Consider the following 144,179-nt stretch of genomic DNA (forward strand, 5'->3'; position numbering starts at 1 on the left):
TTGGCCTGCTTGATCGCAGCGCAGGTCTCACAGTCTTGGATAACCTGGGAGATACTGTTCATGGTTAGATCCACCCCTCGGTCCCGTGCCCATTTATAAGCGGCCTCTCTGCCTTGATGGCCTGAGGCATCATGGGCCCATCGAGCTAAGAACAACTCTCCTTTATGTTGCCAATCCAAGTCTATCTGGGACACCTCTATTTTTGCAGCCTGATCTACCTGTTCATTGTTACGATGTTCTTCATTAGCCCGACTCCTGGGGACATGAGCATCTACATGACGGACCCTCACAGGTAGCTTCTTTACCCGAGTGGCAATATCTTTCCACTCATCAGCAGCCCAAATTGGTTTTCCCCTACGCTGCCAGTTGGCCTTTTTCCACCTTTCCAGCCAGCCCCACAGAGCATTGGCTACCATCCACGAATCAGTATAAAGGTAGAGCTTTGGCCACTTCTCTCTTTCAGCAATGTCCAGGGCTAGTTGAACGGCTTTGAGTTCAGCAAGTTGACTTGATCCACCTTCTCCTTCAGTAGCTTGTGCGACCTGTCGTGTGGGGCTCCATACGGCTGCTTTCCACTTCCGGTTCATCCCTACGATGCGACAGGAACCGTCAGTGAAAAGAGCATATCGTGTTTCCTCTGCTGGTAGTTGGTTGTACGGTGGAGCTTCTTCAGCCCGCGTCACTTGTTCCTGCTCCTCTTCGTCAGTGAGGCCAAAGTCTTCACCTTCCGGCCAGTTCGTAACGATCTCCAAAATCCCAGGGCGATTTGGGTTTCCAATACGGGCGCGTTGTGTGATGAGGGCAATCCATTTGCTCCATGTGGCGTCAGTGGCGTGGTGGGTGGAGGGAACCTTTCCTTTAAACATCCACCCCAGCACCGGTAGTCGGGGTGCCAGGAGGAGTTGTGCTTCGGTGCCAATCACTTCCGAGGCAGCTTGGACTCCTTCATAGGCTGCTAGGATTTCCTTCTCTGTGGGAGTGTAGTTGGCCTCAGACCCTCTATAACTTCGACTCCAGAATCCCAGTGGTCGGCCACGAGTCTCTCCAGGCACCTTCTGCCAAAGGCTCCAGGACAAACCATTGTTCCCGGCCGCAGAGTAGAGCACGTTCCTCACCTCTGGTCCCGTCCTGACTGGGCCAAGGGCTAGCGCATGAGCGATCTCCCGCTTGATTTGGGCAAAAGCTTGTTGCTGTTCAGGGCCCCAGTGGAAATCGTTCTTCTTGCGGGTAACCAGGTACAGAGGGCTCACAATCTGGCTGTACTCAGGAATGTGCATTCTCCAAAAACCTATGGCGCCTAGGAAAGCCTGTGTTTCCTTCTTGCTGGTTGGTGGAGACATCGCAGCGATCTTATTGATGACCTCGGTGGGGATCTGACGCCGTCCGTCTTGCCACTTTACCCCCAGGAACTGGATCTCTCGGGCAGGTCCCTTGACTTTGCTCTTCTTGATGGCAAAACCAGCTTCCAGGAGAATCTGGATGATCTTCTCTCCTTTCCCAAATACTTCCTTTGCTGTGTTCCCCCCCCACAATGATGTCATCGATGTACTGCAGATGTTCCGGAGCTTCACCCTTTTCCAGTGCAGCCTGGATCAGTCCATGGCAGATGGTGGGACTGTGCTTCCACCCCTGGGGCAGTCGGTTCCAGGTGTACTGTACGCCCCTCCAGGTGAAGGCAAACTGAGGCCTACATTCTGCTGCCAGAGGAATGGAGAGAAAAGCATTGGCAATGTCAATAGTGGCATACCACTTTGCTGCCTTGGACTCCAGCTCGTACTGGAGTTCCAGCATGTCCGGCACGGCAGCGCTCAACGGTGGAGTCACTTCATTCAAGCCACGATAGTCCACAGTCAATCTCCATTCTCCGTCAGACTTGCGCACAGGCCAAATGGGGCTGTTGAAGGGTGAGTGGGTCTTGCTGACCACCCCTTGACTCTCCAGCTCGCGGATCATTTTGTGGATGGGGATCACGGCATCTCGATTCGTCCGATACTGCCGGCGGTGCACTGTCGAGGTGGCAATTGGCACTTGTTGCTCTTCCACCTTCAAGAGTCCTACTGCAGATGGGTTTTCTGATAGTCCGGGCAAGGTGTTCAATTGCCTAATGCTCTCTGCCTCCACAGCAGCTATCCCAAATGCCCACCTGAGACCTTTTGGGCCCTTGTAATAGCCGTTCCGGAGGAAGTCTATGCCCAGAATGCACGGGGCCTCTGGGCCAGTCACAATCGGATGTTTCTGCCACTCCTTCCCAGTAAGGCTCACCTCGGCTTCCAACAGAGTCAATTGCTGCGATCCCCCCGTTACCCCGGCAATGGAAACAGGTTCTGCCCCCACATGTCCCGATGGCATTAGGGTACACTGCGCACCAGTATCAACTAACGCTTTGTATTTTTGTGGCTCTGACGTGCCAGGCCATCGGATCCACACCGTCCAAAATATCCGGTTTTCCCGTGCCTCTCCCTGGCTAGAGGCAGGGCCCCTCTAGCACTGGTTACCATTCCCTTCCTGGACATACATACTAGAGGTTCCTTCAAGGGGATCTGTCAGATCATCCTCCCTTCTGTAATATCTGGCAGCTCGGTCCTGGGAGGTTGAGGCTACCTTCACTTTAGTGTTACTCCCCCGGTTAGTGTTTCCCTCCTTGAGTTGACGCACCCGTGCTGCCAGGACAGAAGTGGGTTTCCCATCCCACCTTCCCATGTCTTCCCCATGGTCGCGCAGGAAGTACCATAGCTCAGCTCGCGGGGTGTACCCTCTCCCTCTAGCTGGGGGACGTTGGGCTCCGACTTTGGGGCCTGTGACTTGTACCGGTGCCAAATGGGAACTGCTCCTCCTCACCTCCTCCTTTATTTCCCTCATCTCCTCTTGTAGGCTCTTAATCACAGCAGAAACGTTAGCCTGCATTGGGCCATTGATCATGCTTTCAAAATTTCTAAGCTTGCTCGTGACAGAACCCACTGTCTCTCGGTCGTTATCTGCATTAATCATTGCAATGAAGGTGGAGTATTCGGATGGCCCTAGATTTGCCAGATTCCACAACATTTGCCCTGTGCACCTGACTTTGTCAGGGTCGTTACCATGCTGTCCATCCCTCCCAAAGACTACCTCCAATACTGCCACTTCTCTCAGCTGCTGGATCCCTTCCTCAAGGGTCTTCCAGCGCATTCTATGATGGTGCTCCTGCATTCTCTCTCTGTGGACAAACCTCTCTCTCACACTCATTAAAAGCCGCTCCCAGAGGGAAAGGGTCCCCGGCTCCCTTACAAATACCAGATTGACACCTGAGTCCTGAGTCAAGGGTCCCAAATTCCTTGCCTCACTGCCATCCAGTTGCACACCCGTACCCATAAGATCCCAGACCCGAAGTAACCAGGTTGTAAAAGCCTCACGCCCCCGCCGTACGATGTCTTTGTGCAGATTACGGAGACTGTCATACGTCAGGGACTCGGTGAGTATCTCAACCACTGGCTCGCCTGCAGGTTCTGAGGGCCCTCCTTTCTTAACTGAGTGGTCTGATTTCATCTTAGATGTCCTCGTTTCCACAGGGGCGACTGCTGCTGGCTCTGACTGCCCTTGCGTTTCAGCTGGAACCTGGACGGTTGTAACGTCTGTGGGTTCTACTGCTGCACCATTAGACTCTCCCTCTTCAAGGCAGGAGGAGGGATTCCCAGCAGCTGAGAGAATGCACTCCTTCAGCATCTGGCCCATCTCACGTATCTCCTTCACCCAATCCGAGTGGTTCATTTCTGATGTGAGCTGTGAGGCAGGGTCAGATTCTGGAGCAGCATTCCTAGTCAGGGTAGTTACCCAAGCCAATCTCCCCTGATCTCTGAATACTGAATAAAACAGGATTATCAGCAACACTAGCCACTGTATGATATCATTAGCACTTAGGAAAGCTCTGAATCCTTCGAAAACTGGTGGAGTAGACCCAAAGAGCTGGGTTAGGGCTTGGGAGAAAGTTTCTCCCGGTGTCATTTCCTCACAGTAGGTACCATTATTAAAGTAACCCCAAAAGCATACATTTAGTGTTTGATAGCTCCGAATCCATGTGCCCGCCTTCCAGAGGAAGTTAATAAGCCATGAATTCCTCACCTTATTAATCCATAAAACAAACTGGATAACAGTCACGGTAGCCTTAGTTATAGGACCCATGTTTAGATAAGGGCCTGCAAATGGGAGAAATACAGCCACCACCACATGCCACAAGAACCGGGATAAGCTAGCCCACATGATGCCACTTAACAAGGAATCTATATCCAATGCACAAAAACCGTTATTCCTTTATCTCTCGATGCCCTCGAGCCCCACGTTGGGCGCCAAAATCTGTCTTGGTTTGAAAAAGACAGGTGTCTGTGGAGGAAGGCAGGAGCCTCCCTTGAAATGGAGAGTGCAACCCCCTTCCCTCCAAACTATTATAATTTTGAAATTAACGGGCCTTCAGGCAAAGATATGGGGAATAGGAATAACAGTTCTTTACTAATATATATATATATATAACACAAGGCAGGGAAAAAAACAAACAACCCACTGGTTTATACTGACAGAGTCAGGAATACAACCTGACACCCTGTTAGGGTGGCAGTAGCAGTCCGATAAGATGCTGGCTGCAGTCCTCCTGAAGCGATGGGTGTAGTTCTGTGGAAGCAGCAATCAGGTAAAAGAGTCTGGTCTTCCTCCGAAGGTCCAGTGGTCGGCAGGTAGCTCTCGTCCTCTGGAACTCCAGTGGGGGGAAAAGCTCCTCTGGGAATCCAGTGGAAGAAAGGCTGCTAGGGTGTTCAAAATCTCCGTTTTTATTTGGCATGGACTGCTTGGCTCCTTCCCCCCCCCTCCCCGGGTGGAGCATCTCACAGTGGGATGGGGAGTCGTGAGGCAGTTCCTTGATGGGCCATGAACAGGAGATAGCCCAGGAGCGAGTTACCGATGGGTCAGGCGATAAGGCATTGTTGTGCCCAGTAACAGGAGATAGTCCAGAGGGGGGGAGGCAGGGAGCACCGCCCCACCTGGTCTCAACAGCTCCTGAAGATGGTAATAGAATATATTTTTTTTCTTTTGGCACATTTTACACTGTAACCCAGGACATAATCCACTCCTTATTCTATTACCATCTACACCGTACCCAACCCAATGCCCCCTTACAGATATATATATACACAATGAAACCTTACACAGAGTTCTCACTTAAAATTAGGTCTCCTTGTGGTACACAACGGGTTTCCCCATTTTTCTGCATTACCCACCAAGTGTAACCAGGTCCTTGAGCAAAAACAACCCCACGGAGGGGTGTGCCTTTGCCTGATGTGGGATTAATCCAAACAGTCTTTCCTAACATACCTCTCGTGTGTACCACAGGGACTTTATCTCCGTCCACTGTGTGCAAGGGTCCAGACTGGGCAGGACCAGCTCGATTGATGGACCCTCGGGTATTGACCATCCAGGTGGCCTTTGCTAAGTTCAGTTCCCAATTTTTGAAAGTCCCTCCTCCAAGTGCTTTTAGGGTAGTCTTAAGTAGCCCATTGCACCGTTCAACTTTCCCGGCAGCTGGTGCATGATAAGGGATATGATATATCCATTCGATTCCATGTTCTCTGGCCCAAGTGCTTATGAGGCTATTCTTGAAATGTGTCCCGTTGTCTGACTCGATTCTCTCAGGGGTGCCATGTCTCCAAAGAACTTGCTTTTCCAGGCCCAAGATGGTGTTCCGGGCGGTAGCATGAGGCACAGGGTAGGTCTCCAGCCACCCAGTGGTTGCTTCCACCATGGTCAGCACGTAGCGCTTGCCTTGACGGGTTTGGGGAAGAGTGATGTAGTCAATTTGCCAGGCTTCCCCATACCTGTACTTCGACCATCGTCCGCCGTACCACAGAGGCTTCACCCGCTTGGCCTGCTTGATCGCAGCGCAGGTCTCACAGTCTTGGATAACCTGGGAGATACTGTTCATGGTTAGATCCACCCCTCGGTCCCGTGCCCATTTATAAGCGGCCTCTCTGCCTTGATGGCCTGAGGCATCATGGGCCCATCGAGCTAAGAACAACTCTCCTTTATGTTGCCAATCCAAGTCTATCTGGGACACCTCTATTTTTGCAGCCTGATCTACCTGTTCATTGTTACGATGTTCTTCATTAGCCCGACTCCTGGGGACATGAGCATCTACATGACGGACCCTCACAGGTAGCTTCTTTACCCGAGTGGCAATATCTTTCCACTCATCAGCAGCCCAAATTGGTTTTCCCCTACGCTGCCAGTTGGCCTTTTTCCACCTTTCCAGCCAGCCCCACAGAGCATTGGCTACCATCCACGAATCAGTATAAAGGTAGAGCTTTGGCCACTTCTCTCTTTCAGCAATGTCCAGGGCTAGTTGAACGGCTTTGAGTTCAGCAAGTTGACTTGATCCACCTTCTCCTTCAGTAGCTTGTGCGACCTGTCGTGTGGGGCTCCATACGGCTTGTTTCCACTTCCGGTTCATCCCTACAATGCGACAGGAACCGTCAGTGAAAAGAGCATATCGTGTTTCCTCTGCTGGTAGTTGGTTGTACGGTGGAGCTTCTTCAGCCCGCGTCACTTGTTCCTGCTCCTCTTCGTCAGTGAGGCCAAAGTCTTCACCTTCCGGCCAGTTCGTAATGATCTCCAAAATCCCAGGGCGATTTGGGTTTCCAATACGGGCGCGTTGTGTGATGAGGGCAATCCATTTGCTCCATGTGGCGTCAGTGGCGTGGTGGGTGGAGGGAACCTTTCCTTTAAACATCCACCCCAGCACCGGTAGTCGGGGTGCCAGGAGGAGTTGTGCTTCGGTGCCAATCACTTCCGAGGCAGCTTGGACTCCTTCATAGGCTGCTAGGATTTCCTTCTCTGTGGGAGTGTAGTTGGCCTCAGACCCTCTATAACTTCGACTCCAGAATCCCAGTGGTCGGCCACAAGTCTCTCCAGGCACCTTCTGCCAAAGGCTCCAGGACAAACCATTGTTCCCGGCCGCAGAGTAGAGCACGTTCCTCACCTCTGGTCCCGTCCTGACTGGGCCAAGGGCTAGCGCATGAGCGATCTCCCGCTTGATTTGGGCAAAAGCTTGTTGCTGTTCAGGGCCCCAGTGGAAATCGTTCTTCTTGCGGGTAACCAGGTACAGAGGGCTCACAATCTGGCTGTACTCAGGAATGTGCATTCTCCAAAAACCTATGGCGCCTAGGAAAGCCTGTGTTTCCTTCTTGCTGGTTGGTGGAGACATCGCAGCGATCTTATTGATGACCTCGGTGGGGATCTGACGCCGTCCGTCTTGCCACTTTACCCCCAGGAACTGGATCTCTCGGGCAGGTCCCTTGACTTTGCTCTTCTTGATGGCAAAACCAGCTTCCAGGAGAATCTGGATGATCTTCTCTCCTTTCCCAAATACTTCCTTTGCTGTGTTCCCCCCCCACAATGATGTCATCGATGTACTGCAGATGTTCCGGAGCTTCACCCTTTTCCAGTGCAGCCTGGATCAGTCCATGGCAGATGGTGGGACTGTGCTTCCACCCCTGGGGCAGTCGGTTCCAGGTGTACTGTACGCCCCTCCAGGTGAAGGCAAACTGAGGCCTACATTCTGCTGCCAGAGGAATGGAGAGAAAAGCATTGGCAATGTCAATAGTGGCATACCACTTTGCTGCCTTGGACTCCAGCTCGTACTGGAGTTCCAGCATGTCCGGCACGGCAGCGCTCAACGGTGGAGTCACTTCATTCAAGCCACGATAGTCCACAGTCAATCTCCATTCTCCGTCAGACTTGCGCACAGGCCAAATGGGGCTGTTGAAGGGTGAGTGGGTCTTGCTGACCACCCCTTGACTCTCCAGCTCGCGGATCATTTTGTGGATGGGGATCACGGCATCTCGATTCGTCCGATACTGCCGGCGGTGCACTGTCGAGGTGGCAATTGGCACTTGTTGCTCTTCCACCTTCAAGAGTCCTACTGCAGATGGGTTTTCTGATAGTCCGGGCAAGGTGTTCAATTGCCTAATGCTCTCTGCCTCCACAGCAGCTATCCCAAATGCCCACCTGAGACCTTTTGGGTCCTTGTAATAGCCGTTCCGGAGGAAGTCTATGCCCAGAATGCACGGGGCCTCTGGGCCAGTCACAATCGGATGTTTCTGCCACTCCTTCCCAGTAAGGCTCACCTCGGCTTCCAACAGAGTCAATTGCTGCGATCCCCCCGTTACCCCGGCAATGGAAACAGGTTCTGCCCCCACATGTCCCGATGGCATTAGGGTACACTGCGCACCAGTATCAACTAACGCTTTGTATTTTTGTGGCTCTGACGTGCCAGGCCATCGGATCCACACCGTCCAAAATATCCGGTTTTCCCGTGCCTCTCCCTGGCTAGAGGCAGGGCCCCTCTAGCACTGGTTACCATTCCCTTCCTGGACATACATACTAGAGGTTCCTTCAAGGGGATCTGTCAGATCATCCTCCCTTCTGTAATATCTGGCAGCTCGGTCCTGGGAGGTTGAGGCTACCTTCACTTTAGTGTTACTCCCCCGGTTAGTGTTTCCCTCCTTGAGTTGACGCACCCGTGCTGCCAGGACAGAAGTGGGTTTCCCATCCCACCTTCCCATGTCTTCCCCATGGTCGCGCAGGAAGTACCATAGCTCAGCTCGCGGGGTGTACCCTCTCCCTCTAGCTGGGGGACGTTGGGCTCCGACTTTGGGGCCTGTGACTTGTACCGGTGCCAAATGGGAACTGCTCCTCCTCACCTCCTCCTTTATTTCCCTCATCTCCTCTTGTAGGCTCTTAATCACAGCAGAAACGTTAGCCTGCATTGGGCCATTGATCATGCTTTCAAAATTTCTAAGCTTGCTCGTGACAGAACCCACTGTCTCTCGGTCGTTATCTGCATTAATCATTGCAATGAAGGTGGAGTATTCGGATGGCCCTAGATTTGCCAGATTCCACAACATTTGCCCTGTGCACCTGACTTTGTCAGGGTCGTTACCATGCTGTCCATCCCTCCCAAAGACTACCTCCAATACTGCCACTTCTCTCAGCTGCTGGATCCCTTCCTCAAGGGTCTTCCAGCGCATTCTATGATGGTGCTCCTGCATTCTCTCTCTGTGGACAAACCTCTCTCTCACACTCATTAAAAGCCGCTCCCAGAGGGAAAGGGTCCCCGGCTCCCTTACAAATACCAGATTGACACCTGAGTCCTGAGTCAAGGGTCCCAAATTCCTTGCCTCACTGCCATCCAGTTGCACACCCGTACCCATAAGATCCCAGACCCGAAGTAACCAGGTTGTAAAAGCCTCACGCCCCCGCCGTACGATGTCTTTGTGCAGATTACGGAGACTGTCATACGTCAGGGACTCGGTGAGTATCTCAACCACTGGCTCGCCTGCAGGTTCTGAGGGCCCTCCTTTCTTAACTGAGTGGTCTGATTTCATCTTAGATGTCCTCGTTTCCACAAGGGCGACTGCTGCTGGCTCTGACTGCCCTTGCGTTTCAGCTGGAACCTGGACGGTTGTAACGTCTGTGGGTTCTACTGCTGCACCATTAGACTCTCCCTCTTCAAGGCAGGAGGAGGGATTCCCAGCAGCTGAGAGAATGCACTCCTTCAGCATCTGGCCCATCTCACGTATCTCCTTCACCCAATCCGAGTGGTTCATTTCTGATGTGAGCTGTGAGGCAGGGTCAGATTCTGGAGCAGCATTCCTAGTCAGGGTAGTTACCCAAGCCAATCTCCCCTGATCTCTGAATACTGAATAAAACAGGATTATCAGCAACACTAGCCACTGTATGAAATCATTAGCACTTAGGAAAGCTCTGAATCCTTCGAAAACTGGTGGAGTAGACCCAAAGAGCTGGGTTAGGGCTTGGGAGAAAGTTTCTCCCGGTGTCATTTCCTCACAGTAGGTACCATTATTAAAGTAACCCCAAAAGCATACATTTAGTGTTTGATAGCTCCGAATCCATGTGCCCGCCTTCCAGAGGAAGTTAATAAGCCATGAATTCCTCACCTTATTAATCCATAAAACAAACTGGATAACAGTCACGGTAGCCTTAGTTATAGGACCCATGTTTAGATAAGGGCCTGCAAATGGGAGAAATACAGCCACCACCACATGCCACACGAACCGGGATAAGCTAGCCCACATGATGCCACTTAACAAGGAATCTATATCCAATGCACAAAAACCGTTATTCCTTTATCTCTCGATGCCCTCGAGCCCCACGTTGGGCGCCAAAATCTGTCTTGGTTTGAAAAAGACAGGTGTCTGTGGAGGAAGGCAGGAGCCTCCCTTGAAATGGAGAGTGCAACCCCCTTCCCTCCAAACTATTATAATTTTGAAATTAACGGGCCTTCAGGCAAAGATATGGGGAATAGGAATAACAGTTCTTTACTTATATATATATATATATAAAACACAAGGCAGGGAAAAAACAAACAACCCACTGGTTTATACTGACAGAGTCAGGAATACAACCTGACACCCTGTTAGGGTGGCAGTAGCAGTCCGATAAGATGCTGGCTGCAGTCCTCCTGAAGCGATGGGTGTAGTTCTGTGGAAGCAGCAATCAGGTAAAAGAGTCTGGTCTTCCTCCGAAGGTCCAGTGGTCGGCAGGTAGCTCTCGTCCTCTGGAACTCCAGTGGGGGGAAAAGCTCCTCTGGGAATCCAGTGGAAGAAAGGCTGCTAGGGTGTTCAAAATCTCCGTTTTTATTTGGCATGGACTGCTTGGCTCCTTCCCCCCCCCCTCCCCGGGCGGAGCATCTCACAGTGGGATGGGGAGTCGTGAGGCAGTTCCTTGATGGGCCATGAACAGGAGATAGCCCAGGAGCGAGTTACCGATGGGTCAGGCGATAAGGCATTGTTGTGCCCAGTAACAGGAGATAGTCCAGAGGGGGGGAGGCAGGGAGCACCGCCCCACCTGGTCTCAACAGCTCCTGAAGATGGTAATAGAATATATTTTTTTTCTTTTGGCACATTTTACACTGTAACCCAGGACATAATCCACCCCTTATTCTATTACCATCTACACCGTACCCAACCCAATGCCCCCTTACAGATACATATATACATATATACACAATGAAACCTTACACAGAGTTCTCACTTAAAATTAGGTCTCCTTGTGGTACACAACGGGTTTCCCCATTTTTCTGCATTACCCACCAAGTGTAACCAGGTCCTTGAGCAAAAACAACCCCACGGAGGGGTGTGCCTTTGCCTGATGTGGGATTAATCCAAACAGTCTTTCCTAACATACCTCTCGTGTGTACCACAGGGACTTTATCTCCGTCCACTGTGTGCAAGGGTCCAGACTGGGCAGGACCAGCTCGATTGATGGACCCTCGGGTATTGACCATCCAGGTGGCCTTTGCTAAGTTCAGTTCCCAATTTTTGAAAGTCCCTCCTCCAAGTGCTTTTAGGGTAGTCTTAAGTAGCCCATTGCACCGTTCAACTTTCCCGGCAGCTGGTGCATGATAAGGGATATGATATATCCATTCGATTCCATGTTCTCTGGCCCAAGTGCTTATGAGGCTATTCTTGAAATGTGTCCCGTTGTCTGACTCGATTCTCTCAGGGGTGCCATGTCTCCAAAGAACTTGCTTTTCCAGGCCCAAGATGGTGTTCCGGGCGGTAGCATGAGGCACAGGGTAGGTCTCCAGCCACCCAGTGGTTGCTTCCACCATGGTCAGCACGTAGCGCTTGCCTTGACGGGTTTGGGGAAGAGTGATGTAGTCAATTTGCCAGGCTTCCCCATACCTGTACTTCGACCATCGTCCGCCGTACCACAGAGGCTTCACCCGCTTGGCCTGCTTGATCGCAGCGCAGGTCTCACAGTCTTGGATAACCTGGGAGATACTGTTCATGGTTAGATCCACCCCTCGGTCCCGTGCCCATTTATAAGCGGCCTCTCTGCCTTGATGGCCTGAGGCATCATGGGCCCATCGAGCTAAGAACAACTCTCCTTTATGTTGCCAATCCAAGTCTATCTGGGACACCTCTATTTTTGCAGCCTGATCTACCTGTTCATTGTTACGATGTTCTTCATTAGCCCGACTCCTGGGGACATGAGCATCTACATGACGGACCCTCACAGGTAGCTTCTTTACCCGAGTGGCAATATCTTTCCACTCATCAGCAGCCCAAATTGGTTTTCCCCTACGCTGCCAGTTGGCCTTTTTCCACCTTTCCAGCCAGCCCCACAGAGCATTGGCTACCATCCACGAATCAGTATAAAGGTAGAGCTTTGGCCACTTCTCTCTTTCAGCAATGTCCAGGGCTAGTTGAACGGCTTTGAGTTCAGCAAGTTGACTTGATCCACCTTCTCCTTCAGTAGCTTGTGCGACCTGTCGTGTGGGGCTCCATACGGCTGCTTTCCACTTCCGGTTCATCCCTACAATGCGACAGGAACCGTCAGTGAAAAGAGCATATCGTGTTTCCTCTGCTGGTAGTTGGTTGTACGGTGGAGCTTCTTCAGCCCGCGTCACTTGTTCCTGCTCCTCTTCGTCAGTGAGGCCAAAGTCTTCACCTTCCGGCCAGTTCGTAATGATCTCCAAAATCCCAGGGCGATTTGGGTTTCCAATACGGGCGCGTTGTGTGATGAGGGCAATCCATTTGCTCCATGTGGCGTCAGTGGCGTGGTGGGTGGAGGGAACCTTTCCTTTAAACATCCACCCCAGCACCGGTAGTCGGGGTGCCAGGAGGAGTTGTGCTTCGGTGCCAATCACTTCCGAGGCAGCTTGGACTCCTTCATAGGCTGCTAGGATTTCCTTCTCTGTGGGAGTGTAGTTGGCCTCAGACCCTCTATAACTTCGACTCCAGAATCCCAGTGGTCGGCCACGAGTCTCTCCAGGCACCTTCTGCCAAAGGCTCCAGGACAAACCATTGTTCCCGGCCGCAGAGTAGAGCACGTTCCTCACCTCTGGTCCCGTCCTGACTGGGCCAAGGGCTAGCGCATGAGCGATCTCCCGCTTGATTTGGGCAAAAGCTTGTTGCTGTTCAGGGCCCCAGTGGAAATCGTTCTTCTTGCGGGTAACCAGGTACAGAGGGCTCACAATCTGGCTGTACTCAGGAATGTGCATTCTCCAAAAACCTATGGCGCCTAGGAAAGCCTGTGTTTCCTTCTTGCTGGTTGGTGGAGACATCGCAGCGATCTTATTGATGACCTCGGTGGGGATCTGACGCCGTCCGTCTTGCCACTTTACCCCCAGGAACTGGATCTCTCGGGCAGGTCCCTTGACTTTGCTCTTCTTGATGGCAAAACCAGCTTCCAGGAGAATCTGGATGGTCTTCTCTCCTTTCCCAAATACTTCCTTTGCTGTGTTCCCCCCCCACAATGATGTCATCGATGTACTGCAGATGTTCCGGAGCTTCACCCTTTTCCAGTGCAGCCTGGATCAGTCCATGGCAGATGGTGGGACTGTGCTTCCACCCCTGGGGCAGTCGGTTCCAGGTGTACTGTACGCCCCTCCAGGTGAAGGCAAACTGAGGCCTACATTCTGCTGCCAGAGGAATGGAGAGAAAAGCATTGGCAATGTCAATAGTGGCATACCACTTTGCTGCCTTGGACTCCAGCTCGTACTGGAGTTCCAGCATGTCCGGCACGGCAGCGCTCAACGGTGGAGTCACTTCATTCAAGCCACGATAGTCCACAGTCAATCTCCATTCTCCGTCAGACTTGCGCACAGGCCAAATGGGGCTGTTGAAGGGTGAGTGGGTCTTGCTGACCACCCCTTGACTCTCCAGCTCGCGGATCATTTTGTGGATGGGGATCACGGCATCTCGATTCGTCCGATACTGCCGGCGGTGCACTGTCGAGGTGGCAATTGGCACTTGTTGCTCTTCCACCTTCAAGAGTCCTACTGCAGATGGGTTTTCTGATAGTCCGGGCAAGGTGTTCAATTGCCTAATGCTCTCTGCCTCCACAGCAGCTATCCCAAATGCCCACCTGAGACCTTTTGGGTCCTTGTAATAGCCGTTCCGGAGGAAGTCTATGCCCAGAATGCACGGGGCCTCTGGGCCAGTCACAATCGGATGTTTCTGCCACTCCTTCCCAGTAAGGCTCACCTCGGCTTCCAACAGAGTCAATTGCTGCGATCCCCCCGTTACCCCGGCAATGGAAACAGGTTCTGCCCCCACATGTCCCGATGGCATTAGGGTACACTGCGCACCAGTATCAACTAACGCTTTGTATTTTTGTGGCTCTGACGTGCCAGGCCATCGGATCCACACCGTCCAAAATATCCGGTTTTCTCGTGCCTCTCCCTGGCTAGAGGCAGGGCCCCTCTAGCACTGGTTACCATTCCCTTCCTGGACATACATACTAGAGGTTCCTTCAAGGGGATCTGTCAGATCATCCTCCCTTCTGTAATATCTGGCAGCTCGGTCCTGGGAGGTTGAGGCTACCTTCACTTTAGTGTTACTCCCCCGGTTAGTGTTTCCCTCCTTGAGTTGACGCACCCGTGCTGCCAGGACAGAAGTGGGTTTCCCATCCCACCTTCCCATGTCTTCCCCATGGTCGCGCAGGAAGTACCATAGCTCAGCTCGTGGGGTGTACCCTCTCCCTCTAGCTGGGGGACGTTGGGCTCCGACTTTGGGGCCTGTGACTTGTACCGGTGCCAAATGGGAACTGCTCCTCCTCACCTCCTCCTTTATTTCCCTCATCTCCTCTTGTAGGCTCTTAATCACAGCAGAAACGTTAGCCTGCATTGGGCCATTGATCATGCTTTCAAAATTTCTAAGCTTGCTCGTGACAGAACCCACTGTCTCTCGGTCGTTATCTGCATTAATCATTGCAATGAAGGTGGAGTATTCGGATGGCCCTAGATTTGCCAGATTCCACAACATTTGCCCTGTGCACCTGACTTTGTCAGGGTCGTTACCATGCTGTCCATCCCTCCCAAAGACTACCTCCAATACTGCCACTTCTCTCAGCTGCTGGATCCCTTCCTCAAGGGTCTTCCAGCGCATTCTATGATGGTGCTCCTGCATTCTCTCTCTGTGGACAAACCTCTCTCTCACACTCATTAAAAGCCGCTCCCAGAGGGAAAGGGTCCCCGGCTCCCTTACAAATACCAGATTGACACCTGAGTCCTGAGTCAAGGGTCCCAAATTCCTTGCCTCACTGCCATCCAGTTGCACACCCGTACCCATAAGATCCCAGACCCGAAGTAACCAGGTTGTAAAAGCCTCACGCCCCCGCCGTACGATGTCTTTGTGCAGATTACGGAGACTGTCATACGTCAGGGACTCGGTGAGTATCTCAACCACTGGCTCGCCTGCAGGTTCTGAGGGCCCTCCTTTCTTAACTGAGTGGTCTGATTTCATCTTAGATGTCCTCGTTTCCACAGGGGCGACTGCTGCTGGCTCTGACTGCCCTTGCGTTTCAGCTGGAACCTGGACGGTTGTAACGTCTGTGGGTTCTACTGCTGCACCATTAGACTCTCCCTCTTCAAGGCAGGAGGAGGGATTCCCAGCAGCTGAGAGAATGCACTCCTTCAGCATCTGGCCCATCTCACGTATCTCCTTCACCCAATCCGAGTGGTTCATTTCTGATGTGAGCTGTGAGGCAGGGTCAGATTCTGGAGCAGCATTCCTAGTCAGGGTAGTTACCCAAGCCAATCTCCCCTGATCTCTGAATACTGAATAAAACAGGATTATCAGCAACACTAGCCACTGTATGATATCATTAGCACTTAGGAAAGCTCTGAATCCTTCGAAAACTGGTGGAGTAGACCCAAAGAGCTGGGTTAGGGCTTGGGAGAAAGTTTCTCCCGGTGTCATTTCCTCACAGTAGGTACCATTATTAAAGTAACCCCAAAAGCATACATTTAGTGTTTGATAGCTCCGAATCCATGTGCCCGCCTTCCAGAGGAAGTTAATAAGCCATGAATTCCTCACCTTATTAATCCATAAAACAAACTGGATAACAGTCACGGTAGCCTTAGTTATAGGACCCATGTTTAGATAAGGGCCTGCAAATGGGAGAAATACAGCCACCACCACATGCCACAAGAACCGGGATAAGCTAGCCCACATGATGCCACTTAACAAGGAATCTATATCCAATGCACAAAAACCGTTATTCCTTTATCTCTCGATGCCCTCGAGCCCCACGTTGGGCGCCAAAATCTGTCTTGGTTTGAAAAAGACAGGTGTCTGTGGAGGAAGGCAGGAGCCTCCCTTGAAATGGAGAGTGCAACCCCCTTCCCTCCAAACTATTATAATTTTGAAATTAACGGGCCTTCAGGCAAAGATATGGGGAATAGGAATAACAGTTCTTTACTAATATATATATATATATAAAACACAAGGCAGGGAAAAAACAAACAACCCACTGGTTTATACTGACAGAGTCAGGAATACAACCTGACACCCTGTTAGGGTGGCAGTAGCAGTCCGATAAGATGCTGGCTGCAGTCCTCCTGAAGCGATGGGTGTAGTTCTGTGGAAGCAGCAATCAGGTAAAAGAGTCTGGTCTTCCTCCGAAGGTCCAGTGGTCGGCAGGTAGCTCTCGTCCTCTGGAACTCCAGTGGGGGGAAAAGCTCCTCTGGGAATCCAGTGGAAGAAAGGCTGCTAGGGTGTTCAAAATCTCCGTTTTTATTTGGCATGGACTGCTTGGCTCCTTCCCCCCCCCCTCCCCGGGCGGAGCATCTCACAGTGGGATGGGGAGTCGTGAGGCAGTTCCTTGATGGGCCATGAACAGGAGATAGCCCAGGAGCGAGTTACCGATGGGTCAGGCGATAAGGCATTGTTGTGCCCAGTAACAGGAGATAGTCCAGAGGGGGGGAGGCAGGGAGCACCGCCCCACCTGGTCTCTACAGCTCCTGAAGATGGTAATAGAATATATTTTTTTTCTTTTGGCACATTTTACACTGTAACCCAGGACATAATCCACCCCTTATTCTATTACCATCTACACCGTACCCAACCCAATGCCCCCTTACAGATACATATATACATATATACACAATGAAACCTTACACAGAGTTCTCACTTAAAATTAGGTCTCCTTGTGGTACACAACGGGTTTCCCCATTTTTCTGCATTACCCACCAAGTGTAACCAGGTCCTTGAGCAAAAACAACCCCACGGAGGGGTGTGCCTTTGCCTGATGTGGGATTAATCCAAACAGTCTTTCCTAACATACCTCTCGTGTGTACCACAGGGACTTTATCTCCGTCCACTGTGTGCAAGGGTCCAGACTGGGCAGGACCAGCTCGATTGATGGACCCTCGGGTATTGACCATCCAGGTGGCCTTTGCTAAGTTCAGTTCCCAATTTTTGAAAGTCCCTCCTCCAAGTGCTTTTAGGGTAGTCTTAAGTAGCCCATTGCACCGTTCAACTTTCCCGGCAGCTGGTGCATGATAAGGGATATGATATATCCATTCGATTCCATGTTCTCTGGCCCAAGTGCTTATGAGGCTATTCTTGAAATGTGTCCCGTTGTCTGACTCGATTCTCTCAGGGGTGCCATGTCTCCAAAGAACTTGCTTTTCCAGGCCCAAGATGGTGTTCCGGGCGGTAGCATGAGGCACAGGGTAGGTCTCCAGCCACCCAGTGGTTGCTTCCACCATGGTCAGCACGTAGCGCTTGCCTTGACGGGTTTGGGGAAGAGTGATGTAGTCAATTTGCCAGGCTTCCCCATACCTGTACTTCGACCATCGTCCGCCGTACCACAGAGGCTTCACCCGCTTGGCCTGCTTGATCGCAGCGCAGGTCTCACAGTCTTGGATAACCTGGGAGATACTGTTCATGGTTAGATCCACCCCTCGGTCCCGTGCCCATTTATAAGCGGCCTCTCTGCCTTGATGGCCTGAGGCATCATGGGCCCATCGAGCTAAGAACAACTCTCCTTTATGTTGCCAATCCAAGTCTATCTGGGACACCTCTATTTTTGCAGCCTGATCTACCTGTTCATTGTTACGATGTTCTTCATTAGCCCGACTCCTGGGGACATGAGCATCTACATGACGGACCCTCACAGGTAGCTTCTTTACCCGAGTGGCAATATCTTTCCACTCATCAGCAGCCCAAATTGGTTTTCCCCTACGCTGCCAGTTGGCCTTTTTCCACCTTTCCAGCCAGCCCCACAGAGCATTGGCTACCATCCACGAATCAGTATAAAGGTAGAGCTTTGGCCACTTCTCTCTTTCAGCAATGTCCAGGGCTAGTTGAACGGCTTTGAGTTCAGCAAGTTGACTTGATCCACCTTCTCCTTCAGTAGCTTGTGCGACCTGTCGTGTGGGGCTCCATACGGCTGCTTTCCACTTCCGGTTCATCCCTACAATGCGACAGGAACCGTCAGTGAAAAGAGCATATCGTGTTTCCTCTGCTGGTAGTTGGTTGTACGGTGGAGCTTCTTCAGCCCGCGTCACTTGTTCCTGCTCCTCTTCGTCAGTGAGGCCAAAGTCTTCACCTTCCGGCCAGTTCGTAATGATCTCCAAAATCCCAGGGCGATTTGGGTTTCCAATACGGGCGCGTTGTGTGATGAGGGCAATCCATTTGCTCCATGTGGCGTCAGTGGCGTGGTGGGTGGAGGGAACCTTTCCTTTAAACATCCACCCCAGCACCGGTAGTCGGGGTGCCAGGAGGAGTTGTGCTTCGGTGCCAATCACTTCCGAGGCAGCTTGGACTCCTTCATAGGCTGCTAGGATTTCCTTCTCTGTGGGAGTGTAGTTGGCCTCAGACCCTCTATAACTTCGACTCCAGAATCCCAGTGGTCGGCCACGAGTCTCTCCAGGCACCTTCTGCCAAAGGCTCCAGGACAAACCATTGTTCCCGGCCGCAGAGTAGAGCACGTTCCTCACCTCTGGTCCCGTCCTGACTGGGCCAAGGGCTAGCGCATGAGCGATCTCCCGCTTGATTTGGGCAAAAGCTTGTTGCTGTTCAGGGCCCCAGTGGAAATCGTTCTTCTTGCGGGTAACCAGGTACAGAGGGCTCACAATCTGGCTGTACTCAGGAATGTGCATTCTCCAAAAACCTATGGCGCCTAGGAAAGCCTGTGTTTCCTTCTTGCTGGTTGGTGGAGACATCGCAGCGATCTTATTGATGACCTCGGTGGGGATCTGACGCCGTCCGTCTTGCCACTTTACCCCCAGGAACTGGATCTCTCGGGCAGGTCCCTTGACTTTGCTCTTCTTGATGGCAAAACCAGCTTCCAGGAGAATCTGGATGATCTTCTCTCCTTTCCCAAATACTTCCTTTGCTGTGTTCCCCCCCCACAATGATGTCATCGATGTACTGCAGATGTTCCGGAGCTTCACCCTTTTCCAGTGCAGCCTGGATCAGTCCATGGCAGATGGTGGGACTGTGCTTCCACCCCTGGGGCAGTCGGTTCCAGGTGTACTGTACGCCCCTCCAGGTGAAGGCAAACTGAGGCCTACATTCTGCTGCCAGAGGAATGGAGAGAAAAGCATTGGCAATGTCAATAGTGGCATACCACTTTGCTGCCTTGGACTCCAGCTCGTACTGGAGTTCCAGCATGTCCGGCACGGCAGCGCTCAACGGTGGAGTCACTTCATTCAAGCCACGATAGTCCACAGTCAATCTCCATTCTCCGTCAGACTTGCGCACAGGCCAAATGGGGCTGTTGAAGGGTGAGTGGGTCTTGCTGACCACCCCTTGACTCTCCAGCTCGCGGATCATTTTGTGGATGGGGATCACGGCATCTCGATTCGTCCGATACTGCCGGCGGTGCACTGTCGAGGTGGCAATTGGCACTTGTTGCTCTTCCACCTTCAAGAGTCCTACTGCAGATGGGTTTTCTGATAGTCCGGGCAAGGTGTTCAATTGCCTAATGCTCTCTGCCTCCACAGCAGCTATCCCAAATGCCCACCTGAGACCTTTTGGGCCCTTGTAATAGCCGTTCCGGAGGAAGTCTATGCCCAGAATGCACGGGGCCTCTGGGCCAGTCACAATCGGATGTTTCTGCCACTCCTTCCCAGTAAGGCTCACCTCGGCTTCCAACAGAGTCAATTGCTGCGATCCCCCCGTTACCCCGGCAATGGAAACAGGTTCTGCCCCCACATGTCCCGATGGCATTAGGGTACACTGCGCACCAGTATCAACTAACGCTTTGTATTTTTGTGGCTCTGACGTGCCAGGCCATCGGATCCACACCGTCCAAAATATCCGGTTTTCCCGTGCCTCTCCCTGGCTAGAGGCAGGGCCCCTCTAGCACTGGTTACCATTCCCTTCCTGGACATACATACTAGAGGTTCCTTCAAGGGGATCTGTCAGATCATCCTCCCTTCTGTAATATCTGGCAGCTCGGTCCTGGGAGGTTGAGGCTACCTTCACTTTAGTGTTACTCCCCCGGTTAGTGTTTCCCTCCTTGAGTTGACGCACCCGTGCTGCCAGGACAGAAGTGGGTTTCCCATCCCACCTTCCCATGTCTTCCCCATGGTCGCGCAGGAAGTACCATAGCTCAGCTCGTGGGGTGTACCCTCTCCCTCTAGCTGGGGGACGTTGGGCTCCGACTTTGGGGCCTGTGACTTGTACCGGTGCCAAATGGGAACTGCTCCTCCTCACCTCCTCCTTTATTTCCCTCATCTCCTCTTGTAGGCTCTTAATCACAGCAGAAACGTTAGCCTGCATTGGGCCATTGATCATGCTTTCAAAATTTCTAAGTTTGCTCGTGACAGAACCCACTGTCTCTCGGTCGTTATCTGCATTAATCATTGCAATGAAGGTGGAGTATTCGGATGGCCCTAGATTTGCCAGATTCCACAACATTTGCCCTGTGCACCTGACTTTGTCAGGGTCGTTACCATGCTGTCCATCCCTCCCAAAGACTACCTCCAATACTGCCACTTCTCTCAGCTGCTGGATCCCTTCCTCAAGGGTCTTCCAGCGCATTCTATGATGGTGCTCCTGCATTCTCTCTCTGTGGACAAACCTCTCTCTCACACTCATTAAAAGCCGCTCCCAGAGGGAAAGGGTCCCCGGCTCCCTTACAAATACCAGATTGACACCTGAGTCCTGAGTCAAGGGTCCCAAATTCCTTGCCTCACTGCCATCCAGTTGCACACCCGTACCCATAAGATCCCAGACCCGAAGTAACCAGGTTGTAAAAGCCTCACGCCCCCGCCGTACGATGTCTTTGTGCAGATTACGGAGACTGTCATACGTCAGGGACTCGGTGAGTATCTCAACCACTGGCTCGCCTGCAGGTTCTGAGGGCCCTCCTTTCTTAACTGAGTGGTCTGATTTCATCTTAGATGTCCTCGTTTCCACAGGGGCGACTGCTGCTGGCTCTGACTGCCCTTGCGTTTCAGCTGGAACCTGGACGGTTGTAACGTCTGTGGGTTCTACTGCTGCACCATTAGACTCTCCCTCTTCAAGGCAGGAGGAGGGATTCCCAGCAGCTGAGAGAATGCACTCCTTCAGCATCTGGCCCATCTCACGTATCTCCTTCACCCAATCCGAGTGGTTCATTTCTGATGTGAGCTGTGAGGCAGGGTCAGATTCTGGAGCAGCATTCCTAGTCAGGGTAGTTACCCAAGCCAATCTCCCCTGATCTCTGAATACTGAATAAAACAGGATTATCAGCAACACTAGCCACTGTATGATATCATTAGCACTTAGGAAAGCTCTGAATCCTTCGAAAACTGGTGGAGTAGACCCAAAGAGCTGGGTTAGGGCTTGGGAGAAAGTTTCTCCCGGTGTCATTTCCTCACAGTAGGTACCATTATTAAAGTAACCCCAAAAGCATACATTTAGTGTTTGATAGCTCCGAATCCATGTGCCCGCCTTCCAGAGGAAGTTAATAAGCCATGAATTCCTCACCTTATTAATCCATAAAACAAACTGGATAACAGTCACGGTAGCCTTAGTTATAGGACCCATGTTTAGATAAGGGCCTGCAAATGGGAGAAATACAGCCACCACCACATGCCACACGAACCGGGATAAGCTAGCCCACATGATGCCACTTAACAAGGAATCTATATCCAATGCACAAAAACCGTTATTCCTTTATCTCTCGATGCCCTCGAGCCCCACGTTGGGCGCCAAAATCTGTCTTGGTTTGAAAAAGACAGGTGTCTGTGGAGGAAGGCAGGAGCCTCCCTTGAAATGGAGAGTGCAACCCCCTTCCCTCCAAACTATTATAATTTTGAAATTAACGGGCCTTCAGGCAAAGATATGGGGAATAGGAATAACAGTTCTTTACTAATATATATATATATAAAACACAAGGCAGGGAAAAAACAAACAACCCACTGGTTTATACTGACAGAGTCAGGAATACAACCTGACACCCTGTTAGGGTGGCAGTAGCAGTCCGATAAGATGCTGGCTGCAGTCCTCCTGAAGCGATGGGTGTAGTTCTGTGGAAGCAGCAATCAGGTAAAAGAGTCTGGTCTTCCTCCGAAGGTCCAGTGGTCGGCAGGTAGCTCTCGTCCTCTGGAACTCCAGTGGGGGGAAAAGCTCCTCTGGGAATCCAGTGGAAGAAAGGCTGCTAGGGTGTTCAAAATCTCCGTTTTTATTTGGCATGGACTGCTTGGCTCCTTCCCCCCCCCCTCCCCGGGCGGAGCATCTCACAGTGGGATGGGGAGTCGTGAGGCAGTTCCTTGATGGGCCATGAACAGGAGATAGCCCAGGAGCGAGTTACCGATGGGTCAGGCGATAAGGCATTGTTGTGCCCAGTAACAGGAGATAGTCCAGAGGGGGGGAGGCAGGGAGCACCGCCCCACCTGGTCTCTACAGCTCCTGAAGATGGTAATAGAATATATTTTTTTTCTTTTGGCACATTTTACACTGTAACCCAGGACATAATCCACCCCTTATTCTATTACCATCTACACCGTACCCAACCCAATGCCCCCTTACAGATACATATATACATATATACACAATGAAACCTTACACAGAGTTCTCACTTAAAATTAGGTCTCCTTGTGGTACACAACGGGTTTCCCCATTTTTCTGCATTACCCACCAAGTGTAACCAGGTCCTTGAGCAAAAACAACCCCACGGAGGGGTGTGCCTTTGCCTGATGTGGGATTAATCCAAACAGTCTTTCCTAACATACCTCTCGTGTGTACCACAGGGACTTTATCTCCGTCCACTGTGTGCAAGGGTCCAGACTGGGCAGGACCAGCTCGATTGATGGACCCTCGGGTATTGACCATCCAGGTGGCCTTTGCTAAGTTCAGTTCCCAATTTTTGAAAGTCCCTCCTCCAAGTGCTTTTAGGGTAGTCTTAAGTAGCCCATTGCACCGTTCAACTTTCCCGGCAGCTGGTGCATGATAAGGGATATGATATATCCATTCGATTCCATGTTCTCTGGCCCAAGTGCTTATGAGGCTATTCTTGAAATGTGTCCCGTTGTCTGACTCGATTCTCTCAGGGGTGCCATGTCTCCAAAGAACTTGCTTTTCCAGGCCCAAGATGGTGTTCCGGGCGGTAGCATGAGGCACAGGGTAGGTCTCCAGCCACCCAGTGGTTGCTTCCACCATGGTCAGCACGTAGCGCTTGCCTTGACGGGTTTGGGGAAGAGCGATGTAGTCAATTTGCCAGGCTTCCCCATACCTGTACTTCGACCATCGTCCGCCGTACCACAGAGGCTTCACCCGCTTGGCCTGCTTGATCGCAGCGCAGGTCTCACAGTCTTGGATAACCTGGGAGATACTGTTCATGGTTAGATCCACCCCTCGGTCCCGTGCCCATTTATAAGCGGCCTCTCTGCCTTGATGGCCTGAGGCATCATGGGCCCATCGAGCTAAGAACAACTCTCCTTTATGTTGCCAATCCAAGTCTATCTGGGACACCTCTATTTTTGCAGCCTGATCTACCTGTTCATTGTTACGATGTTCTTCATTAGCCCGACTCCTGGGGACATGAGCATCTACATGACGGACCCTCACAGGTAGCTTCTTTACCCGAGTGGCAATATCTTTCCACTCATCAGCAGCCCAAATTGGTTTTCCCCTACGCTGCCAGTTGGCCTTTTTCCACCTTTCCAGCCAGCCCCACAGAGCATTGGCTACCATCCACGAATCAGTATAAAGGTAGAGCTTTGGCCACTTCTCTCTTTCAGCAATGTCCAGGGCTAGTTGAACGGCTTTGAGTTCAGCAAGTTGACTTGATCCACCTTCTCCTTCAGTAGCTTGTGCGACCTGTCGTGTGGGGCTCCATACGGCTTGTTTCCACTTCCGGTTCATCCCTACAATGCGACAGGAACCGTCAGTGAAAAGAGCATATCGTGTTTCCTCTGCTGGTAGTTGGTTGTACGGTGGAGCTTCTTCAGCCCGCGTCACTTGTTCCTGCTCCTCTTCGTCAGTGAGGCCAAAGTCTTCACCTTCCGGCCAGTTCGTAACGATCTCCAAAATCCCAGGGCGATTTGGGTTTCCAATACGGGCGCGTTGTGTGATGAGGGCAATCCATTTGCTCCATGTGGCGTCAGTGGCGTGGTGGGTGGAGGGAACCTTTCCTTTAAACATCCACCCCAGCACCGGTAGTCGGGGTGCCAGGAGGAGTTGTGCTTCGGTGCCAATCACTTCCGAGGCAGCTTGGACTCCTTCATAGGCTGCTAGGATTTCCTTCTCTGTGGGAGTGTAGTTGGCCTCAGACCCTCTATAACTTCGACTCCAGAATCCCAGTGGTCGGCCACGAGTCTCTCCAGGCACCTTCTGCCAAAGGCTCCAGGACAAACCATTGTTCCCGGCCGCAGAGTAGAGCACGTTCCTCACCTCTGGTCCCGTCCTGACTGGGCCAAGGGCTAGCGCATGAGCGATCTCCCGCTTGATTTGGGCAAAAGCTTGTTGCTGTTCAGGGCCCCAGTGGAAATCGTTCTTCTTGCGGGTAACCAGGTACAGAGGGCTCACAATCTGGCTGTACTCAGGAATGTGCATTCTCCAAAAACCTATGGCGCCTAGGAAAGCCTGTGTTTCCTTCTTGCTGGTTGGTGGAGACATCGCAGCGATCTTATTGATGACCTCGGTGGGGATCTGACGCCGTCCGTCTTGCCACTTTACCCCCAGGAACTGGATCTCTCGGGCAGGTCCCTTGACTTTGCTCTTCTTGATGGCAAAACCAGCTTCCAGGAGAATCTGGATGATCTTCTCTCCTTTCCCAAATACTTCCTTTGCTGTGTTCCCCCCCCACAATGATGTCATCGATGTACTGCAGATGTTCCGGAGCTTCACCCTTTTCCAGTGCAGCCTGGATCAGTCCATGGCAGATGGTGGGACTGTGCTTCCACCCCTGGGGCAGTCGGTTCCAGGTGTACTGTACGCCCCTCCAGGTGAAGGCAAACTGAGGCCTACATTCTGCTGCCAGAGGAATGGAGAGAAAAGCATTGGCAATGTCAATAGTGGCATACCACTTTGCTGCCTTGGACTCCAGCTCGTACTGGAGTTCCAGCATGTCCGGCACGGCAGCGCTCAACGGTGGAGTCACTTCATTCAAGCCACGATAGTCCACAGTCAATCTCCATTCTCCGTCAGACTTGCGCACAGGCCAAATGGGGCTGTTGAAGGGTGAGTGGGTCTTGCTGACCACCCCTTGACTCTCCAGCTCGCGGATCATTTTGTGGATGGGGATCACGGCATCTCGATTCGTCCGATACTGCCGGCGGTGCACTGTCGAGGTGGCAATTGGCACTTGTTGCTCTTCCACCTTCAAGAGTCCTACTGCAGATGGGTTTTCTGATAGTCCGGGCAAGGTGTTCAATTGCCTAATGCTCTCTGCCTCCACAGCAGCTATCCCAAATGCCCACCTGAGACCTTTTGGGCCCTTGTAATAGCCGTTCCGGAGGAAGTCTATGCCCAGAATGCACGGGGCCTCTGGGCCAGTCACAATCGGATGTTTCTGCCACTCCTTCCCAGTAAGGCTCACCTCGGCTTCCAACAGAGTCAATTGCTGCGATCCCCCCGTTACCCCGGCAATGGAAACAGGTTCTGCCCCCACATGTCCCGATGGCATTAGGGTACACTGCGCACCAGTATCAACTAACGCTTTGTATTTTTGTGGCTCTGACGTGCCAGGCCATCGGATCCACACCGTCCAAAATATCCGGTTTTCCCGTGCCTCTCCCTGGCTAGAGGCAGGGCCCCTCTAGCACTGGTTACCATTCCCTTCCTGGACATACATACTAGAGGTTCCTTCAAGGGGATCTGTCAGATCATCCTCCCTTCTGTAATATCTGGCAGCTCGGTCCTGGGAGGTTGAGGCTACCTTCACTTTAGTGTTACTCCCCCGGTTAGTGTTTCCCTCCTTGAGTTGACGCACCCGTGCTGCCAGGACAGAAGTGGGTTTCCCATCCCACCTTCCCATGTCTTCCCCATGGTCGCGCAGGAAGTACCATAGCTCAGCTCGTGGGGTGTACCCTCTCCCTCTAGCTGGGGGACGTTGGGCTCCGACTTTGGGGCCTGTGACTTGTACCGGTGCCAAATGGGAACTGCTCCTCCTCACCTCCTCCTTTATTTCCCTCATCTCCTCTTGTAGGCTCTTAATCACAGCAGAAACGTTAGCCTGCATTGGGCCATTGATCATGCTTTCAAAATTTCTAAGTTTGCTCGTGACAGAACCCACTGTCTCTCGGTCGTTATCTGCATTAATCATTGCAATGAAGGTGGAGTATTCGGATGGCCCTAGATTTGCCAGATTCCACAACATTTGCCCTGTGCACCTGACTTTGTCAGGGTCGTTACCATGCTGTCCATCCCTCCCAAAGACTACCTCCAATACTGCCACTTCTCTCAGCTGCTGGATCCCTTCCTCAAGGGTCTTCCAGCGCATTCTATGATGGTGCTCCTGCATTCTCTCTCTGTGGACAAACCTCTCTCTCACACTCATTAAAAGCCGCTCCCAGAGGGAAAGGGTCCCTGGCTCCCTTACAAATACCAGATTGACACCTGAGTCCTGAGTCAAGGGTCCCAAATTCCTTGCCTCACTGCCATCCAGTTGCACACCCGTACCCATAAGATCCCAGACCCGAAGTAACCAGGTTGTAAAAGCCTCACGCCCCCGCCGTACGATGTCTTTGTGCAGATTACGGAGACTGTCATACGTCAGGGACTCGGTGAGTATCTCAACCACTGGCTCGCCTGCAGGTTCTGAGGGCCCTCCTTTCTTAACTGAGTGGTCTGATTTCATCTTAGATGTCCTCGTTTCCACAGGGGCGACTGCTGCTGGCTCTGACTGCCCTTGCGTTTCAGCTGGAACCTGGACGGTTGTAACGTCTGTGGGTTCTACTGCTGCACCATTAGACTCTCCCTCTTCAAGGCAGGAGGAGGGATTCCCAGCAGCTGAGAGAATGCACTCCTTCAGCATCTGGCCCATCTCACGTATCTCCTTCACCCAATCCGAGTGGTTCATTTCTGATGTGAGCTGTGAGGCAGGGTCAGATTCTGGAGCAGCATTCCTAGTCAGGGTAGTTACCCAAGCCAATCTCCCCTGATCTCTGAATACTGAATAAAACAGGATTATCAGCAACACTAGCCACTGTATGATATCATTAGCACTTAGGAAAGCTCTGAATCCTTCGAAAACTGGTGGAGTAGACCCAAAGAGCTGGGTTAGGGCTTGGGAGAAAGTTTCTCCCGGTGTCATTTCCTCACAGTAGGTACCATTATTAAAGTAACCCCAAAAGCATACATTTAGTGTTTGATAGCTCCGAATCCATGTGCCCGCCTTCCAGAGGAAGTTAATAAGCCATGAATTCCTCACCTTATTAATCCATAAAACAAACTGGATAACAGTCACGGTAGCCTTAGTTATAGGACCCATGTTTAGATAAGGGCCTGCAAATGGGAGAAATACAGCCACCACCACATGCCACAAGAACCGGGATAAGCTAGCCCACATGATGCCACTTAACAAGGAATCTATATCCAATGCACAAAAACCGTTATTCCTTTATCTCTCGATGCCCTCGAGCCCCACGTTGGGCGCCAAAATCTGTCTTGGTTTGAAAAAGACAGGTGTCTGTGGAGGAAGGCAGGAGCCTCCCTTGAAATGGAGAGTGCAACCCCCTTCCCTCCAAACTATTATAATTTTGAAATTAACGGGCCTTCAGGCAAAGATATGGGGAATAGGAATAACAGTTCTTTACTAATATATATATATATAACACAAGGCAGGGAAAAAAACAAACAACCCACTGGTTTATACTGACAGAGTCAGGAATACAACCTGACACCCTGTTAGGGTGGCAGTAGCAGTCCGATAAGATGCTGGCTGCAGTCCTCCTGAAGCGATGGGTGTAGTTCTGTGGAAGCAGCAATCAGGTAAAAGAGTCTGGTCTTCCTCCGAAGGTCCAGTGGTCGGCAGGTAGCTCTCGTCCTCTGGAACTCCAGTGGGGGGAAAAGCTCCTCTGGGAATCCAGTGGAAGAAAGGCTGCTAGGGTGTTCAAAATCTCCGTTTTTATTTGGCATGGACTGCTTGGCTCCTTCCCCCCCCCTCCCCGGGTGGAGCATCTCACAATGGGATGGGGAGTCGTGAGGCAGTTCCTTGATGGGCCATGAACAGGAGATAGCCCAGGAGCGAGTTACCGATGGGTCAGGCGATAAGGCATTGTTGTGCCCAGTAACAGGAGATAGTCCAGAGGGGGGGAGGCAGGGAGCACCGCCCCACCTGGTCTCAACAGCTCCTGAAGATGGTAATAGAATATATTTTTTTTCTTTTGGCACATTTTACACTGTAACCCAGGACATAATCCACTCCTTATTCTATTACCATCTACACCGTACCCAACCCAATGCCCCCTTACAGATACATATATACACAATGAAACCTTACACAGAGTTCTCACTTAAAATTAGGTCTCCTTGTGGTACACAACGGGTTTCCCCATTTTTCTGCATTACCCACCAAGTGTAACCAGGTCCTTGAGCAAAAACAATCCCACGGAGGGGTGTGCCTTTGCCTGATGTGGGATTAATCCAAACAGTCTTTCCTAACATACCTCTCGTGTGTACCACAGGGACTTTATCTCCGTCCACTGTGTGCAAGGGTCCAGACTGGGCAGGACCAGCTCGATTGATGGACCCTCGGGTATTGACCATCCAGGTGGCCTTTGCTAAGTTCAGTTCCCAATTTTTGAAAGTCCCTCCTCCAAGTGCTTTTAGGGTAGTCTTAAGTAGCCCATTGCACCGTTCAACTTTCCCGGCAGCTGGTGCATGATAAGGGATATGATATATCCATTCGATTCCATGTTCTCTGGCCCAAGTGCTTATGAGGCTATTCTTGAAATGTGTCCCGTTGTCTGACTCGATTCTCTCAGGGGTGCCATGTCTCCAAAGAACTTGCTTTTCCAGGCCCAAGATGGTGTTCCGGGCGGTAGCATGAGGCACAGGGTAGGTCTCCAGCCACCCAGTGGTTGCTTCCACCATGGTCAGCACGTAGCGCTTGCCTTGACGGGTTTGGGGAAGAGTGATGTAGTCAATTTGCCAGGCTTCCCCATACCTGTACTTCGACCATCGTCCGCCGTACCACAGAGGCTTCACCCGCTTGGCCTGCTTGATCGCAGCGCAGGTCTCACAGTCTTGGATAACCTGGGAGATACTGTTCATGGTTAGATCCACCCCTCGGTCCCGTGCCCATTTATAAGCGGCCTCTCTGCCTTGATGGCCTGAGGCATCATGGGCCCATCGAGCTAAGAACAACTCTCCTTTATGTTGCCAATCCAAGTCTATCTGGGACACCTCTATTTTTGCAGCCTGATCTACCTGTTCATTGTTACGATGTTCTTCATTAGCCCGACTCCTGGGGACATGAGCATCTACATGACGGACCCTCACAGGTAGCTTCTTTACCCGAGTGGCAATATCTTTCCACTCATCAGCAGCCCAAATTGGTTTTCCCCTACGCTGCCAGTTGGCCTTTTTCCACCTTTCCAGCCAGCCCCACAGAGCATTGGCTACCATCCACGAATCAGTATAAAGGTAGAGCTTTGGCCACTTCTCTCTTTCAGCAATGTCCAGGGCTAGTTGAACGGCTTTGAGTTCAGCAAGTTGACTTGATCCACCTTCTCCTTCAGTAGCTTGTGCGACCTGTCGTGTGGGGCTCCATACGGCTGCTTTCCACTTCCGGTTCATCCCTACAATGCGACAGGAACCGTCAGTGAAAAGAGCATATCGTGTTTCCTCTGCTGGTAGTTGGTTGTACGGTGGAGCTTCTTCAGCCCGCGTCACTTGTTCCTGCTCCTCTTCGTCAGTGAGGCCAAAGTCTTCACCTTCCGGCCAGTTCGTAACGATCTCCAAAATCCCAGGGCGATTTGGGTTTCCAATACGGGCGCGTTGTGTGATGAGGGCAATCCATTTGCTCCATGTGGCGTCAGTGGCGTGGTGGGTGGAGGGAACCTTTCCTTTAAACATCCACCCCAGCACCGGTAGTCGGGGTGCCAGGAGGAGTTGTGCTTCGGTGCCAATCACTTCCGAGGCAGCTTGGACTCCTTCATAGGCTGCTAGGATTTCCTTCTCTGTGGGAGTGTAGTTGGCCTCAGACCCTCTATAACTTCGACTCCAGAATCCCAGTGGTCGGCCACGAGTCTCTCCAGGCACCTTCTGCCAAAGGCTCCAGGACAAACCATTGTTCCCGGCCGCAGAGTAGAGCACGTTCCTCACCTCTGGTCCCGTCCTGACTGGGCCAAGGGCTAGCGCATGAGCGATCTCCCGCTTGATTTGGGCAAAAGCTTGTTGCTGTTCAGGGCCCCAGTGGAAATCGTTCTTCTTGCGGGTAACCAGGTACAGAGGGCTCACAATCTGGCTGTACTCAGGAATGTGCATTCTCCAAAAACCTATGGCGCCTAGGAAAGCCTGTGTTTCCTTCTTGCTGGTTGGTGGAGACATCGCAGCGATCTTATTGATGACCTCGGTGGGGATCTGACGCCGTCCGTCTTGCCACTTTACCCCCAGGAACTGGATCTCTCGGGCAGGTCCCTTGACTTTGCTCTTCTTGATGGCAAAACCAGCTTCCAGGAGAATCTGGATGGTCTTCTCTCCTTTCCCAAATACTTCCTTTGCTGTGTTCCCCCCCCACAATGATGTCATCGATGTACTGCAGATGTTCCGGAGCTTCACCCTTTTCCAGTGCAGCCTGGATCAGTCCATGGCAGATGGTGGGACTGTGCTTCCACCCCTGGGGCAGTCGGTTCCAGGTGTACTGTACGCCCCTCCAGGTGAAGGCAAACTGAGGCCTACATTCTGCTGCCAGAGGAATGGAGAGAAAAGCATTGGCAATGTCAATAGTGGCATACCACTTTGCTGCCTTGGACTCCAGCTCGTACTGGAGTTCCAGCATGTCCGGCACGGCAGCGCTCAACGGTGGAGTCACTTCATTCAAGCCACGATAGTCCACAGTCAATCTCCATTCTCCGTCAGACTTGCGCACAGGCCAAATGGGGCTGTTGAAGGGTGAGTGGGTCTTGCTGACCACCCCTTGACTCTCCAGCTCGCGGATCATTTTGTGGATGGGGATCACGGCATCTCGATTCGTCCGATACTGCCGGCGGTGCACTGTCGAGGTGGCAATTGGCACTTGTTGCTCTTCCACCTTCAAGAGTCCTACTGCAGATGGGTTTTCTGATAGTCCGGGCAAGGTGTTCAATTGCCTAATGCTCTCTGCCTCCACAGCAGCTATCCCAAATGCCCACCTGAGACCTTTTGGGCCCTTGTAATAGCCGTTCCGGAGGAAGTCTATGCCCAGAATGCACGGGGCCTCTGGGCCAGTCACAATCGGATGTTTCTGCCACTCCTTCCCAGTAAGGCTCACCTCGGCTTCCAACAGAGTCAATTGCTGCGATCCCCCCGTTACCCCGGCAATGGAAACAGGTTCTGCCCCCACATGTCCCGATGGCATTAGGGTACACTGCGCACCAGTATCAACTAACGCTTTGTATTTTTGTGGCTCTGACGTGCCAGGCCATCGGATCCACACCGTCCAAAATATCCGGTTTTCCCGTGCCTCTCCCTGGCTAGAGGCAGGGCCCCTCTAGCACTGGTTACCATTCCCTTCCTGGACATACATACTAGAGGTTCCTTCAAGGGGATCTGTCAGATCATCCTCCCTTCTGTAATATCTGGCAGCTCGGTCCTGGGAGGTTGAGGCTACCTTCACTTTAGTGTTACTCCCCCGGTTAGTGTTTCCCTCCTTGAGTTGACGCACCCGTGCTGCCAGGACAGAAGTGGGTTTCCCATCCCACCTTCCCATGTCTTCCCCATGGTCGCGCAGGAAGTACCATAGCTCAGCTCGTGGGGTGTACCCTCTCCCTCTAGCTGGGGGACGTTGGGCTCCGACTTTGGGGCCTGTGACTTGTACCGGTGCCAAATGGGAACTGCTCCTCCTCACCTCCTCCTTTATTTCCCTCATCTCCTCTTGTAGGCTCTTAATCACAGCAGAAACGTTAGCCTGCATTGGGCCATTGATCATGCTTTCAAAATTTCTAAGTTTGCTCGTGACAGAACCCACTGTCTCTCGGTCGTTATCTGCATTAATCATTGCAATGAAGGTGGAGTATTCGGATGGCCCTAGATTTGCCAGATTCCACAACATTTGCCCTGTGCACCTGACTTTGTCAGGGTCGTTACCATGCTGTCCATCCCTCCCAAAGACTACCTCCAATACTGCCACTTCTCTCAGCTGCTGGATCCCTTCCTCAAGGGTCTTCCAGCGCATTCTATGATGGTGCTCCTGCATTCTCTCTCTGTGGACAAACCTCTCTCTCACACTCATTAAAAGCCGCTCCCAGAGGGAAAGGGTCCCCGGCTCCCTTACAAATACCAGATTGACACCTGAGTCCTGAGTCAAGGGTCCCAAATTCCTTGCCTCACTGCCATCCAGTTGCACACCCGTACCCATAAGATCCCAGACCCGAAGTAACCAGGTTGTAAAAGCCTCACGCCCCCGCCGTACGATGTCTTTGTGCAGATTACGGAGACTGTCATACGTCAGGGACTCGGTGAGTATCTCAACCACTGGCTCGCCTGCAGGTTCTGAGGGCCCTCCTTTCTTAACTGAGTGGTCTGATTTCATCTTAGATGTCCTCGTTTCCACAGGGGCGACTGCTGCTGGCTCTGACTGCCCTTGCGTTTCAGCTGGAACCTGGACGGTTGTAACGTCTGTGGGTTCTACTGCTGCACCATTAGACTCTCCCTCTTCAAGGCAGGAGGAGGGATTCCCAGCAGCTGAGAGAATGCACTCCTTCAGCATCTGGCCCATCTCACGTATCTCCTTCACCCAATCCGAGTGGTTCATTTCTGATGTGAGCTGTGAGGCAGGGTCAGATTCTGGAGCAGCATTCCTAGTCAGGGTAGTTACCCAAGCCAATCTCCCCTGATCTCTGAATACTGAATAAAACAGGATTATCAGCAACACTAGCCACTGTATGATATCATTAGCACTTAGGAAAGCTCTGAATCCTTCGAAAACTGGTGGAGTAGACCCAAAGAGCTGGGTTAGGGCTTGGGAGAAAGTTTCTCCCGGTGTCATTTCCTCACAGTAGGTACCATTATTAAAGTAACCCCAAAAGCATACATTTAGTGTTTGATAGCTCCGAATCCATGTGCCCGCCTTCCAGAGGAAGTTAATAAGCCATGAATTCCTCACCTTATTAATCCATAAAACAAACTGGATAACAGTCACGGTAGCCTTAGTTATAGGACCCATGTTTAGATAAGGGCCTGCAAATGGGAGAAATACAACCACCACCACATGCCACAAGAACCGGGATAAGCTAGCCCACATGATGCCACTTAACAAGGAATCTATATCCAATGCACAAAAACCGTTATTCCTTTATCTCTCGATGCCCTCGAGCCCCACGTTGGGCGCCAAAATCTGTCTTGGTTTGAAAAAGACAGGTGTCTGTGGAGGAAGGCAGGAGCCTCCCTTGAAATGGAGAGTGCAACCCCCTTCCCTCCAAACTATTATAATTTTGAAATTAACGGGCCTTCAGGCAAAGATATGGGGAATAGGAATAACAGTTCTTTACTAATATATATATATATAACACAAGGCAGGGAAAAAAACAAACAACCCACTGGTTTATACTGACAGAGTCAGGAATACAACCTGACACCCTGTTAGGGTGGCAGTAGCAGTCCGATAAGATGCTGGCTGCAGTCCTCCTGAAGCGATGGGTGTAGTTCTGTGGAAGCAGCAATCAGGTAAAAGAGTCTGGTCTTCCTCCGAAGGTCCAGTGGTCGGCAGGTAGCTCTCGTCCTCTGGAACTCCAGTGGGGGGAAAAGCTCCTCTGGGAATCCAGTGGAAGAAAGGCTGCTAGGGTGTTCAAAATCTCCGTTTTTATTTGGCATGGACTGCTTGGCTCCTTCCCCCCCCCTCCCCGGGTGGAGCATCTCACAGTGGGATGGGGAGTCGTGAGGCAGTTCCTTGATGGGCCATGAACAGGAGATAGCCCAGGAGCGAGTTACCGATGGGTCAGGCGATAAGGCATTGTTGTGCCCAGTAACAGGAGATAGTCCAGAGGGGGGGAGGCAGGGAGCACCGCCCCACCTGGTCTCAACAGCTCCTGAAGATGGTAATAGAATATATTTTTTTTCTTTTGGCACATTTTACACTGTAACCCAGGACATAATCCACTCCTTATTCTATTACCATCTACACCGTACCCAACCCAATGCCCCCTTACAGATATATATATACACAATGAAACCTTACACAGAGTTCTCACTTAAAATTAGGTCTCCTTGTGGTACACAACGGGTTTCCCCATTTTTCTGCATTACCCACCAAGTGTAACCAGGTCCTTGAGCAAAAACAACCCCACGGAGGGGTGTGCCTTTGCCTGATGTGGGATTAATCCAAACAGTCTTTCCTAACATACCTCTCGTGTGTACCACAGGGACTTTATCTCCGTCCACTGTGTGCAAGGGTCCAGACTGGGCAGGACCAGCTCGATTGATGGACCCTCGGGTATTGACCATCCAGGTGGCCTTTGCTAAGTTCAGTTCCCAATTTTTGAAAGTCCCTCCTCCAAGTGCTTTTAGGGTAGTCTTAAGTAGCCCATTGCACCGTTCAACTTTCCCGGCAGCTGGTGCATGATAAGGGATATGATATATCCATTCGATTCCATGTTCTCTGGCCCAAGTGCTTATGAGGCTATTCTTGAAATGTGTCCCGTTGTCTGACTCGATTCTCTCAGGGGTGCCATGTCTCCAAAGAACTTGCTTTTCCAGGCCCAAGATGGTGTTCCGGGCGGTAGCATGAGGCACAGGGTAGGTCTCCAGCCACCCAGTGGTTGCTTCCACCATGGTCAGCACGTAGCGCTTGCCTTGACGGGTTTGGGGAAGAGTGATGTAGTCAATTTGCCAGGCTTCCCCATACCTGTACTTCGACCATCGTCCGCCGTACCACAGAGGCTTCACCCGCTTGGCCTGCTTGATCGCAGCGCAGGTCTCACAGTCTTGGATAACCTGGGAGATACTGTTCATGGTTAGATCCACCCCTCGGTCCCGTGCCCATTTATAAGCGGCCTCTCTGCCTTGATGGCCTGAGGCATCATGGGCCCATCGAGCTAAGAACAACTCTCCTTTATGTTGCCAATCCAAGTCTATCTGGGACACCTCTATTTTTGCAGCCTGATCTACCTGTTCATTGTTACGATGTTCTTCATTAGCCCGACTCCTGGGGACATGAGCATCTACATGACGGACCCTCACAGGTAGCTTCTTTACCCGAGTGGCAATATCTTTCCACTCATCAGCAGCCCAAATTGGTTTTCCCCTACGCTGCCAGTTGGCCTTTTTCCACCTTTCCAGCCAGCCCCACAGAGCATTGGCTACCATCCACGAATCAGTATAAAGGTAGAGCTTTGGCCACTTCTCTCTTTCAGCAATGTCCAGGGCTAGTTGAACGGCTTTGAGTTCAGCAAGTTGACTTGATCCACCTTCTCCTTCAGTAGCTTGTGCGACCTGTCGTGTGGGGCTCCATACGGCTTGTTTCCACTTCCGGTTCATCCCTACAATGCGACAGGAACCGTCAGTGAAAAGAGCATATCGTGTTTCCTCTGCTGGTAGTTGGTTGTACGGTGGAGCTTCTTCAGCCCGCGTCACTTGTTCCTGCTCCTCTTCGTCAGTGAGGCCAAAGTCTTCACCTTCCGGCCAGTTCGTAATGATCTCCAAAATCCCAGGGCGATTTGGGTTTCCAATACGGGCGCGTTGTGTGATGAGGGCAATCCATTTGCTCCATGTGGCGTCAGTGGCGTGGTGGGTGGAGGGAACCTTTCCTTTAAACATCCACCCCAGCACCGGTAGTCGGGGTGCCAGGAGGAGTTGTGCTTCGGTGCCAATCACTTCCGAGGCAGCTTGGACTCCTTCATAGGCTGCTAGGATTTCCTTCTCTGTGGGAGTGTAGTTGGCCTCAGACCCTCTATAACTTCGACTCCAGAATCCCAGTGGTCGGCCACGAGTCTCTCCAGGCACCTTCTGCCAAAGGCTCCAGGACAAACCATTGTTCCCGGCCGCAGAGTAGAGCACGTTCCTCACCTCTGGTCCCGTCCTGACTGGGCCAAGGGCTAGCGCATGAGCGATCTCCCGCTTGATTTGGGCAAAAGCTTGTTGCTGTTCAGGGCCCCAGTGGAAATCGTTCTTCTTGCGGGTAACCAGGTACAGAGGGCTCACAATCTGGCTGTACTCAGGAATGTGCATTCTCCAAAAACCTATGGCGCCTAGGAAAGCCTGTGTTTCCTTCTTGCTGGTTGGTGGAGACATCGCAGCGATCTTATTGATGACCTCGGTGGGGATCTGACGCCGTCCGTCTTGCCACTTTACCCCCAGGAACTGGATCTCTCGGGCAGGTCCCTTGACTTTGCTCTTCTTGATGGCAAAACCAGCTTCCAGGAGAATCTGGATGATCTTCTCTCCTTTCCCAAATACTTCCTTTGCTGTGTTCCCCCCCCACAATGATGTCATCGATGTACTGCAGATGTTCCGGAGCTTCACCCTTTTCCAGTGCAGCCTGGATCAGTCCATGGCAGATGGTGGGACTGTGCTTCCACCCCTGGGGCAGTCGGTTCCAGGTGTACTGTACGCCCCTCCAGGTGAAGGCAAACTGAGGCCTACATTCTGCTGCCAGAGGAATGGAGAGAAAAGCATTGGCAATGTCAATAGTGGCATACCACTTTGCTGCCTTGGACTCCAGCTCGTACTGGAGTTCCAGCATGTCCGGCACGGCAGCGCTCAACGGTGGAGTCACTTCATTCAAGCCACGATAGTCCACAGTCAATCTCCATTCTCCGTCAGACTTGCGCACAGGCCAAATGGGGCTGTTGAAGGGTGAGTGGGTCTTGCTGACCACCCCTTGACTCTCCAGCTCGCGGATCATTTTGTGGATGGGGATCACGGCATCTCGATTCGTCCGATACTGCCGGCGGTGCACTGTCGAGGTGGCAATTGGCACTTGTTGCTCTTCCACCTTCAAGAGTCCTACTGCAGATGGGTTTTCTGATAGTCCGGGCAAGGTGTTCAATTGCCTAATGCTCTCTGCCTCCACAGCAGCTATCCCAAATGCCCACCTGAGACCTTTTGGGTCCTTGTAATAGCCGTTCCGGAGGAAGTCTATGCCCAGAATGCACGGGGCCTCTGGGCCAGTCACAATCGGATGTTTCTGCCACTCCTTCCCAGTAAGGCTCACCTCGGCTTCCAACAGAGTCAATTGCTGCGATCCCCCCGTTACCCCGGCAATGGAAACAGGTTCTGCCCCCACATGTCCCGATGGCATTAGGGTACACTGCGCACCAGTATCAACTAACGCTTTGTATTTTTGTGGCTCTGACGTGCCAGGCCATCGGATCCACACCGTCCAAAATATCCGGTTTTCCCGTGCCTCTCCCTGGCTAGAGGCAGGGCCCCTCTAGCACTGGTTACCATTCCCTTCCTGGACATACATACTAGAGGTTCCTTCAAGGGGATCTGTCAGATCATCCTCCCTTCTGTAATATCTGGCAGCTCGGTCCTGGGAGGTTGAGGCTACCTTCACTTTAGTGTTACTCCCCCGGTTAGTGTTTCCCTCCTTGAGTTGACGCACCCGTGCTGCCAGGACAGAAGTGGGTTTCCCATCCCACCTTCCCATGTCTTCCCCATGGTCGCGCAGGAAGTACCATAGCTCAGCTCGTGGGGTGTACCCTCTCCCTCTAGCTGGGGGACGTTGGGCTCCGACTTTGGGGCCTGTGACTTGTACCGGTGCCAAATGGGAACTGCTCCTCCTCACCTCCTCCTTTATTTCCCTCATCTCCTCTTGTAGGCTCTTAATCACAGCAGAAACGTTAGCCTGCATTGGGCCATTGATCATGCTTTCAAAATTTCTAAGCTTGCTCGTGACAGAACCCACTGTCTCTCGGTCGTTATCTGCATTAATCATTGCAATGAAGGTGGAGTATTCGGATGGCCCTAGATTTGCCAGATTCCACAACATTTGCCCTGTGCACCTGACTTTGTCAGGGTCGTTACCATGCTGTCCATCCCTCCCAAAGACTACCTCCAATACTGCCACTTCTCTCAGCTGCTGGATCCCTTCCTCAAGGGTCTTCCAGCGCATTCTATGATGGTGCTCCTGCATTCTCTCTCTGTGGACAAACCTCTCTCTCACACTCATTAAAAGCCGCTCCCAGAGGGAAAGGGTCCCCGGCTCCCTTACAAATACCAGATTGACACCTGAGTCCTGAGTCAAGGGTCCCAAATTCCTTGCCTCACTGCCATCCAGTTGCACACCCGTACCCATAAGATCCCAGACCCGAAGTAACCAGGTTGTAAAAGCCTCACGCCCCCGCCGTACGATGTCTTTGTGCAGATTACGGAGACTGTCATACGTCAGGGACTCGGTGAGTATCTCAACCACTGGCTCGCCTGCAGGTTCTGAGGGCCCTCCTTTCTTAACTGAGTGGTCTGATTTCATCTTAGATGTCCTCGTTTCCACAGGGGCGACTGCTGCTGGCTCTGACTGCCCTTGCGTTTCAGCTGGAACCTGGACGGTTGTAACGTCTGTGGGTTCTACTGCTGCACCATTAGACTCTCCCTCTTCAAGGCAGGAGGAGGGATTCCCAGCAGCTGAGAGAATGCACTCCTTCAGCATCTGGCCCATCTCACGTATCTCCTTCACCCAATCCGAGTGGTTCATTTCTGATGTGAGCTGTGAGGCAGGGTCAGATTCTGGAGCAGCATTCCTAGTCAGGGTAGTTACCCAAGCCAATCTCCCCTGATCTCTGAATACTGAATAAAACAGGATTATCAGCAACACTAGCCACTGTATGAAATCATTAGCACTTAGGAAAGCTCTGAATCCTTCGAAAACTGGTGGAGTAGACCCAAAGAGCTGGGTTAGGGCTTGGGAGAAAGTTTCTCCCGGTGTCATTTCCTCACAGTAGGTACCATTATTAAAGTAACCCCAAAAGCATACATTTAGTGTTTGATAGCTCCGAATCCATGTGCCCGCCTTCCAGAGGAAGTTAATAAGCCATGAATTCCTCACCTTATTAATCCATAAAACAAACTGGATAACAGTCACGGTAGCCTTAGTTATAGGACCCATGTTTAGATAAGGGCCTGCAAATGGGAGAAATACAGCCACCACCACATGCCACACGAACCGGGATAAGCTAGCCCACATGATGCCACTTAACAAGGAATCTATATCCAATGCACAAAAACCGTTATTCCTTTATCTCTCGATGCCCTCGAGCCCCACGTTGGGCGCCAAAATCTGTCTTGGTTTGAAAAAGACAGGTGTCTGTGGAGGAAGGCAGGAGCCTCCCTTGAAATGGAGAGTGCAACCCCCTTCCCTCCAAACTATTATAATTTTGAAATTAACGGGCCTTCAGGCAAAGATATGGGGAATAGGAATAACAGTTCTTTACTTATATATATATATATATAAAACACAAGGCAGGGAAAAAACAAACAACCCACTGGTTTATACTGACAGAGTCAGGAATACAACCTGACACCCTGTTAGGGTGGCAGTAGCAGTCCGATAAGATGCTGGCTGCAGTCCTCCTGAAGCGATGGGTGTAGTTCTGTGGAAGCAGCAATCAGGTAAAAGAGTCTGGTCTTCCTCCGAAGGTCCAGTGGTCGGCAGGTAGCTCTCGTCCTCTGGAACTCCAGTGGGGGGAAAAGCTCCTCTGGGAATCCAGTGGAAGAAAGGCTGCTAGGGTGTTCAAAATCTCCGTTTTTATTTGGCATGGACTGCTTGGCTCCTTCCCCCCCCCCTCCCCGGGCGGAGCATCTCACAGTGGGATGGGGAGTCGTGAGGCAGTTCCTTGATGGGCCATGAACAGGAGATAGCCCAGGAGCGAGTTACCGATGGGTCAGGCGATAAGGCATTGTTGTGCCCAGTAACAGGAGATAGTCCAGAGGGGGGGAGGCAGGGAGCACCGCCCCACCTGGTCTCAACAGCTCCTGAAGATGGTAATAGAATATATTTTTTTTCTTTTGGCACATTTTACACTGTAACCCAGGACATAATCCACCCCTTATTCTATTACCATCTACACCGTACCCAACCCAATGCCCCCTTACAGATACATATATACATATATACACAATGAAACCTTACACAGAGTTCTCACTTAAAATTAGGTCTCCTTGTGGTACACAACGGGTTTCCCCATTTTTCTGCATTACCCACCAAGTGTAACCAGGTCCTTGAGCAAAAACAACCCCACGGAGGGGTGTGCCTTTGCCTGATGTGGGATTAATCCAAACAGTCTTTCCTAACATACCTCTCGTGTGTACCACAGGGACTTTATCTCCGTCCACTGTGTGCAAGGGTCCAGACTGGGCAGGACCAGCTCGATTGATGGACCCTCGGGTATTGACCATCCAGGTGGCCTTTGCTAAGTTCAGTTCCCAATTTTTGAAAGTCCCTCCTCCAAGTGCTTTTAGGGTAGTCTTAAGTAGCCCATTGCACCGTTCAACTTTCCCGGCAGCTGGTGCATGATAAGGGATATGATATAGCCATTCGATTCCATGTTCTCTGGCCCAAGTGCTTATGAGGCTATTCTTGAAATGTGTCCCGTTGTCTGACTCGATTCTCTCAGGGGTGCCATGTCTCCAAAGAACTTGCTTTTCCAGGCCCAAGATGGTGTTCCGGGCGGTAGCATGAGGCACAGGGTAGGTCTCCAGCCACCCAGTGGTTGCTTCCACCATGGTCAGCACGTAGCGCTTGCCTTGACGGGTTTGGGGAAGAGTGATGTAGTCAATTTGCCAGGCTTCCCCATACCTGTACTTCGACCATCGTCCGCCGTACCACAGAGGCTTCACCCGCTTGGCCTGCTTGATCGCAGCGCAGGTCTCACAGTCTTGGATAACCTGGGAGATACTGTTCATGGTTAGATCCACCCCTCGGTCCCGTGCCCATTTATAAGCGGCCTCTCTGCCTTGATGGCCTGAGGCATCATGGGCCCATCGAGCTAAGAACAACTCTCCTTTATGTTGCCAATCCAAGTCTATCTGGGACACCTCTATTTTTGCAGCCTGATCTACCTGTTCATTGTTACGATGTTCTTCATTAGCCCGACTCCTGGGGACATGAGCATCTACATGACGGACCCTCACAGGTAGCTTCTTTACCCGAGTGGCAATATCTTTCCACTCATCAGCAGCCCAAATTGGTTTTCCCCTACGCTGCCAGTTGGCCTTTTTCCACCTTTCCAGCCAGCCCCACAGAGCATTGGCTACCATCCACGAATCAGTATAAAGGTAGAGCTTTGGCCACTTCTCTCTTTCAGCAATGTCCAGGGCTAGTTGAACGGCTTTGAGTTCAGCAAGTTGACTTGATCCACCTTCTCCTTCAGTAGCTTGTGCGACCTGTCGTGTGGGGCTCCATACGGCTGCTTTCCACTTCCGGTTCATCCCTACAATGCGACAGGAACCGTCAGTGAAAAGAGCATATCGTGTTTCCTCTGCTGGTAGTTGGTTGTACGGTGGAGCTTCTTCAGCCCGCGTCACTTGTTCCTGCTCCTCTTCGTCAGTGAGGCCAAAGTCTTCACCTTCCGGCCAGTTCGTAATGATCTCCAAAATCCCAGGGCGATTTGGGTTTCCAATACGGGCGCGTTGTGTGATGAGGGCAATCCATTTGCTCCATGTGGCGTCAGTGGCGTGGTGGGTGGAGGGAACCTTTCCTTTAAACATCCACCCCAGCACCGGTAGTCGGGGTGCCAGGAGGAGTTGTGCTTCGGTGCCAATCACTTCCGAGGCAGCTTGGACTCCTTCATAGGCTGCTAGGATTTCCTTCTCTGTGGGAGTGTAGTTGGCCTCAGACCCTCTATAACTTCGACTCCAGAATCCCAGTGGTCGGCCACGAGTCTCTCCAGGCACCTTCTGCCAAAGGCTCCAGGACAAACCATTGTTCCCGGCCGCAGAGTAGAGCACGTTCCTCACCTCTGGTCCCGTCCTGACTGGGCCAAGGGCTAGCGCATGAGCGATCTCCCGCTTGATTTGGGCAAAAGCTTGTTGCTGTTCAGGGCCCCAGTGGAAATCGTTCTTCTTGCGGGTAACCAGGTACAGAGGGCTCACAATCTGGCTGTACTCAGGAATGTGCATTCTCCAAAAACCTATGGCGCCTAGGAAAGCCTGTGTTTCCTTCTTGCTGGTTGGTGGAGACATCGCAGCGATCTTATTGATGACCTCGGTGGGGATCTGACGCCGTCCGTCTTGCCACTTTACCCCCAGGAACTGGATCTCTCGGGCAGGTCCCTTGACTTTGCTCTTCTTGATGGCAAAACCAGCTTCCAGGAGAATCTGGATGGTCTTCTCTCCTTTCCCAAATACTTCCTTTGCTGTGTTCCCCCCCCACAATGATGTCATCGATGTACTGCAGATGTTCCGGAGCTTCACCCTTTTCCAGTGCAGCCTGGATCAGTCCATGGCAGATGGTGGGACTGTGCTTCCACCCCTGGGGCAGTCGGTTCCAGGTGTACTGTACGCCCCTCCAGGTGAAGGCAAACTGAGGCCTACATTCTGCTGCCAGAGGAATGGAGAGAAAAGCATTGGCAATGTCAATAGTGGCATACCACTTTGCTGCCTTGGACTCCAGCTCGTACTGGAGTTCCAGCATGTCCGGCACGGCAGCGCTCAACGGTGGAGTCACTTCATTCAAGCCACGATAGTCCACAGTCAATCTCCATTCTCCGTCAGACTTGCGCACAGGCCAAATGGGGCTGTTGAAGGGTGAGTGGGTCTTGCTGACCACCCCTTGACTCTCCAGCTCGCGGATCATTTTGTGGATGGGGATCACGGCATCTCGATTCGTCCGATACTGCCGGCGGTGCACTGTCGAGGTGGCAATTGGCACTTGTTGCTCTTCCACCTTCAAGAGTCCTACTGCAGATGGGTTTTCTGATAGTCCGGGCAAGGTGTTCAATTGCCTAATGCTCTCTGCCTCCACAGCAGCTATCCCAAATGCCCACCTGAGACCTTTTGGGCCCTTGTAATAGCCGTTCCGGAGGAAGTCTATGCCCAGAATGCACGGGGCCTCTGGGCCAGTCACAATCGGATGTTTCTGCCACTCCTTCCCAGTAAGGCTCACCTCGGCTTCCAACAGAGTCAATTGCTGCGATCCCCCCGTTACCCCGGCAATGGAAACAGGTTCTGCCCCCACATGTCCCGATGGCATTAGGGTACACTGCGCACCAGTATCAACTAACGCTTTGTATTTTTGTGGCTCTGACGTGCCAGGCCATCGGATCCACACCGTCCAAAATATCCGGTTTTCCCGTGCCTCTCCCTGGCTAGAGGCAGGGCCCCTCTAGCACTGGTTACCATTCCCTTCCTGGACATACATACTAGAGGTTCCTTCAAGGGGATCTGTCAGATCATCCTCCCTTCTGTAATATCTGGCAGCTCGGTCCTGGGAGGTTGAGGCTACCTTCACTTTAGTGTTACTCCCCCGGTTAGTGTTTCCCTCCTTGAGTTGACGCACCCGTGCTGCCAGGACAGAAGTGGGTTTCCCATCCCACCTTCCCATGTCTTCCCCATGGTCGCGCAGGAAGTACCATAGCTCAGCTCGTGGGGTGTACCCTCTCCCTCTAGCTGGGGGACGTTGGGCTCCGACTTTGGGGCCTGTGACTTGTACCGGTGCCAAATGGGAACTGCTCCTCCTCACCTCCTCCTTTATTTCCCTCATCTCCTCTTGTAGGCTCTTAATCACAGCAGAAACGTTAGCCTGCATTGGGCCATTGATCATGCTTTCAAAATTTCTAAGCTTGCTCGTGACAGAACCCACTGTCTCTCGGTCGTTATCTGCATTAATCATTGCAATGAAGGTGGAGTATTCGGATGGCCCTAGATTTGCCAGATTCCACAACATTTGCCCTGTGCACCTGACTTTGTCAGGGTCGTTACCATGCTGTCCATCCCTCCCAAAGAGTACCTCCAATACTGCCACTTCTCTCAGCTGCTGGATCCCTTCCTCAAGGGTCTTCCAGCGCATTCTATGATGGTGCTCCTGCATTCTCTCTCTGTGGACAAACCTCTCTCTCACACTCATTAAAAGCCGCTCCCAGAGGGAAAGGGTCCCCGGCTCCCTTACAAATACCAGATTGACACCTGAGTCCTGAGTCAAGGGTCCCAAATTCCTTGCCTCACTGCCATCCAGTTGCACACCCGTACCCATAAGATCCCAGACCCGAAGTAACCAGGTTGTAAAAGCCTCACGCCCCCGCCGTACGATGTCTTTGTGCAGATTACGGAGACTGTCATACGTCAGGGACTCGGTGAGTATCTCAACCACTGGCTCGCCTGCAGGTTCTGAGGGCCCTCCTTTCTTAACTGAGTGGTCTGATTTCATCTTAGATGTCCTCGTTTCCACAGGGGCGACTGCTGCTGGCTCTGACTGCCCTTGCGTTTCAGCTGGAACCTGGACGGTTGTAACGTCTGTGGGTTCTACTGCTGCACCATTAGACTCTCCCTCTTCAAGGCAGGAGGAGGGATTCCCAGCAGCTGAGAGAATGCACTCCTTCAGCATCTGGCCCATCTCACGTATCTCCTTCACCCAATCCGAGTGGTTCATTTCTGATGTGAGCTGTGAGGCAGGGTCAGATTCTGGAGCAGCATTCCTAGTCAGGGTAGTTATCCAAGCCAATCTCCCCTGATCTCTGAATACTGAATAAAACAGGATTATCAGCAACACTAGCCACTGTATGATATCATTAGCACTTAGGAAAGCTCTGAATCCTTCGAAAACTGGTGGAGTAGACCCAAAGAGCTGGGTTAGGGCTTGGGAGAAAGTTTCTCCCGGTGTCATTTCCTCACAGTAGGTACCATTATTAAAGTAACCCCAAAAGCATACATTTAGTGTTTGATAGCTCCGAATCCATGTGCCCGCCTTCCAGAGGAAGTTAATAAGCCATGAATTCCTCACCTTATTAATCCATAAAACAAACTGGATAACAGTCACGGTAGCCTTAGTTATAGGACCCATGTTTAGATAAGGGCCTGCAAATGGGAGAAATACAGCCACCACCACATGCCACACGAACCGGGATAAGCTAGCCCACATGATGCCACTTAACAAGGAATCTATATCCAATGCACAAAAACCGTTATTCCTTTATCTCTCGATGCCCTCGAGCCCCACGTTGGGCGCCAAAATCTGTCTTGGTTTGAAAAAGACAGGTGTCTGTGGAGGAAGGCAGGAGCCTCCCTTGAAATGGAGAGTGCAACCCCCTTCCCTCCAAACTATTATAATTTTGAAATTAACGGGCCTTCAGGCAAAGATATGGGGAATAGGAATAACAGTTCTTTACTTATATATATATATATAAAACACAAGGCAGGGAAAAAACAAACAACCCACTGGTTTATACTGACAGAGTCAGGAATACAACCTGACACCCTGTTAGGGTGGCAGTAGCAGTCCGATAAGATGCTGGCTGCAGTCCTCCTGAAGCGATGGGTGTAGTTCTGTGGAAGCAGCAATCAGGTAAAAGAGTCTGGTCTTCCTCCGAAGGTCCAGTGGTCGGCAGGTAGCTCTCGTCCTCTGGAACTCCAGTGGGGGGAAAAGCTCCTCTGGGAATCCAGTGGAAGAAAGGCTGCTAGGGTGTTCAAAATCTCCGTTTTTATTTGGCATGGACTGCTTGGCTCCTTCCCCCCCCCCTCCCCGGGCGGAGCATCTCACAGTGGGATGGGGAGTCGTGAGGCAGTTCCTTGATGGGCCATGAACAGGAGATAGCCCAGGAGCGAGTTACCGATGGGTCAGGCGATAAGGCATTGTTGTGCCCAGTAACAGGAGATAGTCCAGAGGGGGGGAGGCAGGGAGCACCGCCCCACCTGGTCTCAACAGCTCCTGAAGATGGTAATAGAATATATTTTTTTTCTTTTGGCACATTTTACACTGTAACCCAGGACATAATCCACCCCTTATTCTATTACCATCTACACCGTACCCAACCCAATGCCCCCTTACAGATACATATATACATATATACACAATGAAACCTTACACAGAGTTCTCACTTAAAATTAGGTCTCCTTGTGGTACACAACGGGTTTCCCCATTTTTCTGCATTACCCACCAAGTGTAACCAGGTCCTTGAGCAAAAACAACCCCACGGAGGGGTGTGCCTTTGCCTGATGTGGGATTAATCCAAACAGTCTTTCCTAACATACCTCTCGTGTGTACCACAGGGACTTTATCTCCGTCCACTGTGTGCAAGGGTCCAGACTGGGCAGGACCAGCTCGATTGATGGACCCTCGGGTATTGACCATCCAGGTGGCCTTTGCTAAGTTCAGTTCCCAATTTTTGAAAGTCCCTCCTCCAAGTGCTTTTAGGGTAGTCTTAAGTAGCCCATTGCACCGTTCAACTTTCCCGGCAGCTGGTGCATGATAAGGGATATGATATATCCATTCGATTCCATGTTCTCTGGCCCAAGTGCTTATGAGGCTATTCTTGAAATGTGTCCCGTTGTCTGACTCGATTCTCTCAGGGGTGCCATGTCTCCAAAGAACTTGCTTTTCCAGGCCCAAGATGGTGTTCCGGGCGGTAGCATGAGGCACAGGGTAGGTCTCCAGCCACCCAGTGGTTGCTTCCACCATGGTCAGCACGTAGCGCTTGCCTTGACGGGTTTGGGGAAGAGTGATGTAGTCAATTTGCCAGGCTTCCCCATACCTGTACTTCGACCATCGTCCGCCGTACCACAGAGGCTTCACCCGCTTGGCCTGCTTGATCGCAGCGCAGGTCTCACAGTCTTGGATAACCTGGGAGATACTGTTCATGGTTAGATCCACCCCTCGGTCCCGTGCCCATTTATAAGCGGCCTCTCTGCCTTGATGGCCTGAGGCATCATGGGCCCATCGAGCTAAGAACAACTCTCCTTTATGTTGCCAATCCAAGTCTATCTGGGACACCTCTATTTTTGCAGCCTGATCTACCTGTTCATTGTTACGATGTTCTTCATTAGCCCGACTCCTGGGGACATGAGCATCTACATGACGGACCCTCACAGGTAGCTTCTTTACCCGAGTGGCAATATCTTTCCACTCATCAGCAGCCCAAATTGGTTTTCCCCTACGCTGCCAGTTGGCCTTTTTCCACCTTTCCAGCCAGCCCCACAGAGCATTGGCTACCATCCACGAATCAGTATAAAGGTAGAGCTTTGGCCACTTCTCTCTTTCAGCAATGTCCAGGGCTAGTTGAACGGCTTTGAGTTCAGCAAGTTGACTTGATCCACCTTCTCCTTCAGTAGCTTGTGCGACCTGTCGTGTGGGGCTCCATACGGCTGCTTTCCACTTCCGGTTCATCCCTACAATGCGACAGGAACCGTCAGTGAAAAGAGCATATCGTGTTTCCTCTGCTGGTAGTTGGTTGTACGGTGGAGCTTCTTCAGCCCGCGTCACTTGTTCCTGCTCCTCTTCGTCAGTGAGGCCAAAGTCTTCACCTTCCGGCCAGTTCGTAATGATCTCCAAAATCCCAGGGCGATTTGGGTTTCCAATACGGGCGCGTTGTGTGATGAGGGCAATCCATTTGCTCCATGTGGCGTCAGTGGCGTGGTGGGTGGAGGGAACCTTTCCTTTAAACATCCACCCCAGCACCGGTAGTCGGGGTGCCAGGAGGAGTTGTGCTTCGGTGCCAATCACTTCCGAGGCAGCTTGGACTCCTTCATAGGCTGCTAGGATTTCCTTCTCTGTGGGAGTGTAGTTGGCCTCAGACCCTCTATAACTTCGACTCCAGAATCCCAGTGGTCGGCCACGAGTCTCTCCAGGCACCTTCTGCCAAAGGCTCCAGGACAAACCATTGTTCCCGGCCGCAGAGTAGAGCACGTTCCTCACCTCTGGTCCCGTCCTGACTGGGCCAAGGGCTAGCGCATGAGCGATCTCCCGCTTGATTTGGGCAAAAGCTTGTTGCTGTTCAGGGCCCCAGTGGAAATCGTTCTTCTTGCGGGTAACCAGGTACAGAGGGCTCACAATCTGGCTGTACTCAGGAATGTGCATTCTCCAAAAACCTATGGCGCCTAGGAAAGCCTGTGTTTCCTTCTTGCTGGTTGGTGGAGACATCGCAGCGATCTTATTGATGACCTCGGTGGGGATCTGACGCCGTCCGTCTTGCCACTTTACCCCCAGGAACTGGATCTCTCGGGCAGGTCCCTTGACTTTGCTCTTCTTGATGGCAAAACCAGCTTCCAGGAGAATCTGGATGGTCTTCTCTCCTTTCCCAAATACTTCCTTTGCTGTGTTCCCCCCCCACAATGATGTCATCGATGTACTGCAGATGTTCCGGAGCTTCACCCTTTTCCAGTGCAGCCTGGATCAGTCCATGGCAGATGGTGGGACTGTGCTTCCACCCCTGGGGCAGTCGGTTCCAGGTGTACTGTACGCCCCTCCAGGTGAAGGCAAACTGAGGCCTACATTCTGCTGCCAGAGGAATGGAGAGAAAAGCATTGGCAATGTCAATAGTGGCATACCACTTTGCTGCCTTGGACTCCAGCTCGTACTGGAGTTCCAGCATGTCCGGCACGGCAGCGCTCAACGGTGGAGTCACTTCATTCAAGCCACGATAGTCCACAGTCAATCTCCATTCTCCGTCAGACTTGCGCACAGGCCAAATGGGGCTGTTGAAGGGTGAGTGGGTCTTGCTGACCACCCCTTGACTCTCCAGCTCGCGGATCATTTTGTGGATGGGGATCACGGCATCTCGATTCGTCCGATACTGCCGGCGGTGCACTGTCGAGGTGGCAATTGGCACTTGTTGCTCTTCCACCTTCAAGAGTCCTACTGCAGATGGGTTTTCTGATAGTCCGGGCAAGGTGTTCAATTGCCTAATGCTCTCTGCCTCCACAGCAGCTATCCCAAATGCCCACCTGAGACCTTTTGGGCCCTTGTAATAGCCGTTCCGGAGGAAGTCTATGCCCAGAATGCACGGGGCCTCTGGGCCAGTCACAATCGGATGTTTCTGCCACTCCTTCCCAGTAAGGCTCACCTCGGCTTCCAACAGAGTCAATTGCTGCGATCCCCCCGTTACCCCGGCAATGGAAACAGGTTCTGCCCCCACATGTCCCGATGGCATTAGGGTACACTGCGCACCAGTATCAATTAACGCTTTGTATTTTTGTGGCTCTGACGTGCCAGGCCATCGGATCCACACCGTCCAAAATATCCGGTTTTCCCGTGCCTCTCCCTGGCTAGAGGCAGGGCCCCTCTAGCACTGGTTACCATTCCCTTCCTGGACATACATACTAGAGGTTCCTTCAAGGGGATCTGTCAGATCATCCTCCCTTCTGTAATATCTGGCAGCTCGGTCCTGGGAGGTTGAGGCTACCTTCACTTTAGTGTTACTCCCCCGGTTAGTGTTTCCCTCCTTGAGTTGACGCACCCGTGCTGCCAGGACAGAAGTGGGTTTCCCATCCCACCTTCCCATGTCTTCCCCATGGTCGCGCAGGAAGTACCATAGCTCAGCTCGTGGGGTGTACCCTCTCCCTCTAGCTGGGGGACGTTGGGCTCCGACTTTGGGGCCTGTGACTTGTACCGGTGCCAAATGGGAACTGCTCCTCCTCACCTCCTCCTTTATTTCCCTCATCTCCTCTTGTAGGCTCTTAATCACAGCAGAAACGTTAGCCTGCATTGGGCCATTGATCATGCTTTCAAAATTTCTAAGCTTGCTCGTGACAGAACCCACTGTCTCTCGGTCGTTATCTGCATTAATCATTGCAATGAAGGTGGAGTATTCGGATGGCCCTAGATTTGCCAGATTCCACAACATTTGCCCTGTGCACCTGACTTTGTCAGGGTCGTTACCATGCTGTCCATCCCTCCCAAAGAGTACCTCCAATACTGCCACTTCTCTCAGCTGCTGGATCCCTTCCTCAAGGGTCTTCCAGCGCATTCTATGATGGTGCTCCTGCATTCTCTCTCTGTGGACAAACCTCTCTCTCACACTCATTAAAAGCCGCTCCCAGAGGGAAAGGGTCCCCGGCTCCCTTACAAATACCAGATTGACACCTGAGTCCTGAGTCAAGGGTCCCAAATTCCTTGCCTCACTGCCATCCAGTTGCACACCCGTACCCATAAGATCCCAGACCCGAAGTAACCAGGTTGTAAAAGCCTCACGCCCCCGCCGTACGATGTCTTTGTGCAGATTACGGAGACTGTCATACGTCAGGGACTCGGTGAGTATCTCAACCACTGGCTCGCCTGCAGGTTCTGAGGGCCCTCCTTTCTTAACTGAGTGGTCTGATTTCATCTTAGATGTCCTCGTTTCCACAGGGGCGACTGCTGCTGGCTCTGACTGCCCTTGCGTTTCAGCTGGAACCTGGACGGTTGTAACGTCTGTGGGTTCTACTGCTGCACCATTAGACTCTCCCTCTTCAAGGCAGGAGGAGGGATTCCCAGCAGCTGAGAGAATGCACTCCTTCAGCATCTGGCCCATCTCACGTATCTCCTTCACCCAATCCGAGTGGTTCATTTCTGATGTGAGCTGTGAGGCAGGGTCAGATTCTGGAGCAGCATTCCTAGTCAGGGTAGTTACCCAAGCCAATCTCCCCTGATCTCTGAATACTGAATAAAACAGGATTATCAGCAACACTAGCCACTGTATGATATCATTAGCACTTAGGAAAGCTCTGAATCCTTCGAAAACTGGTGGAGTAGACCCAAAGAGCTGGGTTAGGGCTTGGGAGAAAGTTTCTCCCGGTGTCATTTCCTCACAGTAGGTACCATTATTAAAGTAACCCCAAAAGCATACATTTAGTGTTTGATAGCTCCGAATCCATGTGCCCGCCTTCCAGAGGAAGTTAATAAGCCATGAATTCCTCACCTTATTAATCCATAAAACAAACTGGATAACAGTCACGGTAGCCTTAGTTATAGGACCCATGTTTAGATAAGGGCCTGCAAATGGGAGAAATACAGCCACCACCACATGCCACACGAACCGGGATAAGCTAGCCCACATGATGCCACTTAACAAGGAATCTATATCCAATGCACAAAAACCGTTATTCCTTTATCTCTCGATGCCCTCGAGCCCCACGTTGGGCGCCAAAATCTGTCTTGGTTTGAAAAAGACAGGTGTCTGTGGAGGAAGGCAGGAGCCTCCCTTGAAATGGAGAGTGCAACCCCCTTCCCTCCAAACTATTATAATTTTGAAATTAACGGGCCTTCAGGCAAAGATATGGGGAATAGGAATAACAGTTCTTTACTAATATATATATATATAAAACACAAGGCAGGGAAAAAACAAACAACCCACTGGTTTATGCTGACAGAGTCAGGAATACAACCTGACACCCTGTTAGGGTGGCAGTAGCAGTCCGATAAGATGCTGGCTGCAGTCCTCCTGAAGCGATGGGTGTAGTTCTGTGGAAGCAGCAATCAGGTAAAAGAGTCTGGTCTTCCTCCGAAGGTCCAGTGGTCGGCAGGTAGCTCTCGTCCTCTGGAACTCCAGTGGGGGGAAAAGCTCCTCTGGGAATCCAGTGGAAGAAAGGCTGCTAGGGTGTTCAAAATCTCCGTTTTTATTTGGCATGGACTGCTTGGCTCCTTCCCCCCCCCCTCCCCGGGCGGAGCATCTCACAGTGGGATGGGGAGTCGTGAGGCAGTTCCTTGATGGGCCATGAACAGGAGATAGCCCAGGAGCGAGTTACCGATGGGTCAGGCGATAAGGCATTGTTGTGCCCAGTAACAGGAGATAGTCCAGAGGGGGAGAGGCAGGGAGCACCGCCCCACCTGGTCTCAACAGCTCCTGAAGATGGTAATAGAATATATTTTTTTTCTTTTGGCACATTTTACACTGTAACCCAGGACATAATCCACCCCTTATTCTATTACCATCTACACCGTACCCAACCCAATGCCCCCTTACAGATACATATATACATATATACACAATGAAACCTTACACAGAGTTCTCACTTAAAATTAGGTCTCCTTGTGGTACACAACGGGTTTCCCCATTTTTCTGCATTACCCACCAAGTGTAACCAGGTCCTTGAGCAAAAACAACCCCACGGAGGGGTGTGCCTTTGCCTGATGTGGGATTAATCCAAACAGTCTTTCCTAACATACCTCTCGTGTGTACCACAGGGACTTTATCTCCGTCCACTGTGTGCAAGGGTCCAGACTGGGCAGGACCAGCTCGATTGATGGACCCTCGGGTATTGACCATCCAGGTGGCCTTTGCTAAGTTCAGTTCCCAATTTTTGAAAGTCCCTCCTCCAAGTGCTTTTAGGGTAGTCTTAAGTAGCCCATTGCACCGTTCAACTTTCCCGGCAGCTGGTGCATGATAAGGGATATGATATATCCATTCGATTCCATGTTCTCTGGCCCAAGTGCTTATGAGGCTATTCTTGAAATGTGTCCCGTTGTCTGACTCGATTCTCTCAGGGGTGCCATGTCTCCAAAGAACTTGCTTTTCCAGGCCCAAGATGGTGTTCCGGGCGGTAGCATGAGGCACAGGGTAGGTCTCCAGCCACCCAGTGGTTGCTTCCACCATGGTCAGCACGTAGCGCTTGCCTTGACGGGTTTGGGGAAGAGTGATGTAGTCAATTTGCCAGGCTTCCCCATACCTGTACTTCGACCATCGTCCGCCGTACCACAGAGGCTTCACCCGCTTGGCCTGCTTGATCGCAGCGCAGGTCTCACAGTCTTGGATAACCTGGGAGATACTGTTCATGGTTAGATCCACCCCTCGGTCCCGTGCCCATTTATAAGCGGCCTCTCTGCCTTGATGGCCTGAGGCATCATGGGCCCATCGAGCTAAGAACAACTCTCCTTTATGTTGCCAATCCAAGTCTATCTGGGACACCTCTATTTTTGCAGCCTGATCTACCTGTTCATTGTTACGATGTTCTTCATTAGCCCGACTCCTGGGGACATGAGCATCTACATGACGGACCCTCACAGGTAGCTTCTTTACCCGAGTGGCAATATCTTTCCACTCATCAGCAGCCCAAATTGGTTTTCCCCTACGCTGCCAGTTGGCCTTTTTCCACCTTTCCAGCCAGCCCCACAGAGCATTGGCTACCATCCACGAATCAGTATAAAGGTAGAGCTTTGGCCACTTCTCTCTTTCAGCAATGTCCAGGGCTAGTTGAACGGCTTTGAGTTCAGCAAGTTGACTTGATCCACCTTCTCCTTCAGTAGCTTGTGCGACCTGTCGTGTGGGGCTCCATACGGCTGCTTTCCACTTCCGGTTCATCCCTACAATGCGACAGGAACCGTCAGTGAAAAGAGCATATCGTGTTTCCTCTGCTGGTAGTTGGTTGTACGGTGGAGCTTCTTCAGCCCGCGTCACTTGTTCCTGCTCCTCTTCGTCAGTGAGGCCAAAGTCTTCACCTTCCGGCCAGTTCGTAATGATCTCCAAAATCCCAGGGCGATTTGGGTTTCCAATACGGGCGCGTTGTGTGATGAGGGCAATCCATTTGCTCCATGTGGCGTCAGTGGCGTGGTGGGTGGAGGGAACCTTTCCTTTAAACATCCACCCCAGCACCGGTAGTCGGGGTGCCAGGAGGAGTTGTGCTTCGGTGCCAATCACTTCCGAGGCAGCTTGGACTCCTTCATAGGCTGCTAGGATTTCCTTCTCTGTGGGAGTGTAGTTGGCCTCAGACCCTCTATAACTTCGACTCCAGAATCCCAGTGGTCGGCCACGAGTCTCTCCAGGCACCTTCTGCCAAAGGCTCCAGGACAAACCATTGTTCCCGGCCGCAGAGTAGAGCACGTTCCTCACCTCTGGTCCCGTCCTGACTGGGCCAAGGGCTAGCGCATGAGCGATCTCCCGCTTGATTTGGGCAAAAGCTTGTTGCTGTTCAGGGCCCCAGTGGAAATCGTTCTTCTTGCGGGTAACCAGGTACAGAGGGCTCACAATCTGGCTGTACTCAGGAATGTGCATTCTCCAAAAACCTATGGCGCCTAGGAAAGCCTGTGTTTCCTTCTTGCTGGTTGGTGGAGACATCGCAGCGATCTTATTGATGACCTCGGTGGGGATCTGACGCCGTCCGTCTTGCCACTTTACCCCCAGGAACTGGATCTCTCGGGCAGGTCCCTTGACTTTGCTCTTCTTGATGGCAAAACCAGCTTCCAGGAGAATCTGGATGGTCTTCTCTCCTTTCCCAAATACTTCCTTTGCTGTGTTCCCCCCCCACAATGATGTCATCGATGTACTGCAGATGTTCCGGAGCTTCACCCTTTTCCAGTGCAGCCTGGATCAGTCCATGGCAGATGGTGGGACTGTGCTTCCACCCCTGGGGCAGTCGGTTCCAGGTGTACTGTACGCCCCTCCAGGTGAAGGCAAACTGAGGCCTACATTCTGCTGCCAGAGGAATGGAGAGAAAAGCATTGGCAATGTCAATAGTGGCATACCACTTTGCTGCCTTGGACTCCAGCTCGTACTGGAGTTCCAGCATGTCCGGCACGGCAGCGCTCAACGGTGGAGTCACTTCATTCAAGCCACGATAGTCCACAGTCAATCTCCATTCTCCGTCAGACTTGCGCACAGGCCAAATGGGGCTGTTGAAGGGTGAGTGGGTCTTGCTGACCACCCCTTGACTCTCCAGCTCGCGGATCATTTTGTGGATGGGGATCACGGCATCTCGATTCGTCCGATACTGCCGGCGGTGCACTGTCGAGGTGGCAATTGGCACTTGTTGCTCTTCCACCTTCAAGAGTCCTACTGCAGATGGGTTTTCTGATAGTCCGGGCAAGGTGTTCAATTGCCTAATGCTCTCTGCCTCCACAGCAGCTATCCCAAATGCCCACCTGAGACCTTTTGGGCCCTTGTAATAGCCGTTCCGGAGGAAGTCTATGCCCAGAATGCACGGGGCCTCTGGGCCAGTCACAATCGGATGTTTCTGCCACTCCTTCCCAGTAAGGCTCACCTCGGCTTCCAACAGAGTCAATTGCTGCGATCCCCCCGTTACCCCGGCAATGGAAACAGGTTCTGCCCCCACATGTCCCGATGGCATTAGGGTACACTGCGCACCAGTATCAACTAACGCTTTGTATTTTTGTGGCTCTGACGTGCCAGGCCATCGGATCCACACCGTCCAAAATATCCGGTTTTCTCGTGCCTCTCCCTGGCTAGAGGCAGGGCCCCTCTAGCACTGGTTACCATTCCCTTCCTGGACATACATACTAGAGGTTCCTTCAAGGGGATCTGTCAGATCATCCTCCCTTCTGTAATATCTGGCAGCTCGGTCCTGGGAGGTTGAGGCTACCTTCACTTTAGTGTTACTCCCCCGGTTAGTGTTTCCCTCCTTGAGTTGACGCACCCGTGCTGCCAGGACAGAAGTGGGTTTCCCATCCCACCTTCCCATGTCTTCCCCATGGTCGCGCAGGAAGTACCATAGCTCAGCTCGTGGGGTGTACCCTCTCCCTCTAGCTGGGGGACGTTGGGCTCCGACTTTGGGGCCTGTGACTTGTACCGGTGCCAAATGGGAACTGCTCCTCCTCACCTCCTCCTTTATTTCCCTCATCTCCTCTTGTAGGCTCTTAATCACAGCAGAAACGTTAGCCTGCATTGGGCCATTGATCATGCTTTCAAAATTTCTAAGTTTGCTCGTGACAGAACCCACTGTCTCTCGGTCGTTATCTGCATTAATCATTGCAATGAAGGTGGAGTATTCGGATGGCCCTAGATTTGCCAGATTCCACAACATTTGCCCTGTGCACCTGACTTTGTCAGGGTCGTTACCATGCTGTCCATCCCTCCCAAAGACTACCTCCAATACTGCCACTTCTCTCAGCTGCTGGATCCCTTCCTCAAGGGTCTTCCAGCGCATTCTATGATGGTGCTCCTGCATTCTCTCTCTGTGGACAAACCTCTCTCTCACACTCATTAAAAGCCGCTCCCAGAGGGAAAGGGTCCCCGGCTCCCTTACAAATACCAGATTGACACCTGAGTCCTGAGTCAAGGGTCCCAAATTCCTTGCCTCACTGCCATCCAGTTGCACACCCGTACCCATAAGATCCCAGACCCGAAGTAACCAGGTTGTAAAAGCCTCACGCCCCCGCCGTACGATGTCTTTGTGCAGATTACGGAGACTGTCATACGTCAGGGACTCGGTGAGTATCTCAACCACTGGCTCGCCTGCAGGTTCTGAGGGCCCTCCTTTCTTAACTGAGTGGTCTGATTTCATCTTAGATGTCCTCGTTTCCACAGGGGCGACTGCTGCTGGCTCTGACTGCCCTTGCGTTTCAGCTGGAACCTGGACGGTTGTAACGTCTGTGGGTTCTACTGCTGCACCATTAGACTCTCCCTCTTCAAGGCAGGAGGAGGGATTCCCAGCAGCTGAGAGAATGCACTCCTTCAGCATCTGGCCCATCTCACGTATCTCCTTCACCCAATCCGAGTGGTTCATTTCTGATGTGAGCTGTGAGGCAGGGTCAGATTCTGGAGCAGCATTCCTAGTCAGGGTAGTTACCCAAGCCAATCTCCCCTGATCTCTGAATACTGAATAAAACAGGATTATCAGCAACACTAGCCACTGTATGATATCATTAGCACTTAGGAAAGCTCTGAATCCTTCGAAAACTGGTGGAGTAGACCCAAAGAGCTGGGTTAGGGCTTGGGAGAAAGTTTCTCCCGGTGTCATTTCCTCACAGTAGGTACCATTATTAAAGTAACCCCAAAAGCATACATTTAGTGTTTGATAGCTCCGAATCCATGTGCCCGCCTTCCAGAGGAAGTTAATAAGCCATGAATTCCTCACCTTATTAATCCATAAAACAAACTGGATAACAGTCACGGTAGCCTTAGTTATAGGACCCATGTTTAGATAAGGGCCTGCAAATGGGAGAAATACAGCCACCACCACATGCCACAAGAACCGGGATAAGCTAGCCCACATGATGCCACTTAACAAGGAATCTATATCCAATGCACAAAAACCGTTATTCCTTTATCTCTCGATGCCCTCGAGCCCCACGTTGGGCGCCAAAATCTGTCTTGGTTTGAAAAAGACAGGTGTCTGTGGAGGAAGGCAGGAGCCTCCCTTGAAATGGAGAGTGCAACCCCCTTCCCTCCAAACTATTATAATTTTGAAATTAACGGGCCTTCAGGCAAAGATATGGGGAATAGGAATAACAGTTCTTTACTAATATATATATATATATAAAACACAAGGCAGGGAAAAAACAAACAACCCACTGGTTTATACTGACAGAGTCAGGAATACAACCTGACACCCTGTTAGGGTGGCAGTAGCAGTCCGATAAGATGCTGGCTGCAGTCCTCCTGAAGCGATGGGTGTAGTTCTGTGGAAGCAGCAATCAGGTAAAAGAGTCTGGTCTTCCTCCGAAGGTCCAGTGGTCGGCAGGTAGCTCTCGTCCTCTGGAACTCCAGTGGGGGGAAAAGCTCCTCTGGGAATCCAGTGGAAGAAAGGCTGCTAGGGTGTTCAAAATCTCCGTTTTTATTTGGCATGGACTGCTTGGCTCCTTCCCCCCCCCCTCCCCGGGCGGAGCATCTCACAGTGGGATGGGGAGTCGTGAGGCAGTTCCTTGATGGGCCATGAACAGGAGATAGCCCAGGAGCGAGTTACCGATGGGTCAGGCGATAAGGCATTGTTGTGCCCAGTAACAGGAGATAGTCCAGAGGGGGGGAGGCAGGGAGCACCGCCCCACCTGGTCTCTACAGCTCCTGAAGATGGTAATAGAATATATTTTTTTTCTTTTGGCACATTTTACACTGTAACCCAGGACATAATCCACCCCTTATTCTATTACCATCTACACCGTACCCAACCCAATGCCCCCTTACAGATACATATATACATATATACACAATGAAACCTTACACAGAGTTCTCACTTAAAATTAGGTCTCCTTGTGGTACACAACGGGTTTCCCCATTTTTCTGCATTACCCACCAAGTGTAACCAGGTCCTTGAGCAAAAACAACCCCACGGAGGGGTGTGCCTTTGCCTGATGTGGGATTAATCCAAACAGTCTTTCCTAACATACCTCTCGTGTGTACCACAGGGACTTTATCTCCGTCCACTGTGTGCAAGGGTCCAGACTGGGCAGGACCAGCTCGATTGATGGACCCTCGGGTATTGACCATCCAGGTGGCCTTTGCTAAGTTCAGTTCCCAATTTTTGAAAGTCCCTCCTCCAAGTGCTTTTAGGGTAGTCTTAAGTAGCCCATTGCACCGTTCAACTTTCCCGGCAGCTGGTGCATGATAAGGGATATGATATATCCATTCGATTCCATGTTCTCTGGCCCAAGTGCTTATGAGGCTATTCTTGAAATGTGTCCCGTTGTCTGACTCGATTCTCTCAGGGGTGCCATGTCTCCAAAGAACTTGCTTTTCCAGGCCCAAGATGGTGTTCCGGGCGGTAGCATGAGGCACAGGGTAGGTCTCCAGCCACCCAGTGGTTGCTTCCACCATGGTCAGCACGTAGCGCTTGCCTTGACGGGTTTGGGGAAGAGTGATGTAGTCAATTTGCCAGGCTTCCCCATACCTGTACTTCGACCATCGTCCGCCGTACCACAGAGGCTTCACCCGCTTGGCCTGCTTGATCGCAGCGCAGGTCTCACAGTCTTGGATAACCTGGGAGATACTGTTCATGGTTAGATCCACCCCTCGGTCCCGTGCCCATTTATAAGCGGCCTCTCTGCCTTGATGGCCTGAGGCATCATGGGCCCATCGAGCTAAGAACAACTCTCCTTTATGTTGCCAATCCAAGTCTATCTGGGACACCTCTATTTTTGCAGCCTGATCTACCTGTTCATTGTTACGATGTTCTTCATTAGCCCGACTCCTGGGGACATGAGCATCTACATGACGGACCCTCACAGGTAGCTTCTTTACCCGAGTGGCAATATCTTTCCACTCATCAGCAGCCCAAATTGGTTTTCCCCTACGCTGCCAGTTGGCCTTTTTCCACCTTTCCAGCCAGCCCCACAGAGCATTGGCTACCATCCACGAATCAGTATAAAGGTAGAGCTTTGGCCACTTCTCTCTTTCAGCAATGTCCAGGGCTAGTTGAACGGCTTTGAGTTCAGCAAGTTGACTTGATCCACCTTCTCCTTCAGTAGCTTGTGCGACCTGTCGTGTGGGGCTCCATACGGCTGCTTTCCACTTCCGGTTCATCCCTACAATGCGACAGGAACCGTCAGTGAAAAGAGCATATCGTGTTTCCTCTGCTGGTAGTTGGTTGTACGGTGGAGCTTCTTCAGCCCGCGTCACTTGTTCCTGCTCCTCTTCGTCAGTGAGGCCAAAGTCTTCACCTTCCGGCCAGTTCGTAATGATCTCCAAAATCCCAGGGCGATTTGGGTTTCCAATACGGGCGCGTTGTGTGATGAGGGCAATCCATTTGCTCCATGTGGCGTCAGTGGCGTGGTGGGTGGAGGGAACCTTTCCTTTAAACATCCACCCCAGCACCGGTAGTCGGGGTGCCAGGAGGAGTTGTGCTTCGGTGCCAATCACTTCCGAGGCAGCTTGGACTCCTTCATAGGCTGCTAGGATTTCCTTCTCTGTGGGAGTGTAGTTGGCCTCAGACCCTCTATAACTTCGACTCCAGAATCCCAGTGGTCGGCCACGAGTCTCTCCAGGCACCTTCTGCCAAAGGCTCCAGGACAAACCATTGTTCCCGGCCGCAGAGTAGAGCACGTTCCTCACCTCTGGTCCCGTCCTGACTGGGCCAAGGGCTAGCGCATGAGCGATCTCCCGCTTGATTTGGGCAAAAGCTTGTTGCTGTTCAGGGCCCCAGTGGAAATCGTTCTTCTTGCGGGTAACCAGGTACAGAGGGCTCACAATCTGGCTGTACTCAGGAATGTGCATTCTCCAAAAACCTATGGCGCCTAGGAAAGCCTGTGTTTCCTTCTTGCTGGTTGGTGGAGACATCGCAGCGATCTTATTGATGACCTCGGTGGGGATCTGACGCCGTCCGTCTTGCCACTTTACCCCCAGGAACTGGATCTCTCGGGCAGGTCCCTTGACTTTGCTCTTCTTGATGGCAAAACCAGCTTCCAGGAGAATCTGGATGATCTTCTCTCCTTTCCCAAATACTTCCTTTGCTGTGTTCCCCCCCCACAATGATGTCATCGATGTACTGCAGATGTTCCGGAGCTTCACCCTTTTCCAGTGCAGCCTGGATCAGTCCATGGCAGATGGTGGGACTGTGCTTCCACCCCTGGGGCAGTCGGTTCCAGGTGTACTGTACGCCCCTCCAGGTGAAGGCAAACTGAGGCCTACATTCTGCTGCCAGAGGAATGGAGAGAAAAGCATTGGCAATGTCAATAGTGGCATACCACTTTGCTGCCTTGGACTCCAGCTCGTACTGGAGTTCCAGCATGTCCGGCACGGCAGCGCTCAACGGTGGAGTCACTTCATTCAAGCCACGATAGTCCACAGTCAATCTCCATTCTCCGTCAGACTTGCGCACAGGCCAAATGGGGCTGTTGAAGGGTGAGTGGGTCTTGCTGACCACCCCTTGACTCTCCAGCTCGCGGATCATTTTGTGGATGGGGATCACGGCATCTCGATTCGTCCGATACTGCCGGCGGTGCACTGTCGAGGTGGCAATTGGCACTTGTTGCTCTTCCACCTTCAAGAGTCCTACTGCAGATGGGTTTTCTGATAGTCCGGGCAAGGTGTTCAATTGCCTAATGCTCTCTGCCTCCACAGCAGCTATCCCAAATGCCCACCTGAGACCTTTTGGGCCCTTGTAATAGCCGTTCCGGAGGAAGTCTATGCCCAGAATGCACGGGGCCTCTGGGCCAGTCACAATCGGATGTTTCTGCCACTCCTTCCCAGTAAGGCTCACCTCGGCTTCCAACAGAGTCAATTGCTGCGATCCCCCCGTTACCCCGGCAATGGAAACAGGTTCTGCCCCCACATGTCCCGATGGCATTAGGGTACACTGCGCACCAGTATCAACTAACGCTTTGTATTTTTGTGGCTCTGACGTGCCAGGCCATCGGATCCACACCGTCCAAAATATCCGGTTTTCCCGTGCCTCTCCCTGGCTAGAGGCAGGGCCCCTCTAGCACTGGTTACCATTCCCTTCCTGGACATACATACTAGAGGTTCCTTCAAGGGGATCTGTCAGATCATCCTCCCTTCTGTAATATCTGGCAGCTCGGTCCTGGGAGGTTGAGGCTACCTTCACTTTAGTGTTACTCCCCCGGTTAGTGTTTCCCTCCTTGAGTTGACGCACCCGTGCTGCCAGGACAGAAGTGGGTTTCCCATCCCACCTTCCCATGTCTTCCCCATGGTCGCGCAGGAAGTACCATAGCTCAGCTCGTGGGGTGTACCCTCTCCCTCTAGCTGGGGGACGTTGGGCTCCGACTTTGGGGCCTGTGACTTGTACCGGTGCCAAATGGGAACTGCTCCTCCTCACCTCCTCCTTTATTTCCCTCATCTCCTCTTGTAGGCTCTTAATCACAGCAGAAACGTTAGCCTGCATTGGGCCATTGATCATGCTTTCAAAATTTCTAAGCTTGCTCGTGACAGAACCCACTGTCTCTCGGTCGTTATCTGCATTAATCATTGCAATGAAGGTGGAGTATTCGGATGGCCCTAGATTTGCCAGATTCCACAACATTTGCCCTGTGCACCTGACTTTGTCAGGGTCGTTACCATGCTGTCCATCCCTCCCAAAGAGTACCTCCAATACTGCCACTTCTCTCAGCTGCTGGATCCCTTCCTCAAGGGTCTTCCAGCGCATTCTATGATGGTGCTCCTGCATTCTCTCTCTGTGGACAAACCTCTCTCTCACACTCATTAAAAGCCGCTCCCAGAGGGAAAGGGTCCCCGGCTCCCTTACAAATACCAGATTGACACCTGAGTCCTGAGTCAAGGGTCCCAAATTCCTTGCCTCACTGCCATCCAGTTGCACACCCGTACCCATAAGATCCCAGACCCGAAGTAACCAGGTTGTAAAAGCCTCACGCCCCCGCCGTACGATGTCTTTGTGCAGATTACGGAGACTGTCATACGTCAGGGACTCGGTGAGTATCTCAACCACTGGCTCGCCTGCAGGTTCTGAGGGCCCTCCTTTCTTAACTGAGTGGTCTGATTTCATCTTAGATTTCCTCGTTTCCACAGGGGCGACTGCTGCTGGCTCTGACTGCCCTTGCGTTTCAGCTGGAACCTGGACGGTTGTAACGTCTGTGGGTTCTACTGCTGCACCATTAGACTCTCCCTCTTCAAGGCAGGAGGAGGGATTCCCAGCAGCTGAGAGAATGCACTCCTTCAGCATCTGGCCCATCTCACGTATCTCCTTCACCCAATCCGAGTGGTTCATTTCTGATGTGAGCTGTGAGGCAGGGTCAGATTCTGGAGCAGCATTCCTAGTCAGGGTAGTTATCCAAGCCAATCTCCCCTGATCTCTGAATACTGAATAAAACAGGATTATCAGCAACACTAGCCACTGTATGATATCATTAGCACTTAGGAAAGCTCTGAATCCTTCGAAAACTGGTGGAGTAGACCCAAAGAGCTGGGTTAGGGCTTGGGAGAAAGTTTCTCCCGGTGTCATTTCCTCACAGTAGGTACCATTATTAAAGTAACCCCAAAAGCATACATTTAGTGTTTGATAGCTCCGAATCCATGTGCCCGCCTTCCAGAGGAAGTTAATAAGCCATGAATTCCTCACCTTATTAATCCATAAAACAAACTGGATAACAGTCACGGTAGCCTTAGTTATAGGACCCATGTTTAGATAAGGGCCTGCAAATGGGAGAAATACAGCCACCACCACATGCCACACGAACCGGGATAAGCTAGCCCACATGATGCCACTTAACAAGGAATCTATATCCAATGTACAAAAACCGTTATTCCTTTATCTCTCGATGCCCTCGAGCCCCACGTTGGGCGCCAAAATCTGTCTTGGTTTGAAAAAGACAGGTGTCTGTGGAGGAAGGCAGGAGCCTCCCTTGAAATGGAGAGTGCAACCCCCTTCCCTCCAAACTATTATAATTTTGAAATTAACGGGCCTTCAGGCAAAGATATGGGGAATAGGAATAACAGTTCTTTACTAATATATATATATATAAAACACAAGGCAGGGAAAAAACAAACAACCCACTGGTTTATACTGACAGAGTCAGGAATACAACCTGACACCCTGTTAGGGTGGCAGTAGCAGTCCGATAAGATGCTGGCTGCAGTCCTCCTGAAGCGATGGGTGTAGTTCTGTGGAAGCAGCAATCAGGTAAAAGAGTCTGGTCTTCCTCCGAAGGTCCAGTGGTCGGCAGGTAGCTCTCGTCCTCTGGAACTCCAGTGGGGGGAAAAGCTCCTCTGGGAATCCAGTGGAAGAAAGGCTGCTAGGGTGTTCAAAATCTCCGTTTTTATTTGGCATGGACTGCTTGGCTCCTTCCCCCCCCCCTCCCCGGGCGGAGCATCTCACAGTGGGATGGGGAGTCGTGAGGCAGTTCCTTGATGGGCCATGAACAGGAGATAGCCCAGGAGCGAGTTACCGATGGGTCAGGCGATAAGGCATTGTTGTGCCCAGTAACAGGAGATAGTCCAGAGGGGGAGAGGCAGGGAACACCGCCCCACCTGGTCTCAACAGCTCCTGAAGATGGTAATAGAATATATTTTTTTTCTTTTGGCACATTTTACACTGTAACCCAGGACATAATCCACCCCTTATTCTATTACCATCTACACCGTACCCAACCCAATGCCCCCTTACAGATACATATATACATATATACACAATGAAACCTTACACAGAGTTCTCACTTAAAATTAGGTCTCCTTGTGGTACACAACGGGTTTCCCCATTTTTCTGCATTACCCACCAAGTGTAACCAGGTCCTTGAGCAAAAACAACCCCACGGAGGGGTGTGCCTTTGCCTGATGTGGGATTAATCCAAACAGTCTTTCCTAACATACCTCTCGTGTGTACCACAGGGACTTTATCTCCGTCCACTGTGTGCAAGGGTCCAGACTGGGCAGGACCAGCTCGATTGATGGACCCTCGGGTATTGACCATCCAGGTGGCCTTTGCTAAGTTCAGTTCCCAATTTTTGAAAGTCCCTCCTCCAAGTGCTTTTAGGGTAGTCTTAAGTAGCCCATTGCACCGTTCAACTTTCCCGGCAGCTGGTGCATGATAAGGGATATGATATATCCATTCGATTCCATGTTCTCTGGCCCAAGTGCTTATGAGGCTATTCTTGAAATGTGTCCCGTTGTCTGACTCGATTCTCTCAGGGGTGCCATGTCTCCAAAGAACTTGCTTTTCCAGGCCCAAGATGGTGTTCCGGGCGGTAGCATGAGGCACAGGGTAGGTCTCCAGCCACCCAGTGGTTGCTTCCACCATGGTCAGCACGTAGCGCTTGCCTTGACGGGTTTGGGGAAGAGTGATGTAGTCAATTTGCCAGGCTTCCCCATACCTGTACTTCGACCATCGTCCGCCGTACCACAGAGGCTTCACCCGCTTGGCCTGCTTGATCGCAGCGCAGGTCTCACAGTCTTGGATAACCTGGGAGATACTGTTCATGGTTAGATCCACCCCTCGGTCCCGTGCCCATTTATAAGCGGCCTCTCTGCCTTGATGGCCTGAGGCATCATGGGCCCATCGAGCTAAGAACAACTCTCCTTTATGTTGCCAATCCAAGTCTATCTGGGACACCTCTATTTTTGCAGCCTGATCTACCTGTTCATTGTTACGATGTTCTTCATTAGCCCGACTCCTGGGGACATGAGCATCTACATGACGGACCCTCACAGGTAGCTTCTTTACCCGAGTGGCAATATCTTTCCACTCATCAGCAGCCCAAATTGGTTTTCCCCTACGCTGCCAGTTGGCCTTTTTCCACCTTTCCAGCCAGCCCCACAGAGCATTGGCTACCATCCACGAATCAGTATAAAGGTAGAGCTTTGGCCACTTCTCTCTTTCAGCAATGTCCAGGGCTAGTTGAACGGCTTTGAGTTCAGCAAGTTGACTTGATCCACCTTCTCCTTCAGTAGCTTGTGCGACCTGTCGTGTGGGGCTCCATACGGCTGCTTTCCACTTCCGGTTCATCCCTACGATGCGACAGGAACCGTCAGTGAAAAGAGCATATCGTGTTTCCTCTGCTGGTAGTTGGTTGTACGGTGGAGCTTCTTCAGCCCGCGTCACTTGTTCCTGCTCCTCTTCGTCAGTGAGGCCAAAGTCTTCACCTTCCGGCCAGTTCGTAATGATCTCCAAAATCCCAGGGCGATTTGGGTTTCCAATACGGGCGCGTTGTGTGATGAGGGCAATCCATTTGCTCCATGTGGCGTCAGTGGCGTGGTGGGTGGAGGGAACCTTTCCTTTAAACATCCACCCCAGCACCGGTAGTCGGGGTGCCAGGAGGAGTTGTGCTTCGGTGCCAATCACTTCCGAGGCAGCTTGGACTCCTTCGTAGGCTGCTAGGATTTCCTTCTCTGTGGGAGTGTAGTTGGCCTCAGACCCTCTATAACTTCGACTCCAGAATCCCAGTGGTCGGCCACGAGTCTCTCCAGGCACCTTCTGCCAAAGGCTCCAGGACAAACCATTGTTCCCGGCCGCAGAGTAGAGCACGTTCCTCACCTCTGGTCCCGTCCTGACTGGGCCAAGGGCTAGCGCATGAGCGATCTCCCGCTTGATTTGGGCAAAAGCTTGTTGCTGTTCAGGGCCCCAGTGGAAATCGTTCTTCTTGCGGGTAACCAGGTACAGAGGGCTCACAATCTGGCTGTACTCAGGAATGTGCATTCTCCAAAAACCTATGGCGCCTAGGAAAGCCTGTGTTTCCTTCTTGCTGGTTGGTGGAGACATCGCAGCGATCTTATTGATGACCTCGGTGGGGATCTGACGCCGTCCGTCTTGCCACTTTACCCCCAGGAACTGGATCTCTCGGGCAGGTCCCTTGACTTTGCTCTTCTTGATGGCAAAACCAGCTTCCAGGAGAATCTGGATGATCTTCTCTCCTTTCCCAAATACTTCCTTTGCTGTGTTCCCCCCCCACAATGATGTCATCGATGTACTGCAGATGTTCCGGAGCTTCACCCTTTTCCAGTGCAGCCTGGATCAGTCCATGGCAGATGGTGGGACTGTGCTTCCACCCCTGGGGCAGTCGGTTCCAGGTGTACTGTACGCCCCTCCAGGTGAAGGCAAACTGAGGCCTACATTCTGCTGCCAGAGGAATGGAGAGAAAAGCATTGGCAATGTCAATAGTGGCATACCACTTTGCTGCCTTGGACTCCAGCTCGTACTGGAGTTCCAGCATGTCCGGCACGGCAGCGCTCAACGGTGGAGTCACTTCATTCAAGCCACGATAGTCCACAGTCAATCTCCATTCTCCGTCAGACTTGCGCACAGGCCAAATGGGGCTGTTGAAGGGTGAGTGGGTCTTGCTGACCACCCCTTGACTCTCCAGCTCGCGGATCATTTTGTGGATGGGGATCACGGCATCTCGATTCGTCCGATACTGCCGGCGGTGCACTGTCGAGGTGGCAATTGGCACTTGTTGCTCTTCCACCTTCAAGAGTCCTACTGCAGATGGGTTTTCTGATAGTCCGGGCAAGGTGTTCAATTGCCTAATGCTCTCTGCCTCCACAGCAGCTATCCCAAATGCCCACCTGAGACCTTTTGGGCCCTTGTAATAGCCGTTCCGGAGGAAGTCTATGCCCAGAATGCACGGGGCCTCTGGGCCAGTCACAATCGGATGTTTCTGCCACTCCTTCCCAGTAAGGCTCACCTCGGCTTCCAACAGAGTCAATTGCTGCGATCCCCCCGTTACCCCGGCAATGGAAACAGGTTCTGCCCCCACATGTCCCGATGGCATTAGGGTACACTGCGCACCAGTATCAACTAACGCTTTGTATTTTTGTGGCTCTGACGTGCCAGGCCATCGGATCCACACCGTCCAAAATATCCGGTTTTCCCGTGCCTCTCCCTGGCTAGAGGCAGGGCCCCTCTAGCACTGGTTACCATTTCCTTCCTGGACATACATACTAGAGGTTCCTTCAAGGGGATCTGTCAGATCATCCTCCCTTCTGTAATATCTGGCAGCTCGGTCCTGGGAGGTTGAGGCTACCTTCACTTTAGTGTTACCCCCCCCGGTTAGTGTTTCCCTCCTTGAGTTGACGCACCCGTGCTGCCAGGACAGAAGTGGGTTTCCCATCCCACCTTCCCATGTCTTCCCCATGGTCGCGCAGGAAGTACCATAGCTCAGCTCGTGGGGTGTACCCTCTCCCTCTAGCTGGGGGACGTTGGGCTCCGACTTTGGGGCCTGTGACTTGTACCGGTGCCAAATGGGAACTGCTCCTCCTCACCTCCTCCTTTATTTCCCTCATCTCCTCTTGTAGGCTCTTAATCACAGCAGAAACGTTAGCCTGCATTGGGCCATTGATCATGCTTTCAAAATTTCTAAGCTTGCTCGTGACAGAACCCACTGTCTCTCGGTCGTTATCTGCATTAATCATTGCAATGAAGGTGGAGTATTCGGATGGCCCTAGATTTGCCAGATTCCACAACATTTGCCCTGTGCACTTGACTTTGTCAGGGTCGTTACCATGCTGTCCATCCCTCCCAAAGAGTACCTCCAATACTGCCACTTCTCTCAGCTGCTGGATCCCTTCCTCAAGGGTCTTCCAGCGCATTCTATGATGGTGCTCCTGCATTCTCTCTCTGTGGACAAACCTCTCTCTCACACTCATTAAAAGCCGCTCCCAGAGGGAAAGGGTCCCCGGCTCCCTTACAAATACCAGATTGACACCTGAGTCCTGAGTCAAGGGTCCCAAATTCCTTGCCTCACTGCCATCCAGTTGCACACCCGTACCCATAAGATCCCAGACCCGAAGTAACCAGGTTGTAAAAGCCTCACGCCCCCGCCGTACGATGTCTTTGTGCAGATTACGGAGACTGTCATACGTCAGGGACTCGGTGAGTATCTCAACCACTGGCTCGCCTGCAGGTTCTGAGGGCCCTCCTTTCTTAACTGAGTGGTCTGATTTCATCTTAGATGTCCTCGTTTCCACAGGGGCGACTGCTGCTGGCTCTGACTGCCCTTGCGTTTCAGCTGGAACCTGGACGGTTGTAACGTCTGTGGGTTCTACTGCTGCACCATTAGACTCTCCCTCTTCAAGGCAGGAGGAGGGATTCCCAGCAGCTGAGAGAATGCACTCCTTCAGCATCTGGCCCATCTCACGTATCTCCTTCACCCAATCCGAGTGGTTCATTTCTGATGTGAGCTGTGAGGCAGGGTCAGATTCTGGAGCAGCATTCCTAGTCAGGGTAGTTAGCCAAGCCAATCTCCCCTGATCTCTGAATACTGAATAAAACAGGATTATCAGCAACACTAGCCACTGTATGATATCATTAGCACTTAGGAAAGCTCTGAATCCTTCGAAAACTGGTGGAGTAGACCCAAAGAGCTGGGTTAGGGCTTGGGAGAAAGTTTCTCCCGGTGTCATTTCCTCACAGTAGGTACCATTATTAAAGTAACCCCAAAAGCATACATTTAGTGTTTGATAGCTCCGAATCCATGTGCCCGCCTTCCAGAGGAAGTTAATAAGCCATGAATTCCTCACCTTATTAATCCATAAAACAAACTGGATAACAGTCACGGTAGCCTTAGTTATAGGACCCATGTTTAGATAAGGGCCTGCAAATGGGAGAAATACAGCCACCACCACATGCCACACGAACCGGGATAAGCTAGCCCACATGATGCCACTTAACAAGGAATCTATATCCAATGCACAAAAACCGTTATTCCTTTATCTCTCGATGCCCTCGAGCCCCACGTTGGGCGCCAAAATCTGTCTTGGTTTGAAAAAGACAGGTGTCTGTGGAGGAAGGCAGGAGCCTCCCTTGAAATGGAGAGTGCAACCCCCTTCCCTCCAAACTATTATAATTTTGAAATTAACGGGCCTTCAGGCAAAGATATGGGGAATAGGAATAACAGTTCTTTACTAATATATATATATAACACAAGGCAGGGAAAAAAACAAACAACCCACTGGTTTATACTGACAGAGTCAGGAATACAACCTGACACCCTGTTAGGGTGGCAGTAGCAGTCCGATAAGATGCTGGCTGCAGTCCTCCTGAAGCGATGGGTGTAGTTCTGTGGAAGCAGCAATCAGGTAAAAGAGTCTGGTCTTCCTCCGAAGGTCCAGTGGTCGGCAGGTAGCTCTCGTCCTCTGGAACTCCAGTGGGGGGAAAAGCTCCTCTGGGAATCCAGTGGAAGAAAGGCTGCTAGGGTGTTCAAAATCTCCGTTTTTATTTGGCATGGACTGCTTGGCTCCTTCCCCCCCCCCTCCCCGGGCGGAGCATCTCACAATGGGATGGGGAGTCGTGAGGCAGTTCCTTGATGGGCCATGAACAGGAGATAGCCCAGGAGCGAGTTACCGATGGGTCAGGCGATAAGGCATTGTTGTGCCCAGTAACAGGAGATAGTCCAGAGGGGGGGAGGCAGGGAGCACCGCCCCACCTGGTCTCAACAGCTCCTGAAGATGGTAATAGAATATATTTTTTTTCTTTTGGCACATTTTACACTGTAACCCAGGACATAATCCACCCCTTATTCTATTACCATCTACACCGTACCCAACCCAATGCCCCCTTACAGATACATATATACATATATACACAATGAAACCTTACACAGAGTTCTCACTTAAAATTAGGTCTCCTTGTGGTACACAACGGGTTTCCCCATTTTTCTGCATTACCCACCAAGTGTAACCAGGTCCTTGAGCAAAAACAACCCCACGGAGGGGTGTGCCTTTGCCTGATGTGGGATTAATCCAAACAGTCTTTCCTAACATACCTCTCGTGTGTACCACAGGGACTTTATCTCCGTCCACTGTGTGCAAGGGTCCAGACTGGGCAGGACCAGCTCGATTGATGGACCCTCGGGTATTGACCATCCAGGTGGCCTTTGCTAAGTTCAGTTCCCAATTTTTGAAAGTCCCTCCTCCAAGTGCTTTTAGGGTAGTCTTAAGTAGCCCATTGCACCGTTCAACTTTCCCGGCAGCTGGTGCATGATAAGGGATATGATATATCCATTCGATTCCATGTTCTCTGGCCCAAGTGCTTATGAGGCTATTCTTGAAATGTGTCCCGTTGTCTGACTCGATTCTCTCAGGGGTGCCATGTCTCCAAAGAACTTGCTTTTCCAGGCCCAAGATGGTGTTCCGGGCGGTAGCATGAGGCACAGGGTAGGTCTCCAGCCACCCAGTGGTTGCTTCCACCATGGTCAGCACGTAGCGCTTGCCTTGACGGGTTTGGGGAAGAGCGATGTAGTCAATTTGCCAGGCTTCCCCATACCTGTACTTCGACCATCGTCCGCCGTACCACAGAGGCTTCACCCGCTTGGCCTGCTTGATCGCAGCGCAGGTCTCACAGTCTTGGATAACCTGGGAGATACTGTTCATGGTTAGATCCACCCCTCGGTCCCGTGCCCATTTATAAGCGGCCTCTCTGCCTTGATGGCCTGAGGCATCATGGGCCCATCGAGCTAAGAACAACTCTCCTTTATGTTGCCAATCCAAGTCTATCTGGGACACCTCTATTTTTGCAGCCTGATCTACCTGTTCATTGTTACGATGTTCTTCATTAGCCCGACTCCTGGGGACATGAGCATCTACATGACGGACCCTCACAGGTAGCTTCTTTACCCGAGTGGCAATATCTTTCCACTCATCAGCAGCCCAAATTGGTTTTCCCCTACGCTGCCAGTTGGCCTTTTTCCACCTTTCCAGCCAGCCCCACAGAGCATTGGCTACCATCCACGAATCAGTATAAAGGTAGAGCTTTGGCCACTTCTCTCTTTCAGCAATGTCCAGGGCAGGTTGAACGGCTTTGAGTTCAGCAAGTTGACTTGATCCACCTTCTCCTTCAGTAGCTTGTGCGACCTGTCGTGTGGGGCTCCATACGGCTTGTTTCCACTTCCGGTTCATCCCTACGATGCGACAGGAACCGTCAGTGAAAAGAGCATATCGTGTTTCCTCTGCTGGTAGTTGGTTGTACGGTGGAGCTTCTTCAGCCCGCGTCACTTGTTCCTGCTCCTCTTCGTCAGTGAGGCCAAAGTCTTCACCTTCCGGCCAGTTCGTAATGATCTCCAAAATCCCAGGGCGATTTGGGTTTCCAATACGGGCGCGTTGTGTGATGAGGGCAATCCATTTGCTCCATGTGGCGTCAGTGGCGTGGTGGGTGGAGGTGGGTGGAGGGAACCTTTCCTTTAAACATCCACCCCAGCACCGGTAGTCGGGGTGCCAGGAGGAGTTGTGCTTCGGTGCCAATCACTTCCGAGGCAGCTTGGACTCCTTCATAGGCTGCTAGGATTTCCTTCTCTGTGGGAGTGTAGTTGGCCTCAGACCCTCTATAACTTCGACTCCAGAATCCCAGTGGTCGGCCACGAGTCTCTCCAGGCACCTTCTGCCAAAGGCTCCAGGACAAACCATTGTTCCCGGCCGCAGAGTAGAGCACGTTCCTCACCTCTGGTCCCGTCCTGACTGGGCCAAGGGCTAGCGCATGAGCCATCTCCCGCTTGATTTGGGCAAAAGCTTGTTGCTGTTCAGGGCCCCAGTGGAAATCGTTCTTCTTGCGGGTAACCAGGTACAGAGGGCTCACAATCTGGCTGTACTCAGGAATGTGCATTCTCCAAAAACCTATGGCGCCTAGGAAAGCCTGTGTTTCCTTCTTGCTGGTTGGTGGAGACATCGCAGCGATCTTATTGATGACCTCGGTGGGGATCTGACGCCGTCCGTCTTGCCACTTTACCCCCAGGAACTGGATCTCTCGGGCAGGTCCCTTGACTTTGCTCTTCTTGATGGCAAAACCAGCTTCCAGGAGAATCTGGATGATCTTCTCTCCTTTCCCAAATACTTCCTTTGCTGTGTTCTCCCCCCCCACAATGATGTCATCGATGTACTGCAGATGTTCCGGAGCTTCACCCTTTTCCAGTGCAGCCTGGATCAGTCCATGGCAGATGGTGGGACTGTGCTTCCACCCCTGGGGCAGTCGGTTCCAGGTGTACTGTACGCCCCTCCAGGTGAAGGCAAACTGAGGCCTACATTCTGCTGCCAGAGGAATGGAGAAAAAAGCATTGGCAATGTCAATAGTGGCATACCACTTTGCTACCTTGGACTCCAGCTCGTACTGGAGTTCCAGCATGTCCGGCACGGCAGCGCTCAACGGTGGAGTCACTTCATTCAAGCCACGATAGTCCACAGTCAATCTCCATTCTCCGTCAGACTTGCGCACAGGCCAAATGGGGCTGTTGAAGGGTGAGTGGGTCTTGCTGACCACCCCTTGACTCTCCAGCTCGCGGATCATTTTGTGGATGGGGATCACGGCATCTCGATTCGTCCGATACTGCCGGCGGTGCACTGTCGAGGTGGCAATTGGCACTTGTTGCTCTTCCACCTTCAAGAGTCCTACTGCAGATGGGTTTTCTGATAGTCCGGGCAAGGTGTTCAATTGCCTAATGCTCTCTGCCTCCACAGCAGCTATCCCAAATGCCCACCTGAGACCTTTTGGGTCCTTGTAATAGCCGTTCCGGAGGAAGTCTATGCCCAGAATGCACGGGGCCTCTGGGCCAGTCACAATCGGATGTTTCTGCCACTCCTTCCCAGTAAGGCTCACCTCGGCTTCCAACAGAGTCAATTGCTGCGATCCCCCCGTTACCCCGGCAATGGAAACAGGTTCTGCCCCCACATGTCCCGATGGCATTAGGGTACACTGCGCACCAGTATCAACTAACGCTTTGTATTTTTGTGGCTCTGACGTGCCAGGCCATCGGATCCACACCGTCCAAAATATCCGGTTTTCCCGTGCCTCTCCCTGGCTAGAGGCAGGGCCCCTCTAGCACTGGTTACCATTTCCTTCCTGGACATACATACTAGAGGTTCCTTCAAGGGGATCTGTCAGATCATCCTCCCTTCTGTAATATCTGGCAGCTCGGTCCTGGGAGGTTGAGGCTACCTTCACTTTAGTGTTACCCCCCCCGGTTAGTGTTTCCCTCCTTGAGTTGACGCACCCGTGCTGCCAGGACAGAAGTGGGTTTCCCATCCCACCTTCCCATGTCTTCCCCATGGTCGCGCAGGAAGTACCATAGCTCAGCTCGTGGGGTGTACCCTCTCCCTCTAGCTGGGGGACGTTGGGCTCCGACTTTGGGGCCTGTGACTTGTACCGGTGCCAAATGGGAACTGCTCCTCCTCACCTCCTCCTTTATTTCCCTCATCTCCTCTTGTAGGCTCTTAATCACAGCAGAAACGTTAGCCTGCATTGGGCCATTGATCATGCTTTCAAAATTTCTAAGCTTGCTCGTGACAGAACCCACTGTCTCTCGGTCGTTATCTGCATTAATCATTGCAATGAAGGTGGAGTATTCAGATGGCCCTAGATTTGCCAGATTCCACAACATTTGCCCTGTGCACTTGACTTTGTCAGGGTCGTTACCATGCTGTCCATCCCTCCCAAAGACTACCTCCAATACTGCCACTTCTCTCAGCTGCTGGATCCCTTCCTCAAGGGTCTTCCAGCGCATTCTATGATGGTGCTCCTGCATTCTCTCTCTGTGGACAAACCTCTCTCTCACACTCATTAAAAGCCGCTCCCAGAGGGAAAGGGTCCCCGGCTCCCTTACAAATACCAGATTGACACCTGAGTCCTGAGTCAAGGGTCCCAAATTCCTTGCCTCACTGCCATCCAGTTGCACACCCGTACCCATAAGATCCCAGACCCGAAGTAACCAGGTTGTAAAAGCCTCACGCCCCCGCCGTACGATGTCTTTGTGCAGATTACGGAGACTGTCATACGTCAGGGACTCGGTGAGTATCTCAACCACTGGCTCGCCTGCAGGTTCTGAGGGCCCTCCTTTCTTAACTGAGTGGTCTGATTTCATCTTAGATTTCCTCGTTTCCACAGGGGCGACTGCTGCTGGCTCTGACTGCCCTTGCGTTTCAGCTGGAACCTGGACGGTTGTAACGTCTGTGGGTTCTACTGCTGCACCATTAGACTCTCCCTCTTCAAGGCAGGAGGAGGGATTCCCAGCAGCTGAGAGAATGCACTCCTTCAGCATCTGGCCCATCTCACGTATCTCCTTCACCCAATCCGAGTGGTTCATTTCTGATGTGAGCTGTGAGGCAGGGTCAGATTCTGGAGCAGCATTCCTAGTCAGGGTAGTTATCCAAGCCAATCTCCCCTGATCTCTGAATACTGAATAAAACAGGATTATCAGCAACACTAGCCACTGTATGATATCATTAGCACTTAGGAAAGCTCTGAATCCTTCGAAAACTGGTGGAGTAGACCCAAAGAGCTGGGTTAGGGCTTGGGAGAAAGTTTCTCCCGGTGTCATTTCCTCACAGTAGGTACCATTATTAAAGTAACCCCAAAAGCATACATTTAGTGTTTGATAGCTCCGAATCCATGTGCCCGCCTTCCAGAGGAAGTTAATAAGCCATGAATTCCTCACCTTATTAATCCATAAAAAAAACTGGATAACAGTCACGGTAGCCTTAGTTATAGGACCCATGTTTAGATAAGGGCCTGCAAATGGGAGAAATACAGCCACCACCACATGCCACACGAACCGGGATAAGCTAGCCCACATGATGCCACTTAACAAGGAATCTATATCCAATGCACAAAAACCGTTATTCCTTTATCTCTCGATGCCCTCGAGCCCCACGTTGGGCGCCAAAATCTGTCTTGGTTTGAAAAAGACAGGTGTCTGTGGAGGAAGGCAGGAGCCTCCCTTGAAATGGAGAGTGCAACCCCCTTCCCTCCAAACTATTATAATTTTGAAATTAACGGGCCTTCAGGCAAAGATATGGGGAATAGGAATAACAGTTCTTTACTAATATATATATATATAACACAAGGCAGGGAAAAAAACAAACAACCCACTGGTTTATACTGACAGAGTCAGGAATACAACCTGACACCCTGTTAGGGTGGCAGTAGCAGTCCGATAAGATGCTGGCTGCAGTCCTCCTGAAGCGATGGGTGTAGTTCTGTGGAAGCAGCAATCAGGTAAAAGAGTCTGGTCTTCCTCCGAAGGTCCAGTGGTCGGCAGGTAGCTCTCGTCCTCTGGAACTCCAGTGGGGGGAAAAGCTCCTCTGGGAATCCAGTGGAAGAAAGGCTGCTAGGGTGTTCAAAATCTCCGTTTTTATTTGGCATAGACTGCTTGGCTCCTTCCCCCCCCTCCTCCCCGGGCGGAGCATCTCTCAATGGGATGGGGAGTCGTGAGGCAGTTCCTTGATGGGCCATGAACAGGAGATAGCCCAGGAGCGAGTTACCGATGGGTCAGGCGATAAGGCATTGTTGTGCCCAGTAACAGGAGATAGTCCAGAGGGGGGGAGGCAGGGAGCACCGCCCCACCTGGTCTCAACAGCTCCTGAAGATGGTAATAGAATATATTTTTTTTCTTTTGGCACATTTTACACTGTAACCCAGGACATAATCCACCCCTTATTCTATTACCATCTACACCGTACCCAACCCAATGCCCCCTTACAGATACATATATACATATATACACAATGAAACCTTACACAGAGTTCTCACTTAAAATTAGGTCTCCTTGTGGTACACAACGGGTTTCCCCATTTTTCTGCATTACCCACCAAGTGTAACCAGGTCCTTGAGCAAAAACAACCCCACGGAGGGGTGTGCCTTTGCCTGATGTGGGATTAATCCAAACAGTCTTTCCTAACATACCTCTCGTGTGTACCACAGGGACTTTATCTCCGTCCACTGTGTGCAAGGGTCCAGACTGGGCAGGACCAGCTCGATTGATGGACCCTCGGGTATTGACCATCCAGGTGGCCTTTGCTAAGTTCAGTTCCCAATTTTTGAAAGTCCCTCCTCCAAGTGCTTTTAGGGTAGTCTTAAGTAGCCCATTGCACCGTTCAACTTTCCCGGCAGCTGGTGCATGATAAGGGATATGATATATCCATTCGATTCCATGTTCTCTGGCCCAAGTGCTTATGAGGCTATTCTTGAAATGTGTCCCGTTGTCTGACTCGATTCTCTCAGGGGTGCCATGTCTCCAAAGAACTTGCTTTTCCAGGCCCAAGATGGTGTTCCGGGCGGTAGCATGAGGCACAGGGTAGGTCTCCAGCCACCCAGTGGTTGCTTCCACCATGGTCAGCACGTAGCGCTTGCCTTGACGGGTTTGGGGAAGAGCGATGTAGTCAATTTGCCAGGCTTCCCCATACCTGTACTTCGACCATCGTCCGCCGTACCACAGAGGCTTCACCCGCTTGGCCTGCTTGATCGCAGCGCAGGTCTCACAGTCTTGGATAACCTGGGAGATACTGTTCATGGTTAGATCCACCCCTCGGTCCCGTGCCCATTTATAAGCGGCCTCTCTGCCTTGATGGCCTGAGGCATCATGGGCCCATCGAGCTAAGAACAACTCTCCTTTATGTTGCCAATCCAAGTCTATCTGGGACACCTCTATTTTTGCAGCCTGATCTACCTGTTCATTGTTACGATGTTCTTCATTAGCCCGACTCCTGGGGACATGAGCATCTACATGACGGACCCTCACAGGTAGCTTCTTTACCCGAGTGGCAATATCTTTCCACTCATCAGCAGCCCAAATTGGTTTTCCCCTACGCTGCCAGTTGGCCTTTTTCCACCTTTCCAGCCAGCCCCACAGAGCATTGGCTACCATCCACGAATCAGTATAAAGGTAGAGCTTTGGCCACTTCTCTCTTTCAGCAATGTCCAGGGCTAGTTGAACGGCTTTGAGTTCAGCAAGTTGACTTGATCCACCTTCTCCTTCAGTAGCTTGTGCGACCTGTCGTGTGGGGCTCCATACGGCTGCTTTCCACTTCCGGTTCATCCCTACGATGCGACAGGAACCGTCAGTGAAAAGAGCATATCGTGTTTCCTCTGCTGGTAGTTGGTTGTACGGTGGAGCTTCTTCAGCCCGCGTCACTTGTTCCTGCTCCTCTTCGTCAGTGAGGCCAAAGTCTTCACCTTCCGGCCAGTTCGTAATGATCTCCAAAATCCCAGGGCGATTTGGGTTTCCAATACGGGCGCGTTGTGTGATGAGGGCAATCCATTTGCTCCATGTGGCGTCAGTGGCGTGGTGGGTGGAGGGAACCTTTCCTTTAAACATCCACCCCAGCACCGGTAGTCGGGGTGCCAGGAGGAGTTGTGCTTCGGTGCCAATCACTTCCGAGGCAGCTTGGACTCCTTCATAGGCTGCTAGGATTTCCTTCTCTGTGGGAGTGTAGTTGGCCTCAGACCCTCTATAACTTCGACTCCAGAATCCCAGTGGTCGGCCACGAGTCTCTCCAGGCACCTTCTGCCAAAGGCTCCAGGACAAACCATTGTTCCCGGCCGCAGAGTAGAGCACGTTCCTCACCTCTGGTCCCGTCCTGACTGGGCCAAGGGCTAGCGCATGAGCGATCTCCCGCTTGATTTGGGCAAAAGCTTGTTGCTGTTCAGGGCCCCAGTGGAAATCGTTCTTCTTGCGGGTAACCAGGTACAGAGGGCTCACAATCTGGCTGTACTCAGGAATGTGCATTCTCCAAAAACCTATGGCGCCTAGGAAAGCCTGTGTTTCCTTCTTGCTGGTTGGTGGAGACATCGCAGCGATCTTATTGATGACCTCGGTGGGGATCTGACGCCGTCCGTCTTGCCACTTTACCCCCAGGAACTGGATCTCTCGGGCAGGTCCCTTGACTTTGCTCTTCTTGATGGCAAAACCAGCTTCCAGGAGAATCTGGATGATCTTCTCTCCTTTCCCAAATACTTCCTTTGCTGTGTTCTCCCCCCCCACAATGATGTCATCGATGTACTGCAGATGTTCCGGAGCTTCACCCTTTTCCAGTGCAGCCTGGATCAGTCCATGGCAGATGGTGGGACTGTGCTTCCACCCCTGGGGCAGTCGGTTCCAGGTGTACTGTACGCCCCTCCAGGTGAAGGCAAACTGAGGCCTACATTCTGCTGCCAGAGGAATGGAGAAAAAAGCATTGGCAATGTCAATAGTGGCATACCACTTTGCTACCTTGGACTCCAGCTCGTACTGGAGTTCCAGCATGTCCGGCACGGCAGCGCTCAACGGTGGAGTCACTTCATTCAAGCCACGATAGTCCACAGTCAATCTCCATTCTCCGTCAGACTTGCGCACAGGCCAAATGGGGCTGTTGAAGGGTGAGTGGGTCTTGCTGACCACCCCTTGACTCTCCAGCTCGCGGATCATTTTGTGGATGGGGATCACGGCATCTCGATTCGTCCGATACTGCCGGCGGTGCACTGTCGAGGTGGCAATTGGCACTTGTTGCTCTTCCACCTTCAAGAGTCCTACTGCAGATGGGTTTTCTGATAGTCCGGGCAAGGTGTTCAATTGCCTAATGCTCTCTGCCTCCACAGCAGCTATCCCAAATGCCCACCTGAGACCTTTTGGGTCCTTGTAATAGCCGTTCCGGAGGAAGTCTATGCCCAGAATGCACGGGGCCTCTGGGCCAGTCACAATCGGATGTTTCTGCCACTCCTTCCCAGTAAGGCTCACCTCGGCTTCCAACAGAGTCAATTGCTGCGATCCCCCCGTTACCCCGGCAATGGAAACAGGTTCTGCCCCCACATGTCCCGATGGCATTAGGGTACACTGAGCACCAGTATCAACATGTCCCCATGGCCTAACAGACCTCCCGAAGTAGAGCCGAAAGTGAGCTCAAGCCAGATGTCCCGACATAGAGTTCAACAGACGTCCGGACGTAGTGCCCAACAGATGTTCAGACGTAGAGATGAAAGTTAGTTAACAACAAAATTAGAGCCCAGCAGGCATCGCGGAGTAGAGCCCAACAGAAGTCCCGACATACAGCACAACAGATGTTGCGATGTAGAACCCAAGAGACATCCCGACAAAGAGCCCCACAGACTTCCAGATGTAGAGCCAAAAGCGAGCTCAAGCCGTAAATCCCGACATAGAGCGCAACAGAGGTCCCGACGTAGAGCACAACAGATGTCCCGAGTTAAAGACTAACAGACCTCCCGAAGTAGAACCGAAAGCGAAGTCAAGCCAGACGTCCCGACATAGAATTCAACAGACGTCCTGACGTAGTGCCCAACAGATATTCACACGTAGAGATGAAAGTTAGTTAACAACAAAATTAGAGCCCAGCAGGCATCGCGGAGTAGAGACCAACAGAAGTCCCGACGTACAGCACAAGAGATGTTCCGATTTAGAGCCCAAGAGACGTCCCGACAAAGAGCTCAACAGACGTCATGACGTAGAGATCAACAGATGTCCCGAGTTCAAGCCCAACAGACGTCCCGAAGTAGAGCCAAAAGCGAGCTCAAGCCAGACGTCCCGACATAGAGCTCAACAGACGTCCGGATGTAGTGCCCAACAGATGTTCAGATGTAGAGTTGAAAGAAAGCTAACAACAAAATTAGACCCAACAGACGTCCCGACGTAGAGCCCTAAACAAGTCCCGAGGTAAATCCCAACAGATGTTTCGACGTAGAGCTGAAAATTAGCCAACTGCAGCCGTAGAGCCCAACACACGTCCGACGTAGAGATCGACAGATGTCCCGACATAAAGCCCAACAGATGTCCAGACGTAGAGCCAAAAGCGAGATCAAGCCAGAAATCCCGATGTAGAGCCCAACAGACGTCCCGACAAAGAGCCCAACAGACGTCATGACGTAGAGATCAACAGATGTCCCGAGTTCAAGCCCAACAGACGTCCCGAAGTAGAGCCAAAAGCGAGCTCAAGCCAGACGTCCCGACATAGAGCTCAACAGACGTCCGGATGTAGTGCCCAACAGATGTTCAGATGTAGAGTGGAAAGAAAGCTAACAACAAAATTAGACCCAACAGACGTCCCGATGTAGAGACCTAAAGAAGTCCCGAGGTAAATAACAGATGTTTCGACGTAGAGCTGAAAATTAGCCAACTGCAGCCGTAGAGCCCAACACACGTCCGACGTAGAGATCGACAGATGTCCCGACATAAAGCCCAAAAGATGTCCAGAAGTAGAGCGAAAAGCGAGCTCAAGCCAGACAGCCCGACGTAGACCCCATAAGACGTCCCGACGTAGAGCACAACAGATGTCCCGAGTTAAAGACTAACAGACCTCCCGAAGTAGAGCCGAAAGCGAGCTCAAGCCAGACGTCCCGACATAGAGCTCAACAGACGTACGGATGTAGTGCCCAACAGATGTTCAGATGTAGAGTTGAAAGAAAGCTAACAACAAAATTAGAGCCCAACAGACGTCCCGAAGTAGAGCTCAACAGAAGTTCCGACGTAGATCTAAATGTTAGCTAAATCCTGATGTAGAGCCCAAGAGGCATCCGGACGTAGAGCCCAACAGACTTCCCGACGTCGAGCCAAAAGCGACATCAAGCCAGAAATCCCACGTAGAGCCCAACAGACGTCCCGACGTAGAGCCAATAAGACGTCCCGACTTAAAGACCAACAGACGTCCCGAGGTAGAGCCGAAAGCGAGCTCAAGCCAGACGTCTCGACATAGAGCTCAACAGACGTCCGGATGAAGTGCCCAACAGATGTTCAGATGTAGAGATGAAAGTTAGTTAACAACAAAACTAGAGCCCAACAGGAATCGAGGAGTAGAGCCCAAAAGAAGTCCCGACGTACATCACAACAGATGTTCCGATGTAGAGCCCAAGATACGTCCCGACAAAGAGCTCAACAGACTTCCCGACATAGAGCCAAAAGCGATATCAAGCCAGAAATCCCACGTAGAGCTCAACAGACATCCCAACGTAGAGCCCAACAGACGTTCCGACGTAGAGCTGAAAGTAAGCTAAATCCAGATGTAGAGCCCAATAGACATCCCGACGTAGAGCCCAACACACGTCCCGAGTTAAAGACCAACAGACGTCCCGAAGTAGAGCCGAAAGCGCGCTCAAGCCAGACGTCCCGACATAGAGCTCAACAGACGTCCGGATGTAGTGCCCAACAGATGTTCAGATGTAGAGTGGAAAGAAAGCTAACAACAAAATTAGACCCAACAGACGTCCCGACGTAGAGCCCTAAAAAGTCCCGAGGTAAATACCAACAGATGTTTCGACGTAGAGCTGAAAATTAGCCAACTGCAGCCGTAGAGCCCAACACACGTCCGACGTAGAGATCGACAGATGTCCCGACATAAAGCCCAACAGATGTCCAGACGTAGAGCGAAAAGCGAGCTCAAGGCAGACAGCCCGACGTAGAGCCTATAAGACGTCCCGACGTAGAGCACAACAAATGTCCCGAGTTAAAGCCTAACAGACCTCCCGAAGTAGAGCCGAAAGCGAGCTCAAGCCAGACGTCCCGACATAGAATTCAACAGACGTCCGGACGTAGTGCCCAACAGATGTTCAGACGTAGAGATGAAAGTTAGTTAACAACAAAATTAGAGCCCAGCAGGCATCGCGGAGTAGAGCCCAACAGAAGTCCCGACGTACAGCACAACAGATGTTCCGATGTAGAGCCCAAGAGACGTCCCGACAAAGAGCCCAACAGACTTCCCGACGTAGAGCCAAAAGCGAGATCAAGCCAGAAATCCCGACATAGAGCTCAACAGACGTCCCGATGTAGAGCCCAACTCACGTCCCGACGTAGAGCCCAAAAGACGTTCCGACGTCGAGCCCAACAGACGTTCCGACGTAGAGCTGAAAGTAAGCTAAATCCTGATGTAGAGCCCAACAAACATCCCGACGTAGAGCCCAACAGACGTCCCGACGTAGAGCCCAACAGACGTTCCGAGGTAGAGCTGAAAGTTAGCTAACTACAGACGTAGAGGCCAACACACGTCCCGACGTAGAGATGAACAGATGTCCCAACATAGAGCCCAACAGACGTCTCGACGTAGAGCCAAAATCGAGCTCAAGCGAGAAATCCCGATGTAGAGCTCAAGAGACGTCCCAACGTAGAGCCCAACAGACGTTACGACGTAGAGCTGAAAGTAAGCTAAATCCTGATGTGGAGCCCAACATACATCCCGACGTAGAGCCCAACACTCGTCCGGACATAGAGCCGAACACACGTCCCGACGTAGATCCCAACAGACGTTTCGAAGTAGAGCCCAACAAACGTTACGACGTACAGCTGAAAGTAAGCTAAATCCTGATGTAGAGCCCAACAGACGTCACGACGTAAAGCCCAACAGTCGTTCCGACGTAGAGCTGAAAGCAAGCTAAATCCAGATGTAGAGAGCAATAGACATCTCGACGTAGAGCCCAACAGACGTCCCGACGTAGAGCCCAACAGACGTCCCGAAGTAGAGCCCAACACACGTCCCGATGTAGAGCCCAACACACGTCCCGATGTAGAGCGCAACAGATGTTCCGATGTAGAGCTGAAAGTTAGCTAACTACTGACGTAGAGCCCAACACACGTCCCGACGTACAGATCAACAGATGTCCCGACATAAAGCCCAGCAGACGTCCCAACGTAGAGCCCAACAGACGTTCCGACGTAGAGCTGAAAGTAAGCTAAATCCTGATGTAGAGCCCAACAGACATCCTGACGTAGAGCCCAACACATGTCCCGACGTAGAGCCGAACACACGTCCCGTTGTAGAGCTCAGAAGACGTCCCGACGTATAGCCGCAAATGAGCTAAAGCCAGACGAAGAGCCCAAGAGACGTCCGGACGTAGAGCTCAACAGACGTCCCGATGCAGAGCCCAACAAACGTTCCGACGTAGAGCTGAAAGTGAGCTACAGCCAGATGTAGAGCCCAAGCGACGTCCCGACGTAGAGCCCAACACACATCCCAACGTAGAGCCCAACACACGTCCCGTTGTAGAGCCCAAGAGACGTTCCAACGTACAGACGAAAATGAGCTACAGCCAGACGTAGAGCCCAACACACATCCCGAAGTAGAGCCGAAATTAACCTCAAGCCAGACGTAGAAACCAACGTATGTCCCGACGTAGAGCCCAACAGACGTCCCAACGTAGAGCCCAACAGACGTCTCAACGTAGAGCCGAAAGCGAGCTCAAGCCAGACTTCTTAAAGTAGAACCCAAGACACGTTACTACGTACAGCCCAAGAGACGTCCCGACTTAGAGCTCTAAAGACGTCCTGACTTAGAGCCCAACAGACATGCCGACGTAGAGACCAACAGACGTCCCGACGTAGAGACCAACAGATGTTCCGATGTAGAGCTGAAAGTTAGCTAACTACAGACGTAGAGCCCAACACACGTCCCTACGTAGAGCCCAACATACATGCCGACGTGGAGCCGAACACACGTCCTGACGTAAGGCCAAACAGACGTCTCGACGGAGAGCCGAAAGCGAGCTCAAGACAGATGTCCCGACGCAGAGCCCAAAAGACATCCCAACGTAGAGTCCAACAAACGTTCCGACGTAGAGCTGAAAGCAAGCTAAATCCAGATATAGAGCGCAACAGACATCTCAACATAGAGCCCAACAGACGTCCCGATGTAGAGCCCAAGAGACGTCCCGACGTAGAGCCCAACAGATGTTCCGATGTAGAGCCCAACACACGTCCTGACGTAGAGCTGAAAGCAAGCTATATCCGGATGTAGAGCGCAACAGACGTCCCGATGTTGAGACCAACAGACATCCCAATGTAGAGCAGAAAGTAAGCTCAAGCCAGACGTAGAGCCCAAGAGATGTCCTGACGTAGAGCCGAAAGCGAGCTCAAGCCAGACATATTGAAGTAGAGACCAACAGACGTCCCGACGTAGAGCCCAAGAGATGTTTCGACGAAGAGCAGAAAGTGAGCAAAATCCAGACTTAGAGCCCAAAAGACGACCCGACGTAGAACCCAAGCGACTTCCCGACGTAGAGCCCAACACCCATCCCGACGTAGAGCCCAACACACGTCCCGACGTAGAGCCCAACAGACGTCCCGACGTAGAGCTGAAAGTAAGCTGAATCCTGACATAGAGCCCAACAGACGTCCCGACGTAGAGCCCAACAGACGTTCCGACGTTGAGACCAACAGACATCCCGACGTGGAGCCGAATGCGAGCTCAAGCCAGACGTAGAGCACAAGAGATGTCCCGACGTAGAGCCCAACAGACGTCCCGACGTAGAGTCCAATACATGTCCCGTTGTAGAGCCCAACATACGTCCCGACGTAGAGCCCAATATACGTCCCGACGTAGAGCCCAACAGACGTTCCAACGTAGAGACGAAAGTGAGCTACAGCCAGATGTAGAGCCCAAAAGACGTCCCGATGTAGAGCGCAAGCGACTTCCCAACAGAGCCCAACAGACGTCCCGACGTAGAGCCCAACAGACGTCCCGACGTAGAGCCCAACAGACGTCCTGACGTAGAGCCCAACAGACGTCACGACGTAGAGCTGAAAGCGAGCTCAAGCCAGACGTACAGCCCAAGAGACGTCCCAACTTAGATCTCTAAATACGTCCTGACTTAGAGCCGAACAGACGTCCCGATGTAGAGCCCAACAGATGTCCCGACGTAGAGCCCAACAGACGTCACGACGTAGAGCCGAAAGCGAGCTCGAGCCAGACATATCGAAGTAGAAACCAACAGACGTCCCGACGTAGAGACCAACAGATGTTTCGATGCAGAGCAGAAAGTGAGCTACAGCCAGACGTAGAGCCCAACACACGTCCTGACGTATAGCCCGAGAGACGTTCCGACGTAGAGCCGAAATTAACCTCAAGCCAGACGTAGAAACCAACGTACGTTCCGACGTAGAGACCAACACACGTCCCAACGTAGAGCTCAGAAGACGTCCGGACGTATAGCCGCAAATGAGCTAAAGCCAGACGTAGAGCCCAAGAGACGTCCCAACGTAGAGCTCAACAGACCTCCCGACGCAGAGCCCAACAGACGTTCCGACGTAGAGCCGAAAGTGAGCTACAGCCAGCCGTAGAGCCCAAAAGACGTCCCGAGATAGAGCCCAACAGCTGTCCCGACGTAGAGCCGAAATTAACCTCAAGCCAGATGTAGACACCAATGTACATTCTGACGTAGCGCCTAACACACGTCCCGTCGTAGACTTCAGAAGACGTCCCGACGTATAGCCGCAAATGAGCTAAAACCAGACGTAGAGCCCAAGAGACGTCCCGATGTAGAGCCCAACAGATGTTCCGACGTCTCTACAGCTTGCAACAGTCTGGCCATTGTTTTTTGGAAAGTTTCTGGATATAATGCAGGTCAGTTCTTGGAATGTGAAACCTAAAAATGGGAATAGTATTGTATTTGGCTGCAGAAGCAAGAAGGGGAGAAGACAGGTCCATGAGGGTGAGAAAAATTCTTGCCCCTTTTACCTGCAAAATGACACAGTATGAAAAGACTTCTTGTTCAAGGCTTCCCAAGAATTTGCTAAGGTGCGAGGGAGAGAGTTTGAAGTGGGAGAAGGAAGAAACAGAAGAATTTGGGAATGGAAGCTAGGAGGAGAGAGGGTAAGAGGCTTGAAAGTGGAACTGAGAGGAAAAGATGGGCTGTCTGCAATCGGAGGGAGATGAGAAAGAAAAGGAGACCTGTGAGGAAGGATGGAATTAGTAAATGGACAGTCAGAAAAATGAGAAGTGAACAAATATGAAATATAAATATTCTCTCATAGGTTGGAGAAGTAAACACCTTTTAAAAATATGGCTGGAGAGGTGGATGAACTCTAGGTTGTAAAAAAGAAATGTAATGGTCATTAGAAAAATAAAAAAGAGAGAGAAAACAGCACCTGAAAAGCTGAAGGAGGAAATACAGCAGGTAAATGAGGAAATGGAAAAGCCTAGGAAGGACTGAAGCAGAACAAAGAACAAAGCACATTCGGGATAATGGTTTAATGTAGGGTGAAACCAATGCCCAAAATATGTGCAAAGTCACAGCAGTTTGGTTGTCAATTTTCCTATTCTCACACTACGCTCATGCAGTCTTCTGAGACAAATCCTCACCCCAAATGCACACAGCTGGTCCTCAGCAACACACAGCTCTGTCCACACTCCAGCACAGGTACCCTTAAAACCATCCCCCTTCTCCCTCACACACCTCTCGCTGATGCTGCTCCCAAGGCCTAACTCTGGCTAATGGCCACGTCCTCTGTTCCCCTTCAGGGAGGGGCGTTGCTCTCAGCCGTGTCCCAGCTTCAATCTCCACAGCAGTAGCACATCATTTCTTTCTAAATGTGCGACGAAGTGTTCCGGAAGGGGCCCAGGACAGCGCGGAAGGCAAACAGACCAGCTGCCACGGGAACGCAGACCGGCTGCGGCGGGAAGGGCAGCGCCGCCTCCGGCAGCCTCCTGCCGCGGCACCGGCGGCGGGCAGCACACCTGCGCAGCCACGGTGCTTCCTTCCAGCCGTTTCCGGTTAAGATCTGCCTGGAAAGAAAAACGTATTCTTTGTACATTAATTGAGATAGTTCCCACAGCTTCGGGCAGTAATTTTTGATCGATTTATTGCAGAAATGCGTAAAGATAGCGAAAGCAAATGAAAGGTGTGTTAAGTACACCTAGCTATCCAAAATGTCAGCCATAAAATATCCTTGGCAGTATGCTCCACCTTTGTGGCAACTATAAGCTTTCCTGGGACAAAAGAGATTAGGAGCCAGGCAGAAGAAACGAGGGAGACAAAAAGAGTAGCACGCCAGATGGTACAGTTGTGCCCCCTCCTACCAGTTTAGATCAGAGCAGGGTTGCTCAGAGTTCCCAACAAGCTTCAAAGAGCTATCAACGTGATAAAGCAGCAAGTAGCATTGGTCAAAAGATCTTCAGCTGATCCAAGACAGAAAAGTGGGAAGCAACTGCAATTGCTGCAAATACAGCACGGTGAAAGCTAGAAAGCTGTTAATGATGATCTTTAATTTCAAACGGTACCTAAATTCTGTCAGTGATCATTAAAACTGGTAACTACAGTGCCTGTCATGCCAGCTGCTGTGCAAAAAGAAATCTGCATGTACTCCAGAGGAGCAAAAAAGAGGTTGCAGATGAAGAAACACCGTCTTAAAGAAAAATGCAGCTATTTCAGAGTTAGACAAAGAAAAATACAAGCTTCAGAAAACAGGGTTGACATTACTGATGCCATTAGCCTCAGAGAAGGACCTAGAGACTCCAGAAGCAGCAAAGAATGGGGCGCAAGGCAAGCAAGGAAAGTGAATGATTCATGCTAACTGACGCAGGAGGATGGAAAGCTGTGATCACAGACACTCAGCATGCTCCCAATTCATGAGGCAAAGCAAAACTATGACTAGGCTGAACACTGATTAGTATCAATTACATAGACCACTACTGGGGCAGACCTGTAAATCCATTTATATGGTACTGCACACATGAAGTCTGCAACTATTTGTACAAGAGAGCAATGCTCCTGTGGGCTGACCCTTGATTTCTACATTCTGGCCCCCTTTGGACTAGATGTACTTTTTTTGTTTTTCCCCTCTAATGAGTACTTTTTAACAGCTTCTTAACATAACATGCTAAAAAGAGCTAGTTGAAAGCAGTAATTTTTGTCACATGAACAGCTGGAGCAGGAACTGGAGCCATTTCCATAACAACTGAAAGTTTTCCAATGACTTAGGTAGATCTGAACTCAAAAACTAGTTTGAACTTTGTTTACTTTGACCAGTGCAAGTCACAGAATAAGTTATCAGGCTGCATATTAGTCATGTTCCACAACATTTTATTATCTGTACTCTCAGTAACATTCCAAGGCTTTTAGAAATCTGACCAAATTAAAGAGCGATGACAAAATGGTTTCTAATAAACTGAAATGCTGAGATAGCTGAATGGTGGTTGAGAACAATTAATGTGTTAGGTTTCTGAAAATGTGCTCAGTCACGTAATAAAGAGCATCTGCCATTCGTTTGTGGCCAGCCCAACCCTAATCCATGACACTTTGAAAGGTGAGGAATCGCTGAATGACGGTCCTCCAAGACATTGTTGTGAGACCCATGGGACTCCATGCAGTTTCATTCTGAAAACCCAGTATCTGGTGCTGTCCTGACCCAACTTGTGAGCAACACCATCATAAAGTATTTAATTTGTAGTTACCCACCCTGAATCTGTTCCTCATGGTTAACTTACCATAAAAAGGTTATTTCCTTTTAATCCGTTAATACGAAACTTACAACTGATCCTTCAATATGAACTATATGACATAAGAAATTTTTATTTTTACCTTAGATGGTTTTCAGGGGTTAAATCATTGTAGACTTCCGAGGCTGACAACAGTGCGCTATTCTTCAAATAACACAGGTAAAACCAACTTAGCAGTGAGGACAGGTTGGAAAAGAATGAAAACGAATAGGCTTGTTAATTCCTGAGAACCTCTAGCGGTTTATAAGGGAGAAAACGACCCCGCGGCAGACGGGGCTCCGCCACGCGCCGCGCCGGCCCAGGTCCCTCACGGGCAGCACAACGCCTCCAACAGCCCGCCCAGCTCCCGCCCCCTGCCCCCTCACCTCCCCCCGCCCCCCCAGCTCCCTCCTCCGCCCCCGGCCCCACCTGCTCGCAGCCAACCGCTGTCCCCGCAGCCACGCTTCCCGCCAACGGCCACAGGCCGGCACGCGCGGCGGGGGCGGGCCCGCGGGCAGGGCCGAGCGCGGCGCTGGGAGACACTTCGCGCTGCGACCTGCGAGCGGGCAGCGGGCACAGGGGCGGGAAAGCGACCCCTCCTCGGCGGGAAGTGCTGGTGAGCGACTGCCGGCCTCGGCGCTGCCGAAATACGGCTAACCTCCCACAGCCCGTACTGGCGCTTTTACAAAGGATTTTTGCAAAGGAGCAGGTCTTCACCTTGGCAATTTGTGTCTGGATATAGAACCCGGGTTCGTTATTTATAAAGTGGCCCAAGTCTTCAGTGTGGAAAAATAGGTTTTCTGTGGACAAGTCTAAATAACCAGCATTCACGAGACTAGATCTAAATTAAATATGTTGCCGTGTTCCTTATTAGATGCCTTCAAAATAACACAGATAGTCTCAGTCTTCAGAGGATTAGACTGTCACCCAAACTGCTGTGGCAGCATCGAAGTGGGGAAAGTCTCTAGGCTGAGCTGATGCTGCAGCATCAACTGCTTGCTTTCAATGTTGCTGAAATTGCAAAGCAGGCTAACGTAAGAGGTCTGAATTCTGGTGTTCCACTAGTGCCCAGAATATTCCCCTCTGAGGACAGGCTGAGAGGGTTGGGGTTGTTCAGCCTGGAGAAGGCACCGGGGTAGACCTTATAGCGGCCTCCCAGTGCTTAAAGGGGGCCTGCAGGAAAGGTGGGGAGGGACTCTTGATCGGGGAGGGTGGTGATAGGACAAGGGGTAAGGGTTGCAAACTGAAAGAGGGTAGGTTTAGACTAGATAGTGGGAAGAAAATTTAGGGTGAGGGTGGTGAGACACTGGCACAGGCTGCCCGGAGAGGTGGTTGATGCCCCAGTCCTGGGAACATTCAAGGCCAAGGCAGACGGGGCTCTGAGCAGCCTGATCCAGCTAAAGATGTCCCTGCTCCTGGTGGGGGTTGTTGGGCTAGATGGTCTTTAAAGGTCCCTTCCAGCCCAAACTCTTCTGATTCCGCATTACTAACTCCACTGAGGCTTTATCTAGACATAGAGCTATTTTAGCATAACCAAAAGTGCCTTTTAGGCGCATCTTACCTAAAGCAATGCCAATTTTTGTTCTGGACACTTTAAAACTATCTGTGTAAGCCAGGCCAGGTTTAAGTTAGTGACACATGTTGAACCATGTAGGCTGATTTTATACCTAACGACGTGTATCCAAGAGTTTGCACTGGTTTGAGCATATGTTTAGATTAAACGCTTTATTGGAAATGTCACACAAAGGGAGAAGCGATGAAAGTCATCCACCCAATTACTGTACTTTCAAGGAGGAGGACTTCCCTGCTGTGGGAAGCTATATGCAAACATAATTTTAAAAACTAGGTGATGTCTCTGCTGAGATTATTTGGAAAATCTTGCACAGAACAAATTAATCTAGCCTTTACAAGTAGGATCAAGTTGCCAGTAAACCACCTTTGACAGTACTGAATTTTAGACACAGTGCAGAAACATTGGAAAAGCTGGCAACAGTCCATCTGTGTAAAATACACACTATGGCAACTTAATATATTGTTCTCACTCATGCTAACACATTTTCTATCATATATACACAAACTCTGCTTTTTTTTAAAATTAAAAATACTAAAAAAACCAGCAGGGGGCATAGATTACATACTTTAATTTAATCATACAATCTAATAGTCAAGGTCATTCATATTCTCTTAATGCACAAAGCTGTAGTTTTTTTTTTTCTAAAATTGTGTCATAGCACCATCTCCCTCATCTACTTACACGCAAACCACCAGAAGCTGAAATCAGCTTACAGTCTTCCATTCCTCTGCAATCAGTTTGCTGGCAAGTACCAGTTATCTTTACCTTCACCTCTCTGAAGTGGGAAGACTTTAGAAAACCTGTACAAATAGCTTCTGGGTAGCTATGAAAACAAGCTAAATTAGAAAAGACGTAAACCCCCCTCTGGTGACTTGGCAGTAATCTTGCAGTCTACAACTTCTTTTACATAATTATTTGCTACTAGGCCTAAACTGGCCAAGCATTTACCTCTGTCTTTAGCACTCACATCACACAGGAATAACATCCATGACCTGGGACTGTGAAGGAATGTGAATATAAAGCCATATTGTCCCTTTTCTTGTAGTTAGGATGGAACTTTGCTCTGCTAGTCAATGAGAGGTATTCTGCTCTGAGAATGTAAATATGTGTATCGTGTGTGCCGGTTGTGGACAGATTTCTCATCATGCTTACTCTAATCGCTTCTCCAAAACACAAGTACAGTGTGTTTATCCTTACAGAGCATTTGGTAGAGCAACAGGCACGCATTTACTACTCAGAATTATGGTCATCCAAGACAAAGTCAAAAACTGAATACAATGGCAGTCATATGACAAATATGAACAATCCACCCAACCTCTGTCCACTTGCATTAAAGCTGTGAGATTAGCAATATCAAGGATCCTGCTAGTTTGACCAAGTATCTTTCGGCTACTTATATTCAGATGTATATTTAAAAGTCTTTCAAACTGTTTCCATAGTGTCAATAGCAACAGCCTAGCTACACTTCAAACAGAACTTCATGATCCAGACCTTCAGCAGTTAACTTATACTTCACCTTTGTACACTTTCGGTGTTCGTTCATTTGTTTTTCTGAGACTGCTAACAAAGTGGTTGCTTCATTCATGGTTTCTTAAGTAAACTTCACTAGAAAGGGTGGCTGAACTAAAATCCTATTCCAAATGCCACTGAACATCTATAGGTTTTAAAACTGAATTCAGAGCACACAGCATCACGACTAGAACAAAAATCTTCTAAGGAAAAGCTCTGGGTTCTTTTCACTGATTTTACTTTGTTATTTGTCACTTCACTTTAAGGAGAAGCAGTAAATCTGAAGAGCATTTGACATATTTTATTATAAATGGTCATGAATACAGAACCAAAGTAATCTTTATAAATAGCTACAAAAAGCACAAATGCAGGTTAAAAAACATTCTCTAGAGTGAGCAGAGGGCTTGTGGCGCCTTTTTTTTTTTTTTTTTTTTTACTTTCTATGAGCCTGTTCTTAGGAAAGAAATAATTTTAATAGGCTTTTTTTTTTTTCCAAGTATGCTTTTTTATTGGTTTTGTTTTTAACTTTCAATGTGAAAACAAAGCTCTGTTGATTTATCCAAGAGAAAACCAGAAAGGGTGACACATGACATTTTTGTCCAGTAAATCTGGAATAATCCCACTGTACTGTGGGTTTAATGCTAATTTAACTGAAAACAGAAGCTAGTCCAAAGCATTTCAAAACCCCATCTTCCATACTTTTTTTAGCATATTGCCTGTCCGCCTCAGTGTCAGCATGAGGACCCAGCAAATCATAAAGGCTTCATTCCTGTCCACACTGGAGAGTTGCTGTCACCCAGAGTCTGGATGAAAGCATGCTACAGTCTTGCTTCTATGCAACTGTTAAAACGATTTTGTACCTTGCTAGCTGCCCCCCTTTCCTGTAATCTTCAATCGCGCAAACACACAATGTCATATACAGAACAGCCCCACCTGTTGCTATCCTTTGTGATCAAGAAATTAATCCAGTACTGCCAGTAGAGGCTTTAGCAAGCCTCTAAGCAAATCACTTCAGATTTAATCATTACAGATGAACAATGTTATGTAACATGGTAGTTATCTGTCCCCCCAGTCTGCACAGTAAGAGCTCGTGTTCTCTTTCTGCTTTAAAAGAACAGAACAATGCCTGTTTGAGGAATGTGTGTGTGTGCATATACGGTGGAGTGGGGTGCAGGGTTGGAGGAGAGGCAGTATTGCCCTAGTGGTTGAGTACTTCAGGTTATTATTTGTGAAATGGAAATTTCCTTGTCCATATGCCATTTCTTTTGTGCTATGCTCAATGGACAAGTGGAATTGAAGGTGCTACCTTCTGGAGTTTCACCTGCATTTTAAGAGGGAACACCTTCATAGCAGAGTTGCCTGTCACTGCATAAAACTGTGTCCCCAGCCTAACAGATATACGAGCAGCAAATTAGGTTCCTGGGATCTTTAAACACAGTAATATTAAAAGTCCAACCTACTACTAGCACCAAAATGACAGCGTTTACCTTTCCCTATGTTTTTGTCTTTTTTTCCAAACATATTTCTGTCTTACTGACATGCTGATGTGATCAACACTTTGGGCGCTGCTCAGCAACACTTCAGTCAGCCAGCCATGCAGTTGAATGTAAGCAAAGGGACAGTAAAAAGCAAGAAATAACACTGCGTTCCATTTGCAAAATGTCACTCTTCCCACTAGCACACTGTACTTGACCCTTCTGGCTGGAGAGGTGTCAATGATTTTATTCAAAGCGTCGCAGATGATTGTATAAAGACTGGACATAGGTGAAGACACGCATGGGATCCGGCTTATGACCCATCACCATCATGTCATCCACTTCTATCAGACGATCGCAGTGAGCCATTTTCCTGTAGCAATAATAAAACAGACACAGTGAATCAAGAGTTAAATCTAAGGCCTGTAACTACTTCCAAGACTCATTTGATGCTCTGATCACGCTGAGCATCACTGAGGCATTAGAGAAATCCTGAGGTTTAGCAGCAAGATTTCATTTCACAATGAAATGGTCAGGCTCAGGTTGGAGATTATTTTTGTGACCATGGAATATTCCTATTCTTTCTCCTCCTTCCTCTATACTGGGATCTGATCCAAAGCCCTGTAGGTCATTGGGTTTTTTTCATCTACTGACTCCCATTCACATCCCTGATATCTGTAGCATGTAGCCCAATCTCACATTCCCCTGTCCAAGTCTCAGTAAGCAAGGTCATGCGAGTTCGCAAATCACGAGTTTTTCTGGTTATTACACAGGAAGCTCCAAAAGAATGGCAAAACATGAGAAGAGATGATATGTGCCAATGAAGGCCCACGTGGCTGTGGGCTGTTTCTTCTCCACCACTCCATATCTTCAAGGTGTGTGTGACTTGGACAACAGTCTCAGATGATCAGGTTGGAGAGCAGAAGCCTGACTGAGATCTGGCCCAACAGAAAGGAACAGATCTGCTGAGGCCCAAGATGAAAAATCACAAGAGCAGGAAGCAATTTGATCAGCAGAGCTCACACTGAGGTGAACAGCAATAACAGAGAAAAGCCTTTTCTGGCACTAGAAGAGAACAGTTAGTTTAAAGGCAATCACACCTATGAAGTAGTAATTTCTGTAGATACTCTTACCTAATGTTTCTTACTGTTGTGCGCATGCTGTCTTTTGTTCTCCCCTATACTTACTGAGATAGAAAAACACTGCAACTTTCCTTTGAGAGTTATGGATAGTTTTACTTTAGAGATCAACCACCTAAAAGTGTCATAGAATCTCTTTCAACTCACTGACAAGCAACAAAATTTTTTTATATATACGTATAGATATGTGTGTATTAACACCTTGTAATTCCCAAATGAATTCCTTTGCTAGGGGCTGTAATAAGGAGAGCCAACATTACGCTAAGAATTTTCAAAGCTTTTCTTTGGAATGGCAAATGGCAAATCCAGTTCTGTAAGTTATTACTTGAAAAAAAGAAAAAAACCACTCTGAATGAACCCCAGAGCTTCAGTGTGGTGGTACCAATGTTTGAAGCTGTATGAGAAGCTGCAGGAAACTAGCCATGTATTCCCACATCCTGTTAGTATTTGGAAAGTGTACCAAACCCAGCTGCATACCACATGGAGTGTTTACTGTTACACAAGTCAAATAAAACAGTAAGTAAGAATCATGTTGATACTGGGCTCAGAAAGTTACTATTTCTAGCTGACAAGTTCACACTCATGATGAATTTAATAAACAAGTTACCATTTAATTGCCTGGTATACTGCATCAGAAAGGATCAGGTCAGTGTGACTGAGGGTATTAGCTCTGTTTTACAAAAATGCAGTTACCAGGTTGAGCAGCTCTCAGCCTTGATCTAACTCTACTTACACTGAATTCAACCTTTATTCTTGTTTAACCAAAGAAACGGAGAGAGAGATGTGAACCCTGCCACAAAACCCAATTCCAAAAGTTAATCTACTTGCTCCCTGCCGTTCAGGGCGTCACAGTTTTTCCAGAGAGACTGGATGGATATATTAACATGCCTCAAGTTGAAATTTGGTATCAAGCAGGTGGGATTGGCTAAGAAAATACCAGTTGTATATCCGGTTTCTATGGACTGTTGGTTAGTAAACATTGGATGCCTTGTGCTCTATGAACTCAAACGTCTTTTTTAACAATTAATATTGGCAAAATCATTAAGAATCATTCATTACTTGAATAAAATAATTAAAAAAACAAAACAAAAACCAGAAAGAAGTAGCATTTTTTCCTCTTCTGTCCAAGTATAACTCATGAGGCCGATTTCTCAAGTGTCAGTGCTAAGACTAGTGAGAATCACAGAGGTGAGAAAGCAGAATTCAAGTACTGCCTGAAGACGATGAATGACCTGAACCCAGGACTCCATGAACTATCCTGTGCCTCATAAAACCACCTCTGATTTTAGACTGCCGAGTCACCTGTTCTATGCCTTCTCTATGCAGAGCTTTATTATCTTTTTTTTGGCATGACACGTGTAAGCTGGTGATACCGGATCTACAAGAAGAATGATTAAACTTTTTACTGCTGCCCAGCCACATTAGACTTGAACTGGAAGTACTTCACAGAGATCTAATGTGATACTCACTCAGCCATGGTGAAGGCCAGCTCAAAGTTCTGCTTGCGATTGACTGGGTCAAGCTTATTATAATCAAAAGCTTCAGGAAAGAAAGAATGCACAAGAGCACAGAATGCCATCCCATCATTCCAGCTTGAGGAGAAGTTTTGGAGATCAATGTGCTGTCATGATGAAAAAAATATGCATGTTAATGCAGCATGGGGGAACAGGGAAGAGCTGGTTTTGCTCACTGCAGTTTTCTGTCCTTCTATCCCACTAACCAAAGCAACAGAGCATAGGTTTTATGTTTCTCTTCCCCTCTTTGTAGATCCATTATATTACTTGTATTCTGAGGAAAAAAAAAACAAAACAGCACACTCAGCAATTAAAGCCTTTTTGCCTGAAATGACCAGATGCAAAGCAGACATACAGTCAAGGACCCTGATCTAAAGCCCAGAAAGAAAATACTGGGAAGAATCTTGTCGATGTCAGTGAGCTCTGGAGCAGGCCCAAAGCACCAGTATCTGCAGAAACCAAGGACACCGCTTATCCCTGTGAGGTATTTATAATGGAAGAATGGTTCATTTTGTGGCTGTGAATAACACTAGATAAGGACTACGTTTGCTTGCTTTGCTTTTCAGTAAGGCCCAATTCAATGCCTGTTTACACAGATCAGTAGAAATATAGGAAGAACTAACGCCTACTGCAAAATCAGATTCTTAGAACAAACGCTTATTGTTACTTTCTACCACCACATTCAAAAGAAACATACTCGGGCTTTTGTCTCATGCTGCTTTTCCGTCATATAAAATTCAAGCCCCAGCTTTTCTGGTAAGCAACTAACAGTAATTTTCACTAGTTCTGCTTGTGAATACTATAATTTAGAGTTTAGCAATAATAATGCACATTTTAAAATAATGTTGTGAAACATATTACAGAAAAAAAGCCTGTACTATTTTCTTTCTCCTGGAAATTGCTTTGGCACCTGCAGTTTAAGGCCAGGTAAAAATCACAAAAATCTCAACTGCTGAATTCTTTTAGCTACACTGATGTTACCTCATAGAAATTAGGTCATTAACACCATGGGATTCAACCTCAACCATTTACTACAAATTCCCTTGTCTAATACCAGTAGAGAGTATTTTGGTCTGCTGTGTAGAAAAAGGGCCATAGTCTCCTTGTACTGGCAAAATGTTATTCAGATCTTGCCCTATATAATAAGAATGCAAAAATAATAGCCTGAAACTAAGAAAAAAAAATGTGAGCTTATACTGAAGTCTACATCCATAAGCACAAAAATGTAGGCTTTCAGACAAACACTAATGCATTGCTTTGACAGACATACAGAATCTCATTCATGCAATCACTGACTGTCTTGAAGTGCTGCCCATACAAACCATGATGTTTGTGTTACCCACACAGAACTTGATGATCTTGAGGAAGTTAGCTCATTGTCTAGCATGTTTTACATTCACTTTGAGTATATTTTTTTGGAAAATTCTCCCAAAAAAAGCACACTGAAAATGCTAACACGTCTTCACCTTGTATCCTATATATATATATCTATCTAACAGAATTTGTTTAATGCTGCTAGCGCTGGCAACCCCAAAACTCTGCGACCTCTTCAGCTTAGCTCTGGATTCTCCTTTTCCTCTGGAAAATTAACAGAGATGAGATTAAATTAAATTCTAGAAAAACTTAAACTTATTTGTCAGCAACATCTATGCAACCTTGCCCAAGTCAGCACCTGTCCAGGTGATCTTTGAGAAACACGTTGCTGAAACTTCAACTTGCTGGTCCTCCAAGAAAAACTCATTTTCATTTCACTAAAGCCAGTATTCCAAGCCCTCTTCTATTTAAATCATACCCCCATCGCTGTGCATAAGGAATAGTCCATGCTTTTGTTCCTTAATAAGTGGCAACAGAAAGTCGCTATATTCCCAGTCTTTTATAATAACGGAGAAGGCAGCTTTCACAGCACTCTTTCCTGATAAAACATACCTGCTTCTTCAGCTGAAGAACTCCAAAGCCAGAGGAATCTGTAGCGGTGAATTTCCAGGGCTCAGCCTGGGAAGTCAGTGAAGCTATCCACGCATGACCACATATTGTCTCTTAGCTCAAAATCCTACACTGAGAGAGTCCTCCCACCCAGCTGTCCTCTGCTGGTAATAATTGACAAATTAGTTTCCCATTAGCCAACCCATTCTGGAGACAAGGTGTGTGACATACTTTCCACCATCCTGTTCAAATTTCTCAAAAAGCGCTTTCCTGGCCTGTGTTCCTGTAGTCCGTGGGAGTGTCTGAGACCGCACCAGTTCTCTCCTCCTTTCAACTCGGCGATGTACAGTGGGAGGAGACGAGCGAGAGCTGGGGGTCACATCACAGCAGCTGCCAGTGGCACTGGAGAAACAAAACATGAAAAGTATGTGGTTAAAGAAAAAAAATAACTCTCTGCAGTGCCAGGAATCAGCATAAAAGTCCAACTGTTGCCTACTCCAAACCTCCCACAACCTCAAGAGTACCTGAATGAGTCAAAAGCAATTTAAGTAAAAGTCAGAGTTTTATTGACAAACAACAGCACTTAAGTATAGAAGAGTCTAAGGTACTTTTACAAATGAGACACAGCTGGCCAAGTCACAAATGCTTTGTGACAAAGCACTAAGTAGAACAACACTTAAACACTTTTAAGAAAAAAACAGAAAAGAAAAATAATAATAATTAAAAAAAAAAAAAAAAGACATGGCCACACAGGAGCTCTGAATCCCTTTAATTTACAACTGTGGGGTTCCTGGAGGGTAAGTCACATTTTAAAAAATGTAACTTGAAGAGTAATTCAGGCAGCATTGCCCTCGTGAGACCCCATCTGGGATACTGCATCCAGCTCTGGAGCCCCCAACACAAAACAGATATGGAGCTGTTGGAGCGAGTCCAGAGGAGGGCTACCGAGATGGTCAGAGGGTTGGAACACCTTTCCTATGAGGACAGGCTGAGACAGTTGGGCTTGTTCAGCCTGGAAAAGAGAAGGCTCTGGGAAGACCTCTTAGTGGCCTTCCAGTACCTGAAGGGGGCCTACAAGAAGGCCGAGGAGGGACTTTGTGCCAGGGCCTGCAGTGACAGGACGAGGGGTAATGGTTGGAAGCTGGGAGAAGGCAGGTTTAGACTATATACAAGGAAGAAGTTCTTCACCCTGAAGTGGTGAGACACTGCAACAGGTTGCCTAAAGAAGCTGTGCATGCTCCATCTCTGGAAGTGTTCAAGGCCAGGCTGGATGAAGCCTTGAGCAACCTGGTCTAGTGGGAGGTGTCCCTGCCATGGCAGGGGTGTTGAAACTAGATGATCTTTGAGGTCCCTTCCAACCCAAACCATTCAATGATTCGATGAAGTACCTTTGAAATTTTTACTTCTAGTATGCATAATTTTGAGCTCATGTCAGTGTTGCTTCACTGACCGCAAACTGGTCATTTGATCCAGAAATACAGAATTATCTTCTAATTTGTGTTTATTTGAGCCATAAACCACTTAATCAGCATTAATGAAGTAAGGCACACATAGCATTTGGAAATGTTCCCCATGACAGAGCTGGGGAAACTGAGGCAAAGAGCAATGACACCACTGTCACACATTAATTTCTGGTACAGCTGGAGGTCAAATCTGACAGCAAGTTCTCTAAGGTGCTCAGTATATCATGACTCAAATATCAAAATGCTGATGTTGGAACTAAATCAGAAGAAACATAATGGCAAATTTGGGATAATTTTCAGGGCAGATGCAAGCCCAAGTTAAGAGATTTAAATTGGCTGCCCTCCTATTTTTCTTGATGGATATTTTGCATGCTGAGGATGCCTGGATATGCCAGTAATAATTGTGATACCATGTAATCCTATACTAAGCAACTGCATCTTTGAGTTAATCAAGAATGCGTAACAGTCTTCTGTCCTCAGCAAGGGATTTATCTACCAACCAAACTCTAGGCTAGACAAACAAAGGATATTTGATGGCAGTCATATGTTGGGCCTACAAAAATAAGCCCAAACTACAAATTTCACACAGCTGAGTATTTTTACAAGTGTTTTCAAAGGGCCTGACAACTTGCTCCTCCTAACAAAAATCCACTGCTGGCACTGAGAGTTTTACTGACTAACACTGTAACCACGCTGAAATCCACAATTAGATCTGCTTTAAACTGCTCTACAAAAGATATTTATCCCTTCCCATCTCTGTTCCACTTAGCCCTGAGGAAAGCTCACAACCTTTAATGGGCTTAAACCACAGCATCTGGGACTCACCTGTTCTCCAAGCCATTAGAACACCTGTCCCTTGAGACCATACTGACCACAACAGCCTAACAAAATGTCAAGAAAAAGTGTACCTTTCACCAGTTTTGGTTCTACTACTCATCCCATAGCTCACAGTCGAGACAGACTCAGTGACAGAAGTGGTGTTCTCTGTACAACAGCAGGAAAAACAAGATATATCAGGGCAGAAACTTCTTTTATCTCCTTTTCTCATACATTTTCAAACTATTTCCTGATAGCTACAACTGATTTTTACTCACCACACTGAAAAGCTGCAGGTCTCTGTCTAATTTCCAGCATGAGCTAACAAGCTGGGCAGGGATTTTCTCCAGGGGTTCAATCCCTCTGCAAAATTGCTGCACTGCAGCGAGGATGGTGTAAACATACTAGAAAGGGCTGTGAGAGGATGCCTTTGATAAAACTGCATTGAGAAGGCTGGATCATTCCAGGCCCTTGTGCAGACCTCAGACGAGGGCACGCTGTCATGGACATTTCAGTGAAAGGAAGAAGTGGTGATAGAGCTCAGCTTGCAACAATCATTCTGGCAGACATAAGGAGTCTGGGAAGTCTGCTATGACTGACAGCATAATTTAAATGACCCGATTTCCACCAGGAAACATTTTAGTTTGTAAAGTAGAACAGATTCCAAAGGTTGCAAAGGTAGCTTAAAACTAGCTTTGCATCTTCCTCCCCCTACCCCTGAGGTTCTACCTTTAGTACTTTGCCTTTTAAGAGCTGAGCTCTGGACTCCAGCTATACCCTCTAAACGCAACGGAGTGGCTTGCCCAGTTTTAACACACTAAAACCAAAACTTGTTGCAAAAGCCAGCAACTCATTTATTGAAGGCTTCTTCTATAAACAAAGAAGAAAGACTGGCATCTTAGAAACAATCCAACCTCATAACTGTCCTGAACTTATAGAAGGGATCCAGATCAACTAGACTTCTCACATAAAACACCCTGGTAAATGCCAGCATACGGATGTCACAAATTTGGGACCACAAACAACTGCCAGATATATGTACAAATCTCAGTGGTTTTAAGCTGAGAAAGAGTGTGATCCCTACTCTGGATAAGCTACATCTTCACTAAACTGACACTTGAGACCACTGTGAAATACCAGTACACTGTATAGACAGTAACAGCTTGGTGACATCAATCAGAAGTACTTTTGCATAGAGCTCAACCCATCGATTTTGACTGAAATCAGAAGTCCTTAAGGCATTTAATCCTTTGACACATTCATATATGAAGGAGACTACTTACTGCTATTCTGCTCAAAGGAATTTGCTTCAACATCCATAGGGTGGGTGCACCACTTTCCAACTGCCATTACCTTGCATTCAGTCACAGTTTTCACTTGGTTAGCTGAAATACTCACTGCTCAAGCTGTCTGTTCTGCCACACTTTTCTGGCATCTATTGTTTCTACTGCAGAGATTGCCTAACAGTACACATGTACACCACTGTGCAGACAAGGATAACTACCCCTTGCTTTTTGAACTGATTGAGAATCTGATACAGCAGAACAAGTTTCTGTGATACCTGGGAAACTGAATCTGCATGCAGTCTTGTTAGCAATTTTAATATTACCATGTACCTACCAATTGGAACTACATGCTCAGATCTGAATCCCCCAGACATTGAGCATGGAATCCCTCTCAATTTATGTTGCATAAGGACATGCGGATAGGAACACTCACCTCCAGTGGCAGGTGAACCCACAGATGTTCTCACTGTACTTGAATTCCAGGTCTTCACTGAAAGAGCAGAAAAAAAGACAAAGGAAGGCTTTGCTCCATTCTTAGCTTTAAGATGAAAGTTGAAAGAATAATCTGCAAATAATCTCTATCTCTTGCTGGCAATTGCATCTGGTCTCTCTCTAATTTCTGATCTCTACATATAGTCTGATCTGTAAGCATCGCTATCACTAAATGTATATGAAATACAGCTCAAAGATGAATGACTTCAATAGGAATGAAATAAGGGTTTTTTTTAAACTCAATTTAGATATAAATAAGATTCTGCAATCATTCTGACTTGTGTATATGTGTCAGTCTGCTGTCAGTCAGTCCTCCCCCCAAATGACTGTTGAATCCGTTTGACAAATATCTGTCTAGCCTCTCAAGGGGCCTCAGGTCTCAAAGCACTAAAAACTCCTGCATAGTTTATTAAAATAGCTGGACACATTGAAGAGATACAGTAACTGTGCTAGAAGTTAGGCTGCACTATGCACTCAACTATATTAGGCAGCAAAAATTCTCAGCAGATGTGACATCATAGCCTGAAGCCCCACCTAAGACCCAGAATATTCTAAATCAGTGTCCCACCATGGGATATGGAGCCGTAGAAGGGAGGTTTCATAATTACCACAGGACAAACCCCGTAGCACCAGTTTCTTGAAGTAAAGAAACGGGACACAGCTTCAGCAAACAAGTTACTTCTGTCTCTTTTACCTGACTGGTTGGAAGTTTTCACTGCCATTCCATTTTTGCTCTTGCTCTGTTCCAGCAGGCCAGCAGATGCATTAGTTGTTCCTGTTGAACTGATGGTCTCTCCTGAAAACTTCTCCGATATCCTGGTTACTGCAGTAACAGGAAGATGGGGCATCTGCAAGGTCACTGCAGGGGCATGGGCTTCAGGGGAAGAGTCTGAAAAGAGTCTGAAAAGAGGTCAGTTCACGGAAGACTTTTGCCTGACCTAGCGAATAAAAAGAAAAAGGAGAGAGGAAGTAAGTTTATTTGAAGATTTGTAACAAAGTTACTAACAAACCAATTTCCATGCAACAACTTTATTTTTCAATATTCTATTTTGTTCGGATTATTCCACCTAGTTCTCCCTGTGGGGCATTATACCATTTACAGCACGCGGCAGAAACAACTCTAGTGTAAGTGATCCTTGCAGCGATCATACCTGTCCTACACGAATCTCAGCAAGAACAACTTCTTCAGATCATTAATCCGCTATCATCTGCATTCGGTAAGCTACGCCTCTTCCTCTGTGCAGCCCCCGCCCCCAATCTCCTGCCATGGGTTAGAAGCCAGCATTCTTGCTCTTCTCATGGTTTTATGAAACGCTTCCTCAGTTTTCTCTAAAATGGAGAGAGTAAGTCCTTCCTCCACTGAAGGAGGATGGAAGCACACAGGTAATCTGCAAAATGTTTGGGGATGCAGGGCTACAATGGCATCCAGAATAGCAGGCCTTATTATCACTAGTGCTCCAAGATAATGTGACAGTAATAGTTTCTAATTTATGAAACACTATAGTGCAAGCTTAACAATAAACGTAAAATTTAAAAGTTAAACTCCTAAGTAGGAAATAAACTTAAATGGCATTAGTGCCACAGCACAATATCCATGCTGAAACCATAGCAGATTCCAATGCTTCCAACACGTGAGAGCTGCTCTGTGAATGCCAGGATCAGGTATTTTACAAGGAGTGCTACGTCATTTCATGCTCTGTTCCTACCTGATGAAGACTGACGCCCATTTTCAATGATTGAAGAACTAAAAACTCTTCTAAACTCAGGTTTGTGGTGGTCCTCCAGGTCTACACTCTGTCAGAACAGACAATAGACACAACAGCTAAATTTTAAACAGCAGCAAGATTTAGAAGACTATCGAGAAATACCTGCCAAGAACAGGTCTTCCTTGTGTTAGTGACCACAACACAAGGTGGGAACAGTTATCTAACCCCAAGAGCCAAAACTGCAAACCGAGCACTGGCAACGCAGGACTTGCATCAATATTTACATACTTGTCCTCACAGACCCCATGCACCTAGGGAGGGTCTTCCACTTCTGTTAGATAAAGGTATCACCATCCACTGTGAAGGTGATAATCAGGAGACTCCACGGAATAGTGGGGAGATTGATTGAGATTGCATAAACCCTTAATGCTCTGCAGGTTTTTTTTTCCTGTTTGCTACAGAAAAACAAAACCAAAAACATTCTGATAACATATTGTAACAGCATTACATAAAGCAAGTATGACCCTAGAACTTTACCGCTACATTATAATCTGCAACTTCTGTAAGGGCAGTTTTTTCCTGGGAAAAGCACCAATTTTCCCCATAATGTTTGCCAACATAATTCCAGAAAAATCAGCCAAGAATTTTTTTGGCTTTTTTTTTTTTGTGTGTGTGCGCACATGCAAAAAAAGTCACAAGGACTCTGCGATTTAGCAGGAACTAGAGAAAGTAGAAACTGCTTCACAGACACACAATTACATCAATTAAAAAAGTGTAGCTTCCAAGAAGCAGCATATAGAAGCAGTAGAGTGAAATTCCTCAACACAAAGTTCAAGAAAAAGTTTTAATTGATTCCAGACAAGTATCTAACTACTAGATTGGCCAAAAAAATGATGAATAAAAAAAAATTCTACCGTGCCATTATAAACGTAATTCAAAATTCTCATAAACTCAATCGAAACAAGTTCTGGGTTGTTTTGTTTTTAAAGACAGACAGAAAGACTGAAGATAGATACTGAAGAAGATTTTTACACTGCAGGTAAGTACAGAAACAACAGAACATAACAGGAAAGGAAAGAGGCAGGGCGTATGCATGTAATAACTTAATTTGTCTCTGCTTTTCCATACACAGGAAATATGAGGCAAACCAATGGTTTGATTTTACTTATTTATTCCATAGCTTCATCACAAATTATTAGAATAATTTATCTATAGGGTGTAAAACTACATCTCATGTAAGACACAGAAACCCTATGATCAATTCAAGATAAATCAACAGAAAGAGTTTCTTGGAACTTGTCTGCTGTTTACCATGCATCTGTTTACACTCATCCAAACTTAATTAAGAACACCAGATAACAACATTAACCACCTTTGAGATTTTTTAAAAGCATTCAATCTTGTCAGATGCTGCAGAGTTCACAGACTGTTTTAATATCTGTTACTTGAGATACTAGAACTTTTACTACCTCAAGTAGTCCAATCCCAGTCAACTCCTGGTAACTACAGTCTGAGATCTTGCTCAGAATTTGTTAACTAGTATTAGATTACAGTAAGGTAGCCTAAACACAATTTTGTCATAGACTATTCAGTTGTGGGCTTAGATTCTGATCCTCCTAGGTATTTAAGTGTCAACTTTCAACTGATTCCAACAGAACACAGGTGTACAGAGCAGAATTTGAGGTAAACGCCTACACTACTGAAGTTGAGAAATATCTCCCTCCTTAAGGTTGGGCCCTACATTCTCAGATCACAATAGGTATCCAGGCTTTTCAAGACTACAGCGTAATTTGGAGAAACCATTAAAGTGTGGTAAAACTCCATTAATCTGACTTCAAGATGAGGACCTACTGCCTTGTAAGGAAGCATCTTACAAAGATGAATTACAATAAAACACAGAAAGGAATGGCAGGAAGACATTGAGATACCATGAACTGTCTTTAAGGCTCAGCTTGGATGGTGTATTTTATTATATTGGGGTTTACACTATTTTTTTAACCAAAAAAATTCAGATTCTCAGGTCAATTTTTTTCATGCTAGGTGACGAAAAGAGATAGCATCACCTGAATATGATTTTCAAACCAAACAATACAAAATTCTCCAGAAAAGGACTGGAGACTTTCCAAAAATGTGGAAGATGTACTCTCAGAAAAGACGACTTTTAAAGGTTTCTCAGCCAGGAGCTTTCATTTAATTCTCTTGCCAAGTTTTCAATGATCTTCCTGGGGTTATATAGGCACTTATGTGCTCTGCTAGATAAGAGTGCAGATGTTATACGATGAGCCAAGACATTCCTTAGTCTGTTTACCATGAAAATGCACAAGAGGCTGCTTTTTTTTTTTTTAATTTATTATTTTTTAAAAGCAACCACCACTCAAACAAGCAAAGACGCACAACACCATGTTCTAGCACAATGTTGGTTAATAAGACTGACAAATTTCCACTGGTGCCCAACGAAGGCTGCAGGTGCACCTAAGATAGCTGGGAGTTAGAATGTCCATTCCACAACTAGGTTAGCCTGCCTTAAGACACACTGCAAGTGCTACAAATCAAACCCGTAATGAAGTTTAGTGTATCAATCTGAACAAGGAGAACTTTTCCTTCATTTTAACTTTCCTCTATCTTTCTTATTTAAAAAGAAAGGAACATAAACTAGATTGGGGAATTGGGAACCCTCATAATTCTCACTCTTTCCCAATATCTAAAACTTTCTTACAAGCGGAAGCATTACAATTCAGGTATCTAGGCTCCACTGATTTTTGTGGGACCTCTTGCATTTGGCGGCCTCATTACAGACAGGTTATCAGAAGAAGTCACATCCAACAAAGCCGCACTCTTTAGATAGTTACTCAGCTTAGGCCCAAAAGGAGTGACAAGTTCTTTTGCAAAGCTAGTCTCCAAACTTCTTTCACAACAGATCACCAGAAGAACAGCTTCTTTAAAATAACATTTGTCTCTCCAATAATCAAAAATATTTTTCATTTTTATACCATCTGCTACCCCACAAAGAATGCTTCCATTCCACACAGTCTGACTTACTGCTGCTAAACTGGATTTGTGTCCTTATATGCAGATCTTTTAATTTGAGATAATAAAATTATTTTAAAACTTTTATACTTGTCAAGAAGGAGGCACTATGCACTAATAAATTCAGTTATGACTAGCTGCCAGGATTAACCTAAGAAAAGCACACAAAATATTAATTATACAAACCACGCAGAATCAGGGGTTCAGAACTTTTAATGCTGTATTTAATGGAACTGAGATCCCAGTCAACAATTATTGTCCATATCTAGAACTGAAATGTAAAGCACAGCTAATGCAGCTCCCTAGAACGTACCTGTGGTATATAGAATTGTTTATCCATTCATGTCAGCCATTATGACCTGAATATGTCAAATGCTGATATAGACTATAAACACGAACCTACTTTACAAGCTTTGGGGGTGAGCAAAACAGTCAAATGAGGTGGTCATTCCAAAGATCATGTAGCATCCTACACACTGAACTGGTTTCTTAACGCAGTAACAGGTGCCGCATCAATTTATTTTATGCAAACCTGATTACGTTTTGGCTAACAATGCTCAGGAAGAAACTTGATTCCACGCTCGAGGACAGGGAAGCCCCATGTGCTGATGAAACACTGGGAGGATCTGTGATCAGATTCTACCATGCATTTAGTGGTGTCAGGCTAAAGTACTTCAAAATCCACTTTGTTTGGAGAGGGCAGCATTCTGACAAGTGTGTAACACTACTTCCTCTGTCAATGCTGGCTACACAGATTGTAAACATCGGGGGACACAGATACCTATATCCATGCTTAATAATGAGAAGCACCCATTTGTACAACTCAGGTTACAACAACATGATGAGGAACTGGTTAAAGAAAAGAAAGTTAACGCTAACGTTTTGCATGTCTTACTCAGGCTTACTCTTAGAACTAATCTCTCAGTAGCTCAGAAGTCTCCATGTCATGTAGGGTGATAATACTTTCCATAGTCACAGGGCTGCCAGAATTCCTCCTTCACTGCAAAGATGTTGGACCTTGGGGATCCACAACGGGAAGCTGCTATCAAACTGGCAAATATCATAACCCAGTAATGAAAATCACACACATTCAGAAAAGAGTAAGCACCAGATCATGAGATCAGAAAGAAAAACAATTTTTATTTCCTCTCTGAGACTCTGAAGTGCACATGTGTTATCTCGTCAAGCTTTTGCCTGCAACAAGGTCAAATTGTGGAAGAATGACAGAAAAATGAGATTACTCTCTCTCAAATGAGGCATCAGTCATCCAAAGCCTTTCATAAAAGCACCAATTATCAAAAGGGTTACAATAAAAATAATTGGATCTAGAAATGCTGTTTATCTGTGAGAAGTACCTCCCTCTCTTGTTACATACTGGATGAAACTGATGCTTCACTTCGGTGAACAGCAAAAGCACCACTGACTTCTGCAAGGCAAGATTTGACGCTGTTCCTTTCATAGAAAGAGATCACTGATGCATCAGAAATGGGGAATGATGAAATGTCTGAGGAAATGCAAACAAGGCTCCTAGACACCAGCAAGAACTGCACCACACTTACCCCTTAATTCTTCTATTGGAAAGCCATTGTCCCTCAGAAAACACCAGAATTCTCTATCTGTAACTGACCCTGCAGCTTGAAGAAAAAGCCTTGAACACCACGAGCTTATTAGGAAAGCTTTTGCAGATGAAGTAATCACTGAAAAACAACAGTAGAAGCAGTTTTCACAGAACCTTTTTTGAAGCAACACTGGATAAAAGTGGACAGCAGGGAACAATTCTACCTTGGCAGTTTCAGCAGGTGCCCACAGCTACGTCACACTGAATTAAAACAAAACAAACCACACAACAAAAAATAATCCAGATAAGTATGAAGGCAAGCTTGGAATGAATGCCACCCTTCCAAAAGGACACTTGCAGGAAGTGCAAGAGAACAGTAAGAAGGAAATGGAACTACCAGATTTCCTTTATTATAGGAAGTTGAAGAGTCGAGATGGTTTAGAATCATAGTATACAACGCCAGGTGATTGCTGGAACAGTTAATCTCCCTGCCTGTATACCCTAGGTCATTATGTCTCATGCAGTTACTCCAAGGCTGACTGTTGGGTGCCATCAGGTCACCACAGAGAGACACCAACGAGTAATATTTGTTTAGATCTTCCCATGTGGTCATAACCTACTACTCATCTCTCTGCTGTCCTGACCACTGCGGGCAGGTTCTCTGCAGCAGTCTGTCCAGCAGACTGTCCACATTGTACAGAAACTCTTCTGACAGCATAAAAATAGAACACCCTTACGGTATTTTTAGTCTTTCCTGTTTGCTCAACCACAAACACCACGGAAAGATCATAAGTGATAAAGCTCCTGACAAAATGCAAGATCTGACCAACAAAAAAGGTCAAAATCTTCCTTTCTAATAATCACAGGCAGGTAGGAGAGAGACCTCAGTGACTGCAAAGGATGACAAACAGCAACAAACTGCTCAGTGAGGGATAAATCCTCAGTAGTGCAGCTATGGCTCCAGGATCCTACTTTAAAGTTAATTCTTTGAACACCCTATTTTCCACCTTTGCAGAAGCAGCTGTCAGATTCTGGCTTGGTTAGAGTGCCAAATTAAAGTTCGGTATCAAAATATCAGAAAGGTTCACCTGCAAATCACAGTGGCTAATAGCCATTTAAAATTACATCTAAATCAGCACTTAAACTGTGGTATACCAGATTCAAGGACAGCAGAGCAGAGACTGACTGAAGATTAGAATTAAAAGCTTTGTGTCCTTACTTCTGAGCTATGTTTGGAACTCCCTGGCTTTACTTTTTTCAATCAAATTACCTTGAAAAATAATCTAGCAATATTAGAAAATAATGGTTCAAACACTGAAGATGCTCGGACTCTCCAGTATCCAATCTGCAAGACAGTCTTAACTCTTACCCCAAGTATTTTGCTAGAAAAGTTGAAAGCAACAGAACCCAGCGTTTTGTTGGGGTAAACACTGCATTGACCACACAGTAAAAAAAGAACTCAACCAATAAATCTTTTTAAGAGCAAAATAGCATATCTTGATTCGCTGCTATTTCCAGGTCAGTATTATTGGTTCCTCATATCTCATACTTATAGAAGTATTTACTAAGGCTAGTAAGTGTCACTAATTTTATCACAGGTACTCGTTTATCTGAAAACATACACATACGGTACCCTGTTTCAAGTGCTTTGGTCACATAACCAGAAATCACAAGCAACTGAGGGAACACTTTCTTCATTATAGAGAATCTGGGTGACTAGACCAAGGCTTGCTCTTTAGTCATTTGAGCACAGCCACCTCAGAGCCTTACCCACAAAATCATGTTTTCACTGCATGTATTTGGTGTGTGTAGATCTAGCTGCGTCTCCCGTAGTTCTCAGTACTGAAATTCCTTCTCGGTCAGCTATGCTAACTTGGGAAGTTGTGCAACTGTCCAGGGAAAATTGTTGCAAGGGCACTGAAGAACTACCATTACTCAAATGATCTTCCCTGAACCCTTAAAGCAAAGCGGGAAGGCTCCAATTCAAACAAAAGCACACTCTGTGCTTTAGCACAGACCAATACCTGAAGCTAGATATTGCCATAACCTCAATGCAAGACTTTTCACAGAACGTGAAGTACACACTACAATGTAGGCAGTGGTGATGGAACAGGTGAGATGGTGTGAGGGACCACACCCCCTTGTCCCTTCCATGTCACTTGGCTCACTTCTGCTCCTTGCAATACAAACAAGCGTGGATGGCTCCATGAAACAAAAAGCAACGGATCTGAAAGCTGCATGTGTACTGAACACCTTTGTCACATGGGGGAAAAGGCAGCAGTTGCCACCACTATGTTGGAACAATGCATCAAGCAGCAGCTTTACCTTTTCACTCGCCCAGCTGTAGGAAGCCCTATGCCCCCATTCTTGAATCAGCAGGAATGAAAAGGGTTGGAATACAATACAGACTCTGTTCGCTCCCACCAATTTAAGTGACTGAATTTCATTTTCAAGCTTTTCTTTTCCAGCTCCAAAGCCTCGACAGACTACAGACCAGCTTTTCATGCTCCAACAGTCTTAAAGACACCCTAACACATGGCTTACTGAAGATTACATGAAATAGGCCATCATCTGTGAAAAGCAAGTCTCCAGTACTGCAGTTTTATGCGACTAAATCATGTGTACTGCCTGGCTGCCACCTCCTGGTGTCAAGGATTGTACAGGAGCTCCCAATTCTTTCCATAGAGCTGGACACATAGAAAAAGTATTACACAAAACATCTCGGTTCCAGATGAGCTTTCCACTAACTAGGGTTTCCATATACTGAGTAACAAGGCTGGGGGGAACGTGCGTGTTTGTGGTAGTTTAGGTCATGGAAACCATGACAACTTGCATGAGGCCCACCTCTCGGGGATGAGCTGCAGCAGTGCAGGTCAGTGGTTGTGCAACAAAACAGTCTCACTGCAGGATATTAAATCACTGTCTTAGGAAAACATGTTACTCCCTGCTATATGCTGAGCTGTTCTCCTTTGTGAGCTTGCCAGCTGCCAAACAGCATTGCTGGCACACAGATCCCCCTGAATCGAGTCCAGAAAGGATACACAGATATTCGCATACATATGTATGTTGATAGCTGAGACAGCTGCCGCTTCTCTTCTTACTTCTAACCACACTGAACTGATAGGTTGCTACCACTCTAACCAAGATCCCGGTTTGACCAAGCAGTGCTACAATCAGGAACAGCTCCAGGCGGTATCAGGGCCAAGACCATTTATCACAGCACCTCCCAAAAGCCCGTTGACCCTGCACTGCAAAAAACGAGCCCCGTGTCCCTAAACGCTCCCCCATGCCAGCGCAGCGCCTGGCAACACCCGTGAAACACCCGCTCACGCTCCCTCTCGGCCCTCCCTCCCGCCGCCTCCCTGGCCGCGGCCAGCACTTACGTGGCTCCGGCCAGTGACCGTTAGCTTGGCATGGCTGGAGAACCCGCCGCCGGCCGAACTCTGCGCCGAAGAGCTCCCCGCCGCCTCATCCGCCCACTCTTGCGGCAGCCCCGCCGACCGGCCGAGGGCCTCCACCTGCCGGGACAGGCGCTCCAGCTGCGCCCGCAGGCGCCGGTTCTCCTGCTGCAGCTCGGAGACGGAGCGCGCCAGGGGGCTGGCGAGGCGCAGCACCTCCTCTACCTGCCGGCCCACCCCTTGCTTGAACACCTGGATGTCGCCGTGGATCTCCCGGATTGTGCCCCGCAGCGTGTCCTCGTAGCGGCCCAGGGCCTCGCAGACAGTCTGCGCCTCCCGGCTGTGCGCATCCTCCATCTCGCCGGCCGCGGCCTCCGCGGGCCGCAGGCTGCGCGGCGCGGCCCGTCGGGCGGCTCAGGAGCCGCTAGCGGCGGACGCCCGGCCGCCTCCCCTCCCGCCGCCGTCTCTCCCCCTCGCGGCGGGCGCCCTCTGCCACCCGGCGGCTCTAAGCCCGGCCCCCGCGCTGGCCGGCCCCCATTGCCGGCGGACCACGGCCCGCGCTCTCGGTGCGAAGGGGGGGGGGGGGGGGGGGGGGGCACAGACGGCGCACGCGCGAGAGCGGAGCGCCTGTGCTCCTTCTGCGGAGGAGGTGTAATTTCAGGAGGCAACGGCGTAAGAGGGCGGGAGTAGGGGCGGTGGCACGGGCTTGCTCACAGCTGCCCGGGGCTGAGAGGGCCGGGCGCGGTGGGCTGTGGGCGGGGCCGCGGGAGGGGGACGGCCTGAAGCGGGTCGCCGCGCCAGTGCGGGGAAGGGAGAGGAAGGAGTCGGAGATGGGTGTCGGGGAGGAACGGGAAAGAGAGAGTGAGGAGAGGAGAGGTGAGTGTTTGCTGTTTCTAGGGTTGCTTACGTGACAATGCCAAAGCAAGCACAGCTTATCTTTTCCGGGGGGAGCGCTGAGGCAAAGGGAGAGGAGAGTGATTCTGGCAGAACGGAGACAGAAATGCACACGCATGCACCTTTAGACATGCAAGTTGAAGGCTGACGTGTCCCTTCACGCATACAAACTTGGACCCACACCCACCATGCTCACCCATATGCTGAAGAGTTTCCCCCTGTGGGCTGCAATTTGATGGGCATTAATACTAAGCTGCCAAAGCACTCAGCAGATCCAGTGTGTGTGCATAGAGGATGAGATACACATTTCTGTCAAATTAGCCAGAGTCACAATGGGTTATTCTTTATTGCCTAGTGCAGTGCCAGGCAGTACCTCGTGCATAAAGCCTCATAGGAAAAGGAAATCTGGAATATATTTTAAGCAAATTTACACCATCAGTTAGTCTATATGTGTTCAGCACTTTACGTTCAGCGCTTTTTGGTACCATACAGGATTTACCATGTTACAGAATCATTGCCTCTTTCTGTCAGGAACACTGCATTCACAGGCAAAACTCATTGACTTACACACATGTTTACAAGCATGCCTAGACTCCTGGATGTTTGCCAGAACACTACAGAGATAAACCCTGCAGGTCTGTGTCAGAACCCTCCAGCAGTGAAGCAGGACAAAGATGCACACTGTCATTTAAAGCTTTTTGCATTTGATAATTTTTGTATGTACAAGCTTACGCTCCTCTGTGGACATGGGTATGTGTGTGTATTTGTATGTAATAACCCGTTTATCTAAGCTACCGATAACTTTACATACCAACTTATCCCTTCCTTTTTTCCAGTACCACTGTAATCCTTGCTTTTCCTTGCTCTCCCCTTCTCTTACCTCGAGCTCTTTTGTGGGATCTATTTTACAGCATTGAAACACTGCTGTAGAAAAATGCCAATGTCTTACAAGATAATGAGTGCTTTCTTACAAAAAAGAGTCATCATTTAACAGTGGTCAACAATCGTTCTCTTAATAGCTGAGCCTGTAAATCTAGAATGAGCAGAGAAAGCTGGAGACATTCTGCCTTGACTTTTAACCCCATCTCCAGGTTGCAGAGTGTTTAAGTCAGGATGTGTAAAACCCTACAGCAAAAGTAACGGAAGTCAATACCACTTGCTCATAGGTAATTTCTTAACATATACAACCCTACCTCATAATAATATATATGTGTGTGTATATGTGAATATTAAAGTTCACAGCTCACAGCTATCAGCTAATGCTACTAATACTGTAAATCTTTGGAAAATATTCCTCCTCCTATGGTAAAGATTTCCATTTTTATAATATTTTTAATTACTAAGGAAAGCTTATATTTTTTCACAGAATATTAATTTAGTTGAAAGTTCAGTTTTCTGACAAAAAGTGTTTCGAAAGAAAAGTTTCAACCCACTCTCAGCAGGATCTATCAGAGCAAAGAAAATCAAATTCTTTTGTTGTTTCCAGACTCAGCAACCACAGGATAATCATAAAAGCCTAGTATATTTAAAACTGCCTCTCATTCATGCATTTAGAAGAATTTACAGTACAAGTTAGGATACAAACAATTCAGATACTTCCTAACCTCGCAGCAAATTTAAGTGCAACTTTCACTCTCTCTGTCTGTCTGCACTGCCACAGATGAGGAATTGGCTTCATACTTCAGTACTCTAAAACCACACCCCCCTTTCTGTTCCTGTTTGAAATCTCCTGCTTTTGAGCTCTTGCAGCTGGACAAAGCATGGGAATACATTAGTCTTCAAAAGCCTCTCAAAACAGATAGTATTGTAAGTAAATACCATAAGTGAAACCCAAACCAAATGATATGATTCAAAGATGGAAAGATGACACACAGATTCTCAGAGCTTAATTTTACCTGAGAGGTTTTGATGCCCAAGGCACACTAGGCATTTGATGTTCAGCTGTCCTTCCCTCTTTCTGTCTCAGTATCTGGTGCTCTTTTTCAGCAAGAAAGAGGTCCCAGTTAGCATGCCTTCAGACATGATTTAGAACCTTAAAGAACACAAAGTTCCAGCTAAATTAGCTGGTAACACGGCTTGGCTGGATGTCATGGGGAGGATGAATAAGTGGTTACATCCAGGGTTTCCAGAGGAAGGATAGCCTGACTGAAGATATTTGGCATGTGGGAAACCTAGACAAGAACTACAAAATCCTCAAAACCTCATTTGGCAAAATCTCCTGGCAGGATAAGAGGAAACACCCAGGAAAACCTGACTTATGATAACCCTGTCAATATTCTGTTAGCAATGGTCCAAATACAACAGCCTACAGTAATGTGATAGTTTGAACAATTTGTGTAGCAGTATCACATGTTTCTTGTAAGGGCCTTATGGCATTTCTACAGTATCTAATCTACCCTACAAGCAAACCAGCATCCATGGAACATACTACATTCCATAGCCCCTCTCTCAAATAGCTAGTTTAGCCCTCTTAAGGCAAGGTTCTGCTTGGAAAACTGTCATTGAAAAATGGTATGGCCAGGCACCAAACTAAGAAAAGAACAAAAATGTTTCAGTCCAGAACAAAATATGCTCAATTTATGTATAGAGGAGTCTTGAGTTTTTCTTTAGATAAATGCCAGTCCAACATGCTCACCACAGGCTCCCATAAACAAGTTTGAGTTCTTTCCATCTAGTGCCCCACCAGGAGTGATAATGTACAACAGGCTACAAGATGCCCATTTTGCCTTCTCTGTAAGTCCACTGCCTTCCCTGGTCCTGGACAGGAACTATGGATTAGAGCATTATGAGTGACTCGTGCAAGTATTAACAATCCTTTTGAAAACCGATCTGCGCCCAGTAGAACAGCTAGGGTATACAACAGTTGCATGATCATTTTTCCAGCATTGCCCAGGGAAGTTCATTGTATTTGCATTTCTAAGCAGAGAATAGAAACGCTTCCGCAAGTCTATTAAGATTCCTGATAAGATGGTAAAAGGAAAAGCAAAGAAAGAAGTCTGTCTTATTTGATGGGGACAGGAAATAACACCGTATTACATAACCCATTAAATGTTCCAAGCTTTACTTCACACTAAAGCTCAATGCCAATGGTTTTATATATGTGTGTGTGTGTTTTTGTAAAAACCTGTGTAGCTGTTCTGGCAGATCTGCACTGATCCATTGCCATAATTTTTTTTTCCCAGTGGTTCAAATCTCTGACACCAACCCAGTGCTCTAGTACAAAAATACTAGAGTACAATAGTTCAATTTCTAGTGCTAAGGTCTAAATTGTTTTCCCTGTGGTTTGAGAGTGAAAATTTGGCACATCAAACAGGCCACAAGATCATCCAAATTAAACTTCATCCAAACAATTGAACCCACTCCTGTAAACACAGTAAGCAAATTTATATCCAAGCATTTGGCTTTACATTGTTTCGAATTATTTGCTAGCATATATGGAACGTGATAAAACAGGTGATTACTCAATCACTGGCATAAAATGCACCAAAAATAAATATAAGCTAATATTAGTTGGCAAGTTCTGAATGATCCAGAGGTTCCCTTTAACATGCGCATTTGAGCTTCAGATTTGGGAAAGAAAAAGTTTTCTTTTAGTCTTGAGTGTTCACGGATTACGTCCACTGCATAGTAAACTGCTTTTCATGGTATTTTAATAGCACTGTGGTGTTAAAAATACGCGCGTAACTATAGTATCATTTTGCCAGAATGCATTTAAAGAGTATGCTGAAAGATATATTTCAATGGCAAATGGTGACAGAACAAGAATATATTGGGGGTGCTTTCTTTGGAGATTTAATGGGTCACTTCTTAAATATACATGAAGTGGTAAAGCCGCAAAGGACCGGCTACATTGAATGAGGGTCTCACTCCAAAATCGCTGAGGGAATTTTTTAACACTTTGGATCTGATCTAAATGTTCACTTGGTGTAAACATCTGGAAGATGTTTACTTTCTACAGTTACAGCCCAGGCCAACCGAGGAGAGAGGAGTGATGGCCTGTAGTGAGTTATGTGCTCAGCATTGTTGCCCAAAGGCCAGTGTAGTTGAAGGGACACCGGCCTAACTGCATCTGTGCTGAGGAGTAGCCAGAGAAGGCGTGCCGTTTAAGTAGGTCTTTAATTTGAAGGAGCCCAACTGAAAGGCATCCTGTCTCTGGATGCAGCCATTGACTGTTCCCTGCTGCAAGGCATTGGCATACACATGCATGGCCCTGTTACACAGTCTGACGCATGGCTTCTCATAGGATAGGACCCAGAAATGCTTGAGCTGCCTGCCTTTTCTCAAAGGGGCTCTACGCACACAGATGCTAGCATACCTCCATGGAGCTCCCCCTAAGAAGTCTGTGGCAATGCTGCATACAGCAATTGCCTGTGATTTTCTCGTGGTTCTTCCCTTTAGTTGCAAAAGGATTTGAGCAAAGCTAGTTTGTTCCTTCCAGCATGGGCCACGTTCTCTGTGCAGGTGCACCACTGTAATTAAAACTGGAGTAACTCTAATGACTCCCATTTACTCAGGTTACTGCAAGCTGGTCCTGAGATGAAGCATAGATCTTGCTGCCTCCTCCTCCTAACATAATTGTTAAGGACATAAACTACAACTGCGTTCACTGTGACTACTGAACTAGAGGGTAAACAGGCTTAGCACAGTAATATAGAGGATTTAAAGTCATGGGTTCTTATGCCTGTTAACAGTCTAGTTCCAAAGATCTGATCCAGGTTCTGTTTATCTGTGGTGTAAATCTAGACTAATTCGATGTGCTCAGTGGAATTGTGGCTGTATAAAGCTGAATGAGAAGAGAATCAGCATGTAGGTATCAAACGTGGTGGACAGATGTCCCCTTCAGGATTCTTCTGTTTCAGTGGTAGGGGATATCACCTCCAGCTTTTCTTCAGTCACCTGCAACAATCTGGCAAACTCGACTGCAGAAAAAGCAGTCTTTCTGCTACCTAGGAGAGATATTCTACCGTTATACTTCAACCCTGTGTGAAGAAGGGACATCCGTTCATTGCTTGAAAATAGGACTTGGAGGCAGCTCCTCAGTAAAATTTAAGCCAAATATAGTTTCTGCCCTTCTGAAATATTTTGAAGGGAAGGAAAGAAGCGAAGGACTGTCATACTAAGAACTTCTACCTTCATGTTTTTATAAAACTCGTGGGTCACTGCCCTTGTTTTTCACCTGGACAGCTGCATCTAAAGGCCTGTAAGGCTCGAGAGATTAAATGCATTGCAAGTATAAGAGCGGAAAGACACCTAAAGACAGCATAACCTGGATTCCATCTTTCAGTTTTTAAGAAATGCTGAATTTTGGTAACGACATTACATAAGGTAAATTAGGAGTTATTTTTTGGTATCCATCCAAACCTTCCTGGGTAAGATGTGATTTGACCTAAAGAGGAGACAGGCTCAAGAAGAAAACCAGACATGCAAAATTGTTTGGCTGTTCTTGCTTGCTCTGATAAATACCATGGCCGGAGCTAGGGTAGCTTCTCTGAAAAGATGACTGTATTTATCATGCTATCAGATGTTTACTAAAAAGAATTATGCTCTTACTCAGTGGTATTGTAATAGAGGACATAAATTAACACAGTGTTTTGGAACTATGCATATTTTTTTCAGCCAAACATTTGGCCTGCGGCCCAGATAACAATGAGGTTTAGGGCAAAGCTGTGCACTCTGAGTAACCCATGGGATCAACAGCTCCCTTTCCCAACACACATTTTATTTTTACCTTTCCATTCTGTCTCTTCCTTCCCAATTGGAAAAGCAAAATTGAGACAGTAATGAAAACAATGAGACACAATACATTGATTCAAGGATTCCAAGTGCTCCTTGCCCATATACATCTTCCGTGTCCTTTTTGGTCATCAAAATGCCTTTGAATTAAGGAGGAACTTAGAGCAATGCTCTCAGGCAAGAGAAAGAGAGACCATGTGAGGTGGAAAGATGGGTCTGCAAGACAGGGACAACTTGGAAAGCCATACTCTAAGACTGCAAAACCTCTTTCTTCAGTGAAAAGATACATACTGATCATTTCCTCATTGGTTACTGCCATCACACACAAGGCAACTCGCTTCTCCTGTTCCGGCGTAAAACTGGCCAGTTTTTTTTTCCTTCTCTTTTAGGGCTCAAACTGGCAAAGTGCATGTTAAGGTTCAAGGCCTTGAGAAACTCTGGAGCAAGTGGAAAGTTCTCCTGGGTTATAGTATCATTTACTGATAGAGCTTTACCTCTGCTGATGCCCCTATTACTGTCCACAAAGTCAGACTCCTCTGCTTACGGATTTGTTAAGAGCAGTCTTCTAAAGGACACACTCCCTTGGCCTTTAGGGACCAGCATAAAACTCGCATACAGTGCCCGTGTTTTCAGGAGACTAAGACTCTGGCTGGTTGCCAACACAAGTGAGAAAAGGATAATGGATCTTATCCCTTTGAAGAACAGACACAATATAGCAGCCTTTCTCCTCCATCCCCTTTGAAGTACACGACAACACAGAGGAGACAATGAAAAAGACGGAAATTTAATGTGAATGCACCTAGGAGTAATCAAAAAAAGATCCTCTTCTGCAATTTGACCAGAAAAGCACACCCTTCTCGAAGGAAGGAACTCCCATCTAAAAGGAAGTTCATTCAGAGTGAGGGAGGTCATGAATGTGCAGCATACGGCATATGCTACACCTGTTCCTTATACAGACACTCATGGGGTTAAGAGAGATGATATGGTTGATCTAATCTAATGGTACACTGTGGCCAAGACGGAAAGCCAAGTCTCCTGTTACCATCCTCACTCCCACTGTTTGTGTCATGCCATTTCTGGGTTCATCAGAACACTTCATGAGGCAATTCAATCATTCAACCCAACAGAAAACCAGTCCAAGCAAAAAAGAAATGGATTTGCCCTCTTCTGGGCTAGTAAGCTCAGTCAGCAACGGACAGAGCAGGAAAGAACTGGTAGCACTGAGAGTGGCACTGAGAGTGGCGACTGGAAAGGAAGAAGACCACTCTCACTGGGCAGCAGTGTGTGGCTAGTCTGGTTCTTGGCATGCAGTAAGACTACCCTTGAATGGAATCAGTTCCTCAGTCTCACTCTTCACAAAGCATGCTGATTAATTAGTGCACAGCAAATTTGTATCATACCTTATTGCGCAGTAACTTCCAATGGCAGACATAGCTCTTCTCACGCTGGCAAAGCTTCATAAACCAATAGGGCAGCAGGGATCAATGCCAGCAGGGAAGCTGTCTCTGCTTTGACAGGGAAAAAAAAAAATCTAAGAAGAGATGCTTTCCTTCCAGAAAGGCAGTGAGACACAACTGCTGTATTCTCTCATAGGTACCCACTGGGGTGGAAAATGTTTTCCCTGTGGGAATGCTGCTTTCAGCAAGGTGTCAGAGAACAATGCTGTCACCAGCCCCAGCCACATATGATTTCCATGTCTCTTTCTATCTTTTCTTCTCACATAGTTACTTGTGCGCTTTATCTGGCTGGAGCAGGGCCATTTATCTCCTATGGTACATTGCTTCCCAGGTCAAGTCTGCCTCTCCCTTCCCCCTTCTCTCCTCAACAGCTTCAAAAACATACCTTAAATTCTGTAAAGTAATCGAAGGCCTTGTTCTCTGCCATCAAAAGAGTCTAAAGGGCTTGCTGTGAAAGATGCTGGACAGTTCTGGTACTGGCAACCTCCGTACTCCTGCCAGCCAAAATTCTGCTCGTGACGAGACTAAGACTATATCTCTCCACTACCGCTCTCTTCTGCCACTGCCAAAAGAGGAGTGAGAATAAAGCAGGATCCTCAGGGTCTCTGTACTGAAAGCAACTAAGGAGCAAAGAAGTGAGAATAGAAGCTGAAATGAAGGACTGAAGAGCACGCAGTAGGAGGAATGGATATGTGTGATTTGTGGTGTTGTATGAGCACCTGGAGTTTCAGTATGCCTGGGTCTATCCCATCTACACTCCACTTACTCTTAAACTGGGCTGTGAGAATAAATTTAGTGTTGCCTGCAGATGTGTAACCACTTCTCATACTGTACCTTTTCCGCTTGGCAAGAAAGCACTATCTCTAGCTAAAAGCTGAAAGTAAAGCTGTCTCTGTTTTTTGTGCACAGACTGACAGGTCAGTCTGTGTTGCTTCCCTCTGGTGAGGAAACTCCTGAGAGTATTGAGTCATTGGTTTCCTGCCATTGCTGGGGCAGAGCAGAAGCACAGTGTCTGACCTCAAAGAGGACTCAGTTCAGGGCTCCTACTTCTGCAACATTAGTGACTGAATTTTGCAGATACTGACATTTCACCTCAGCAAATGGTAGTCTGACAAGGACTGGCAAATAGGGAAGCTCAGAGAGGAGCCAACACATACCTGATTCCCACAGAGTCTGTTGTCTTCCTGCAAACAGATGACCTTCACAGACAGCCAGGTGGCAAGCACGTGGGAACACTTGGAATTTTTAGAGGAAAAATGTGGCAGGCTTTTTTTTGCAGCAGGTATTTGCTCATCCTCTTGCTGACTCTCCATTTCCCAATTACCTGCAAAATGCCTTCTTTTAGAGAAGACTCCCATAGAAAGGTTTACTGCACGAGTGTTTACTGTTTAAGAGTTTCAGTCCAGAGCAAGTATGTCACAAATTCTGTCCCTTCTGGCAATCGGCCCTTAGCAAAAGATTTCTCTAAGGTTTAAACTGAATGGCGGCATGCGTGTGCATTTCGTACTGACAAGTAAGAGGTTACGGCTGTCGGGGGCAGTTTGTTCATGAGCCAGCCAATTTTGTAGCAAGGATGCATTGGATCTGCGATGGAGGAACATTATGGTTTCTATTCCTCTGACAAACGTGCACGCTTCAAATGATGCCAGTCCTTCCTCAGCTTATCCTAGTGCTCACTGCAATTTATATGCCAAAACCATTGCTATTCCTCTCCCTGGCATCCCAGCTGGGAGAGCTCTGGGAAGGGAGAGAATCAATTTTCCTGGCAAGAAGTAGGTCACATGGCAGCATGTTTTGCCCATTTTTTCTCTGCCAAGCCCCATCCTAACATACCCTTGTCCTCTGCCGATTCTGATAGGCTGGTCTTTTTCCAGAGTGGACTGGGAAACTAGCTAAAAAAATAAAACAATCAACCAGCTTCTGCTCAATGCCAGATGCTGTGCTTTGTAAAAATGGCTCAGGTGAGATCCTGCTGGCCAAGTCAGTAGGAGATTTGCCAGTGGTGTACAGGATGCCACATCAGGCTTTTCCAGCAAGAAGCAGTCTTGGAATTTATTACAGAAAGTATCCTTTCATACTAACAACAACCACCCGCAAGATTTGGTTCCAAAGGAGTCCAAAATGCAGTGTACAGACTGGATGTAGAGGTGTAATGGATTAAGGATGGGAAATGTTTCTTTCGGATTCATTTTCAAGACAGCAGTTTTCCTATTTTTTTATGCCAGGCCAGACACTTCAAAAACTACAGGCATAACTGCTTCATGCTGTAGCCTGAATCGCTTCAACCATTCTGTCAGAGACATCCTCCCTGCACTAGTAATTTTCATCCCTCCTCTACCTCAGTTCACCTATATGCAGAATACAGCTAATAACATCCCCTCAAGTAAAGCACCTTCCATTGACTGTCTTGCTGAATATCGTGGTCAGCTGTTTTGGTCGTGGACTATTTTTTACCCCATGAATTACTGGGCAGCATCCAGCATAACTGGGAACTCTCAGTACTCCTATAATAAAAGAAGTACTTGTAACACTGGCACCATTCATAAGGCAGCATGCCATCCTAACCACCAGCTTAACCCATCAGCTCTCGGCACATTCCCAGGTTTAGGCTTGGAATCTTGATGACTATGACAGACCACCAGGATACATGTCCAGCTGTTAGGATGTGCTTCTTTCCCCTTCCTCTGACAGGTACCAGGCTACCAGAGTCTAAGCAGCAACCTGCAAGATGGCTCAAGGCTTCCACTGGGAGACCATTTCCTATGCCAGCAAGCAGTGCCTGGCATCTTCCATGGCTCACTCCTGCTCACTGTCATTTGTATTCCAAAATTAAGCCTCAAAATTAATGAGGAGATTAAGTTAGAGAATAAGATTCAAAGTTCTAGGTTGCTGCAAACAAGACACCTTGGATTAATCAGCATACATGTTTAAAACAGATTATAATGACTGGTGGTGTCAAAGTGGAGCTGAAAAATACAGTTTATAAAAGCGCTGGATTAAGCAGGCAGCTTCATGGCATCAGGCAAAGCAGAGGGAATAACTGCATCACTGAAAAGCATACACGTCTGCTTAACTCTGACTCAAAAAGATGCATATGCCTGTGTCCAAATTTGCATCTGATTGGCTTTGTTCTTAAAAAAGATACTCGAGTGTTTTGCTGTACTTCAGCATGACACAAGAAACAGGCGTGCAGTACCAAAGCAAGCACAAGCCACATCAATGCACGTGCAAAAGACCAAAGGCTTTGCACTTATTGTGTGAAATATGATTATTACCAAAAGGCAAGTGCACATGCAAAAAGATTTCTAGTGCACTCAATGTGATTTGCCAGTGTGTCGCATGCTGATCAACACAGCACACTGCAGTCCTAATTCTGGAGTCCTTAAAATCAACTGTGCACTACAGCTGCATATGATAAGTGCTTCACTGTCGGATTTTCCTTACTTCAGATTTGTTCCTCTTTGGACATCTTTCTAAGTTGGTTTTATTTTATGAACTGTTTTAGTTGCTTGAGTCTCTTTTCATTCATGTTAGCAGACCAGTCAGAGCAGGGACTAGCAATGGGGCTCTGGTCTTCCCTATGACACTGACTTTCCAGCAATCATTGGGCAAGCTCCTGAAACTCTGGGACTACTGAGGATTAAAGGCGCTTTATGCTCTCCTGCCAAAACTGGGGTGACAGGAAGTGGATGTGACTTCAGTTTGCTGTAAAGTTTCTTTTGCTTGTGAAAAGGGCATTTCTAGGTCTCCCTCTCTCCCTGCCTCCATTTATCCAGGTCCCTGTTGATTGTGGGAAGTGTGGTGGGTTTCCACTGGCGCTTTTGTTGTATTTTCTTCCTCTGGTTGAGGAAAGGAAGTGATGGAGCACCTTGGTGGGCACTCAACAGCCAGCCAAGGTCAACCCATGGCAGTTTGCTTCTACTGGGCTCTCTGTTCCTGTTTTTTCCTTCTTGCATGTTTCTTGTACCCCATCGCTTTTGAAAGTTTCTACCTCTCCGTTCCTGTCTTTTAACTTCTCACTTAAGTCTCTTGAACCCAGTCGCTTTTTAAATTTTCTTGCAACCTCTCTCTTGCTCTCCCCCTCCCTGACCTAATTTTAATTTCTTGCCTATGTTTCTCGTCTCCTGTTGTTTTTCACATTTTTGCCTGCATCCCTTTACGCAGGTCCATATACCTATTCTTTTAATTCTTGTACCCTTTCACATTTAAAATATTCTTTCTGCTTTTCCCTCTGTCCATCTCCCTGTCTCTAGTTCTTAATTCTTCCCTCTGTGTCCTCTACCCAACCACTTCTTCAGTTTTGCTTCTTCCATCTGTCACCCTGCCCCCATGTGTTATTTCTTGCCTGTGTTTCCCGTACTCCATCGCTTTTTGAAATATTTGTTCTACATGTGTTTCTATTTGGCTCCCTGTTTCTATTTTTAATTTCTTGCCTATGTTTCTTTTCCCCTGTTGCTTTAGAATTTGTCCCTGGCCCTTGTTTTGCCTCTGTCTCGTCAGTCCCTTCTGCCTCACTCCCCATCTCTCCCATTTGTCTCTCAGTCCCTATTTTCTGGTGCAATCTCTCAGCTCTCCTCTCTACACCCTTGTCCCCCTCTCCATCCCTCTCTTGTTCATGGTGTCCCATTTTCTGGCTCCCTCTCCCAATTTCTTAATGCTTTCCCGTGTTTCTTGTGCCTCACTGCATTGCAATTTCTCTTTCTCATTTTCCCTCCCTCTGGCACCCTGTCCCTCCTTTTTTAATTCCTCTCTCTGTCCTGTATGCTCTCACTTAAAAAAAAAAAAAATTCTTCCTCAATTTTCTTCTATCCACCTCCCCAACCCTATTTTTAAATTATTTCTGTTTCTTGTACCCTGTTGCTCTTAAAGATTTCTATCTACTTTTATCCCACATCCTGTCTTTATTTTTTAATTATGCCTTATCTTTCCTTACCACCATCCTTTTAAATTTTTCTTTCTCTGTCTCCATTTTTGTTGGCTGTCACTTTCTGTATTTTTATATCTTTCCCCTTTATTTCCCTAATCCCTATTGCTTACACTGTATTTTCTACATCTACTCTTTGCTTTTTGATATCTTAAGTTTTAACTTTTTCTTTTTCTTCAGTGCCTTTGCTTTATAGATTTTTCTTTCTACTTCTCCATTACTATTTTTATTTTTTTCCCTTATTTCCTTAATCCCCATCACTTTTAAAAGTTTCTGTCTACAGACTTGCTTGTCTGTGTTTCACTGTCACGGTTTGGCTGGTCCAGAATCACAGCCCAGCAATGCTCAGCAGGCTGTTAGCAGTTTGAGTCAGCTACAGGTGTAGCCCGGACCATTGTGTCATGCTCAGTATAAAGCGGGAAGGTTTGCTGAGGAAGGGGATCTCCCGCGGGGCTCCTGCAGGGCTCTCTCCTTTCCCTGCTTCTCCTTGCTCCCGAGGACCCCTCTCCTGTCGATCGTGGCTGCTGCACGTTCATTTGGCCCAGTGTAACTTTGCATGCCTCTGTTGGTAGTGGTGCTGTCTCGTTAAACCCGATTTCACTTCGACCCGCAGGTCTCCTCCCCTTTTCTCGACGCCCCTCCCTGGCTAGTGAGGGGTCATCGGGGGACAGGGCAGCTGTTGCCGTGTAGCCCCGGACACGGGCTGGAGGGGCACGTTCGCTGCCTTTTCTGTCCATCGCCCCCGGATTTCCTCAGAGCCCGCGCTTCTTAAATGGGCTTTCTGCGCGTTTCAGTTCGCTTTGCGGCGCTCTGCTGCCACCATGCGGCCAAGGGCAGGTACTGCAGCCCCGACCCGCGCATGCGCGGTGTCGCTCGCTGTTTCCACGCTGCCGTTCGCCCGCAGCGGCCATGCGAGACCGCGGGGGCTGCCTGGCGCCGTCTGCTGCCTCCCGGTAAGGCAGCCCCGCTGCCGCTCCGCGGGCGCGGGGCCGGCGCTGCCGTTCTGCCCCTCGCCCTCTGCCCGTTCGCGCGCCGGCTCCGGCCCCTCCGGCGCGTCGGTGGTGGGCGGGGCAAGCGCGTGTCGGGCAAACGCGTGCCCGGCAGCAGCACGGCGGCGCGCCGGGGGAGGGCCGAGGCCACCGGTGAGGCGAGCGAGTCATCCCTTTCGGCGGGTGCGCGGGGTCTCCTGGTCGGCGGCGGCCCGGAGGTGCCGTCCCGCTCCCTTCTCCCGCCCCTGGTGCGCGTGCTTTGGCGCTGCCCAGCGGTGCTCCCGCCCGCCCAGGGGTGTGTCTTCCATGCTCCCCCCGCCCGGCAGGGGGCGCGCTTTGCCGCATCCCCCCGTCCTGGTGGGCGCGTGTTCCTGCATCCTGTCGCGCCGCCGGAAGCGTCACTTCCGCCTCTCTCCCCGCCCCTCCGGGGCGCGTGGCTTCCTGCACTCTCCGGTGCACCGCCCGGCAGTGCGAGTCGCGGCAGGAGCGGCGCGGTCACCGAACGTTGCGGGGCTGGGGCTGCGGCTGGGGCTCTTCTGGCTCGGGCTCCGCCGGGGGAGCGGGTGAGTGGGGAGCGGGCGATCGACCGGTGGGTCCCGGGGAAAGCCGTGAGGCGGGCGGCCAGGCCGGCGGGGCCCGTGTCGGAGGCGCGGAGCGGGGGGGGGGGGCTGCGGGCGGAGCCGCGCCGTGTGGGAAGGAGCGGGGGGGAGCCGCGCCGTGGGGGGGAGGGTGGGGAGGGCGATGTCCCCGCAGGGCCGGAAGCCGGGCAGGCGCCTCTCGCGACACGGCGGGAGCGGCGGTCCCGGGGCGCGGCGCTGCCGGGCTGCCCTGCCGGTGCGCCGGAGCGGGCCGGGCGGTGCTCGCCGGTGTCTGGGGCGGGGCGGCGGGGCCTGCTCGGTGCCGGGCAAAGGGGACGGAAAGGGGCCGGCTGGGGCTCCAGGGGGCCCTGCCCGGCCCCTCGGGCAGAACCTTGCTCGGTCTTCTCGCCGCTGGCCGGGCGACCTGACCAAGAGGTTCCTGTTCCGCCGCCTCTTCCCGGCGTCGCGTTCCGCGTCCCACGAGGGAGATCCCGCGCGGGCGGATGCGGTCGGTGCTTGGGCGATGGCCCACGTGGGGCTGGGGGAGCGCGGAGGGGCCAGGGCGAGTGGAAGGGCCCCGCCGCCCCTCCCCACCCAAGCCCGGGGCAGAGAAGCTGGAGACAAAACGCCGTTAATGGAGCACGGTTCGTTCCCCGGGAGGTCTCTTGGGAGTCGAGAGTGGTTTTTTTTTCCGGGCCGAGGAACAGACTTTCCTCCGTGGTAAGTGCAGAGCTGCCTGTTGCCGCCTTGAGAGTTTCTCTTCTCGTGGTTCACCCTGATTTTATGGGTGGGGTGGAGATGGCTTTTTATTTTTAGATGCCCGAGTACATTGTCAGTAACCTGTGGTGTGAGGACAGTGAACTCTTGAGCACCTAGATGCCGGTAGAAATGTAACCAAAGACACAGGATGGACAGTGATGTTTAAACTTGGTTTATAGTCGATTTGGTTTTTTCATTAGAGTGTTGATGACTGCTTGTCCTGTGGTTCAGTCCACATGCTATTCCGTGGAGCCCTCAGTCTGGGACTTTTATGTGTTAAAAAAAAAAAAAGCTTGTCCTTCAAAAAAAAGAACTAGTCCTTCGTAGGACTGAGGTATAGACTTGGGGAGTCTCTTAAAGACGTGATCAGAATTAAAGCTGGATTTCACTTAACGTTGCTGCTGTTTGTCTTTGCTTTTGTTACTGTCCCCACCGCTCCGTCATGATTGGGAGCTCCGAATCATGCCCTTTTTTTTTTTTCCAATTTGTAATGCCTTTCTCCCCCCTGCCCCTCTCCTAGGACTGTAGCGTACAGACCCTTCATTTAAACGTTAGTTTGTTTCCTCACAATTGAGTTCTGATGATTGAAATCACAGAAATGACACCTGTCTGTCTTACAGATTCGGAGTATTTCTGAACATGTACCCTCACAGACAAATGCTGTGGGGATACGCATCTTCTGCACTTCATCCTCCAGCAGGACAATCCGCCGAGACGGGGACGAGCTGTGAAGGGGCAGTTTCTGCAAGGAGGCGGTTGACAAGGACAGGTGGGTCGCTGTACATTTTAAGGATAGTATTCGATTTGGGATGTCTAGGGTGAGGAAACCCTGGCTCTGTGTAGGCTTGAGAAAAGGTGCGTAGTTATCTGTGTCGATCTAAGGAAGGGAGTTCTGGTGAGACTGAAGCTGCCAATGAGTCAGAAGGAGGAAAAAAAAGAAAAAAAAAAAAAAAGGCAGAAAGCACCCAGTTTTCTATGAAAACCAAAATCTCTAGTGGCCTGTCTCAACAGCTGTACCAAAGATGATGCAAAATGCTTTTTCCTCCACTCGGTTGTAGTCATTGCAAACCTTCGCCGAAATAGGAAGCTTTTGATTCCTAGCCCGCTTTGTGCTAAAAGGTGGCTTGTTTTTTTTTTTTTTCCTCTCTCAGCAGACTATCAACTGGCATCATTTCACCATGGTGACCCTTTCTTCTGCCCTGGAGGTACAAGACTGGCCCAGAGGATCCCGAGTGGCCTGCAAGGACAAGGTACATCTGCCCCGTGCGTCTGCATTTTTCCCCAGGTACTTGTAGTACGGACTTTAAAGTGAACGTGAAGAACGTGCCAGCTCTCCTTCTCTAGTTTTGATAGGAAGTGCTTCAGCAGAAACACTCAAAATAAGATCTGTTCTGGAGCACGTTGTGCCTGTGTGAAGTGTACTCCCCTCCGTTTATTTGCTCTTCCTGAGAGCGTGCGTAGCTTTCTGTTTTGTGTGCTTGCTGAGAAACGATTCTGTGAGAATCGTGTGGTGCTGAAAGGGGAAAGAAACTGTGTGTCAGAGTTTGGATGTTCTGAAGAAATGGACTGTGTTCCAGATAAAAGCTTTCTCCTTTTTCAGTCCTTAAGTGTTTAAAATATCTCATAGGGGTACGTGAAAACCTGACTGAGATACTGACATCTGTACTAAGAGCAATCAAGGTCGTGGGTTGGGTTTTTTTTTGTGTTGTGTTGTTTTGTTTTGTTGTTTGGGGTTTTTTTGCTTGTTTGGTGGGTTTTTTCCCCCCACCTCTCTCTGGCAAATCTTCCAGTCCTGTTTGGTAGCCTTAAGCATTGCAGAACTGGGTAGTTGATTTCTGCATTGTGTCGTCATCCCTGTCCGTCATCGTCCCGTCCGTGTGTGTGTCGTGTGTGTGTGTGTCCCCCAAAGTAAAATAGTATGGGGATCTCTTATCTTACTAATTTTTTATAAGTTTCATTTCTGATAGGAAAAAACCCCAAACAGTTCATGTTGTGTAATATACAAATGAACTTGCCTTGTTTAAACTGTAACCGCCCGCGAGCTTCAGGGTACGATTGAAGAGGGTGTTTAAGCAATTCGGTATTTCTTCTATGTGTTTAAAAAGAGAGGCTGCTGAATGTTATGGGTGGTTTTCCCCATATTTGGAGGGAGCACTCCAAAGTACTTTATTTCTGTCTGGCTTTCGGTGGTGCATTTCCCTGGCCATTTGGTGGCATCTCTCCTGGGCGGTGCAGCTGCCCAGATGTCCCTCCTAATGGTGTAATGCACAAGAAACCCCCCAGTCGGATGGGAACGGTGTATTTTGGAGACAGGTGATTTAATGGTATCTGCTTGCAGCTGGGTGAGTGCAGTTAACGCAAACATCAAATCAAATACTTTGGTAGTGTAAGCGTTTTTGTTGGATGTACATGAACATCCACGTGCTTTTTCGGTATAAAGTGAACGACTGAGATTTGTTCTTTCTTTAAAGAACGTTTTAAACATGACTTTGTTATGTTTATTTAGAGTTTTACACTTCACTCTGCAGATTTATTGACTGAGCAAGCGAGACGTGCAGCAGCAGCGGCGGTGGTGCAAGGGCTGTAGCTGTTGTGGTGAGTCCGAGGATGGTACGAGGTCTTCATGCGGTCTCACGGGCGGGGGGGGGGGGGGGGTGTGTGTATCTCCCCCCAGGGGTGCTGTGAGAAAGGGACGAGACGTTTTCCAGCACTATCAAGGGTGTTTGCTTTTATGCTGAGAATGCTTTCAAAATTGTATTGATGAGTCTTAGTATTGATTTTTTTTTTTAAAATTTTTTTTTAAGCGTACCGATGGCTCTGGCTTTGAACAGATGTGTTGTAGTTTGAGCTGACCTCCTTTAGCTCAACTGCTATCCTATCCCTCATTCTCACTGAATTCTTCTGCTTTCTCCTGTGTTACTTTTCTCATATGCTGAGACATAACTTGGGATTTTTGTTCTTGAGCTGCCGTGTTGTGTCTGGTGCTGCTCGGCAGCTCCCCCTGCCCAGGTTTGCCTGCCGGCCGTTCAGCGTGCTCGCCCGGCGGCGCCAGCCCTGCGGCCGGAGGCTCCTGGCTCTGTCTCCAGCGGGGACCTGCGGGTGCTGCAGCCGGGGCTGTCCGGTGGGGAGAGTCCGGGGCCCAGAGGGTCTCCTCCCCGCTGTTCTGCCCGCCCCCGCCCCCCCCATCCCTGTCGTCCGTCATGTCGTCCCGTCCCGTCCCCCCCCCCCCCCCCCCAAGTGATTCCCATGGAGATGTTGCCCCATGCGAGGTTTTTGCGGGACGTGCCCCCGAACCCCCTGCCCTCCGACCTTGTGCCCCCTCCGCCCCACCATGCTCGGCACCGCCCTCCCACCGCCCCTCGGGTGCCGCCTGCACCCCCCGACTTGCCCCTCGCCCCCAGCCCAAGCTCAGACCCGCCCCTTCCCCGCTCCCGCCCCGCCGGGGGCGTGTCCTCCCGCCCCAGGGGCGCGGGGCCGGCGGGCGCTCGGCGCGCAACGCGCGGGGCTGCAGCGTCGGGGCCGCCCCGGGCACGCGCCGCCCGGCGGGCGCTGCTGCCGCGCGGCCAAAGCGCGGTCCCGCAGCGCGGCGGTCGCGCGCCGGGCGTGGACCTTCCGGCGCGCCGGCGGCGGCTCGCGCATGCGCGGTGCGCGAGAGCAGCATGGCGGCGGGTGAGGGGCGAGGCCGGCGGTGAGGCGAGCTCGCTCCTTCGGCTGGTGCGGGAGTCTCTGCTGGCCGCTGGCCGCCGGGGGTGGCGGGACGGGAAGCCTCAAGGCCCGTGCTGCGGCGGGCAGCCCCGGGGAGCTCCCGGGAGCTGGTGGGAGGGAAGAGGGGAAGGAGGCGGACGCCCCTCCAGGCGCCGGGTGCCTTCCCAACTCGCCAGAGCTCCCCTTGAGCCTTCCCCGGCCCCGCTGGCCCCGCGCAGCTGCCTCCAGCTCCAGCACCTCCCCTGCAGCCTGTCTCCCCAGGTCATCCTGTTGTGATGGCAGCAAGCTGGCCCTCGGATGCACTTGATTCTGCCTTAACGTGGATGCCATTAGCTGCAGTGCAGGGAAAAAGTGGCATCTCCAGAAGCTGCTGTGGAAGGAGGCGATTTGGCCGGGGATGATCTACGATCATAATGGTCACTGATTCTCCTTGTCTCCCAGAGGCTGCACTGAGGGCACAGGTGTCCCTTCCTCCCCTGAGGATGCTGTTGTCTGCACCCGCCTCGGTCTTGCCTGGGTTGTCTCTGCCTGACCTCGCTCTCGTCGCGGCGTGGGGGCAAAAAGGGGCGGGCGGAGCGCTTGCTGGCTGTGGGCAGTGGACAGGAGCTGCTGCGGCTGAAGCTGGAGAGGCCAGAGAAAGAAGAAGGAATCAGAGGCCGGCCGGCCGGCAGCTGCCTCCCGCCGCAGGCAAGCGGAGAGTCCATGTGCGTAACCCATGGCGTGGTACGGCCGTGTGACGCATGAACGAGCGAGGCTACATGTCTAGGAAGCCTTGTCTCGCAAGAGTTGAGACAGCCATGTAATCTTTTAGGTGGAGAACCACCATGTGACCGGAGCTGCAGAAGAGGAAGGGAGGAGAGGAAGAGAAGGAAGCGTCTGAACGGGCAAATTCTCCTGGCAGCACTGAGAACAAGGGATGCGGTGAGTCCTGGGCCCTCAGGGCCCCATCGCCCCACTTGTGTGTCCCAGGCCCTCCCTATCCCCCTCCCCTGGCCCCCTGTCTTTCACATGGTGCTGTGATTTCCCCCTTGCCCGCCCCCGTCTTTTTTTTTTTTTTTTTTTTTTCCCTCCCCTTTCTCAGTCTCTCTCTGTCCAGCTCCTGGTCTCTAATTTTAAATTCCCCTCTCTCTCTGGAAGCCTGTCAGGACTTTTCTCTGTCTGGCTCTCTGTCCCTGTTGTTTAATTCCTTCCTGTGTGCCCTTTTAGGCCTCACCATTTTTATTTGCTCGGTCTCTCTTGGTCCAGCACAAGATCTGGATTTTTTAAAATTCCTCCCTCTCTGCCCTGCAGCCTGTCGCTTTCGAAGTTCGTGTTGCGATTTCATTCCTTTTGCCGTCTCTCCCTGCTGGGATTTTTCAATTCCTCCCTGTCTGTCTCGCAGCCCGTTGTTGCTTTCTTGTTCTCTCTGTCTCTGTTGGGCTCCCTGTCCCTGTCTTGACCCACTTCTAAAAATGCCTTCCTCTCTGCCTCGTATGCATTGTTCTTGAAACTTCCGTTTCCCGACGTCTCTCTGTAGGTTGCTCCTGGTCCCAGATGTTTATTTCTTCCCTCTCTGTCCTGTGGCCTGTTGCGATTTGGTGTTTCTGCGTGTCTCCTGTTCCCGGCTCTCGGTCCCCGTTTTTCAGTTTCTCTCTCAGCCCTGTAGCCCACTGCTGTTATCTGTCTGTCCTCATCTCTCTCTGGCCAGTTGCCTCTCCCCACATATGTGGTTCCTCCCTCTGCCCTGTGGCCCGTCACTGGTTTTCCGTTCTCTGTCCTGCTCCTTTTCCCCGAGTCTTCAGTTGCTCCCTCTCTGTCCTGTAGCCCATCAAGGGGCTTTGTTTCTTTCTCCATCGCTCCCTGTCCGTCTCCCTGCCCCATCTTTTTAATCCTTCCCTTGCTGCCGTGTGGCGGCTCCCCGCTATCTTCCCTTTCTTCATATCTCTCTCTGGACGGCTCCCGCTTCCCTGTTTTTCAGTTTCTTCCTTCTGGGCCCTGTAGCCTGTGGTGATTGTGCTGCTTTCTCCTTCTCTCTGTCCGGCTGTGGATCCCATTTCTTTAATTCCTCCTGCTTCTCCCTGTAGCCTGTCTTTCTGTCTGCCCTCTCCCCCTTTATCTGTCTCCCCACTCCACCTCTGGCGCCCTGTCCCTGTGTTTTAATTCTTCCCTTTCTGCCCTCCAGCTGTTGCTGTGCTTCCTGCGTGTGTCACACTGGGTCCGGCCCCTCATCTCTGTCTTTTCATTCCTCCCGCTCCTCCCTGGAGCTTGTCGCTGTCATTTTCTTTTGCTGTTGCTCTGTCTGGCTCCAGATCCTCGCAGCTTCCCCCCACCCCTGCCCCGCCTCGTTGCTCCTGGCTGTTTTTTCTGTCTCGATCTCTCTGTGCCTGGCTCTGGCTCCCTGTTGTTTCACTCCTCCCTCTCTGTCCTGTAGCCCATCGGCACATTTTCTTTCGTTGGGCTCTCTTTGGCCGTTTCCCTGTCCCTGTTGTTCAGTTTCTTCCTTCTCAGCCCTGTAGTGTGCCGTGATTCTTTTTCTTTCTCCCCCTCTCCCAGCTCCCAGTCCCTCCCTTTTAATTCCTCCCTCTCTGTCCTGTTGCCTGTCAGGAGTCGTGTGTCCTGGAGTCCCCGGCCCACCCCCCCCCCCCCCAGCCCCTTCTCACTTTCGCACTTCCTGTCCGTGTTTTTTAATTCCTCCTCCTTTGCTGTGTAGCCTGTTGCTTTTTTCTTTTCTCCATCTCTGTGTCTCAGTGCCCCCATTTTTTAATTCTTACTCTCTGCCCTCTACCCTACCCCTATTTTCACCTTTCTCTGACCCTCTGTATCCAGCTCCCTGTCCCTATCGATTATTTTCTCCCTCTTACTCCTGCACCCGCTGCTATTCCCTGCTGTCGCCATCCCTCTCTGTTCAGCTCTCTGTCCCCAGATTTTAATTCCTTCTTCTGCCCCTCCGTAGCCTGTCTGGATTTTCCCCCTGCTCTCTGTCTGGCTCCCTCTCTCTGCCTTTTCATTCCACATTCTCTGTCCCATAGCCCCAGGCTATTTGTCTGTGTTTCTCAGTCTCTTCTGTCTGGCTCCCTGCTGCTGTTTTTTCTTTCCTCCTTATTTGTCTCATAGCCCATCACTGTTTCGTGGTTTGTTTTTTTTTTTTCTGTCTCTTTGTCCAGCTCCCAGTCCCTGCTCTTGAATTCCTCTTCCCTGTAGCCCGCTGCTGTTTTTTTCTGTTCTCGATCACGCTCTGTCTGGTCCCCTGTCCCTGTTGGTCAATTCTTCCTTCTCTGCCCTGCAGCCCCTGCAGTCTTGTACTTTTTTCTGTCTCTCTCTGGCCGGAGCTCTGTTGCTGCTCATGAGTTCCTCCCTCTCTGCCCTGTAGCCTGTTGCTTTTGTCCTTTCTCCGTCTCGCTTTCTCTGGCTCCCTGATGACGCTATTTTAATATTCCCTCCCTTTTTGTATGAATCGCTATACTTTTTGCTCTCCAGCTTTTTTTTTTTTTTTCCTGGCTCCCCGGCTCTATTTTTTAATTCTTCCACCTGTAGTGTGTAGCTCTGTGGTTTGTACCGTGTTGTTGTTCCCCCCACCCCCGCCCCTTCCCTCCATCGTTGGCTGTCTTGGCTCCCTGTCCCTGTTGTTTCATCCTCCCTCTCTGCCCTGTTCTTTGTTGTCTTTCTCCATGTGTCTCGGTCCAGCTTCCTGCCCCTGTTCTTCTTTCCTTCCTCTCTGTCGTGCTGCCTGTCCCAGTTTTGTCCTGCGTCTCCGTCCTCCTTTGTCAGTCTCTGCCCTGCTCCCTTCTCCCTCTATCTGCTGCCTCTCTTCTTCTCTCCCTGCTGCTTCTTTCTCCACCTGTCGGGCTCCCTGTCCCTGTCTTTCTCTCGCCATCCTGTTCCCTGCCTCAGGCGCTCTCGCTGCATCCGCTACCTGCGTGACTGAAGAAACGTTCGCAGTCTCCTTTGCCCTCCCAGCTGCGTTTGCAGTCCCTTCACAGCAGGCGAGGGGCTGTGAGGGAGCCCAGGGGAGGAGGTGCTGCGCTGCGGGGGTCGAGTGATGGCCCCCCGCTCCTGCGGCACGGCCCAGCCCTCGCCACAGCCGCCGCACGAGCTGTGGGCTCGTTGCCAGGGCCGCATGGCTGCCTGCGGGCGTCCGGCTCGGGCACCATGCTCAGCGCTGCATCCGGCGAGCAGCAGGCTGTCCTGCCGGCGGGCGCCGCCGGTAACGGCCGCGCGATGCTGCAGGGCCTGTGGGATGGGGCCGCCGTGCCCGCTGCCACTTCCCCGTGAGGAAAGGCCGCTGCTGCCCCCTGGGCACAGGGCTGGTGGGCGTGCTCTTTTCACCCGCCTGGCTCCCTGACCCCGTTTTCCTTCCACAGACCAGGACTCTGTGTCCTTTCTTTATCTGTGTCTCCCCCTCTCTGTTCTTTTCCCGGTACCTCTCTTTCTCTGCTCCTCAGTTCCTCTCCCTCACTTTATTTTTCTCTTTCTGTTCCTCTGCCCAGCTCCCCATGGCTGTGTTTTCGTTCTCCGTACCTGCTGCCCCAGCGTGGACTGCCGAGCGGTCCCAGGGAAGGGTGAGTGGACGGGCTCTGAGCCCCAGAGCAGGCGTGTTCCTGGCACTTAGATGGGTTTGCAAATAAACCCTCGCTCTGTCTCCTTTGTACTTGCTGAGCAGCGGTCAGAGAGTCCAGGGGAGCAGGTACACAGCGGGGGTAAGGGGCCATGGCTGCAGCTGCGGGCTGGTGCCGGAGGAGCCCCGGAGGGAGCCAGCGAGGCTGATGGCGATGGCCGCTCTGTGTCATGGGGCCGCAGCCCCAGGGGATGGTGCTGCTAGGGCACGCCTGCCCGAGAGTGCCGACAGCAGACGTCGGGCCCCGTCAGGGCAGCTCCCAGGGGTTTTGTGAGCTGGTGGAGAGGAAGGAGGAAGAGGGGCAGATGGCTGCCTCCGGGCACCTGGAGGCCTTCCCACCCCCTGGAAAAGTGCTCCGGCCTGCGCGCCCCATGCAGCTGCCCACAGCTCCAGCACCTGTCCCGTAGCCCCTGACCACCCCAGACCCTGCCCTCGCAGCAGCAAGCTGACCCGCGAACGTGCTTTATTGCCCCATAAGCACGGGTGCCGTTGGCAATGGTCTGGGGCAGGAGGGGACGTCTCCAGGAGCTCCTGCAGAAGGAGGGGTTCCTGCCTGGGGAAAGGGGTGGCCGTCGCTGTGGACAACAGTTGGCCGTTCTTTGTGTCTCCCAGGGGCAGCGCTGAGGACTTGGTTGCCGGTTCCTCCCCGGGGATGTTGCTGACTGCACCTGGCTCAGGTTTGTGTCCTTATTCTCCCAGTTAAAGCGGTTCCGTTAGTTTAATTCCCTGCCCGGTCACGTTGCTGGTGCCGCAGATACCTGCAGTAGAAGAGCAGGTGTCGGCCTTTGCGGTACGGGTCGCTGTCTTTGCTCAGTGCTTTGTACCCCGTGACACGGAGGCAGGTGAGGAAACTCCCCGCTGCTCCTCCGGCCGCCCTTGTGTCTGCTGGGGGTCGCCCCAGCCCCTTTCCCAGGGGATTGCAGGAAGGGTGGTGAGCAGGGCCCCGGGTGTACGAGCCCTGGCCTCTGCACAGGGAGCCCGTTCTGCTCCGGGGCTGCTGCGGTGCGGGCGCTCCGCTGGTCTGGTCGCTGGCGGCAGCTCTTGGAGCCGGCTGGGCTGCGCGGGCGTCGGGGGTTTGCTCACGGCAAGAAGCGGAGGCGTCGGTGTGAGGGAAGAGTTTCGAGACCGGCCGAGGTTCGGCTGTAGGCATAGTAGGAAGTACCCTTTTATGCAGTTGTTTTTGTTGTTTCAGGCTGGCGGTTTTCCGCTGAGGGTTTGGGGGTGGCAAAATGGTTTAATAGCCTGCCATTTTTTTTTTTTAAATTTTAGATGCATTGCATTTTTTTGGAATTCCTGACTATGGGAGATGGAACCTTGTTTTTTTTCCCCACCGTTTTTACTGTGTGCTGTGTAAGTTGCTGATGTCTTGATCTATGCTCTTTTTTCTCTCTTAATAGGACTGATGGTGAAATTGTCCAGCGAGGGTTAGGGTGAGCATCTTGTACTCGCCTGTATACGGAGCTTGAGAGTTTCTCGAGAAGGCATCTTCCCCAGAACTTCTCAGAGAAGAGGGTCTGCGTTCTTTGCGCTGGTAACAGTCTCCAGCCAGGGTCTGTCTTCTGTCGTAGGCCCGGGCACGCGAGCCTTCCCATTACTCCGTTTCTGACTTTTTCATGACGCGCCTGATGAGACGTGTCGTAGTGCCGGTCACAGCAGTTACGTTTCCGTGTAGTTTTTCACCTGTTGTGTGTTTAGCACCGGTTTCTGTGGTTGTAAGGTGCCTGTGTTAGATCTTTCAGCCGCCGTGGTTTTTCCGTCAGCTGACCGCCGCTGTGATTCCTTGAGGGGTTCAGTGGTAAGGAGGCGGTCGGTGGTGCTTGTTCCGTGTGCGCTATACTGCACATTAATGAGGTCTCGATGCTCCGGAGGTTTATTCTTTTGCGGTAGGCGGGCGCATCGGTAGCCGCACCGAGGGTCTCGTGCTCCTCGACTCACCGGGGTACCGCCGACCGAGCGCTCCCCGTCTCGCGCGAGAAGCTCCACACACAGATCTGTCCAGCACGTCTCGTGTCCGAGAAGGTGACGAGTGGTCCAGGATGCGCTGGGGTATCCGCTGTCGAGCGGTCTGTTCTCACGGAGCCCTCTTCTGGGACGACGACTTCTCCGCGTCCTGTGGATGTTGGGTCTTGGGGCCCGGCTTCTCGCGCGTCCACCGTTGCGGTTGCGGCCGCGGCCGTATCTTTTCGTCAGGGGCCGTGGCATTTGACTTCCGGGGTGGAAGGTGCTAAGGGTCGTACGCGTAGGGCCAGGTGTTGCTTTGGCTTTGGTTTTCTGTGATGGCTGGCTGGCTGTTGTTGGAGTCTAGAGGGTATTCCTACATGGAAAGGAGATCTCCGGAACCGTTAAGCTGTTGCTCCGCAGCCGGGTGACTCGTTCGATGCCGTTTTCAGATGCAGTGAGACGAGCCGTGCACCAAAGGGTTAGAGGAGGGGCGGGGGAGCGGCCATAAGAAGGTGGGTTGGCACGCAGTGTCAGCGGGCAGATGCGGCCGATGGCTGTGTGAGCAGCTGACAGGTCTTGGTAGGTTTGTTGTATTCCAAAGGCACGAAGTAGCGAGCGAAGCAGGGTATCGGCACTGCGGGTGGCTGGGGCGAGGTGAGCTGGGACTGGTGGGCTGCAGCAGAGAAGTTACTTTTCAGGCGTTGTGTCGTTTGTGAAGTTTATAAGCATCCCTTATGGGTTGTGTTTTACAGGTGGTACCGGAGCCTCAATGCGGCAGCTGGCAGAGGTAGGGTGGGTGGGCGGCCGAGGTAGAGGAGGAGGAGAGGGGAATGGGCACGGGCAGGCTGTGGTTTCGGGCGGTATCTCAGCACGTGCCTTTTGTTTTGGCTTTCGCAGGTCACGCACGTAGCCTCGGAGGGGCGAAGCTGCGCGCCGACCAGCGGCCTGAGGAGGCGAGGCGGTTGTCAGCCGGGCCGGCGTCCAAGAGCGGAGCATCCTGCGGCAGCTCGGTCAAGCGTTTCTGTGCGTTTGTGCAGGTGTTACGCAGCTGCCTTTGGAGTTGGGTGAGCTTTTGAGGTGGTGAGCTAAGGAGCAGCAAGGAGGAGCGTGGGGCTGGTGATTTCTCCCAAGCGTGACGGTATTTCTCTGTCTGTTGCTACCTTAGGGGGGCCGCAAGCGATGACAGCTGCAGCGTCCAACACGGGAATCGGTGCGGAGCAGTTGAGCGGAAGACCACGTTCCTTTTGAGGAGGAGGGTGTTTCGAGGAGGTCTGTGGTGACCCGTGTGACAGCTACCACTGTCAGCGGTGTGTGTGGTTTTTTTTTTTTTTTTCTGTAGGCGATGAGGAGGAACGTGGCAACTGCAGGAGTAATCAGGTTAGTTGATGTGGTTTCTGCTGAGGATGGACGCGGATCCCCAGCCCTCTGGAAGCGAAGCTGAGGGACCAGGGACCGTTGTCCTGCAGTGCGTAACTTTGATTTCAGTTGGAAAAGGGATTTTCCTGGAATGGAAATCTTTCTCCTTCAAAGAAATTGCGTTGTACGAACTGCCTGTCGGACTCTGTGTGCTTGGCTGTAGAAGTCATGAGCAGTGAGACTTTTTGCCCTCTTTTGAAAAACAAAACAACAGCAAAGTCAATTTGTTTCCAAAGACTGAAGCACAGCAAGTGTTCCAAAAGTGGATGGCGTCGCTGGTCTTTACATTCTCGGTTGCAACGGTCGAGATACGATTAAAAAATGTTCCTCTGCGTGCTTTGGTACAGCCAGAAGCCTTAGTGCATCTGCCAGTCCTGTTCGGTGGCCTTACCTGTTGCAGCCCTGGGGATTTGAATTTCTTTTTTTTTTTTTTTCTTTTTAATGAGTAAAACCATGTGGGGGATCTATTATTTCACTGATCTTTTCCTGTCATATATGAAACTCTAGAGAAAGTTAAAATTGTATAATTGGCAGAATGACTAACGCGGTTTAAACTCGCTGCCGAATCAGTACAGCATGTAATGTATGAGGTGTACTTAAGCGGTCAGGGGTTTCTCTAACTCTTTCCAAGCCAGAGGCAGCTGCATGTTACTGAGTTTCTTCCCTGTGTTTTGACAGAGCGCTCTGAAGTACTTGGTTTCTAATCATGTGACATGATAGAACAAGGTGGGGCAGGAGCAGAGTCAATTAACAACTGTGTATTTTGGAGACAGGTGTAAGCATAGATCTAGATGGGGGTGTACAGCCTTGTTCTGCAGCAGCGCTCTAAGGAAGGGCATCAAACATGAGCAAGAGCAGTTGCTTTTCTGCTAAGAAGGGGTTGGAAATCGTATCTGTTTGTCTTTCTATGGAGTGTTAAGTATTCAAATCACTCTGGTTTGTAGAGGATGTGTCTGTATTTCGGGCTGGTCTCCTTCAGTTCGACTGCTCTCCTGTCCCTCGTTCTATTGAATTCCTCTCCTTGCTTCTGTGTTGTTCTTCTAATGTGCTGAACTATGGCTGGGGCCTTTTGTTTCCCGATGTCTTGCTGTGAGTGTCCGGTGCTGCGCAGCAGCTCGCCTCCCCCCCCAGGTTTGCCTGCCGGTGGCTCAGCACTCTCGCCCCGCGGGGCCAGCTCTGTCTCTGTCCAAGCTTTCTGCCACGGCTGTCCGATGGGGAAAGGGGCAGTTGTTGCTCTGGGGAGCCCGTCCGGGCGTGGTCCGAGACGGGGAACGTGGCAGAGCCGAGTGCGAGCAAGAGCCATGGCACCGTCCTTTGGCAGACGCCCTGCCACCCCTCTGCTGTGCGGCAGCCGGCGTCGATGATCTGGCGGGGGGCAGGCATCGAGCATGGATTCTGTCTCGTGGGCTGTGGCAGGTGAGTGCTCGTCTGTGGGTTATGCCGGGGAGAGCCGTTGGTGTCGGTCATCCCCCACCCCTCTCCGGGTCCCCCTGTACCCCCAGTGTCAGAGAAAGACGCAGGTGCTGCTGCGCCGCTGTGACCGCACGGGGGTGCTGCGTGAAACGGCGCTTTGTGCTGCCTGCGCGTGGGGGGTGTGCGGTACTGCAGGCCGGGGTACGCGCATGCGCGCTGGCGGCCGCCCGCGGCGCGCTCTGCTACCACGATTTGACTAGGGTTGGGTACTGGGGCGTGGTACACGCGCGTGTGCGGTGACACCGATTTGTGGCGCTCCCTGCTGCCACCCTGTGACCGAAAGTCGGTACTGCAGGCCCAGCGGAGCTTTCCGCGCTCCCTGCTGCCACCCTATGACCAAAAAGCGGTTATGCAGCCCCGGCGGCGCTGCCGCGCACCCTGCTGCCACCCTGTGACCAAAAGACGGTACTGCAGCTCCGGGTGCGCGCTGCCGCGCTCTCTCCTGCTACCGCCTACAGTGAGTGGGCTACGCACCGGACGCTCTCACCTTAGTGCCCCGCGGCGGCCCCTTCCCCTGGGGATGTTTGGAAAGGCAGTGGGCGGGGCCTGGGGTAGATGAGTCCCGGGCTCTGCCCAGGGAGCTCCTTCTGTGCGAGGTGAGAGCTGTGGGATTGGGCAAGCTCCAGCAGCACCCACAGTAGAGAGAGCCCTGGGATGCAGCTTGGGCTTTTTTTTTTTATTATTTGTCAGCAGTTTCATACGGAGTGTTAAGGGGTGATGAGAGGGTTCTAAAACACACAGCTTTTTTAACTGACAGTTTTGCTGTGGTTTTGTTCTAGGTTGTCCTGGGTTACAGTGCAAAATGTGCCAAAAGAAAAAAATATTCTATTACCATCTTCAGGAGCTGTTGAGACCAGGTGGGGCGGTGCTCTCTGCCTCCCCCCCCCCCCGGACTATCTCCTGTTACTGGGCACAACAATGCCTTATCGCCTGACTCATCGATAACTCGCTCCTGGACTATCTCCTGTTAATGGCCCATCAAGGAACTGCCTCACGACTCCCCATCCCATTGTGAGATGCTCCGCCCGGGGGGGGGGGGGGGGGGGGGGGGGGGGAGGGCGGGGGGGAAGGAGCCAAGCAGTCCATGCCAAATAAAAACAGAGATTTTGAACACCCTAGCAGCCTTCTTCCAGTGGATTCCCAGAGGAGCTTTTCCCCCCACTGGAGTTCCAGAGGACAAGAGCTACCTACCTACCACTGGACCTTCGGAGGAAGACCAGACTCTTTTACCTGATTGCTGCTTCCACAGAACTACATCCATCGCTTCAGGAGGACTGCAGCCAGCATCTTATCAGACTGCTACTGCCACCCTAACAGGGTGTCAGGTTGTATTCCTGACTCTGTCAGTGTAAACCAGTGGGTTGTTTGTTTTTTCCCTGCCTTGTGTTATATATATATATATATATATATATATATTTATATATATATATATATTAGTAAAGAACTGTTATTCCTATTCCCCATATCTTTGCCTGAACGCCCGTTAATTTCAAAATTATAATAATTTGGAGGGAAGGGGGTTGCACTTTCCATTTCAAGGGAGGCTCCTGCCTTCCTCCACAGACACCTGTCTTTCAAACCAAGACATAGGTGCACTGGATTTTCCTGGAATTCTGAACTTCCTGCAGGATGGCAACTTGTTTTTTGTGACAAGGGTTTGTGATCCCATTTCCTTTCCTAGGACTGAAGGTGAGATTATCGAGTAGCATGAGGATGTGCACCACATCTGCACCTGTCTATGCCCCCCCATACCCCTGTCTCTGCCTTCAGGTGGGGTTTTTCCCATGCCACCCCGATCTTTGTGGCCTTGACTCCCGTGTGTGTGCCTGGCCCTACTTGTCATGTCCCTGCCTCCCATGGGCCTGCCTTGCCTGCTTTTTTTCATGGTAGGGATGGACAACGACAAGAGTATATGTAAGAAGGCAGTCTTTATTAAGTTGCAAAAACCAAGATGGCTGAGATGGTGCAGCAGAAAAAGCGTACCCTTTTATAACCTTTCTTATCTGTCCACCTGTTCATGCACTAAGGCTGCTAAAATGATTCGCTCAATAGCTTTGTCCATTCACCTCCATTCACATAATGATTGGCTGGAGCTCCTACTGTATTTCTCACTGTACCTACTGTTCTCTTGCCAAGTTTCTGCTCTGTGGTATTACTTGCTCAGTCTCTTCTTGCTCAATCTCTTATAACTTCCTCAAACTTGTTTACAACATTCTTCATCCACTTCTTCTGTCTTTTCAAGGGTATACTGGAATGCTGTCAAGGTCAACTTCATCTTCCTCAATCAGGTTATCCCTGACAGATTTTTGTACCCACTTTATGGGTGTGCATAGCTCACACCCTATCCTCCCCCTGTGCACCTGCCTTCCTCCCCCCCCCCCGCCCCCCCACCATGGGTGTGCCTTGCACCTGCCTCCCATTACCATGTTTTGTGTCCCCCCCCCTTGTCCCTGCTCCATGCACCTGCCTTGCCCCCACCACTACAAGAACTGCTGCTCCAGATGCAAACTGTTTTAAACAAACTGTTTGCATTCCAAACTTCGCTCTGGCACTTCCTTGGGCCCAAAATGCCATCACCAGTAGATATCAGGGGGAATGAGGGGCACCCAGCAGGGACACCCTGAAGTCTCATGGTTTCCATCAGGCTTTCCCAAGGGCAGGGGTGGGTGGGAGAGTGGAAAAGCAGTATTGCTTTTTACATTTTCTTCCTACATCTCCCTCTTCAGAGCTCCTTGTCCCTGGGTGCTTGTTCTTGCCTGTGGCCCCTGTTCCTGATGGGCTCCAGGTGTGGCCAGTGGGGCTAATAACAGGGCCGGCCCTCCTGTGGGCTATAAAGGGGCTGCCTGAGGGAGCTGATAAAGGGGAACTGGCTGAGGAGGTAGCTGGAGGTACCTCCAGAATGGAATGGCTGGTCCCTGTGGTAAGGAAGGATCCCCCTGAGCTGTCCATGATGGAGCAGACCACCAGCACACGTTGCTGGCAGCTTGGTGCCTGCATCGGCTGTGTGTGTGAGCCGCTGGCCAGCCTGGCAGTGGAGGGGAGTTGAGAGAAAAGTGTTGGGGTGCTGAAGATCTGAGCTGGTGCCAGGAGCTGGGGTGAGTCACACGTTCTCCTGTGTGTGTCCCGGTCCACCTCTGCTGCCCTGCCTGCCGCTCCTTCTGCTGCCTGGGAAAGGGCTGCCCAGGGATGGGGAGGGCCAGCAATGGCTTTCTGTCCTGGCCCCTTTGCTGTGGGAGCCTGATGGACAGCCTAACACCTTCCTGATTGCACTGGGGCTTCCCCTCAAGCCAGGGGGAGAGGCAGGGCTGGAAGAAAGTGGAGGCTGAGATGGGGTGCGAAGTCAGGGAAAATGTGGAAGTCAAGATGGGGGTGGAAATGGTGTCACTTTTTACATTGTCTTTGTAAGGCTCCCTCTTTTTGTCTTCCTGACCCTATGTGTTAGTTCTTGCCTCTGTTTCTTTTCCCCTATTGCTTTACAATATTCCGCTGTCCCTTGTCTTGTCCCTGCTTTGTGGTCCTGCTGGTCCCTTTGGCCTCTCTCTCCTGCTCCTCCTCGCTCTTATGTATTCCTCCATCTCTCCCTGGGTTTTTTGCTCAGTGTCCCAGTACTCCTCTCTCTATGCTACTGTCCTGCTCCCTGTCCCTCTCCTGTTTGCAGCATCCCGTTTACTGGCTGCCTGTCCCCCACCTCTTCTCTACCTTCCTCCTGCTTTTTCCCTTCTCTCCTGCTGCGTTTGCTGTGTTTGCACACCGAGCCTTGTAGCCAGCTAAGTGCCAGGATTTGTTCTGGGCAGAGGTGAGTAAACTTTTCCTGCCTCCTCTGTGCCCCTGGATGGTATTCAAGCCCCTGGGTGCAGAGCTCGTGGCTGTGGGCAGGTGCCGGGGAGGGGGCCATGTGCTGTGGGGCTTTGGCCAGGCCCCTGTTCCTGATGGGCTCCAGCTGGGGCAGGTGTGGCCAGTGAGGCTAATGATGGGGCTGGCCCTACTTTGGGCTATGAAGGGGGCTGCCTGGGCATGCCTGCCTGCAGGAGCTGGCTGAGGAGTCAAACCAAGGGGCTTCCACAGGCAACTGTCTCCAGCTGGTCCCTGTGGCAAGGAAGGATCCCTCCCACCCATCCACAACAGAGAATGCCACCATAACACAGCACCAGGACCTTGGCGCCTCTGTTGGCTGCACACGTGTGAGCTGCTGCATGTCCAGGAAACCTCGTGAGAGAAGTGCATTGAGTCACCCACCGCCTGCTCCTAAGGTCAGGCAGCTGGCACTGTGGAGGAGGAAGGGGCAGAGACAGAGAGAAAAGCCTCGGGGCGGTGAAGGTCTGCCGTTGTCACCAGGAGCCACGTGTCCCCTCGTGTGTGTCCAGGGCCATCCCTGCCCCGGTTCTCTGGATCTCTGCCTGCCTCCTTGCCTGTCCCTGCCTCTGTCTGCCTTTCAGGCTGTCTAGTTCCCCAAAGCTTTTTGCTCTTTTGCTAGCATTGCCCTGTAAAGTGTCACCTTCTACCTTTCCTTTCTATGTCGTTTCCTTTCTGGCACCCCACCAGCTCTGATTTCATTCTTCCTCATTGCTTGTGAAACTGGCATTTCTAGGTCCCCTCTCTC

Source organism: Leptosomus discolor, unplaced genomic scaffold (assembly GCF_034619465.1).
Source record: "Leptosomus discolor isolate bLepDis1 unplaced genomic scaffold, bLepDis1.hap2 HAP2_SCAFFOLD_29, whole genome shotgun sequence".
NCBI classification, from domain to species: domain Eukaryota; kingdom Metazoa; phylum Chordata; class Aves; order Leptosomiformes; family Leptosomidae; genus Leptosomus; species Leptosomus discolor.